The sequence below is a fragment of the Elaeis guineensis genome, chromosome 11 (genome assembly GCF_000442705.2).
Source record: "Elaeis guineensis isolate ETL-2024a chromosome 11, EG11, whole genome shotgun sequence".
NCBI classification, from domain to species: Eukaryota; Viridiplantae; Streptophyta; class Magnoliopsida; order Arecales; family Arecaceae; genus Elaeis; species Elaeis guineensis.
This window is the reverse complement of record NC_026003.2, coordinates 116199977-116320522: the sequence shown is the minus strand read 5'-3', so window position 1 is coordinate 116320522 and position 120546 is coordinate 116199977. Positions and strand designations below refer to the sequence as shown.

The 120546-nt window shown below is 40.2% G+C and overlaps 5 protein-coding genes across 7 annotated transcripts; 2 read left to right on the top strand and 3 right to left on the bottom strand.

The window, feature by feature from the left end:
- Window positions 1-7118: 7118 nt before the first annotated feature.
- Window positions 7119-15563, top strand: LOC105054335 (carotenoid cleavage dioxygenase 7, chloroplastic). Its single transcript, XM_073245358.1, has 6 exons — window positions 7119-7218; window positions 12372-12503; window positions 13111-13383; window positions 14074-14159; window positions 14757-15074; window positions 15176-15563. Exons 1-6 carry the CDS (start codon window positions 7119-7121, stop codon window positions 15323-15325), a joined length of 1059 nt encoding a protein of 352 aa, XP_073101459.1. The 3' UTR covers window positions 15326-15563.
- Window positions 15564-20828: 5265 nt separating this feature from the next.
- Window positions 20829-24763, top strand: LOC105053978 (large ribosomal subunit protein eL15z). The gene is made up of 4 exons (XM_010935334.3): window positions 20829-20967; window positions 21169-21335; window positions 23964-24161; window positions 24297-24763. Exons 1-4 carry the CDS (start codon window positions 20964-20966, stop codon window positions 24540-24542), a joined length of 615 nt encoding a protein of 204 aa, XP_010933636.1. The 5' UTR covers window positions 20829-20963; the 3' UTR covers window positions 24543-24763.
- Window positions 24764-29080: 4317 nt separating this feature from the next.
- On the bottom strand, window positions 29081-31534 carry LOC105053979 (transcription factor GHD7). The gene is made up of 2 exons (XM_010935335.4): window positions 31023-31534; window positions 29081-29535 (listed from the first exon to the last, which is right to left on the bottom strand). Exons 1-2 carry the CDS (start codon window positions 31413-31415, stop codon window positions 29227-29229), a joined length of 702 nt encoding a protein of 233 aa, XP_010933637.1. The 5' UTR covers window positions 31416-31534; the 3' UTR covers window positions 29081-29226.
- A 6139-nt stretch (window positions 31535-37673) lies between these two features.
- Window positions 37674-80845, bottom strand: LOC105053980 (DNA mismatch repair protein MSH4). Of its 3 annotated transcripts, XM_010935336.4 has the most exons (24): window positions 80694-80845; window positions 76994-77197; window positions 76887-76922; window positions 76680-76792; window positions 65627-65672; window positions 60431-60477; window positions 60162-60269; window positions 56704-56779; window positions 55309-55381; window positions 55087-55232; window positions 54708-54793; window positions 52323-52462; window positions 52118-52257; window positions 51990-52040; window positions 51155-51218; window positions 48979-49122; window positions 48818-48885; window positions 48655-48713; window positions 48338-48494; window positions 39336-39388; window positions 39150-39248; window positions 38589-38703; window positions 38392-38514; window positions 37674-38011 (listed from the first exon to the last, which is right to left on the bottom strand). In XM_010935336.4, exons 1-24 carry the CDS (start codon window positions 80763-80765, stop codon window positions 37841-37843), a joined length of 2391 nt encoding a protein of 796 aa, XP_010933638.1. In that variant the 5' UTR covers window positions 80766-80845; the 3' UTR covers window positions 37674-37840. The 3 variants fall into 3 exon arrangements, 1 of the variants encoding a protein (XP_010933638.1); XR_012135504.1 differs by lacking the exons at window positions 37674-38011; window positions 38392-38514 and having other exon boundaries at window positions 39043-39248; XR_012135505.1 differs by lacking the exons at window positions 37674-38011; window positions 38392-38514 and having other exon boundaries at window positions 38590-38703; window positions 39024-39248.
- A 3138-nt stretch (window positions 80846-83983) lies between these two features.
- On the bottom strand, window positions 83984-93769 carry LOC105053981 (cell number regulator 6). Its single transcript, XM_010935338.4, has 4 exons — window positions 93237-93769; window positions 92910-93024; window positions 86727-86992; window positions 83984-84473 (listed from the first exon to the last, which is right to left on the bottom strand). The coding sequence occupies exons 1-4, from the start codon at window positions 93345-93347 to the stop codon at window positions 84243-84245; spliced, it is 723 nt and encodes a 240-aa protein (XP_010933640.1). The 5' UTR covers window positions 93348-93769; the 3' UTR covers window positions 83984-84242.
- Between the last annotated feature and the right edge of the window lie 26777 nt (window positions 93770-120546).

Genomic DNA, 120546 nt, shown 5'->3' with positions numbered 1-120546 from the left:
GATCGACAGCTGTCTACCGACCGAGGATATGTCGGTCGGGCGGACCTTTTCCGCCCTTCCGACCGACTGCACCAGGGGGTCCGATGTCCGACTCCCGCGACGTGCCCGACTGACCGTCGGAGGGGTCCGAATTTTCACCCGACGCCCCTCAGCTGGCCACCGACCTAAGGTCGGTCGACTCCTCCAACCACCGTACCACTGCCAGGGACTGTCAGTCCTGGCAACGGCATGCGGCACTGCCGCCTAAGGGCATTATCCCGCCTAGGGTATTGTCAACCCTAGTGATTTGACAATCCCACGGCGATTTGACACATTTACGGTGACTATGACAGTCTACAGTGAATTGACAATTCTTCAATTGTCCACGCCATTAATGACGGTGCCATACCACGCTCCACTATTTATATCGGGGAAGGCAACAGTACTGGGGCCCCCATGGGAGAACTCTTGGGTTTGCTCCCTCTCTCTCTCGACCCCTCTCTCGTTGAGCTCTTTGCTTTCTTCTCACTGTTGCCTAGTCTCCTCTCTGATTTGACCGTCGGAGGGTCCCCGCCGGAGCCATCTCCGGTCAGTGCAGACTTTCTTTTGCAGGCGCTCGCTCCCGACGACCAGGCGACGAGGGGATTGGCCACAACAGATTGGCGCGCCAGGAAGGGGGAGACTGCACTCATAGTGACAAGTTGGTGCTTCATCGACAGTACTAGGAACTGTGACCCCCCACAGAATTCGAGATGACAAATACGAGAGCTCAGCAATCGAGGGTCACCGGATCGGCGAGGCGCTCTTCCCGTCGGGAAGAGGCCTCTCCTCCACCCTCCGCGGCGGAACCCAGCTCCCCGCTCCCCGTGGTGACCACGGAGGCGCAAATCGCGGCGATCGTATGGCAGATGACCGTACTGACGGACGCGGTCAAAAGCCTTCAGCAACAGTCGGTCCGACTGCCGCCATCACCGGCCGAGCAGCCGGCAGCATGCCCGATGCCCTTCAGGAGCAGCCACCGATGCCCGTGTCGGTCTCCGTCGCCTCTGCAGGAGCACCTACCACAGCACTCCTGCAGAGAGGAGGAGGGGCGGCCGCGGCGCGGTACCCATCGGTCCCGATAGCATTCTCCCTCCCAGCTAGAACGAGCGAGGAAGGAGAAGCGACCGCGAACGCCGTCCGCCTCCCTCTCGAAATCTTTCGGAGACTCCACTCCTAGGGTCTCCCAGCACCGACGGACAGACGACTACGAACGCAGGTTCGAGAAAATCGACCGTCGGCTCGCACAGCTGCAGGTGGACGGACAGAAGTCTTCAAACGACGTCGACTTCCAGACCGCCCAACCTCTCTCCTGACTCATCCTCGACGAACCGATCCCCAGTCGGTTCAAGATGCCACATGTGGAGCCTTACGACGGCTCCACTGACCCAATCGACCACCTGGAGAGCTACAAAGCTCTCATGACGATTCAGGGGGCAACCGATGCTCTCTTTTGCATCGGCTTCCCCGCCACGCTCAGCAAAGCTGCCAGGGCCTGGTACTCCGATCTTCGATCAGGAAGTATCTACTCCTTCGGGCAGCTCGAGCACTCTTTCGTGGCCCACTTCAGCACCAGCCGGAAGCCACCGCAAACATCGGATAGCCTTTTCTCCCTCAAACAGGGAGAAAACGAGACGCTCCGACACTTCGTGACGTGATTCAATGCGGCCACGCTTGAGGTCCGGGACCTCAACGAAGACATGGCTATTTCGGCCATGAAACGGGGGTTGAGGGCATCCCGGTTCACTTACTCCCTGGACAAGATCCTCCCCCGGACGTATGCCGAATTATTGGAGCGCGCGTACAAGTATATGTGCGCGGACGAAGGAGCCTCCGACCGGCGCTTGACCGAATTCAAGGGCCCGAAGGAGAAGCGAAGAAAGGGTCGGGACCCCGCCGAACCTAGCAGGCCCCCGACCGACGGTCGGGTCTCACCCCCGCGACGAAACCAGAAGTCGCCCCGACGGCAGACTCCAAGGCCGACACGCCCCAGGTATGACTCCTACACTCCTCTCTCTGCTCCCGTGCACAGATTTTGATGAAGATCGAGGGGGAAGAGTACCTGCAACGGCCTCCGCCTTTGAAGGCAAAAGGCCTCGACCGACGGAAGTACTGCCGATTCCACCGGGGCCACGGCCACAATACCGAGCAATGCATCCAACTTAAGGATGAGATCGAAGCCCTCATCCGTCGGGGGTATCTCGGTAAATTTCGGAGGAACCCGCCGACTCAACTAGTCGCCGATCGACGACCCCAGCCGACTGAAGAAGCGACGACTAATCAGCCAACGGCCGGGGTCATCAATATGATTTCCAAACGACTTGGCCCGGGGACGTCTGCTGGAGGGGAGCCGATGAAGAGGCTGCGCCCGGACGACGTAATTACCTTTACGGAAGAAGATGTTCGGGGCATCCAAACTCCCCACGACGACGCTGTTGTTGTCTCGGCAACAATAGCGAACTATGATGTAAAAAGAGTCTTTGTAGATAATGGAAGTTCAACGAATGTTTTGTTTTACTCGATCTTCTCCCGAATGCGACTATCAACCGACCGACTCAAGAGGGTCCCTACGCCCTTGATAGGCTTCGCCGGGGATGCCGTCGTGATGGAAGGAGAAGTTACCCTGCCCGTGACGGTCGGCACCGAACCACGATAAAGTACGGTCCATTTGACTTTTACGGTCGTCCAAGTACCTTCGGCCTACAATGCCATACTTGGGAGACCCAGACTAAACGCCCTCAAGGCGATTGTCTCGATGTACCATCTTTTGGTTCGGTTTCCGACCAAAAATGGAGTCGAGGAGATGCGCGGAGACCAACAGCTCGCTCGCCGATGCTTCTAGATCTCCGCTCAAAGCGACGAGTTGAAGGGCTCCCTGACGATCGACAAGCTAGACCAACGGGAGGAGGAGGAACGGGGTTCGCCGGTCGAGCAGCTCGTTTCAATTTCGATAGCGGAGAGCCCCGACCAAAAGGTGTGGGTCGGGTCTCAACTACCCGACCCAGAACGACAACGGTTGGCGGAGCTGCTGAAGGCCAACGCCGACATGTTTGCTTGGTCGGCAGCAGATATGTCGGGCATTCCCCAAAGACAATAACGCACCGACTCAACATCGACCCGACGGTGAGGCCGGTGAAACAGAAGAAAAGGTATTTTGCTCCTAAAAGACAGAAGGCCATCGATGAAGAAGTGGACAAGCTACTCGAGGCGGGCTTCATCAGAGAAACTACATATCTCGATTGGCTCGCCAATGTTGTCATGGTCAAGAAAGCCAACGAAAAGTGGAGGATTTGTATCGACTACACCGACTTGAATCGGGCCTGTCCGAAAGACAGCTTTTCACTTTCAAAGATCTACCAACTGGTGGATGCGACGTCCGAATTTTGATTGCTCAGCTTCATGGACGCCTTCGTCGGGTATAACCAGATCCGAATGGTGCCCGAGGACGAGGAGCACACTGCCTTCGTGACCCCCAAGGGCCTCTACTGCTATCGAGTAATGCCCTTCGGGCTGAAGAATGCCGGCGTCACCTACCAACGACTTATCAACAAGGTCTTTAAAGATCAGATCGGGCGCAACATGGAAGTATATGTCGACGACATGCTGGTGAAAAGTGCGCAGATTCTGGATCATGTCCGGGATCTCGAAGAAACCTTCCGCACTCTACGACGACATCGAATGAAGCTGAATCCAACTAAGTGCGCTTTTGGAGTGACCTCGGGAAGTTTCTCAGGTTCCTCGTTTCTCAACGAGGAATCGAGGCTAACCCTGAGAAAATAAAGGCAATCATCGACATGCGCCATCCGAACACCAAAAAGGAGGTCCAGCAGCTGAACAGAAAGATCATTGCTCTCAGCAAATTCATCTCTCGGTCGGTCGAAAGATGCCTCCCGTTCTTCAAAACCCTGAGGGAGGCGATGGGCTTCTCTTGGTCGGATGAGTGCCAACGAGCCTTCGAGGAGCTGAAGGGGTACCTGGCTTCTCTGCCGTTGCTTGTGAAGCCAGAGGTCGGGGAGGCATTGTATCTCTATTTGGCCACTTCCCCCGAGGCGGTCAGTTCGGTGCTCGTCAGAGAAAATGAGAGCCGAACTCATCAACCTATCTACTATACCAGCAAAATGCTCCGCGGCGCTGAAGCCCGATATTCGGAGACGAAAAAGATGATTTTCGCCTTGACCGTCTCCGTGCAGCGACTCCGCCTATACTTCCAGGCGCATGCCATTGTGGTTCGCACCAACCAGCCCTGAGGGCGATACTGCACCGACCTGACACATCGGGACGACTGACAAAGTGGATGATGAAGCTCAGCGAGTTCGACATACAGTACCAGCCGCGACATGCCTTAAAGGCCCAGGTCCTGGCCGACTTCATCGCAGAATGCCCGACGACCGACCAAGGGTCGGAAGACGTGGACCCCGGATGAGGTGCGGTCTCCAAGCCTGACCCGATCTCCACTTGGGTACTGCACATCGACGGAGCTTCAAACGCTCAGGGAGCGGGGCTGGGTTCCTGCTCACCAACTCGGATGGGGTAGTCACCGAGTACGCCCTCCGATTCGACTTCAAAGCCTCCAATAACCAAGCCGAGTATGAAGCGCTCCTTGTCGGCTTGAGGATGGCGAAGGAACTTGGGATCGATAGCCTCCGGGCATTCTCCGACTCTCAGCTGATCGTGGGGCAGGTCAAAGGCGAATTTGAGGTGCGAGATCCAGCCATGGCAAAATATCTCAGAAAGTGAAGGATCTCGTGACGCACCTCGGGTATTTTGAAATTTTCCACATCTCTAGATCGGAGAACGCCCGGGCCGATGCACTCTCCAGACTGACGACCTCGACTTTCGATTCTTTGGGCCGGACGTTCGTGGAGAATCTCGAGCAGCCGAGCATCGATAAGGTCGAAGAGGTGCTACAACTGACAGCTGAACCAAGCTAGATGGATCCGATTGTTCGGTACCTGATCGATGGGATCAGCCCTGAAGATCCCGTGGAAGCCAGGCGGCTCCGATGGTCGGCCTCCCAATATGTGATCATGGATGGCCGACTCTACGAAAGGTCGTTCTCCCTTCCCTTGCTCAGGTGTTTGGGACCGACCGACGCAGATTACGCGCTCAGAGAAGTGCACGAAGAAATCTGCGGGAGTCACTTGGGGGGCAAATCCTTAGCCTACAAGGTCCTGCGCAGGGTTACTACTGGCCCACTATGAGGAAGGATGCGGCTGAGTTGGTCCGAAAGTGTGAACCATGCCAGAAGTACCCAACGTCAACACCGGCCAGCCAGCCAAATCACTCCTATTGTCGCCCCATGGCCCTTCGCTCAATGGGGGGTCGACATTCTCGATCCTTCCCTCCGGCATCGGGCTAAAGGAAGTTCATAGTCGTTGCTATCGACTACTTCACCAAGTGGATGGAGCCGAGCCCTGGCGCAGATTACCGAGCGCAAGATGGAGGATTTCGTTCAGAAGTCCATCATCTTCAGGTTCGGATTGCCGCATACCATTATCACCGATAATGGACGACAATTCGACAACCAAGACTTCAGAACTTCTGCGCGAGGTTTCACATCACGCACCGACTGACTTCAGTCGGGCACCCACAGTCCAATGGCGAAGTCGAGGTGACCAACCGGACCATACTACACGGGCTCAAAACCCGACTGAATGAAGCCAAAGGCCTCTGGGTCGACGATTGAGCTCCATTCTGTGGGCTTACCGAAGACCCCCCGTTCCGACCGGGAGTCGCCTTTCAGTTTGACCTATGGGACGGAGGCAATGATACCGCTCGAGATGGGCTGCCATCAACTAGGGTCGAGCAGTATCAAGAGCTGAACAACTCTGATTGCCGGAGAGCCGACCTAGACCTCCTCCCGAACTACGGAGCGAGGCTCAACTTGTATGGCTTCACACCGACAGAAGTAGCCCGATATTACAACGCCAGGTCAAGCCAAAGCTTTCAGGCCTGGGGACTTAGTCCTGAGAAAGGCAGAAGTCTCGAAGCCCCTGGACCAAGGAAGCTGGCTCCGAATTGGGAAGGGCCCTACAGGTGGCGGACACCTACGGGCCAAGGGCTTACCGACTGGAAACTCTGAAAGGAAAACCGATTCCCAGATCTGGAATGCTGACAACCTGAAGTTGTATCACCAATGAACTTTGTACCTGTTCATTTGGAATACAAATCCAGTTTCAAATTTCGGAGTCTTAACTCTTCGACTGATGATCGGCGCTCACAAGAAGGTCGAGTCCCGACGTCCCAACTCGGACTTAGTGTCCGCATGGAACCGACGGTCCGACCGCCGATGATGTATTGGCGCTCACAAGGGCCGAACCGTCCATGACAACGGGAGTTAACACTCCTTCTACGATCAGAGTTTCAGGCCAAATGATCGGCTGACTTGCCGACTGGCCCCAACCAAGAAAGGCAAAATGCCGGCGCGAGCACCGTCATGACTTACCACTAGCTACGATCGGTCGAAGGATATTCGGCTTACCACGTCTATCACGCAAAGCGACCACTGTCGCATTCATGACTCTCCGACCGAGCTACGGTCAGCCGAAGATATTCGGCTTACCACCGTATATCATGTGGCGCAGCGTAAGTACCCGATATTAGGGTTCGGGATCTGACTTATCATCGCTCCCACGACTAAACGCGTCGAATGACATCCGACTGAATGTGTCGAAAGAGTCCGACTGCCAAGTCTTATCCGACGATCGATCGGCTTTCGGCTCAACGAGTACGCCCGACTCGCAGCCGGGCGAAGGACGACCGACTCACAGCCAGGCGAAGGACGCCCGACTTAAGCCTCCGATCATTAAAAGACCGATCCAAAGTCGGGACTTGTTCTACCGTCGTGGCGGCACGAATTACCGAACGTCCTAACTGATCTATATGGGTTAGCGACTTACGTGTTCAAATGCATTCCACAACACATGGAAAAAGAAAGACATGCAGAAGGAAAAAGTTCAAGTCCAAAAAACTTTGACTTTGATTTCATTGAAAATCAAAATAAGCTTACAAAGTTGGGCCAAAGCCCGAATACAAGCCGGAGCAAAAGAAAAAAAATAGAAAACCGACTAGTCCTCAGAGTCGGCCTCCTCCACTGGATAATGACGGGGGACGATCGGCGAACTCGCTCTGGCTTCAGCAGTCGGGGCCGCCTGATCTTCGGTAGCTCGCTCTGCATCTTCTTCGGCTTCCGCCCTGATGGTGAGGCCTCCCGATGCTGGGTCGGCCGTCTCCTCCGCAGCTGAGGCCTCCGACTCTGGCAGAACAATGCTGCTGAGATCAAGCTCCGGGTACAGACTTCGAATGACTTCTCGAGCATCCTCGTACCCGACCCGGTAAGAAAGGAAGCCGCTCTCCAGAAGTTCTTCTCGTACTCTTCCGAGTCACGAAAGTCTTCGACGGCCCGACCCATGGCCTCCTTCGCCAACTTCGCTTCTGCCCTCGCGACGTCTGCGTCGGCCTGGGCGACGGACAGGCCTTCCTCGGCCTTAGCAAGATTTTCGAGACTCACTCGGAGCTGCTCGCGGTCGGCCTCCAGCTCCTTGGCGAAGCTGTCCCGCTCGTGCCGAAGCCGACGGACGGTCCGAGACTTCTTCTTCACGTCGTCCCGGGTCGACTGCAGCTCCGACTTCGACGTCGCCAAGGCTCCCTTGAGTCGGGAGACCTCCTCCGTAAGTCGGGAGACCTCCCCTCGAGTTGGCCCTCCCGTTCGACCGACTGTTGCAGCTGGTCGACCAAGACGACCTTGTCGGCTTCAACGGCCGCGACCTTGTCTCTCCAAGCCGCGCGCATGTCGTCGAACTTCCGGTATCCGGCCTCTAGCTCGGATATATTATAAACCAGCTACACAAAACAAAACCGACTGTCAGGAGGCCGAGCCTATGGAAACCACGTTGGAAACGAAGGAAAGAGGGACTTACCCAGATCATCATCGGGTAGAACGAAGACAGCATGTCGGAGACACGCTGGTTCTTCATCGCCTCGATGTCGGCGGGAAGGAGGAGCGCCTGGCACAGCCTCCTGGCCAAGTCATGGTTGGCCAGGCCCGATGCACCTTCGGGGAGTTGGAAGTCGGTCGGTCCTCCACCGCCGGCCGACCGTCCTTCATCGCCCGATGCCATGGTGGCCTTCCCTCGGCCGGACGCCCAGGCCCTGACGTCGGAGATGGACGGCAAGCTCGAGCCCGACCGAGTCTCGACCGACGGTGCGGCAGCAGCGGGCGCAGGTCGCTCGGGCTCGTGCACCTCCTCCCGATCCTCCTCCGTCGGTTGAGCAGCCAGTGCGCCATCGACCGACTCATCGGCCGCCCTTCTTTCGGGCGAGGCGGTACCCTCACCCGACGGTCCCTCGGACGGGACTTCGACGAGCACTGTCGGTGCCGACAATGCGATGATGGGCTCCGCCCCCGACCCAGTCGGTTCGCTCGACGGAGCGACGTGGGGCCTCTTGGGAGGCCGCGACGGCCCGGCCTCTTGCGCCGGCCTCTTTCGAATGGCGTACTGACGTACGTCGGCTGCCGTCAGTCTTGTTCTCGACGGCATATCTGCAAGCAACGACAGACGGTCAGCACCATAAAGAAAAAATAAAAAGAAGAAAAAGGGGAAGAAAAATAAAAAACTGACCTAGGTGGGGGACCGGGCTGAGGCCGGCGTCGTACAGGGCCTGCTCGGTGACGAGCTCCCTCTGCTTCGGCACCGAGATGTCCTTCAGCCGGTGGAAGTCTTCCCGATCCTCAGCCTCCACCCGACTGTTCTCGTTCGGCTCGGTTCGGGGATTCCCCCAACGGACAGGAAACCCCCAAGGAGTGGAAGAGGATGTGAAGAAGAACTGGTTCTTCCATCCGTAAATAGACGACGGAAGACTAGTAATGAAAGAGAGCCCCTTCCGAGGATTGAAGTACCACCACCCTCGGGCTTTAGGGTGGGGTCGGAGGATGAAGAAAGCTCGGAAGAGGGAGATCCGAGGATCAGTCGACAAAAGCCGACATAAAATAGCAAAACTGACTATTAGCCAAACTGAGTTCGGCGCGAGTTGTGCCAGGCACAGCCCGTAATAGTCAAGAATGTTTCGGACAAACTCCGGGACCGGAAAACGAAGGCCGGCCCGGAGGTCCTCTACGTAGAAGGCCACCTGGCCCTCAGGCGGGCTGTTAACCCGACCGTCGGCACCAGGGGCGAACAGCCGAAACTGCCCCGGGATGCAATATTGCTCACGGAACCGATTGACGTTCGGCCCCGAAAGCAAAGAGACCTCCACCTCCGGGGTCGACCGAGTGTCGTCAGTCGGCTCTCCCGACCGACTTCCTCAGGGGGATGTTCTGGCCATGGATTAAAATAAAAGAAGAAGAAGAAGTAGATCGCGAGAAGGCAAAGGAGAAGACGGTGAAGGTGGGGAAGGCCCTTAGAAGAAAATCTGAAAGGAAGGAAGACGGAGTACCTGGAACTACGCGCGCAGAGTTTCGACAGCAAAGTGGGGGGGGGGTAAAAACTGAATATGGGCGACCCTGTATATATAGTACCCCCGATGGTCGAGATGAAGGCACGACCAACGAGAAGTCCCCAGATCTTGCCACGTGGCGTCATCCGATCCGTCCGTCGGCCCGACGGTTCGACGTATCCATCCTCAGATCGAGCCACGTCACCTCAATCCGCTCCAACGGACCCGTCCCAATGGCTGCATGCCACGTGGCACGGAGGCCGTGACGTTTCGTATCCCCGAAGGGGCGGTGGGAACGACGGTTTCTCTTCTCGATGGGACGAGACGTCTGACACCGACAGGACGTCCGACACCGACATGACACCTGGCGCCGACAGGACGTCTGACACCGACGGGACACGACGTCTGACACCAACTGGACATCTGACGCCAGCGAATCGCCCGGCATTCATGAGACGTCTGACATCATATCAACCCACGGTACGGTCGGAACTCGATACACAGAAGATCCACTCCTTTTCGCTCGACGCTACTGCCCAAACGAAGACATCGGCCAGCGCTCCATCCGACTCAGGAGTGGAGGGGGGCAACTGTTGGGGAATACCGATCGATCCCGCTCATGCCGACTTATAATCGGGCATACACGACCGACCGACCGACCGATTCGTCGGGTGCCGTTACCGATCGATCGACGGCTCTCTACCGACCGAGGATATGTCGGTCGGGCAGACCTTTTCTACCCTCCCGACCGACTGCATCAGGAGGTCCGATGTCCGACTCCCGCGACGTGCCCGACTGATCGTCGGAGGGATCCGAATCTCCACCCGACGCCCCTCAGCTGGCCACCGACCTAAGATCGGTAGACTCCTCCAATCGCCGTACTACTGTCAGAGACTGTCAGTCCTGACAACAGCATGCGGCACTGCCGCCTAGGGGCATTATCCCGCCTATGGCATTGTCAACCCTAGTGATTTGACGGCCCCACGGTGATTTGACACCTTTACGGCGACTCTGACAGTCTACAGTAAATTGACAATTCTTCAATTGTCCGCGCCATTAATGACGGCGCCACACCACGCTCCGCTATATATATCGGGGAAGGCAACAGTGCTAGAGGTCCCTTCGAAACTCTGGGGCTTGCTCCCTCTCTCTATTTCCCTCTCTCGTTGAGCTCCTTGTTTTCTTTTCACTGTTGCCTAGTCTCCTCTCTGACTTGACCGTCGAAGGGTCCCCGCCCGAGCCACCTCCGGTCAGTGCGGACTTTCTTTTGCAGGCGCTCGTTCCCGACGACCAGACGACGAGGGAATTGGCCGCAACAGATAGGTGTCGAGATCTATTGCCCTTAGTACGGAACCATCTCCTCCACCCAATCGTGAAGTATTGTCCGCTTTGGAACGAGGCCCGAGCCTTTGACCCGGTCAACACCCCGCCCCTCACGGTTTTGCCCCCAAAAGGTGCCTCACGTGGGAGAGGGAGAACTCGCACTAATAAGCAGTAGAGTCTCTTGCTTGTTTCCGGTATGGGACTTTCGGGCTCGATGCCCCCGATGCCCATCCCACAACAGAGCCCCCCAGCAAGAGAGTCTACTGCGCAGGTAGAGGACGGGTTCCCACAGACGGTGCCAGATGTCGAGATCTACTGCCCTTAGTACGGAACCATCTCCTCCACCCAATCGTGAAGTATTGTCCGCTTTGGAACGGAGCCCGGGTCTTTGACCCGGTCAACACCCCGCCCCTCACGGTTTTGCCTCCAAAAGGCGCTTCACGTGGGAGAGGGAGAACTCGCACTAATAAGCAGTAGAGTCTCTTGCTTGTTTCCGGTACGGGACTTTCGAGCTCGATGCCCCCGATGCCCATCCCACAACACCTCCTTTTATCATGTGACATCTATTTGTCACCAACCAATATTAGTTTAATCCAAATCTCTACTGTGATCAAAGATAATAGTAGAAGGGACTTGCTCACAGCAATGGTATAAAATATTTCTTTCTGCTCTAAAAAATTAAAATGCTCTAATTAATGCAACCAATCTCTTTCTTACAGTTGAATTAATTAGTACATCTTCCATGGTTTCAGATTCTGTAATCTTAGTTAAACGAAAGTATTTTAGAATGCCAGTTTAGGTGAGGCATGGTCATCTCCACCCTCCTCCATTGGTGATTAGTGAAGCTGGTTGACCGTTTCCCAAAAAGTTATGCTGTACCTAACAGTTATAGGTTCTATGGGGCCTACAAAGTCCATCTTAACGACCAAAAAATATAGAGAAATCAATGTCTACACTGCATACACTATATGGCCATGCACAGCCAATCACAGCTCTTGATTCCTATGAATCTTATTCATCAAGATGCATCTTGATGCATAATTATACAAACCAACGGTTGTGATTGGCTGCATGCAGAGCCAGCCCACCCTACTATAGGTGGCCAGCGACAAGGAAAAAAGAGACATTGGCTCTAGAGAACAAAATCTAAACCATCCATGGTGGACCACCCACACCAAAGCATTATTAAATCACGCGGGTCACGTGTCATGTGAAACACATTTGGTAATAGTGGCATGTACAATTTACCTTCAACCTCCTCATCTCCTGTCACCATAGATGATAAGAGAAATTTAGCTCCAGCCCCATGACAAATCTCTTCCTGGTTGTTGACTTTGATGGCTCTCTTTTTTATATCAGGTTCTTTGCAGTTTCTGTTTTCCAAAATAATAATAAAATCACAATAGACCAAAAGAATAATATAAAAATTAAGTCATCAATTTTTATTAGCCATATAACTATCCTTTAAGGTGATAAAGCAACCCATTTTAGGTCACTGCCCTAATAGATGTTAATCCCATGCTTCTGTTCTATAATCCATTTTCAATTGACACTGGCATTTTAATTCTGATGTATGTTGTATTTCATGGATGTAGAGCTCGACTGCAATTTTGAGCTGAAGCAGAAGAAGGAATTTGTCATCTCGGATCACTTGATGATCCATGATTGGGCTTTCACGGATAACCACTATGTTCTACTTGGCAACCGTATCAAGCTCGATGTACCTGGTATCTCTCTAAAGTAACATATATGTAGCAGATCATTAAGTAAACTTTTATGAGTTTGCTAGTTAGAAAAGTCTTCTTATAATGATCTGTGGTCAGTAAACATATAAATTGATCATGGAATATATCTGCGTAACGAGGAACCAATTTTATAAGTCAAGAGCTTTGTTGATGAACAAATAAAGTAAAAGCAACATCATGACACAGGACAGAAGGGTGCAGTCCAACTTCAAAGATCTCTTTGGACCTTGCCACTAGAAAACACCTCTGAATCCTAATAATTTTGGTCTGAGTGATGACATGCACGTGTTGCAGACAGGGACCAAAAATGAATCTGGACCTCTCCAAGAATAAACTGAGTTTAATTTTTCCCTTTTGGTTAGACCTACAATTCAATTATTCATTCATTGTCAATTTATCATGGGTATCAACTAGTTCAGTTGATAAAGTTGCTAGGAGTTGTTACTGGTGATTTGGATTTGAATACTCACCTGGATTTGAGTAGCCATTATGGAGCCTTACATTGAGATAATTTATGAAATTTCTTCATCTTGGAAACTTTTCAACTAATGAAACTGCATTGTTATGGATTCATACAATTGAAATCCAGGATCACTTCTAGCATTATCAGGCTTATATCCAATGATAACAGCACTGTCAGTGAACCCAAGCCAGCAATCAACACCAGTTTATTTGCTACCACGATTCTCTGAGAGTGCACAAAGTGGCCGTGATTGGAGGGTGCCGATCGAAGCCCCACCGCAGCTATGGTCATCGCATGTTGGCAATGCCTTTGAGGAAAGGGATGAAATCGGCAACTTAAATATTCAATTACAGGTTTCAGTTTGCTCCTACCAGTGGTTCAACTTTCAGAAGATGTTTGGTAATTTGTTATTCCCTGCTTTTTTTTTTTTGGTCAAACCAAAACTTATTAAATCAATCTAGAGTAAATACAACCATGGTAATCAGCAAATAAAATGTCCTACAATTAGAAGTCAAGTCAGATACTGACAACCACAAAGTAGGTGTTTAATGAGCAGCAATAAGTGATGTCATCCAATCCACAGTACCATTAGTTTCTCTAAACACATGTTTTACTTCAAAGCTCTGTAGAGATGCATCCATGCGTAAACAATTCTGCATCAAGATATGATTACTAAATTGTGAAGAAGCTGAACCAGTCAACCATTTAATGACTGTCAAGGAATCTCCCTCTAAAATGATATGAGAGGTTTCAAAATTTTAATTGACTTGTCCCTGCTTTTTAAGAACAAAAGCTATACATGAAGTAGAAAACAGCGAGATGCAAATAAACCACACTTATCTCCACTTAAAATAGAAGCTTGACATGATGCGGAGATCATTTCTACACAAAAAAAGGCGTTCCTTGGCTGACACTTCTGCCTTCATACACATAGATCTAACGCATTATAAAGAAGATTACCCTCTGACTGTTTGGTCTTACGAGTGTCGGTGAAACTTTGTCATTGTTATCATTGAAAAAAGAAACTTTGGCATTTGGATCAAATGGACAACTTTTGGTTGACATCAAATCAGTTCACAACGTCTGCAGGGTATAACTGGCGCACAGGGAAGCTGGATCCCTCTTTCATGAACACGGTTGAAGGCAAGGAAGCATTGCTACCCCACCTGGTTCAGGTAAACAGTCTCTGTTCTACTTCAAGATTTAACAAAACAACGGGGGAGTTTCACAAATCGTTCAGCTGCTGATTTGCTATGTGAGGATTTAAGCTGGACGTCGGGGTTAAAGAGCAAACTAAAAATAGTGATTGTTAATCAAGGATGGATACTTCACCATGTTGATATTTCAGCAACCTTAAAGACTTCAAAAACCATATATTTAAGAAAAATTGATATTTTTTTTTAAAAAAAACTTTTGCCGTATTTGGAATTATGAGCATCAAAAATTGAAAGATTTAAATAGTGGTTAATCTGCTCATCAAAAAAATCCTACCCAAAAAAAAAGATAACCAGCTTCGTATTATTTATGATTCACCAAAACATGCATACAAAAGTCATGAAACTATTCTGTAATTTGTGGACTATCAAATAGTTAATAGTTCATCTATTTACATTTGTAAAGAAGTACTTATCATATTGGAATTCATCAAAAAGTAAAATTTTCAAATAGTGTGAAGCGTGCTGCTCTCATGGAATACATGCTCGAAAATATGCCATAAGTGGAGCTGGTCTGTTCTCATGGTAATGTCGTTCTTTTTTTCATACATTTCTTAGGTTTCAGTTGAACTGGACTCGACCGGAGCATGTAGCCGGTGCACTGTGAGCAATGCCTCCGAACACTGGAACAAGCCAGCAGATTTCCCAGTGATCAATCCAGCCTTATCAGGCCAGAGAAACACCTATATTTATGCTGGCACAGCTTCTGGCTCCCACCGATTCTTGCCGCATTTCCCGTTTGATAGCATAGTGAAGCTCAACCGTTCAGATGGATCAGCAACTTCATGGTCGGCAGGGAGCAGGGAGTTCATTGGAGAGCCTATATTTGTCCCCAGAGGCACTAAGGAGGATGATGGCTATATTCTTGTCGTAGAGGTCAGAGAACACTTGCTGGTTATATGTTTGTCTTATTTGGTCAGCTGTGGAGCGTTTCTTTTCTTCATTTTGAGTGTTCTTTTTCTCTTTTCGCTCCACAGTATGCAGTTGCAAGGCAGAGATGTTACCTTGTGGTATTGGACGCAGAAAGAATAGGAGAAGCTGATGCACTTGTAGCCAAGCTTGAAGTGCCAAAACATTTGACGTTTCCTCTCGGCTTCCATGGATTTTGGGCCGACGGAGGACAATAACAAATAAGTTGAACTCTGAAGAAGAAAATGTGATTACTTCACTCTCATGCAACCTTCTTAGAAGTTATTATTATTATTTTTTTGGGTACACTCTTGAAGCGCATATCACTGTAATCTATTTTCTTAATGGACACAAATTAATCCTATCTCCAGTATTGGAGAAATGTAGTTACAAACTTTAGCAGCCTTTTACTCTTCTTTTCAAACACTTGATGAAAGAAAGGACATGGCGTGTATTTTTTTTTCCTTTCTTTTTGCTGAGAAAGATGCTATATGTCAATCACACGCATATTCTACTGAATATACCAAATGGAATGTGGAGAACTGTGACAGAGAAAGCATTTACAACCATTCGGAACTGGACAACAATGGAATCTGTCTTCACTAGCACTATAATATCATATCGGACGGTATGCATCGTTATCTGCAGGCAGTACTTGCTACACAGTAATCCTTTGGATTCCCTCCGATACATATTGCAAGAGTAGCGCTTAATCAGAAATATTAGCTTCAAATGGACTCTCCTGCATGCATGGCAATGGATTAGAAGTTACCATGCTCTACCTCCACCACTAACTGATAATTAAGATATTAAAAAAAAACCTCATTCGAGTGCGCCAACTTCTTCCAAAGTGCATAACATATGTGAAAATCTAAGTAAAATTATTGTAAAAGAATACATCATTTAAAATTAAAAACAAAACAGAGTTCTATATGCATCTTTCCTTTTTCAGAACACGTTAAATCGGAAATGTAACTACCAACATTTTTTTTTTTTGATGGAAATGTAACTACCAACTAAAAAGAAAATGCAGGACTCAGTTGTGAAAAATTCTTCAACAGTTGCAATAACATAGTTCAGAACGGAAGTTACCCAACAAACACCTTGATATGGGAAGTCATTTGCTTTTTATGAGATTTATAATGGCACCTGGACAACGTCCAAATAATCACACACAAGATCCAGTTGTGAGAAGTAATACTATACATGCGAGAGGGAGGTGCACAGTAATCTCGGCAAATGCTTATCAAGCTTTTTGAATGCGATTCAAACGACGATGAGAGAGACCACAAGAGAAAGCAGAGAGGAAGATCTAACTGTATCATTTGAAAGATCTATATTTTTCTTATCCTTCTCTTGTGAATGAAAGAAGTCACTCACCAGCTTCGTGATCTTGTCCATAAATTCCATTATTCTAGACTTGGTACTATCCAAGATCCACCTCAGGATGACAGTGGCAACAATTCATCTGAGCTACGTGTTTCATAGTCTCCAACTATATCCAACAGCAGATAATATCAATGAGGAAAATGAATCACTTGGAAAAGAAATGGAAGCAAAAGACTGTCCGAAATCTTATACAAACATGTCCATGGAGTTATAGTCTGAAAATTTTAACACCTTGATTATTGTAATCAAGTATTTCGAGTTCATCTATATTTGAAGTGTTGAGGCAGTTTAGTACTTGAAGACAGATAAGATCATTTGCAAGTGAAGACATAACCAATAAGCTTGGAAGTTATGCTGCAGGTGATTCTTCTGGTGTCTCTGAAATCAATGTTTAGTCTCAACTATTTTACGCTCCTAGAAAAGCTAACATACACTTGAGTACAATTTTGGAAAGAACAGAGGTACAGCGATCTGCAATCCTGAATCACATTAAATCCATCAGGTTATCTTTCTCCATTTTTCTTTCTTCTTTTTGATTCTTTTTTCTTTCTCTGGGAGCGATGTTACTTCTGCAGTTCCACAGAAGTAATGAGAAAGGCCTACCAGGAAAATAGACATCAAAATTTTTATATACAATCATCTATTTCATTCAATTAAAACCCAATGATGGCTGATTTTGCATTAAAACCCAAGAAAGAATGAGGAACTTTAGTACTGAAATCAGTAGTACCACACAGTTCCTTATTGTGAGAATGAAACCACTTGAACTCCAACCTTCGAACGATCAAATTCAGCTAAAAAGCTAGTACTCTATATTAAGGCTTGCAATTTATGAAATAACTTCATCAGACCAAATATCCTTCATGAAGAAAGAACAAATTGGGGGATGGTTGGCAAAATTTTCACAAAAAGAAATAAGATTCAACCATAAAAAATAAAAAAGTAATGACAGCATAACAAGACTGGTTAGTGGCAGCTCCCACTTTCATTTGACCCTGCAAAGAACTTGGTTGCAGAATTGGATGGAATTCGGTCAAAAGGCCAGAAGCTGCTGCTAACCAGCGTTGTCTGCCACTTCTGGCAAGACTGGAACATACCGATAATTTTGCTGTAAGAGTGAATAATCATGTGATGTCCACCAAAAGATTTCAGATGAAGTAGGCTTGGATTGATGGATAGACTCTAGAGAGAGAGAGAGAGAGACTTTGCTAGTGGCACTCTATAGGCTTATTGACTTCAAAAATCTCATGCACACCAGGGGCTACATCCAACATCTTAGTGGGTCCCTGGTGCAGATGATGGAAGGAATCCGCTTGTATACAACTGCTTGGAAAAGTTGGGACATGATGGTCCGTTTCAGATCATTGTTGGTAATATGCACACTTGGAACAGAGCAGGTCATTGGATGGGCCCTCAAACATGTGAATTAGTGAACTGTTTCATTAGAGATACCGGGATCCAGGTGGTTCCTCACATATACTACAACTAGACAAGTCTGCTGCAGTAATATTAGGTTCCTCCCCAGCTGGAAACATGATGGAGCACACTATTGCTTTAGTAATTGGAGAGGTGATCGAGAGTTGACTCATCAATAATGAATCCTAAGCTCTTGGTCGATTTGTCAGCTATGGAAGTCACTTTAAGCAACATGCAGTTTCTCATCTGATGGACTATTAATTCTTGCAAGATGCTACCTTAGATAAGAAGTTATCAGTCAAGTAAGCTTTACAAAGTTGCCGAGTCTCCCATGTATATCAAATAAAATGAAACAATTTTTTTCAGTAACAAAAAAGGAAAAGATAAATTTGTTGGAATTGATCCCAGTCAATCATCAAAGGGAAAACTAAGCTGGTATTTATTTGAAATAAAAAGAAGAAATATTACAATTGAAGGAGTGCATGCAGCAAGCTCCTTTACTACAGAAACTTAAATGAAATAATATCCCAAATGTATGAATCTCAAACTGAGTGACAAAACAAGAATTATTTCAGTAAGGTAGTGAATTAGCATGGGAATATATTTATGTGATCACGAAACCATTAGGATATAAGTCTTGTAAAAGAGTGATGTAAGAGTAGTTTAACTTCAATCAGAGAGAGAGAGAGAGAGAGGAGAGGAGGAAGAAGTAGAAGAATATATGGGCAAGAAAGAAAATACACACCTGTTCTTCAATATCTTCACTTGGATCATGCTACATCATCCACTGTAGGATATTGGCTGGACAGCAGTCTGATGCCCTGCGCTTTAAAAGGCAAGGTTCTGGAGCTTGAGGTATTTCATGACTTTTTCAAATAGAATTGGCCAGCTTTTAAAACTGATCAGTTGTGATATTAAACAGGGAGTCAAATGCCATAAAATTGCAGTCATTAATGCAACGTTTTATACTCCCGCTTAATAGAATTGTGTGAAGGTAACTAAAAAGTTCAGCATGTTAGTTTGAGAGCTTGTAAGATTGTTTTTGAATCCTCTCTTTTTGAATTAAAGAAGATTCACTTGTCCTATATCTTCTTGCCTTCCAAGATGCTTCTGCGGCAAATTGATAGACATCCCAGTGCTTTCACCATGATAGAAATCGAAAATATGTGATCAGGTGTCTGCTGTAACATGGGATAGTTCTTTTTGTGTTGGCTATCGACAGAACTTGGTTGAATTCCTTGATAAATTAGCGTTAGTGGAGTCTCTAAGGGTCAGCCTTGTTACAAACGGGCATATAAATTAGAATTAAGTTTTCAATTATGTGGTGTTGAGCTGCCACTTTCCACCATAAAGAAGACCCTGTGGAGTCCACAACATGTAGTTGAGAAAATTGACGTAAACCAAGACCCTTGGGCTTGGTGCTCTGTAACTGGAAATCAAGAGCAGGCAAAACCGGCCTGTACCTTGGTTAAGCTGCATTGAACGTTGTCTGCTTTGACTGACAGCACGGTATGAAAGATCTGCTATTTCTAGCAGGAATGGTTTCAATCATTAGTAAAGTTCCTCAACGTTGGCTTACAGCATGAGACAAGAAAAATGATGCAGCAAATTTAACCCACCATCATTGTGTAGGTTTCTGAGATTGATTAGTTTTTGGAGAAGAATTTAACATAAATCTAACATTACAAGCTTCGGCAAAAATAGTGAATCCAGTTCTAATGGTCATATACGTACAGGAAAGCTTACAAAGAAACATCTGTTGAGATAAAGGGAAGGCATAAAAGAAGGATGTAAATTCTGACAACAAAATCATTTATAGGCTACATGGGAAAAATGGCATTTATGCCTTTGGTGGGAAGAATGATATAAATAATCACTTTATGTCTTTGGCCTTGTATTAGTTATGCATTGAGTATGTCCCGGATATGTACACAGAACAAATGGACCTAAATAATACTTTCTAGTTAGTTATTTTAGATAAGATCTCGGCTTGTTGCAAATGGTTAACTCATGGCCCATGTGAACTAGAAGATACTATAATGAAAAATCATTTGAGTGATTAGGAGCTAATGTTCGAGCTTAAACAAAAAGATAGCTAAAAACTCATACAAGCACATGCATATACAGTACCAAAGAATCAAAAATAATATTTTCAAACTAGTTTTTTTGAGCAAAATCTTAGGTCATTACAAATATTACCAAAGTAGATTTAGTTCATGGCATAGGAGAAATTGCAAAATGGATCCTTTTGGAGTTGACATGAGCCAATCATGATATTTGTGATAAAATTTGGATCCTTGGCTTTGTGAGGATGCCATGATTTAAATAAAAAATATATGTGAGGATCTCTAGAGCTATGTTTTTATTATCATATTGGTTATGCGCCTAGAGAGGTATTTAGTATTTAATATGATCAAATAATACCTTTTAACCACCTTTTGTTGGTGAGGTCCATCTTAAGTACTTATACACAAGACTGAGAAATCTCAATAATATCTTTTAAGTAATCATTTTGGATGCGATTCTAAGTTATTATAAGTTAACTCATTATTAATTTTAGATTTTTAATCTGTTTAATAAATATGTTAGGTCCAGTTTGGTAAATATTTGGCCAGTCCTGAATTGGTCCCGCCAATTATCAAAGGTTGCTTGACCTAATCATAATGCCGCACTTAAATACAATGCGCTAGCGCTTGAGGCTTGTAATGATGATGGATGGAGTACATGTATCATCAGTGGGCTTTAACGGGCCGAGTTCTAGCCCAGCAAGTACAACCGTCATTGTTACCATAGACTACCATGGACGGCTTTGATTAAGTGTGCGCGCCTGAGTCGTCACTATCCCCGAGATCTAAAGCAAGAATGTCAAAATGAGCAAGTGCTTACGCGACAGACAAACGGGTCCGATCACACCTTGGAAATTTGACGGTCCTGATTTCTTGCTTCGAAGACTTCGGTTGCGCTTTATAGGCCCGTCTCCTCCAACGAGGAGCCGCCTCCCCCTGACCAAAACCCTAACCCCAGGACGCATCTGAGAGCTTCTTAGGAGCCATGGGTGAGCCTCCCCTCGTCAATAGATAGACCGGTTTTTCGTCCATTCCGGTGCATTTCGATCTAGGGTTTCAGATTTCTCAATTGATCTCCCGAAATCGTTGCGCATTGCTTCATTATAGCTATCCATATCACGAGTTTCGGATTGATTCTTCTTTAGATTTATCCTTTTTCTCGTCGCATAAGTTGTTTGGTGGGATTCCAGGGGCTTACAAGTACGTGTCGGAGCTATGGAGGAAGAAGCAGTCGGACGTTATGCGGTTCCTGCAAAGGGTGAGGTGCTGGGAGTACCGCCAGCTCCCCGCCATTGTCCGCGTCACCAGGCCGACGCGCCCCGACAAGGCCCGACGCCTTGGTTACAAGGCCAAGCAGGTACGTTGGCCGTTAGATTTCGATGCGAGATATTATTTTGGATTTTTTGGAGTAGGGTGATATTATTTTCTTACCTTAGCATTTATCTGTCAATTTGAGAACTTTTACTTAGGCTGAGATAATGGATTTCCCTATTGAATTGTCCCTCCTTTTTTTTTTTTTTATTTTATACTTTTCCCTTTTTTCACCCAAGGAAAGGGTCTTTGGGATTGTATAGCTGTCTTGCACGATGTGTCAGTTGATAACAGGAATGTATTCTTAACCTGTTAGAAATGCTTATGACTCTTACCTTTGTGGGTCTGTTGTTCCTGCTGAAAGGAGTAGATTGAAAGCATGAGATAGAGTTTTGTGTCTACTTGTTGTCTTATGTCTACTCGTTATTTGAAAAGAATGTGTTCTTATATCATCATATTCCCATCAGAAAGTAGCATTTATTAAATGCACATGAAAAGGAACAAGTACTGGTCATGGTGATTGAATCGAAGAGTGCAACAAGAAAAGAGAAAAGGATATCAAGAAAAGATCTATTAGGTGCAGTGAAGTTGACATGTTGTGAGATTTTGATAATCCACTTAAATGTCATTTATCATGCTGGTCAGTATATTAATAGAAGGCAAGATAATGATATATTGATTTTACAATTATATTGTGATGATAGTTTTTGCTTTCATTTGTAAAACATTGGTGTGATGCTTTTGGTCACAGGCAATCTTAGAATATTGTAATGTTTGTTTGCTTTTGTTGTCATTTCCCTTTCTTTTTCTGTTTGTAGTCCTTGTTGCTATGGATTGAAAAATTATGAATGAACTTGCAACAACAAAATTAAAATGCACAGCAAATCCTGTCCGTTAAAAAATCTAAGAGCAAAATTTGTTATTAGATTAATAGCATGTTTCCATAAGAGACCTATTATGGAGTTAATTTTGGTTGGAAGCAGTCCACATGAGTGCTATTCAATTCAAATTGGGTTTTGGGGCACCCTTTCCATTAGTTTTAGCTCCTGTTTTTTAATTTGATCAAATTTGAAAATACTTCTACCATTGAAGAAATGAACCATGTTATAGGAAGCATGATTACATCAGAAAACTTGAAATAGTTAGTATCTGGTTCGCTGTTAAGCTGTAAAAGAAAGGGAAAATTGCATAAGAAAGTTGGACGTTCAACAAGTTTGGCCATTTTTTAATTCGTTTGACCTTTGTTCACATACGAGCACAAGTCCATTGTATGTTTTTTCTTTGTCCCATCGAAACTACATGTTCGTTATTTATTTTTCTTTACCATCTAAATAGATTAAATACTCAATGCACCCTTCTTTGTTTTTTACATCGCTTGAAAAGAGGTGTCTTGACTGAATCAGCTCTGGTTCTTCTCTCCTCCACAATGGTACTACCTCATGACATGCATGGTTGACATTGCTGGTGCCCTTGTGGCCCATTGAACCTACCTCCTCAATGATGACCATTGGGAGTGGCTGTGACGCCATGGTAAGGAACCACTTTGGTGGTACATTGGAGCAAGAAGTGCCTTATTTGATGACCTACTTGGCCTTTTGCATCTTGATCCTGACAAAGTTGGAGGTGCGGAACTTGTGCTTGAGGGGGTGGTCAGCTTCGAACTAGAGATGTGGAGGGAGGCGGGCAATGTGGATGCATGTGTTTGAGGTTGTGTGCTTTGCAGTGGATGGTGGCGGTGACCTCATCAAGGATGAGGTGCTGGTGATGCATGATGAGGTAAGCATAGGTTGTGACAAGGACAGGGAACCACTAGCCATTGTTGAGGTTGCTGTGAGTGACATCAAAGGTGAGGATGGCAGCCACTTGGATGGGCCATGGAAGCGTTCACAATGTTTTGAGCAATCGGGCATAAGGATGGTGCCATCGACCGAGAGAGGAATTGAAGGAGCAAGTCAGAGGGATCGAGATTGGGAAGGGACGGGCATGTGATATTCTGTATTTTTGGACAATAACTGAAGTATTATTCATTACGTGAGCATAATTTTGTGAAATGCGATTATGAAGTAGAGGGGTAAAATCATCTATGGAACCATGCAGATGCAGATGAGAATGGCCCATGGAAGATGCCACTCCTTTATTGGTTCAAAATGAGGGGTATAATTTTTATTACTTAAACAGGAGATGGTATGTTTTCTGCCGCCTCGTCCCAAGAATGTGGGTGTGGGAGAGTATGATGCGGGAAGACATGAGTTTTTTGATGTTTTGTGCACACGTGGCAGCTGTGGATAGCACCAATCATCCATCAGTTTAAACTGCATGTTAGCCAAGTCAGAAAAGTTAAATGTGTAAGATAGAAGTTGTACACATAATTTATTAAAAAGGTTGTAGTGATATATAGAGAGACAAGAAATGTACTTGATTTAAGGCATGGTTCTGGTTTTGATGTCTAGTTGTTTGGTCCCAACATGAATGAATGTGGGACACTAACTGGTTCCCGTAGACCGTGTATATCTTTTTGCCTGTGATAGCAGTTTCCTATTTCAGACACCTGCCTTTTTCTTCTTGCTACGGTAAACTTCTAGCTCTTTTTTCTTTGTACAAAATGTCTGCTAGATGGCTGCATTTTAAGCTCCCATTGATTTTTTGTGTAATTGTTTCATGCCTGTACATGCAGGGTTATGTGATTTACCGTGTTCGTGTTAGACGTGGCGGCAGGAAGAGACCTGTTCCTAAGGGTATTGTTTATGGGAAGCCCAAGAATCAGGGTATCACCCAACTGAAGTTCCAAAGAAACAAGAGGTCTGTTGCTGAGGAGAGAGCTGGTCGGAAGTTGGGAGGTCTGAGAGTGCTCAACTCATACTGGATCAATGAGGTTTGATGGCTTGTATATGTTGCAAGATTTACTGCTGGGAGCATATATATATATATTACCTTTCAGTGGTTATGCATTCCCGTCTCCTTGCTCTATTCTTATGCATTTACATCATTTTATCTTTATTTCATGTAGGATTCAACATACAAATACTTTGAGGTTATCCTTGTTGATGCGGCTCACAATGCAATTCGCAATGATCCAAGGATCAACTGGATCTGCAATGGTGTCCACAAACATCGTGAGCTTCGTGGACTGACTTCAGCTGGCAAGAAGTACCGGGGCCTCCGTGGCAAAGGTCACCTGCATCACAAGGCCAGGCCATCTCGCAGGGCAACCTGGAAGAGGAACCAGACACTGTCCCTTCGCCGATATCGTTGAGCTTGTTTATTCGGCTGGTGTTTTCTGGACTTTATTCCAGTTAAACTCAACAGTTTGCGTTCCCGTCATTTTTGTTGCGCTTGTTTAAGCTGCTGCTTGACTTTTGAAATGTGCTCGAGTCTTGAGTTCAGCAGTTTATGGTCTCTTTCTTTTGTGGTACATTTATTTATCTTATTTCATGTTTGGTGGCGCATTTATGCTAGATTCATATATTGCCTCAACTCTTGTGGTGGCTTTGCTTTCAAGTTGGTTCCATTGCCTTTAGGAACCAGCATGTGTCTGGCGATGCTAAACTTTAGATAAATTCTGAAACATTGGTGAAGCCTGAGAGTTTTTATTTTAAAAAATTTAAATTCTAAAGCATTTTAGACAGGGTCTTCTCTGTTTGAAATGACCGGTGATTCGATCTTCATTTCTCTTTCTTCTTACTCTCTCCGAAGGAAGGATGGGGATTCCAATCCCGCTTAGAACTTAGAAGTGAGTTAGAGCATGTTTGGTAGTACTTAAAAAAAATGCTTTTAGGAGAAGTTGCAAAATCTAGGTACTGCTTTCTAGTTTCTTCCCTTTTATATGCAGCAGAAGCAATGTTTAACATCGTAAGAACTTCAATTGAGTAGCCTGGCCCTGATGTTACATAGCCCCTACGATACTTTTGGTTACAGGTCTTCATTTAATTTTAACAGCATTTAAACTTTATCTCCAGTGGGCAGTGGCCGAGCGGACATTTCAATTCACCGTCTAGCATGAGAGAAACGAATCGTTGACACGTTTCAGTTAGTGGCATGGGCCTGATTGTATAGAGCCACAACGTCGCCTTGATACCAGATCTTTCGGAATAAAACTTCGATGGCTGGACAATTTTAATAAACATTGCATAATCTCTTAGGGTTTATTCATTCTTGTTTTTTTAGTATTACATACGTGTGGCATACTTCAGAGACGTGGCAGACGATGATGGTCCGACTATAATTTCTTTCATGATCAATCTGATCATAAAAATTAAAATTTTATCCAGATCTTCCATGTGACATGAACACCATTTGAATTGTATTTGCATAAGGGGATTCTTAGGGTTCATTTATTCTTATTTTTTTAGTATTATGCATGTGTGGCGTGCTTTGGAGATGTGACAGACGATGATGGTCCGATTATAATTTCTTTTATGATCAGTCTAACCATAAAAATTTTATCCAGATCTTCCATATGACATGAACACCATTTGAACTGTATTTGCATTAGAGGACTCTTTGTGCCTGATTAAGGCTAGATAAAGTTTTCGCAAACAGCAAATGATTGTCCTAATATATTAGTGGAGCACCTCTCCTGACTCAAACAAGATCATTGCCCACCGACTGCGGAGCGCCTATCGTTCTGGCACGGCACTCTAAACTGCATGTTGGGTTGGGCCAGAAAATCTCATCTAGGGGGCATCATGGAAAGCAATAGCCTAAAGTTCATTCCAATTCAACCTGAAACATGACAGAAATGAATCGAAATATTATGGTCGATGTTTTACCATCCTCTCTACAGTAAGCTAATCTGGCTTGACTCAAAATTTTTCTGGGTTTAAAATCTTGAAGACAAGTATATTCGGCCTGGTGTTATTATTCACCTTAGTGGGGTTGGAATTGGTTCGAGTTGGCCAATCATGAAGTTGGATTTGGTTTGACTTCTGCATTGACTTGATTATATGCCCCAGCTGCACATCTATAGCTGGGTCCCAAATGCATGGATAAGTCATAAATTTCGTGGTGGGAATTACTTATAGTGGATTGAGTGAGCTTAAAAGGAATACAGATTTTGAGCAGTATCATCATACTTGTGGATTAGCCACTATGCTGATGGTTACAACAGTGTTGCAAATTATGTGCTTAAAAATAATGTTTGAATCAAACAAGCACCACAAGCCCAACCACAACGTTTCTCTGCATAGCTCTTAATTACTACTCCAAGAGCATCGAGTGCCACTGCTTTGCTGAACACTGGCAACATAGGTGCAAAGCCTTCCACCTCTTAGACTGCTCCACAGAGCTCGGGCTAACTAGTAATGCTGTATTTTGTTAGAGTTTGGACAATGTTGTAATAGTGGTATTTAGTGGGCTTCAGTTTTTTGGTGGAAATATTATGTTAAATGAAAATTAACAAATAGTATGGATGATCGATGTGTTTGAATTGTTATTAATTTGCTACTCAATAGATTCCATGATCTTAGTTACAATATGCCATTGGCGGATAATGTTTGTAAAATACTGATGATATATTAATCATATATCACAGAAATATTTAAAAAAGGGAAATTTTTTCTAGAAATAAATTACTTTGATGACAAGATAAATTTTTTCTATAAAATTAATCAATATAAGTTAACAAATATCAACCTCAAAGTGAAAAATATATAACTTAGCAACAAACACTCACTCATAGAAGAAAATAGGTAATGGCAATGCTTTCTTACTGAAGAGAATTATTGGCTATGATGGAGAATTTTCATCACTAATTTGCCACTTTGCAACAAAATTTACTTTGCCACTAATAGTTAGCTTTTAGCAATGAAGATATAATCATCACATAATAATTTGCAATTTGCAACAAAATATTTCATCTTCAATACTTAAATATTCTTGATGTCAGTAGCTGCCTTTCTATGGTTTGTTATGAAAAGAAAAAACTCTCATAGCAAAAAATGATGGATGTGATCTTTAGTGTTGATTTTTCAGGATAAAATTAGATATTTGGAAATTAACCAACATTTACATATTTTTAGCAACAAAATATTTTTGTCATGAATGTCTTATCAACAATATATTTTTCATCACAATATGCTGAATATTGGGGACACATTACTATTTTGTCATAGAAGACTTTCAGCAATAGAGCATCAAGTATGAATTTATCGGCAAAATCTTTTTTCCTCACCAAATATTTTAGGTGACGAAATTATTTTTTTAGCAAGTATTCTTTTGTAGCTAAATCTATAATTTCTTATAGTGCTATATAAAAAGTTTAGATTTTCCAAACAAAAAGAAAAACTTTGATTTTTTAGAAGCTTTGTACACCTTTTAACCTGAAATGAACTATACTCCCAATTACTATTTGAAGTATTGAAGACAATGCAAGTTGTCCATGTTAAACATAACTACATGAATGCCTCCTGGATACCTTACTTCCGAAGCATGACCAGGGTAAAACGCGTTGCAAAAGTTATGGATCCATCTCCAAGAAAGGAGGGATACATCCATTGCTTATATCTAACATACATAATCGAACAAATTCGAGAAAGCATGATAATGGCAGAACGCACTGGAGAAGTTAGGAAACACATGTCCAAGGAAAGTAGGGTTTTACCTACTGTTACACCTAGTATACATAAAGAAGGGCAAATATTAGAGTATCAAGGTATATACGATCACCTAGTATACATAAAGAAGGGCAAATATTAGAGTATCAAGGTATATACGATCACCTAGTATACATAAAGAAGGGCAAATATAAGAGTATCCAGGTACGATCTGTATTCCTTTTCCTTGAGAGAAACAGACTTCTATGTTCCCAAGCCATGGCTCCCCCCCTGCTACTTCATGAAGGAGAACGATGGAAGGAAAAGGAAAAGAGTAAAAAGAAGAAAGGAAGCGAGTGAGGAGGGAAAACAAGTTGGGAAGGGTCCGACGACTCCAATTGAGGTTGAACAGGAGATTGTCCAGTACTAAATCACATGGCTCCCTCTCTCTCTCTCTCTCTCTCTCTCTCGGAGGAAAAAAGCAGAAGGAAAGGAGGGAAGCAGGTGAGGGAAAACAAGTTGGGAAGGGTTCGACTCCTCCAGTTTGACGTTGAACGGGAGAGTGTCCAGTACTAGATCACATGGCTCTCTCTCTCGGGTTACAGAATTAATGCCTGGTGGGGTTCACCTGTTCCACTACGCATGGATGGCGAGGCGCCACATGAGATGAGTTGATATGCCTCTACCTTTTCGAATAACTTGTGCTGGTTCTTGAGACAAAATAATAACACTGGCAAATTCATAATGAAAGCAAACATTTTGCACCATTAAGCTGAATGGATTAACATATTAATTTATTTTTATGCCGACATAACTTTTACAAATTTCTTCACAACATCAATGCTAGCTACTAAGTGTAGTTGTTTGGTAAATCCTCACATCCAAACTAGTTATTCTCCAATGGTGGGGTAATGGATCCCTTTTTCTAGGTAGCTCACATGTCTTCAGGATAACTCATAAACCACCAGACATGAACTTTGATCCATGCAACTTAGCTATTAAAGTGACCATGACCCTACACCAGTTCACATGGATCCCTCAGATCGAGAGATATACAATTACCATCACACAATGAAAATGAAAATAAAAGCTATTCTTACAGTAGGGTTATAATAAGGCACACTCTCAAGTCTACTGGTTAATCTCTCTCTCTCTCTCTCTCTCTCTCTCACGAACACACACACACACAAACATAATGAAAATAAAATCTGGCTCTTTCATTGTCAGTCTGCTACCCAAACACAAACAAACACACAAGAACGCAAAAGAAAAAAAATCTTTTTGGTTTAGCAAATAAGCAAGCAGAATATCAGGTTATATTCCTATAACAATTGATTAAACCACAACATAAAGTTTGGGTTAAAAATCCATTATTTAATTATTATAGGAGTGCTTGCATTTTGCCTGTTAGGAATGGAACCATCGAAGGTCAAGCCTTTCTGGGTCATAACTAGGAGGCGGCTCAGCGGTTGGCTGGCTTGTTTCAGGAATCTTGGCGAACCTCCCTTTGACCCGTGGTCTCATTTCAGCATATGCTTTCCTTGATGCGTACCTAATTTGCTTCTCATACCTTCTTTTCTTCCTTTTCTCTTTGTACCTCATGACCTTGGCTTGTCTATCCATGCCGGGGTCGCCTTGGCTGGAAGCATTGCCATCGACAACCTCCTTGCTGTTTCCGCTTGAGGCATCAGTGAACATGTTGCCAGAAATTGACATCTACAGAGAAATTTGCCATTCATCAAGATGTTAAAAGTAAATTAACAGATAGATCATGTCTAAAAGGAATGGTAACATCAAATAACAATCTTGCATGTTTTGCCCAATTTCTTCTCAGAAAAAAGAGAGAAACAATCTTTTGTGTTTGGTTGTTATAAGTAGACTACTTGCAAGTTTTGTTATTGCAACTGCCCTTTCCTAGCTAGTTTTGTTTTATGTAATTAAATAGTATAAATGTCCATAAATGCAGTTGCAATAGGCAGTACAAAGAGGGCAGCTAGGAGGGTTCTGTTATATACTTGAGGGTAATATTGACTCCACGTAGTATTGGTAATTTGTAGCATCTTCAAATTACTAGGTAGCAGACAATGTAGCATGATGTCATTATCAAAAATTAGATAAGAAATTTTTTATTCATTTTTAAGGAAAATGTGAGAGATCCATCAGATTCCAAAATTTGGATAAAATTCAGCATTTGTTGCATGAGGAATGCATAGATATGCTACTTGATAAGGTAAAAGGCACATTATCAGTGCGTTTATTTATCTGAACTCTATTTAGAAAATATCAAGATATAAAAAACAATTATTCCTCAATCTGATGCATTATTTGTTTCCTTTTTTTTTTTTTTTTCCTTTTGAAATGCATCAGGTACATGGGGGAAAACTTTATGGTTGTTTCTATGTAAGAGATCAGATTTAGGTGAGGTCTGTAAAACAATATGCATGATTATGATAGCTTTATGAATTTGCAAGATAATGTATTGACAGAATACTATTGATTGAAAACAATTCCAAGGTAATTAATTTTTAATCTTTTTTCCAATTTAATTGGAAGAAATTATGTCAAAATCAAGAGGAGTTAAAGCGACAGGAGCAATGAATCACAAATGAAAGTGCTTATTTCACTTTGATTTAGTGTTCCATATATATACATGTGCCAATTAGACTTCTTTTGACTGATAGCAAAGGCCATAAATGGCCATCACAGGATAATTAAAAATGTTACAATATGTTCTTTTCTTAATTTATTTTTCCTAATTTTTCCCTCTAGCTGTCCTCCATAGCTGATGGTGGAAGTGTCTGATGGATTACATGAATGGCAGGCCAGTAAAAAGCTCAATTAGTGTCTTTCCTTCCAACAAATTGAGGACAAATGTCAAACTTACAAATTGAACTCAAAGGATATGCAAGATTCAAGGAGAACACGGACGGTAACTCCTCATATAGTGGAAAAAGGAATTGTAAGATATAGGAAAGTAAAGTATATATAATACTGAACTAAGATATTATGATGAAATTGTTGCCAGTAAATATCAAAAAACCAAGAAACAGTCTTGCTTATCTTTCTCTCTACCTAAAATTATGACTCTACATGAAATAATAATTCATCCAAAGAGAGTGAAAGAAGGGTCCACTTCAATTATGCTAAACAATGACCTCAAAACCACAAAACTGCTAGGAGATCAGGAGGATCGAACCACTCACGATGGTGGCACTTTTTGCCGGCAGCCCCATGGCCGGACCCTCCATTGATGTCTGGATGCAGTCCGGCGGGCTGTTCGTACTCAAACAAACATCGAACGTCAGCCCATGCCCTGGAATATTGCAAGCTTCACGGAAGCTATCGAAGTACTTGAAAGCGGCCGGAGCAACCGGCGGCCTCTCTTCCTGCCGCGGCTCGCACGCTTTGGGATCATTAAAAAGCCAGGCGACGTTATTGTCGTGCCCGAAGAATTGGAACTCATGTAGCCCTTCGTGCTCCCGACTCGTCTCGGGGAACATGGGGATGGCGCAGTTGAGATCGGTGCAGTGCGCGCACGCCTCGCCCGTGGTGCCGCACACGTCGCATAGGCCGGACGACGACATGGCTGTGATCATGTGGCTACGGATGTCCACTGGAGGACGGCAGCGATGACGGCTTTGGGTGGTGGTGGGGGGAAGGGGAAGCTAAATGGATGTGTGGTTCGATACCATTGTGAGCAAGAGGGAGGCCAATGAGAGGCGAGGAAGAGATATAAGCCGTCACCGGTTTTCTTACGTGGAGGATTCCTTGCCACCTTTTTTTATTTCTCATATTATTGACGTTTTATTTGTTATTCATATATGAAACGTCTGGCGGTGAACGCTTGTGGAAGGGATTTAGGGTGGGCAGCAAACAGCGATGCATTTTGGAAAAGTTGGGCTCTGTGGACGACGAATTCTGGTTCCCCAGCCAGACAGCGACCGCCGGAATCGCCACAACCTCAGAGGACAGGAGTTGATGAAATGGGTTACGATGCTTGCGGACTTTGTGAGACAGATCGTCCTACGTGGTGGGGTAGCATGTCATGTCGGATGGAGAGGTGGCCACTACGATATTTGGTGTTTGGAGATTTGTAGCTAATGAGGTCACGGTGCGTCGGGCAGCACGGGCAGGTGACTGGAAGCGGAGTGGTTGACACGTGGTACATCGGGGTCCAGAGAATGGAGTGGGAGGCGGCCAAAACCCTAAATATCAACTCAAGAGCTCTATAAGAACGTGACCAACCCCTGGCGATCGACCTCACACTGGGACTGGGGCCGGATGGTAGGGTACTGCGTGCATGAGTTGTGGTAGTGTGAAGGTTTCGTTATATCAGTACTTGATCTGGTGCTTATGTACAGGGGTTATGCGTCAATTCTCCAGAGACCCAGTTAACTGCTGTGCAAGGAAGTACTCGAATACTTTTAATTGGCGTTGGTGTGAGGGACGAGTACAAGGTCATGTGGCGGTTGTTTAGGAAAGCAACTAGTGAACGTTTGAAAGCCTATCATTATTATATATATATATATATATCTCGCAGTCCAGGCACTACGTCTTTTCTCATGGGGAGAGGAGAGCAAGTTCGCTTGCGCAAACAGTGCAGAAAGTCAAAAGCGGATTCATAGAAGAATCTATTTGCCACGTCCACATGAAAATGCCTTCATCCATGTTCTATTATTTTGGTGCATGATCATTTTATGCGTATCTTGATTTGACCTATGTGGATTATTACATATGTTAACCACTAGCTTAATCAAGATCATCATGCTTGCAGCTCATTCAAAGTATGCTGCTTATGTTATATATCCCTCCCCAGCTCATTAAAAGATTGTCATCAATCTTTAACCACTGGTGAGGCGACCCAGATATTTCCAGCTATATGTTATAGACAGCAGGAGCTTAAACTATGGAAGTGGAGTTTTCAGTCCCCAAAGCCTTGGTACCCCTTGCAAGTGATGGGTGGAGCATAGGTTCCAATATCAGCATATTCCACAGGAGAGGAAAAAAAGAATGGACGGAGGAAGATGCAACAAGGGAGGCCAAAAACCAAAACCCCTTCAGGGGATGAGAGGTGAATCTTTTTCCGGCCTCTGGATGAGTAATATATTCCCTTATCTATACGACATATAAAGGTTTCAACAGTTTCGGTCCAAGATTGACCTCCTGGACCTTTGGATCTTATGGAGCCAGATCCTGTCTGATCTCGTCCATTCGGTTTAATAGTACTATTTTTTTTTTTTTTTTTTTAAAATGAATCACTTTCAAACACACATCCTCAAAAAGTCTCGATTGCAGATTAATTTACGGTAAAATCTTTGGCAAAATTTCTGATAAGGAAAAGAAAAAAATTAGACATGGAAAGCTTTCTCCGGATTTATTCCTTTCTTTTCTCATAAAATTTGAGTTAATGAGATTTTTTTAATTCAAAAAGAAAACCATAAGCACCGGTGGAATGTTCGCAGCAGACTCATGAAAATGGATTTAATGAGAACCAGAAAAAAAAGGGACATGATGACGAATCCTAAGCACCAGTTGAGTCCCCAACGAAATATCAGACACGGAATAGTAAAATATTAGAAACGACGACCGTTAGATGATAGTCCCCTAAAATCCTGCACTCGGATTGGGATAGGCCGTGTTTAGGCCTACTGTTTTCCCACCTGTTTTTCTGAAGATTTCTCCTGTAATTAATCCTAACAAGTAGCAACTGATTGGGACCGGTCTCCCAAGAGTTTGTCTTTAGAAATAAAATAAAATAACATTTTACCTTTTAAGGTCATATAAGTTTTTATATTAAGCTTCTTTGCAATAAATAGATAATACATTATATATTCTCAAGCTATTCAAAACTGTTTAGTTAACAAATTTTAGTCAAACACATTTATTAAAAATTTAGCTTTTCCATCCTATTCTGCCAAATTCAATGAATCATAAAGTCTGACAAATAAATTTAATAAAATATAAATCTTTCCTTGCGAATTCCATGTATTATCTATTTTTAAGAAAACTCGCAAGCAACCAAACAATCCCTTGTATGTTCAAAGATTAAAAAAAAAAAGTGATGTTGATGCTATATCTAACTCATCTACCGTGATTTATTACTTATATTTTTTTAAAAAAAATATTTTTCTTTGTTACCTTTCGGGTTTGAAAGATGTGGACCCGTCAGAATATCTTTCACGTTACTTTGCCCAGGCCACCGCAGAAGGGCGGATTTTTTTCGAGGGCCCGGTTTGTCTAGCGAAGGTGCACGTATCTTTTGCTTGGCATCGGTTTGAGGGATCTAAAGGCTTTAAATTTCCACCACAAGAAGGGGATGAGAAGAAGGTTGGGTGGAAAGCATTGGAGTCACAGCCATCCGTTTGAGAGCCGAAATATGCTATCTGACATGTAGTAGTGGCTTGTGTCATTTGTTTGAGCTTTCTAGGACGAGGAGAGGGTAAACAAAAGGCAAGTAGCATATGGTTCTTGGATGCTTCCCTCCCGTGATATGGATGGAATATCTTTGAGATAAATCTGAGGTGTGGTTGTTTATTTGATGATGTAACGCTTATTCTTTTTGAAGATACACACAGTACAGGTAATGTGTGATACCTGTATAATTGCTAAAGTAAGGTTGATCTTGATTGGACAATCAAAAATTAGCATAAATGATATGAGCTACTGGATATGATCCACTATTTTTAAACTACTGTTTAATGTCAAAAAATTATATGATTGAAGATCCCAAACCCATGCATCAAATAATTTAAAAAAATATGCATTTTTTATGTCATTTAAACTGCCTATTTTGACCACTAAGTGTATAAGTGATGGATTAAGAATCTCCAAATTACATAATTTTTAACAATAAATACTATGAATAGTAAATCAATCAAATGTCTTAGATTATTATCAAGGCTAGATCCTCAATCGCTTAGTGAAGACGAATGTTATTTGGATTGTTATATGGGCATCCATATGTTAGCTCTTCCATCTGGAGCTCTGGCATCTATACATTTCATAGTTTTAATTTTGACCAATTCAAATGGCACCAATCGCCTGAAGGAAACCTTCACGGGTAGGGTCATACCCCATAAGCCTTTCATTCGTCTTATTTTTCTTTCGATCTGGCAAATTACCGTATGATAAGCATGCCACTCTTATATCCAGCCTACAATTTTTGAGTAAAGTTGTATCTATTCTACTATGTAAACCACGGAGCATGTGTGGATAGAACAAATGAACCAAAAATCCAAGAGTGTGCGTTGATAAAGCTCCCACTTTTATGGATCCCAAGCTCTTGCCGTTACAGGTGCCTCACCCCAATAGTCAAAGACGCAAATGCTCGCTGCCCGAGTGCCTAAATAGTTAATATAAGCAAAATTTAGATGAACGTATTTTGGTTAATTTTTTTTTTTTTTTATTTACTTATTTATCTTTTTAAGAACCAGGAGATGCTAATCTCTTTCTGCTATATGGCCATTTTATCTTATCAGTGTAGGTCCGCAAACTGATCTAGCCAACTTTCTTTAAGGTATAAGAGATGAAAATCTGGATCCTCTGGGGTGCACTTTGATATTCAGACCGGTGTATGCTCGAATCGCAGCTACGTGACTCATCTTGAAAAATAGAAGGCCTTTGCTCATCTAAGTTAAAATGCCATACCATGTTGAGGAGTTACCAAATGCGTGGATAGAAAGATTGGGCGAGATCCCTCTCTTTTTTAGACGGACGATGTAGAGTTCCGGGCTTCACAAAGGCGAAACGTTCGGCGGTGGTGATAAGACGTGCAACTTGGTCAATGTTTGAGAAGATATTCTCCACACCTCTTTCGCGTGTCCCCTCCTGGTTCACATGTTCGTAAAGGGGTCGGTCTGTCCACGGCAACGGCCCCAACATTTATGAATGCTTTACAAGCAACCCCGTGAAGAGGACCGACCCACGTGCTGACATCTGTCTTGATGCTGATCACGAGAATCACCACACATTTTCTGCGCGTTTCATCAGACCTGGAAGTGCGTCCTTGGTCAGGTTGTGGGACGATCCACGATTTGGGTCACTTTGGCAGGCGGGAGCTTGGATAGGCTTTAAAATGACGAGCATCGTAGGCTGACCTGGGTTTGGGGCCGCGAAACCGGAACCGAGCCTAAATAGACAGCATGAGCAAGGCTCACCCCGGACACAACCCCAATCCCATGCAAATGCGCGATATTGTATGCTACTCCATTCGATCTTAATCACCCTAGTTTTAGCTTTATCTAAATTTTAGTGCTATGTTTTGCAAACGCAACAGTCCCCACGCGCAATGACACGACCCCACCTTTTCTGCACAAGTCATAATTTAGAAATGGTTAATTTGTATTACTAATACTATTCAATCAACTACGCGCCCTGCCTGATCTTTCAGCCAAAAATAAAAATAACAGTCTTAATTATCCATTTGTCAACATTCCTACTAAAGAAATGATTAATTCAACTTCCATTGGTTGTTTTCAATTCGGCCGTTTTTGTAGTAATTCATTATGTTTCAACTATCAAAACAATCTTATCTTGCATTACATTGTTTTTCAATTTTAGATATCATAATAAACATTCAACAATTAGTTTATAATACGATAGTGGTATATATATAATTCTACATTCAACATATCTTTTGTCTGATATGTTGTTATTTTTTTTCTTCTTGCAATACCATAGTAGATTTGTATGTAGCATACTCAACATCAACTTCCGAATGTGAATAACTTGATGTATCCCTTGTATGCATGTCTCCATGCAGAGTCAGATGGATTTCTTTTTCAAATTCGCCACCTTCATGTATTAGTAATTATATACATATGAAGAATGAAGATCACAGATGTTTGAAATCAATGACTTTTATTAAGTTCTAATTGATATCACTTCTCGTAGTATCAAATCTTATCCTTGAGTTTTACTGGTAAGTGAAAATTTTGATAGGTTAAAATTATTTGCCTCGGTTTTATGCATCACAAAGCAGAGTTACAATTCATAACTAATACAATCATGTTGAACACGTAAAGAAATTTATTTTTATCTTTACCAAAAAACTAAATCACTTAGCACAAGCTAACTGAGAAAGAGCACAGGGCGACAGCATACAAACTAAAAAATGTAGCTCAAGAACGGGCTTCAACTCTCTCAGTTACTTCTTCTGAGATAATATAAGCCCATTCCTTCACCAAGATATTGATGCCATCAATAGCTTCACCATCTTGAATGTGGTTAAAATTCTATAGTTCCTCTCGATCCAAATATTCGATACTTCCAGGTCAAGCCTCACAAAATTCACTTATAGGATTTCTTGTCGGTCCAAATATCTCTTCTCCCTTTTAACTTCTGTTCTATCATCCATAGTGTTGACTACCACTTAAAACTATTTGTCTTGTTAGTAACGCTCGTACCCAGCACCTGTATTAGTATGGTATGGGCCACTCCATATGGAGCTAACCTCAAGCACTACTAGTAAGCCCAGCAAAAATCAATCCCAACTAGATTTGCTAAAGGATGAGAAAAATAGACATCTCGTCAATTCAAGCTCCAACCTACAAAAGATGTAGCACCGTGGACAATTCAAGTTCCTTTTGAGCTTGCTCTCTTGTAATGAAGGGTTTGTTGAAACAAGGAAGCAAATCGAGGACTCAAGCCTTTAGATCCAATTAAAGAAAGCTGATGATTGTTTCCACGGGGAAGAGAATGATGGCCCTCCCAAGTACTGATTATTTCTTCCCTGAAGACCTCAGGCTGCTGACTGGGGATAGAATTCCCCACAATCTTGAGAAGCAAAATTTTTATTCATCTTAAGTCGGACAGACTGTGATAGAATCGGAAACAAACTATCTGTGAAGTCTTTCTAGAAGATGAACACTAGCTATTTAGTCTAGTTTATTGATAATCGAGGAAAGGAAAAAAGTCTAATCATTAGATTATCACAAGGCTTGTCATGCTGAAAATTGAGGATTTATCTATATAACATGTCACAAAGTTGACAGATTCACATACGGCAACTCCTCACTTTTAATCAACATATTAACCTGCCCTCCTTGAAGCCCTCCTTGAGATTCTGTATAGCTTGCCGAATATAATCCTCTCCTTGGTTTGAATACTTCAAGCAAATCAGTTTTTGTGCAACCCCGTATACCATTTGAATGGAATGGTGTTCCTCACAGTTGATGTCCATCCTCTTCACTTCCTACAAAATAAACATGAAAAACCTAATATCACCAACGTTCCAGTTATACAAGAGCATTATGGGGTCTACCCATAGCAGCATCATGGACCCTATGCCACACAGAAAGCAAAATCTGTCATTGTCATAAAAGTTAGCCCAACACCATTACAGGTTAGTGATGTTTAACTTTTGATATCTACCTGCTTCTGCCTTGTTAAAATGATTCAAGCAGGGCAAAGTTTGGATGAGGCTACCCAACTGGTAAAAGGCATCAGCTCTCACTGGATAATGATGGATCATATAGAAGCTAATATGGAGGCATAAGTCTCCTTTCTGTACAAATATGCTAGTCCATAAGATAATAATTTAACATGCAATGGTGCAGACAATTGGCTTGTTACCTCTTCTGTGATCCTTACAGTGATATTCCTTGCCGCGTCAATCACAGAACTTGGTAAACCCGCAACTCCAGCCAATAAAAGACCATAGTGCGGCACATGTCGTGGCCCATCTTTGAGATGAAACTGATAAGTAATCGCAAAAGTTAGTACACAAAGTGGAGCCCACAAGATGATGCCTTAACTGCAAAAAAAACAACCTTGAAATCTAAGCGGTTGTTCCTCAAGTCAACTTCAAAATGGAGAATCTTCACATTCGGATAAATGGTTGCCAGTTCAGACAGGTCTTCCATATGTGTAGCAAATATAGTGTAGCTGATGAAGAAGCGTTACATGAGTCAAGAAACCAAGCAGGCACAGCTTAGAATAAAAATCCAAGCAAGGGCTAACAAACTTGTGAGTAAAGATGATGAGGAAAAATCAGAAAAAATAGAGGTCTACAAAGGCAATTTCACCAGGCGCTAGTTAAATGCAAGCAAGGATGGGAGTAAACAAGAAGGGAGAAGGTACTTAATATTAACCAATATAACAAATAGATCACATTAAGGCCAATTGGTGGCAGTTGCTGATATGCAAACTATGCACATCTTGATCCAGAAAATATATAGAGAAGATTAGGAAGATAAATAGATAACCATGGAAGAGGCAGTCTACGTCTTAAGTTATTGTCTGCTTTGTCTCTTCAAAATATGTCTTCAGAAGTCTGAACTCTATAGCTCATTTAAAACATCAGCATTACAGTATAGAGTGCAAGTGATTACGCCTTCAGAGATAACAAATGTTCACAACAGCTCCATGCAATTGCAAATCCATCAGAGGATGAAGTAGCCCTTCCAAGTTCATCCATAACTATCAGGCTCCTAAATTTAAAATTGAAGACCATCAGACAGATAGTACCAACAAGTGTGGCATACTTAATCAGATTCCAATTAATAAAAAAATTGTACTTGGGAGAAACATTTTGCATGACGAAAGCTGTCTCTTTCATTTCAGTCATAAACTGCAGGTCATCATTATTTGATAAGCAAAATGTTCTTTGTATTTCCAACATATAGACAATATCATCAACAAATCAAGAGTTAAATGCAAGTAAAATATAACATTTCAGCCACTGCTGACAAAGGAAAACAATAAACATGCTTGTGTTGATTGTTACTATGGAAAACAATAAACATGCTTGTGTTGATTGTTACTATGGCAAACAGTAAAGCACCAACACTAGAAGTAACTAGGGATCAAAAATGAGCACAGAAGTTAATTCATAGTGTTAGTATATTCAATTACTTGCTTTTCTTCATATTCCACATTAGTTTATTTAATTCTTTTCTTTTAATTGATAGAAAGCGATATAGTGGCCAGGAAAAAGTATTTATAGTTTATTAGGATAATTTTGTGCAGCACTTGCACATTCGTTCACTAATTTAGGACCTATGTGGTATTGTTATGTTTTTCATTTTCTCCTAAAAATTTTCAAAGTACCACATGGAGATTGAGGTTGAAGATATCATCTGTACAAAAGTTCCAGCATTCCTTGCATATTTTTTTTCACTTTTCTTAAAAGTAATAAATTTTTACTACCAAAAGTTACTATCACGCCCCCGACCCGAGATTGTGAGTCGGAGGTCGCGGCAACCGCTGCATACTCATGAAGAACTCTCTCTAAAAGCATGCAAGGCATCTTATCATGATATCAATGCATCACAGCGGAATAAAATTCAAATAATTTATGACTCAACTTTATTTTAATTAACTAAATCAAATATCTTACAAAATAAAATTTCATAGTCTTGCAATCAAATCTTAATAAATCCTAATCTAAAATAAAATATCAAAATCTTCCTCTAATTCACTTTCCCATATTAAATCCCCGAATCAAGCTAGATCTCTGAATTTGTAAAAACAATAGAAACTCGTCATGAGCTAAACAGCCCAGTAAGCAATGTGCACTTTAGCTAGATAAAGTCAGCAATAATAATATACTAAAAAATAAACATATAAAATGCATCAGTTTAAACATAAAACACTAATCAAAATAAGATCATTCAAATTCAATCCTTCAAAATTTATTTTCAAATTTTTCGGTTCATAAATCCATTTTTTTCAAAATAACATACATATCTCGATAGCCATGAGCTAAATCAAAGTACCACCGTATAACCCCCAATGACAGGATATCAAAATATCAGTGCACAACCCCCACTGGCAGAGTATCGAAATACTAGCACACAACTCCCACTGACAGGATATCGAAATACCAGCATATAACCCCCACTGATAGGATATCGAAATACCAGTATATAACCCCTACTGATAGAGTATCGAAATACCAGCATATAACCCCCACTGGCAGAGTATCGAAATACTAGCATATAACCCCTACTGGCAAGGTTCGAAACTTAGTCAGGCTGTGAATCAAAATCCATCTCAATTCAAAACACTTGTTCATATTCTAATTCGAAAATCACAAATCAGGTGATATCGAAATCAATCAATATAATCCATATCGAATTTAATATGCATATTTACAAATCAATAAGGAGCATATTCAACAATTCAAAACACCACGCATCATATTCATAAATCATGCATAGTTCAATATAGAAAATATTTTATAATTTACTGAATAATCTAAAAAAGTGAAGTATTACTTACTCTCTGCGAGCGAATCCAATTAATTCTGAGAATCTTTCTCGAAGGTTGTTATCTTTGTATCAGAAGTTTGTGTATCTCGTTGTATAAGAGTATAGACCCTTCTTTGGGTCCGAGATTCTGGATTTCTATTTTGATTTTGTTCAATCATCAGGATAAATTGACTTTCTATTCTTTACGAAAAATTGGCTATTTTGTGGCCCTTCTGACCACAACCAAAATATGCACCAATGTTCCAACGACAATCCTTTTCACTATGAGCTTTGCCACACCTAGAATACTTGATGCTATCAGTCGGCCCAGAGCTACTACCTATTGATCTCTTATTCGAATCCTTGATACTTTTACTATTCTGTCCTTGAATTTCATTTGACCTTTTTTTTTTATTTTTTTCTTTTTCTGCACATTCTTCATTGACTTCTCTTTCGATTATCAATGCCTTATTTACCACATCCGTGTAAGTAGTTAACTCTAATGGAACCACTTATTTTCTAATTTCTACCTTCAGACCCATCTCAAATTTATGCACTCAATCTCACTCGTCCTCAACCATCCTTGGAACAAACATAGAAAGCTCAGTGAATTTAGCTTCATATTCTGCCACCGACATACTTCTTTGTTTCAAATAAATAAACTCTTGCTCTTTTTGAATCCTTACACTTCGAGAAAAATACTGATCATGAAATGCCCTTCGAAATCTTTTTCAGGTGAGTTGCTCCCCTTCTTGCTCATATTTATGCTCCAATCTTTGGTACCAATTAAATACCTCACCTTGTAATAAATAAGCAGCATATCTAATCTTTCCTTCATCATGACACTCTTAGACAGCAAAGGTCTTTTCCATCTCTCTTATCCAGTTGACGCTTCTAAAGGTTTGATGGTTTCCTTGAAAGTAGGAGGAGCTATCTTTTTAAATTCTATGATGTTGTTTCGCTGCACTGGCTGCTCTCTATGACCATGCTATTGTGGTGTATCTCGGTGTATCTGTTGCTATTCAAGCAATTGTTGCTGCCTTTGTATCACTTCTACTATGGTTTGCATCAACTGGGTCATATTCGATTCTTGATGCGCTGTCAGAGCAGTTCCGACAAGATCAACAACTCTCTCCTCCTGAGGGGTGCCACCCATCGAGTGAAGAATATCGCCCTCCTGTTGGTTCGATATCTTTCTAACAGCAACCCGAGCAGCTCTATTTATTCAGCGTGGGGCCATCTTAGTCTCGCCAAAGTTCTCTTCAAATCTTAATATCCAAAATCATTATTTTATTGAACTAAATCCTAATTATTGTAAAATAAAACACTAAATCTTCTTAGGTTGGCTATCTATTGGTCGTTGGTCAAGATCCCTTTCTTAGGATCTCAAGGGCTATTAGGGAGTTTTCAAACTGAAGGGAGAAGGGAAAGAGAGAGAAAATCCAACATTTTAGAGAGAAAAATCCATCAAAAGAGAAAAATGATGTAGAGAGAGAAAATTCTAGAGAGAAAAAGTAAATTTTTTTAGAGAAAGTGCAAGCCCTTGAAGAGAGAAGGGAGAGGGAAGAGAGAGAAATGCTTTCTCTCTCCTTTTTCTTTTTTTTCTTTTCTTTTCTTTCTTTTTTTCCCTTCATGGGAGAGGACCCACATCCTCTCTCTTCCTTCTTGTTCCACGAAACAAGGGATCCTTTGATCCCCTTGTTCCCAAGGCAAGGGAGATCCCCTCCCGACCGACGACCATGATGGCCGAAGGAGAAGGCGGTGGCGGCGATGGCATGCTAGGTCCGATGACCGACGACGGCAACCAGCAACCAAAAAACCAAAAACAAAAGAGGAAAACAAGGGATTTTCTGGTTCAGTTTTTTTTTCAAACAGAATCCGGTGATAGCCGGTCAGAATCCGAGCTTCTAAGGGCCTAGAAGGATGAGGAAAAAGATTTCCATGGAGTTCAAAAAATCCTTACCTTAATTTCAACAATGGTTGACCATGATTCCCACGAACACGATCAAGGCTTCTCGAAAAGCAAACTCCGGCGATCTTCCTCGGATTTGTCCTCAATTCTTGATGGGAGGAAGAGGAAAGAGCCCTCCCCTTTAAATAGGGCCGGAGGGGAGGAATGACTCCTCCCCGATGGTGATTTCCGACTCCGGTCAGGAGTCGCTTAGGAAGAAGAAGACTCCTTAACGAAGTCTTCTTCTCAATTTTTTTTGATACTGCTTTGAGATCCATGCATAAGGGTGAGGTATTACAATTACTAAAGGTTTTACAAATAATTTAAACAATAGAAGGGTTTCATCATACATATTTGTTCAGTCTAATTCAATTTTTTTGGATTTTTGGACACAGCAAATAGAAGCAATACCAATTGGGCCCTTAGTGAAGAAATATACCAATTAACTTTTGAGTATGCAATACATCAACTTCTAATAACCTAGAAAATATAAACTTTTGCAGTTATAATATACATTGCATGGATGCAGACACAACAGTCAGATTTGGACAGTTGTCCAACTGTTTGCCTCAAAAGGGGAAAAGGAGATACTGAGGTATGTAGGCAAAATAAATTTTGACTATAATATATATTTAAATATACTATATAATGCGAATGCTCTGGATTTTGACTTTGCTCCAAGTGTTTGACTCCACCTTTTTGTCATTTCCCAGATACCCCCACTAATCCTTATTCTTATAGGAGAACATGATGACACAACTCTATATCTCTATGACCGCAACCCTAGCACCCCTTGGGGTACAACCTCTTGCATGGATCACAAGTGCAAGGTTTAGAATTGTATAAAAGAAAACATTAAAAGATCTTATTTGTCAAAGATCTCCAATATACATATTTCCCATTCAAGCCTTTTAAATAGCTTAAGAATTTTAGGAAAATAACATTTTCAAAAGATATTTTAATACTTATATTCTTCGCCAATCTCTAGAACAAACAAAAACCAACCTGTAACATTATTTTAGTTGATCCAACTCATTGTTGGAACTTATTAAAGTCCACCACTACCGATTTCTAAAAGCTGCAACCAAAAAAATTGATAAGAAACCAAGTGTCTAATGTAGATTTTATTCACACACACACACACATATATATATATATATATGTAAGGTATGTATGTATATATGTATTTACATACATACATATGCGACTGCTAATTAGCTGCCTAGGAACAGCTAGCTTGGTTGTTCTCGGAACAAAATAAGAGAAGTGCCCTTCTAAAGCAATCAGGGTAGGGATAATTTTGGTCATTTTAGAACATCTATTGTCTCATGAGATGACAAAACTATCATGAGAATGTGTTTCCTCTGCACCCCTCTCTCTTTCGGCCCCCACACCCTTCCCCTTCCACCATCCATCATCACCAGTCTTTCCACCAAACTGCCCACCAACTCTCCCATCACCCATGACAGATCACCTCCCTCCACTTCCTCCTATACTCTTACAATGTCTCGTCCTCTCTAATGTCTAATGTTCCTTCCATTGTTCACCACCTCACCATCATTCCTTCGCAGATCACTTCACCATTCTTCCTTATCATTCCACTTGCTATCACTTCCCCTCGGACAAGGAGCTGGGTGGAAGGTGGGAAGAGACCATTGTGAACAGGTGGGAGGAAAGAGATGGAAGTCAAACAAAAATTATTTGACTAAATAGATGGATATCTATTGCTGGCATCTTACCACACCAATACCAGTTACAAAGGACTTGAGTGGTCAACATGGAACCACAGTCTTCAAATGCAAATAAGCAAAAAAGGAATGCCAACTAAAATTATCAGGATCACTCAATATTGCAGGCTACCTACGGTGGCACATACCATATATCCAAGCTCCCCGCATAAGAGTGAATGAGAGAAAGGTGTGTGCTAATAGGAGGATGGATAAGCGAGAAGGATGCCATGAAAAAGAAAGCAGCAAACAATGTGCTGGAGAAAGGAGGAAAAAGGAAATAGGCGGAGGAAAGGAGAGATGGAGGAAAGTGTGAGAGTGAAAAAATTCCTTCTCTATCTCATGAAATTTTACGTCACCCTAAAGAAAATCTAATGAAGCTTTAAATGCAGATCAGCTTTTTCAAATGACCAAAAGTATCCAAGTTCCCTCAGCTTTTTGAGAGGCAATTTTATGTCATTTTACCCCAGGAACAATCAAGCTGGTTGCTCCTAGGGAACTAATTAGCCACCCCATATATATACATATGCAAGGGTACATACGTATATATAAATACATAACATACATATGTGTGTGTGCGTGAGAGAGAGAGAGAGAGATACAAGTATATATACGAATATATACATATGTGTGTGCGTGTATTCATACTTAGATCATAGCAAAACATGGCCCCATATCATTTTAACCATTCAAATTAGCACGGACTTGGTGCATGAGTTAGAAAACACCAAAACATCTAATCTAGCATCAGGCATTTGTAGTAGTATAGATCATGATCAATAGTGTAAAATGTGAATCTTCAATTTGGATGACCCATTATTGATTTTTGGAATCCTAGAGGAGTAGATACACTCTCTTACCAAGAGAAGCATGGTCCATCTTATATATGTATGCATGTATGTATGTTTGGAAGCTAAACATAAGTGCCCAGATAACATAGAATACAATTGGCTTCTAAGCTATAATACAGTATACTGATAAAACATGTTGCTGTTTAGGTAAACAGAAATTTTGAGAATGCTGTGAGGAAAATCCATGCAACATCTATGCATTTACATGAGTCAACCCGATAGAAAAAAGGCTATATATTATTAGTGTGCATGCTGAAATTTGCAACTAGTATATGCAAGAAGGTGATCAAATAGATGAATAGCAGATATCAGTTTTATATCCATGACACCTGTTTATTGGCATCTAAATTTTCAGATCATATCCTTTTTAACCAGATTACTTCATCACAAAATTTATATTTGCATTTGACCTTCACATATAAAGCTACTTGGAAATGAAATTAGTCAATATGATTTTCCATGCATGACAAATGGCCTGTTGGAAAATCCAACCTTCAGAAAAACAAAAGATCATCTAGCACCTTTTAACATCACTGACAAGGCATCTGTTGTTGTGTAACCTCTCTTGCATGCCAAGCATTAAAGGGCAAATGCTATTCTAAGCATATTTTATCGAAACTGGCCTATACAAGCATGATTAGATGTGGTAACCAATGATGGAATGTCAACTCCCTGCAAGCTGGAGCAGAGAACAGGAAGATTGAACTAAACTCTGAATGGTCTAGGCTCTAAGGTAGATAATTATGTGCAGGCAAGCAAAGTAGCAAGCAGTGAACAAGGCAAGAACAAACAAACTGACCATGTGCAAGCCATAACTAATGTAAAAGGGATGGAGAAAATGAACAGAGCATCTAGCGAAGATTAGAAAAATCAACCACCTCGTGGCATATATTGCCCCATAACACCCTATACTGCAGTTATGCTATAGCTCACTGTATCAGCAAACTGCAAGTTGATACAGGAGGTTACCGCAGTACGTACCAGACTGATATGTGACTGATACACCTCCATACTGCAACATTGCAGACCTGGCTCCCAGCTACCTTACATTACTGTGTAAGGAAAAGGCCCACCATTATTTGACTCAGACCACATATGAAGCTCCATGGGCAGAGGCACAATCTTTGAAACACTTGAAGTGAAAATTTGTATGGAAATGAGCTTTTCTTTTTTCTGAATGAAAAGATTAGAAAAGGAGAAAAGGCAGAATCCAAACTCAAAATGTTAACAAAGAAGCCAAGGTCATGTTATACAGCTAGTGAGGGGTGCCTTTTGATCAACTGGATGTGACAGAGATCATTTGCAATAATATACATGTTTATCATGATGACATGATAAACATGCCAATAAATTGCCAAAGATCTTGATGGGAATGAATGGCAAGAGAGTAATGAGTCCACAGGCTCGACCAAAATGGTAAACATGTAAGAGAAAAGAAAATCTTATAATGCTGTCAAACATGATGAGAAGAATAACAAGGACATGCGTGGATTGCAGCTTTGCATAACAGAATTTAAGATTTGCTACGACCTTCCCAAGAAACAAGTTGATGTTCAAACATCATGATACGATTAATTGAGAAAGTGTACAGGGAGGGGAAAAGGAAGCATCACACAGAAATAAAATTTGTTATGAAAGTTTTAAAGCTCAAAACATTGACATAAAGTAGGAGAGATAGGACCCTAATGCAGGCCGGGCCAGCATCACAGAAATATAGGCTGGACCCTTCAACATAGGAGACTGCAATTTCAAAATACCCATCATCTCCAGAAGGCCATGGTTACAGACATCCTTCTCCCCCTCAATATCTCGGATGCCTGTGCCTACTCCAGAGACAGGAGAGGTGATCAGTAGGTCAAGATCATTCCTAAAACTCTTTAGGATCACCGGCCCCCATGCCAAACTGGCACTAGACACACCCTAGGTCCCACTAGAAGAGGCTTGAAGCTGAAGCCAAAATCCTGAGGAATAACTTGGATGACAACTATACAACTGTCTAAACTCCGAACCCTAGGACCATAATAGAACCATTTTCCAAATGATGAAATCAGCAGGCAACAGCTGGAATCCAAGTTGGACTCAGTCCCACCAACTGCTGTGGTGGTAACTGTGCTGCTGCTGCTGCTCTTGTTCTTCTTCTTTATTTTGTTCTGCAGCAGTGCACCTTCATCATCTTCTTATACAACAGTAACTGTGCTGCTGCTGCTTTCCTTCCTAGGTGGCCACCCAGTCACCTGCCTAGGCCATAAAGAGTGTCCACTGATTGGCCCTGCCGAGGGACTTTCACAACCTTGTTTTTGATCATCTTAGCTTTTTGTGGGTAAAGCTATAAATAGTCATATGCTCCCAGTTGCAAATATTTTTTTTCGTCTTTCCTTTTGGATGTCAGTATGACATCAAAAACATAAAGATCTTCATGACTTGTAAATGTTTAGACGAGTGTTTATGTGCTTGCTGGCATTGACCACATCATTAAGGAGAGCTTAGATATTAGCTACATAATGTGCTATCAGTTATATGTGCAATACAAATACGGCAACATCACAAACTTGCAATAAAAAGTATACAAAACATACGAATATCTTATATTAAACTTATTGTATTTCTAATATAGGAAGAAGCTTTTACATTCCAACTCAGTGAAGCCCACAAAAACAAAACCTTAGTATGGTCCACACTCCCTAGTCTAAAAGACTAACAATTTAAAAAAGATTATTTTCCAAATTTTCTTGAATTACTTTCCTATATTTAGATGAATGAATGCATTAACTTGAAAAAGGAGAAGCTTGAGTTGCATACAGTGCTTGAGTTGTGTTCAACGTTGTCCCCAGTCCCCATCCGTGTAAATATGCGATCAACCACCCTTAGAGATGCAAAACGAGCAGGAATGTAACAACCAATTTGTGCAAGAATGACTATCAGACAAACTTGTTGAAGATAAGTGCTTTTCCCACTCCTGAGCAAAACACACACAAGTGGCAAATAATATTTAAATGAATTATTTGGTAAAACTTGGTAATAATGCCTACCAATGATGTTAATAATGTTCATGAAATGAGTAATTATCACTGTGGGGGATAGATACAAAAAGATTGTTCATATAAAGGCAGTCTCACATGTTTGGGCCCATTACAATCACCATATTAGATGCTTCAGAAAAAAAAAGATTGTTAGGCTGCATGAGACGAGCTATCAAATTAGTTTTCTAGGATATTAATGAATGAGGTTTTACTGCAATAAACTGTAGTACTAAATCAACCTATAGATGAAAATACGTACAACAAAATCATTGTGTAAACCTTCTAGAATAGGGTGCCTTCCAGCATCAATTGCCATAGGACCATTATCTGGCCAATTATAATTCAATCAGGCTCTTTTTTTTTGTTTTTTTTTTGCAGTCAAAAAACTGACTCTAGTTACAAATAGAACTTAGCAGTTACCAGTGAACTCTGGTCTTGTATAGCGATCAACTGGTTTACTGGATATTGTATGTGCAAATGAATTCACAATCATGTCTAGAAGGCATAAGACCTCTGCAAGCAGTCTTAGTATGGGGACATCCTCCCTTATGACATCAATTAGCCCTGCAAAGAAAACTGACACATGAATAACGGAAACCCAGTCCTATTGTCACTTGTCAGTAGCCATAAAAATGTTAGATTGCTTGAGTGGGAAGAATATATGAACACTTTATATTCATGGATCCAGAACCAATTTTCATTAAAAACATAACACAATATCTAAATACAAAATATGATTAAAAGCATCAACAAGAAGGCAGCTCTATCATAAAAAGATTTTTAGACAATATAATCTAAGTCCTTTAGGGTACAAGCCATTCATTTCAGCACAGTCATTATAGTTGCCAAGGTTGAAATAGGCGTTGAAATGTTATATAGAAATGGTTAGGTAAGTTAATACCCTCCAACCTACAGCTTACAAAAGACAGGTAACCTTTAGACAATTAGACCAAATGCCTCATATAATTGATTTGCACTCCTGTATCCTCTTGAGAAGAAAATAAATATTGCCTGCTATCGAGTATTTAATTAGTAGTATGTTTACCCTCACATTGGCTCATTCATTAATATGTGCTCAATGTTGGTGGGGTTGCTTTCTCACGTAGCACTTTCTGAAGAGTATAGCCAATTAAAATGAATGTATCAATTTCTGAGGAGTATAGCAAGCGAAAGTGATTTGGCAAGCTGATAGATTTTGAAATAAATCTTGTGACAGTGAAGCATTATATCTTTAGCAATATTTTTTAAAGAACCTATCACATCTAAAGGATATTAGGAATGAAACAGAAAATCTTCTCAACCACCTGGCAAGAGAATCATATAATTCATACACATCATCAAATGAAAATCTTCTCTAGAGCTGCACTTAGAGATAATTTTGCTTGTCTATTCCAAGGTATGCCATGCTGATATCGGGACCCATACTGGTTGCCAAGCGGTATAGTATGGTATCGTGAAATTCCATTCTGGGCCATATCAAGAAAGCCAGAGCTGACGAGGAGGGGGAGAGGGAGAAGGAAAGAGAGGGAGAGAGAGACCGTGACAGAGAGATAGCGCTTTCGAGCCCTCAACCTCCACAGGAAGTGAATCGCATGAAATAGGGGCTCAATCCCAATTTTTTTTCTTGGAATTTCTTAACTGAAGTCAGCAAATAATTTGTCGACTTCACTCAAGAAATTTGGAGAAACAAAATACATAGGGGCAAAGCCCCTGAAGTCAGCATCGATTGAGAGGGACAGCATCGGCATTGGCATCGGCATCGATCAAGGACCCAAGAATTATGTCGGATTGAAGGAGAGGACATTGGAGTCAGCATTGATCAATGTAAATCACTAGGTAACAGAGATTGTGGGAGAGGAAGAGATAGAGAGAAGAATCCAGAGAGAGGGAGAGTAGGAGGGAAGCTTCAAGAGGTCACTCAATGGTTTTATACTTTTATATAAAAAGGAAAAAAGGGACTGCATGGAATCGAACGGCCAAACCATGCCGATTACCAACCAGTCTGGTTTGGTATGCTCCAAACTACCCGGTTCAGCAAGGTTCGGAGATGATGCACCACAAGGAGTCTGGCTGGGATGCACACTCATGCTGCAAAGACACATAAATATGTGCATGCATGAGTGTTAACATGATGAAACACCCATATGTGCGTATGTAAGTAAACATGTGCAAGCAGAAATTTGCTAGTGCAAGTATGTTTAAATTTAAAGCATCATTCATTAGTTCAAGATCAAACATATAACAGATGATTAATTATTTTAATGGAATGGCATTATTCAATTGGTTAGTCATGGTCAGGGGCATATGATAAAATGGTACACTTCTATTGATGCCACCACAGATTTTTGGTAAGCACAAGTGCAAAATATTTATACTCAAGAACAGAAGTTCAATGGCTTTGAGAATATCTAACATATCAAGTGTCAACTTATTATCAAGAACCTCCATCTTTCATAAATGTTTCTGATTATGAACATAAATATTTCTCTAGTTAAGCAAAAAATAGCAAAGATATAGGTTATCTCTTCTCATAGATAGAATAACGATAGAGTGAAAAGTGAGCCATGCAAGCATTGTCTAAAAAGATCATTACAACCTTCCAAGCAAAGTTCCGTCCGGATAAAACATTCAGCAGCAGCTGACTTATTCCTCACGTTTAGCTGCAAGGTAGGTATCGAGTGACATGAGTATGTTAAGAATCATCACCAGCTATATTTATTATGAAGGATTATAGAGGACAGATGGCATATTCAGAATACACAATATAAGAAGAATCAGGTTCTCCAACCATGTGTACTGTCATGGTAGCACTTCTAGCACAAACTTAAATGTTAAGAGCCATCAAATTTACATGCTTTCTGGTTAAGAGGTACTCCAATCTGTCAGATTGCATCTCATACATGTTTTAAAACATGCAGTTCATGATCAACAGCATGGGTCCCAAACTTACATGCCCTACCATCCATTTTACCATAAGAATCATCCATTTTCTGTTTACTTAATGCACAGTCAAGACTCAAGAGACCTACCTATGAAACATGTGGTTTTCTGTTTTTAGGTATTCCAAATATTTATGGTGGATCCTCAATTTGAAAGATGTGATATTTAGTTTGAACTGGTAGGACTGGTGCCTCAATCATAGTAGGACGATTCTAGCTCAACACACATACACATAGATACTTGGATATGAGTATGAAAAGAATAAAAATAAAATAACTAGCAAACATAATAACTAAAAAATCAAAGTAATAACATATTTATGAGTATTGTATCATTAGATTACAGATGATCATGAATAGTACCTTAACCGCCAAAACTTGTTCCATTGACAAGATACCAACCAATATCGGCAGTAGATCCAAAATAATTTAACAACCATCAACTTTAATTGTTTTATAAGGAGAAAGAAAACCACTAGTAGATATACTTACAGATGCAAGTTCAAAACTTGAGCAGTGCATGTTCTTCCCATGTTTCATGACCTAATAATCATATTCAAGAACATTTCATATGTACCAGCCCATAGAATCAGGAAAAAATAATGGAAATATATACAAACCTGAATAAATTTGTCGGGAAGCTTTCCATTTACATCCCTTAGTGGAATACTGAAGTAAAATCCTTGCCTATTGTTATAGGGAATTTTCAAATTTGGCAGCTTAAATTCCTCCCGGTATTTGTTTGCAAGATTATGTATTGCTGTAATTACAATTATATAAGCATTGTGGAATTAAAATTGACAGCAATCATAACTTTTGGAGAACCTTCACTCATATCACAGAAAGAGCGTCGTGCAACATCCAGAAGTCCATCAATTCCAGCCTTAATAGCGAAACACTGTTGTGTGCAGGCAACAAAAGGAGCCCTTGCATGCACTACATCTTCATCAATCACATCACCAATTCTATGAGAAATAAAAAAATGAGAACTTCAGCTCATAATAATAGAAACTATATTGCAGTGCAAGCTATAAGAACATGTATGCAAGCACTAAGCTGGAGCATTGATAAGAAATTACATCTTCATCAATCACATCACCAATTCTATGAGAAAACAAATCTGAAATGAAAACTTCATTGCTCATAATAATAGAAACTATATTATAGTGTAAGCTGTAAGAATATGTACTCAAGCATTAAGCTGGAGCATTGAGAATAAACTAGTTAAAAATAGACCTAACTGCAGAAATCCTGTTAATCACTACAAAGACCAAGTGACATAGCAATTTGAGTGATAATTATCAACATTATCAAATTAGAATTTAATGATACAAACAACAGTGAAATATACAGATACATATACATTACGAATAAGCAAAGATTATTATAAACATATAGAACTGAAGATAAAACAGATCCAAGAACTGACAAGACAATTCTCATTGCTGCAAGCAAATGCAATATACAAGCACAACCAGAAGTGAACTACCAGATGTCCACAGAAAATGGCAAGTTGTCTGGTTAGCAGGGGTGCTGAAGGCAATTTTTCCACAGTTACTTGATTCCACATTGTTACAAGTTTTTAGTGTTATTGTTATAAGCTGTTTTCTTGAGGTCAGGGCAGTGTTTGGCTATTTGTTCTTTTATCAAAGGTCAGGTGTCAGCACTGGTCCAACTTAAGTCGGGGAGTCGTTTGCACATGGATGGTAAGGGACACAAACAGAGATGAGAAGTCTTCTTCAGAGAAAATGAAAGGATAGTCTCCTAGCAAATGATTAGTGAGAACTGTGTAAAAGAAATTGCCGGTCTCGATAACAGATTTGATCATGCTCAAGCAACAAGTGTCATGAAGGTACCATAAGCTTTCTTTTTCCATTTTTTTCTTCCCAAGGTGAATGGTGAAGCCTCACTTGCAGCACAAGGTATGTCGATGGACGTGGACATGGATTTGCATGGAGAGTCATTCCATTACTGCTTGTTGGGGGTATGATGGTGCTTGATGACCAAGTCATTCTCCTAAGCAGTATGACAATCCTAGACTCTTGTCTAGAATGGAGAGTTCCAGGTTGAGGATTGCTCCTAGTTATTATAAATCATGGTTGAGTCTTCCTCACCACAAGGGCCATGATTGATGGTTTTTCAATAATGATCCTTGATTCAAGAGTGGAAAGACAGTCCATAGCTTCTGCTAAAGAGGGCATTATTGTTGGTTATTCACACATTTGAAATCAAAACATGTTTCCTTCTTGAACACAAACGTGTACTCCTCCATCCATTTTACTTCTCACGAAGGAAATGAAGCAAGGTTAGAAAAAACTTGGCTTTGGTTTCATTTTCACTTAGGCTTGCGGAGTTTTATTTTTCAGTTGTCTCAGCAGTCATTTTTTCATAGTTTTGCTCGAAGTTTCAAGGTTTTGATAAAAAACATAGGAATAATTGAAATATTGAAGAAAAAAAATAAACTTACACAAAATTTTAAAGTCCTCTTTGTTTTATGGGATTCTTTAGTTTTTGTGGTTTCAGCAGTTTTAGAACAAAGATAATATTGTAAGTGAAACCCATGAAGCACACTCACATTTCATCATATGAACATAGTATTTACCTCCAAGAGATATGAATTTTCATTAGAAATGAAAGGCCTTTGGTTACTCAAGTAACTAGCTTTAAATTTTGTTCTTCAAGGAGAAACTATGAACTGTAAGTATTCCATATAACAGACATATCATCACGGAATGTTTCAATAAATTGTACTTGGTTCTCCCAAAATGTACTTTTGCTCTTAAGTGGTCTATAGCATAATGGGAGTTGTTAATGACAAGTAGAATAGGATAACAGGGAATTATAGTGCTGATGTGCATTTTTATTTGAGTTTTTGATAACATCCATAATTCTGTGTGCATTGTCAGCATTTGTGGGATAGGACGGCAGGTTAGTTATGTTACCATCAATGCTCTATCGCTTTATGGGAAGTTTTCCTTTCAAAATTCCATGCTCATGATCATTGATAGTTGTATATTGGTCAAAATTTCATAATAATCTAACAGAATATTTCCTAAATGTAAATTTTGTTTTTTTATGAAACATACTGCTATTGTAAATATACATAAGAATAATAGTCTTGCTTTTGTAAATGCAGTCTACAAAAATTGTGTGCAAACATGTATTTAGGTGCATAGAGTAAATAATAAAAAGACTGTTACAATATCTAACCTCTTTCTTATGCCTGCATATTTTTCATTTTGACAAACAGTCTTGTAAATGTTGGAAAGAAGAAAACTTTTTGCATCCTTAAGTACCTGAAATGCATTAGGGTTTCAGTCAGTCCTAAACGAGCACTAGCTGCATAATGGGTACATGAAGAAGAGAGTGGGTTTTTGGCAGTGCATGATAGATACACTGGAGAGAAAATCATAACGCATATCATACATCACTGATAACAACAAAGGCATGTGCAAAAGATGTGCAAAACAGATGAATAAGTTTTGACATGAGCAAGTGAAATGGTTTTCATTGATGAAGTAGACAGTTTAGATTTAATTTTTAATGCAGTTTAGACTATCATGGTCAAAAGAGAAGCATGTTGTTTTACCTTTGAGAGAAAAGGTAAGGCATCTAAAGCAGTTTTGAGAATAATAATGTCTGATATCAACATTTGACTCTTTCTACCATTGGCAGGCCTCAAAACCTCCTCTGTGATTTTTTTGGGCTTAAAGCAGAAGTGACAGAGTACCTTATCTTGGGAACAGATTGGATAAATAGGCATGTCAGAATGGTGCCATTATGTAAATTAGTAATGAATCCACATAGTCACCTGTTTCTTTTGGAAATTTACGAAGCCCCTGTGACAAACCAAAAAATAGCTCCTCATTGCTCATTAACTCATCCTGAAAAAAATAAGATACACAATTTAGATAAATGTTAAAAACATTAAATGATCTTTATCTAGCTGGTGGTATATGTTAAAAAAAGCTTCCACAGATGAAATCATAGGCAAAAGTGAATAAGACCCAAGGCATGGCACATACTACTCATTAATCTTAAACATATTTATAAATATCAACATTTTGTTTAATTACAAATAATCAAGATATAATCCAAGTGGAAGTTTAAAAATATATATCAGTGGATTAATCACAACACACATGCTGGAGGATCTCACACCAACTTAGTGACTCAAACCCGGGCTTTTAAATTCCAGGGACAGGACCATCCTAGTTTCCCAATGAAATGAGACACCCAACCTCCCACCTCATCCGATCTAGCATCCTAGTACTTGCTTAGGACATCCTTGTTTATATATTTCTAATTATTCTTAATTTATGTGAGAAATTGTACTGTTTTGTCTATTTTCTGAACATATTTGAACTTCAAAAGTAACATATAAATTATAGGAAGATATATGCACTCCCTACAATTTCAATAACATATTTTAACTTTTTTAAATTTTAAATTATTTTTTACAAATTATTGATTTAACATAATAGGAATTCTGAAAAATAATCATTCCTGCATCATAATTACCTAGGGATGTACCTTGATTTTCCCCAACTTAATATTCATTTTGTTCAACAATTTCCAAATTTAATCAATTATCTAATTCTTAATTACAAGAAGGGATGGCAACGAGTCGCATATGGGTCGGGTAGGCCATTACCCATGGAATATTGTGCGCCCCAAAATGTTTTGGAAGCATACTAAGCTATAATGGGGGCATACCGATATGATTCCACCCTCAATTCGAGAAATCGACAAGGAAAATGGATGGAGAGAGGGAGTGAGAGAGGGAGAGGAAGGGTTAAGGAGGAAGAGGTAGAGGGAGGGGAGGCCAAAGGAGGTTGGAGGAGGGACAGGGAGGGCCAAAAGAGAGGTTCCACCCTTAGTTCCTCTGTTTCGAAAAAAACAACAGTTTAGAAGTCAGGACCCCTCCTCCAACCCTCCTCCACGCTCATCAGCTCTCCCTTCATCTTATTATTGCATCATTCATATACAAACTCAAACACAACTATAACATTTAGGACAGTAGGAATTTGGAATTCAGACAATGATAATGACACATTGAAAACAATAATGACTATAGATGCAACTGCAAGAGTTACATTTTAGATGAAGCCATATGCTATAGTGATATTCCCATTTTATGGTACCTCCTCAACAAAAACTATGCTAAACATGAGTACGACTGAAATTTCTGACATAAACTACTTACTAAACAGTCCAGGCGAGCATTGATAGTTTCCATGTCTTTCAAAGGTTGCAACAAGTTGGCACGAAGTAGTCTAGTCCTGAAGTTAACATACGCATAGATTAATCAATAAGGAAGCAAACCAGGATCTATACTTGCTAGAACTGTGTGCAACCTTATAAGAAAAAGAGGAAAAGATATTATGAATATCATTCACAAAAAAAAAAAAAAAAAAAAAGATAAAGGCAGATCTAGTAAATGAGTAGCTTATAGCAGGTTTTATACATAATGACACGTTATATTAAAACGTTAGTCTATTGCAATGATTATAACATTCACCAAATGGTAAATCATCTAAATGAAAATAAACATCTTCCATAAAGCTGTTAATATTTATATATCTGTATATATATGTGTGTGTGTGTGTGTGTGTGTGCGCGTGCGTGTGTGTGTGTGTGCACGTAAATTTACATTCAGAAAAAGAATTGTGCTTCATCACCAGTTTGATCACATATAAATACTAAAATTTGAAAATAGATAAGATTATGAAGTTGTACAAAGAAAAGAAGCCAACAACAATGTCTCTCTTTCTTATATGCAAGGAGAGAAACAATAGATGAGGATGATAAGGGAAAATCAGTTTCCCAAACATTCCATATTCATAATCATCACATGTTAAAGTTCTGCATGCTAATGATTTGCTTTACACCTAAGTGCATATTTGACAGACCCAAACACCCCATGTCATTCTCTCTTTTGTTTTCTAAATCAACTGGTTCCTTTTTTAAAGTGCAAATATATCCAAAAAAGTTTCAACTAATTGATTTTAGCTCAACACTCAAAAAAGAAGAAGATTTGTTTGCATATTTGGGATTGCGACTGTGTGAGAGATTGGATTGGTAGATATGTATTGAATTATAAATAAGATACATGCCAAACCATGTACACATAACATAAGGAGGTTGTGGAGAACATTGAATAAGAAGATGTGAATCAATGAATGTTAATTGAATCATCTTCATAAGGTAATGCACTTTAATTTATCTTCCTATATAAACCATAATAATTGCAAAAATATTTCGAAATGAAGAAACCAATGGAAAGATGTTCAAAGATAATGTCACGCTGTAGGCAAATAAATCCTCAGCTAGATTTTGTAGTTTTCCTACAACAACTTTTAGCAAAGGCACGGGCATCTAGTTGATGATGAGATATTTTTATCCAAAAGTGAGTTGAAGAGTAGAATTTGATGATCTAAAATTAGATTTTTGAACCATGTTGGTTGAAGATCAATAGTTTCAATCAAGGTCTGCAATCTTAGTACCAAGTATCGTGCCAGTACATTACCAATTTCATATGGTACGATCGGTATGATTTAGTATACCCCGTATTGAGATAGCCCTCAACCACTTTTCTCATTTTTATTATGGTATCACTTGAAACCAGGTGATAAGATCAATACATTATGATACGCACCCTAGTACAGTCCGATGCCGCTCAGTTCGGACTGGTGTGGTTTGATTCGATTGGTTCAAAGCCCGTACTACACCAAAATGTTGTCTTGTCCCAATCTAACCTGATATGGGTCAATACACCCTGAACAAGGTGATTTGGGACAAGACGCAACCATTGGTTGCAATGGACAACTTGTTGCATCTTACCACTAGACCCAAACAATTGTGGCCCAACCTAACCACCCAACCTAAATTTTGCCAAGCCCAGGCCAAGGTTTTTTGTCTGACAGGCCAAGCCATGCTTGGAGATTTAGGCACAATTTAAAATTGGATCGATCCGCACTTGGCATTGTTAACCTATCCTAACCATTAATATAAATTTTATACTTATACTTACATAGTTTATTATGTATATTTTATTAATTATATCATTATATTTTTAACTTTGATATTTGAAATGAAATATGAAAAGGGAAAGAGAGTCAGAAAACCCTAAATCCTATAAATCCCCTATCTTTACCATCTCTATATGCCTCCACCTCAGCAGCCCCAACAACCCACTACCCCACCAGCTCCAACTCATCGCCGCCTCACTAGCTCTACTAAGTCTTCTCCTCTCTCTACCACTTTCTCAGCCAATTGCCACCACCTCTTCCTCTCTCTCTACACCTCTCCAGCCAGCTACCACCTCCTCTCTCTCTCTCCACCTTCCCCGAACTAGCTATCATCACCTCCTTTTTCCCTGCCTTCCCCTAAGTCTTCAGGCCTAGGACCAAGCCTAGGCCTTCAAGATTCGTGCCCAGCCAAGCTCAAGCTCTAGATTACAAGCTTGCAACCAAATTGAGCAACGCTCAAGGCTTGACAAAATTTCTTTGATAGCAAAGTTAAGCCCAACCAGGTGTGGCATATGCTTAGGTCTACTTACCACTAATGAGGGCAAGAACCAATGTATACACATCACTGCCAGGTTATAATGCTGAGCATATGACTGCACCAACAATGCAAAGACTAATAAAAACAAACTACATAGAATAAATTGCGCTCGTGCTAAGTACTAACACAGGCAATAGCATTCAAATAATATGTCACACTATGCAACAACCTACGAGTTCATTCTTTAATCATTGATAATATAGAATGGATTACATAACACAAGGTTTGCCATACTAGTTGGTACCGATGCATATAGACCATACCAAATCATATCGGTACCAAACTGATGCATAGTACAAGAGGCATACCAACACTCGATACACCAAATTGGATACCATACTAGATGTACCAACACTATAATAGGATGGTACCAGTATAGGATCCGGTATCTAGATGTCGAATCTTGACTTTGACTACCATGATGCTCACAGAAATCATTTAATATCCATTACAAAATGTTTTCTTAAGTTTGATATCAGCAAATGTTCTATGCTCACTTTATGTTGAGGCATATCATAGAAATCAAGACTGTGTGAAATTTATGGACATATTTTCCCAAATAAGTACGTATTAATTAAAAAAAGATGTCAACCTACCTTGCAACCTATCCCTCTTTCTTCAGATTCTTAGCCCAAAAAAGCAACTCTAGACATGGTGTTAGACAAATATTTCATTATAAAATGGACAAAAACAACAAGCTTAATCCCATCAAAGGATTTAAAAATCAGTGCATGGGTATGGTGCCATCAATATTGTACCATTCCAGCACAAAACCGACACCGGTACTTGATGCTACTGTACCAACTTTACTGGTTGGTGCTGATGATTTTTCATGTTTTATGATGCTGTCAATTTTGGTGCTTACACTCAATACCAGTACTGCTCCATTCTGGTGAAAAAATGGTACAAGGTCTGATACTATATTTAAAACCTTAATCTCTACTATTGCGAGTGCTGACTGATTAAAATGGAAAACTTGAAACTAAACAATTGTGTTAAAAATTTGGCATATGATTCTCATGTTTTCCAAATAGGCAAGCCTTAAACATCTTGATTGCATAAACAATGTTTAACTCTCACTATAATGAAACATACCCTCCAACAGTCTTCGTAGTCTTCAACATCTGGAATAGACTTCTCTTCTTGTTGCCAATGCCATATAGTTCAGAATGCAATGGGTCAATAATTTCCAAATTTTGGACACTGATAAGCAGAAAATATGGTTCATAAAGTCAGCAGACAATCATGATTTGCAAATTACTATTGATATGACATTTGAATGTGTGATCAGATCTAGTAATTGAGGCTTTTTAATTTACCAAATTTAATATAACTAACATTTGTCCTCTAATAAAAGGTAGTACCTGGTCGCATCAATATTCATGTGATCAAATGAGCCATTGAATGTAACCTGAAAATGTTAGGACTTAGGACAAATAAGATCAAGGCCATAAGGTAAAAATTACAACAAAAAAGCTGCTTGTCTATGAATTTCATCACACATTTCATAGTTGACCAGTTTTTAGGAACAAACTTCCAGGCAAAGCACCTAAAGAAAATATAGAAAAATTTAATGGCTCTTATGTTATAAAAAAAAAAAAGCCAACTCTCTTTATGGATTTCAGAATTTTAAATGATTGTGTATACAGCAGATATTAAACAAAGTAATAACAACACACATACCAAATGTCATAAGCACCTAAAAGAGGCATATGTTGCTAAACATGTTTGATAACCACAAAATTACATCATGATATAACCTTCCAGAGTCATGCTAATTTTTCTGCTGACTTGTTTCTTTATCTAGAAATACTTCTACTATATACTTATAATAAGCAGAAATGACGATGGATATTCTACTTGTGCTTGATCTACAATAAGTCAAAATGAATTAACTAAACCCCACAACTATTCTAATTTGCTGTATTGGCACCTTTAAGCTATGCCATACCAAAGGAACATTGCTTAGGAGACCCATTCAAGTTTTTAGGAAGGTTAAACTAAGGAATTATAAATCATTGAATGAATTTGTAATTTGCCATCCTTTTTGGGGAAACCAACAAGAAAAATGTATAAAATCTCAATCGTGAGCACAAAAGGATTGGAACACTATATCACATGAATTTAGCAGGTTTGTCTGATAAGCCATTTGATTGCAATATCCAAAAAATCAAGCAAACCAACAGCAAGCATATCTTTATATTGCTAGGTTGCCATTATGTTCTTTGAAATAGGCCTCAATGTCAACCTAGCTGTCACTTAAACTATTCCTTAAGTGGGTCAGCAACAGAGGAATTTAACAGTTGCTCCTCTTGTGCTTTATTATGGCAGAAGCCTCTTCCATCAGATTACTACAATATTTCACAGTAATACTGAGTTGTTTCAAAATACCGAACCATGCCACTCATCAAGGTCAGGTTGGACTAGTATAAAGTACTTGCATGCAGACCACTTGAACAGGCTTTTCTTAGTTTCCTTCATTCTTTCTCTTGTTTTTCATTAGTTTAGCAGGTGGGAAGTTGTTTTGAAGTGTAGAGAGTGTTTAACTACACTAAATTGAAGCACTGTTTGTGAAGCCCATGCTGAATGGGTGCTGATTTCCTGCCAGGCTGTACTACTTTTGTCACTTTTTCACAATAGTTTCTGTTTCCTAGATATGATTAATATGTATGAGCAATCTGCATCAGACAACTTCAAGAGATCAATATTTTCTATTATAACAAACAAATATCATTTTTTTGTGCAACCGCACTATTATGTCATCATGCTATTTCACATAACCTTGGGGGGCAACAACCAAATTCTGGTTTTTTCCTGTCTTTCGATGAAAGTACTCCAGTGGTGCTACAAATTTTCTCAATTAATGCAACTCAAATATAGAGAGTTTGAAATATCCTAGTAAGAGGTGTTTCCTAGTAGTAAAACTATAAAAGGGCATCTTACCCTTTTTGAGCCTAGGACTCTATAAACAAACTTAGTCACTGGAAAGCATTCATAGTTGACCAAATTGCACTGAAGCTAACGAAGGGAAAAAGAATAGATGATGTTCGCTATGACTCAGAAGTCCACAAATTAGTCATGCAACAAATCTCTATGAAGAACAAATTTTTACATCACCCAAACTCAATAAGTCCTTCAAACCATCTTTGATTTGGCCCCAGGCTGTCACTTCAATAATTCAATTATCTCTGCTTTTGTTTAGTGTATATTCTACAAAGGGATTGTTCAGCTGATGCGCCTCTGGTGCAAGGTTGGTGGTACAACCCAAAAAACTGTAGGACTTGTCCATGGAACAATTACCATTGATAGTAAAATAAAAGGGAAGAATGTCAATTCTTGATGCATTATTTTCAGAAAGAATGTCAATTTGTTGATGCGTAATTCCTTGTTTATTATCAATAAGTTAGCAGAAGGAGAAATATCAAGCTGATTCAAAAATGGAGAGGCCAAACGCTAGACAGGATTTTGCTCTAACCTGATGTATGGAGCATAATCACTTGTTACAACACTATGATGATGCAAGCTAGATAGGAATTGTCTGCATGCGTTGGTCAGCCTAATGAACGAAAGGAAGCAAGGGCTACAGCCAAATTCATCACTCCTTGGCGGATTGGCCCTTGCCAATAATTATAAAAAAGGAAAGAATTGAAATTGAATGATCTTGGGGATCAAAAGAAAGTGAAACTAGTAGAAATGTTCTCATTTTTAGATAATGGCTTTAGGTGCTAGGAAGATTACTTCAAAGGCTTTAAGACTCTAATAGAGAGTTCGATGATGACCTCAAGTTAGATCTACCAAAGTAATGATAATGACATTGTCCACTAGATGCTGTAATATCACTTTGTCAATGCATAAGTCTCTTCAATCTGATTACTTGGCTTAACCATGGATGGATCTTTGACCATAAAATTCTTGGTCTGCAACTTTTTAGTATTAAACTTGAGCTTCCACAACCAAGAAATTTTCTCGAGAACTTGCTCACATGTGAAAACTAGAAATGAGAGGTCTGCAACAATGAGTGTTTTATTTCTTGGGGTGACTGGCTGACTGCAATTGCATGTACTATGACCTGTTGATGGGAAACATTGCACAAATGCCATGATTATGTCGATTAGTGTCAAACCAGCTTCCATCCACTAAAATGCCTTTTGGTACTTGGTGGTCTAGGAAAGGATGTCCATCTTGATGCATAATTGTTTATTTGATAACATAAGGTTGAAAAAGATAAAGGAAGAAAATTCAAATTGGTGATGGTTTCATTGAGCAGGATTTATCTCTGATGCCGTGAACAGAGGAGCATTCATTTTGACACTGAGTTTACACAGGACAGATAGCAAGGATCCACATATATGCATTAGTGGACCTAATCAAGGTGAGAAATCTAGGGCTGAAGCCAAATTAGTCATTCAGCATAGACATTCATAAAACATGAAAGAAGTGAGCAATTTTAAGGATTAAAGGAGATAGGGTAGGATTCTAAAAATCTGTTCTAGAAGTATGGAAGCTAGTAAGATAAACCTAGAGGATGTTGCAACAAAGCAAGAACTTTGGTAACATTAACAATGAGAGATAATTCAAGAATGGCACAATATAATACAAGAGTTAACTACGAAAAAACTCTTGCAACAGCATAGTGTGTAAGTGGAAGAATTGGGTTCCAGATCAAATAAGGTTTTCTCACACAAAGATTACATGTTCTGCCATAAACCCATTGAAAAACAGAAACATAGCAAGATACCCAAGCACTCCAACAAGAACAAAAGAAGAAGAAGAAACAGATAAGAAAATTAACGCCAGTTATAAACAGATTAAACTGACTAGTGAACATCATTCCTGTTCGTACAAAAAGTCATCTTAACTATTGTCTGTAGGACACTCTCAACATAGTTTGACTTGCGATGATAACTCCTGATCAACTAAATTTCAACTACACGTGGAACTTTCTTGATAACAACCAGATAAACCAAAAGAAAGTTATCATGAGTTGACTGTCTAAACTCCCAAAGCTAACCTACTAAAAACTCTCACATCTAAAATATCTCCTAAAATTCGGATCTTAAACTTAGGTTGTAAAAAGGTCATTTTTGATACCTGAATATGGTATTGACACTTTTAGTTTCCTTGCTCCAACACCCTCAGCAGCCTAACCTGAATTTAGATCTTCTGTATGATATAGGTCAATTGACTGCATCAGTAAATACTGCCTAAGAGGCATGCCTGCCATTCTTTGATTGTCATGTCACAACTGCATATTACCATTAACCTAGTTTTGTGGTTTTTTGTGTTCCCAAGTTTCAGCATTATAATGTTCTGGTACTTGGCAAGCAAGGTTGCCTTTTTCTGCTTGTATAAAGTGCTCTGGAGCATTATGTTAGATGTAATTATGTTCTCACAATTTTCCTAGAAAAGAAGGAAATCCACCAAAAATATGCAATATCACCTCCTATCAAGTGGGTAACTGGCTCAACCTACCACCAAATATGCTCCACTTAGTAAGGAAGGTTGCCTTTTTCTGCTTGTACAAAGTGCTCTGGAGCGTTATGTTAGATGTAATTATGTTCTCACAATTTTCCTAGAAAAGAAGGAAACCCACCAACAATATGCAATATCACCTCCTATCAAGTGGGTAACTGGCTCAACCTACCACCAAATATGCTCCACTTATCTGTGATCTTTTGTTGCAAGTAGGAGCATTCTGTGAGCACCTTGAAGGTATTGATAGTCATGTATCACTTTCATCAAATGAGGTCAACTTGCCATGCATAAAACATCTACAATAACAGCAAATGTAATTGTCTATTGACATAATGCCTAATATTCCTCTCTCATAGCAAAATAATTGCACATAAGAATAGTGCATACTAATTTCACATATTTCTCTGTTTCTGATAATTTAACTAGTTATTAAAAGAATATATTTATTAAGCTTTACTGAATCATAAAAATAAGTTACAATGCTATGAATAATTACTCAAATAGAAGTATGGTGCACATTGAGAATAAATTGGGTATCCATCTATAAACTACGTATATCAGTCAATCAGAGAGTTGCTCGAGTAAGAAGCAAAGCCTCACTATAAAGTAATTAATATAAGGTAAGAGTACACCAATGAAATAAGCATGCATAAAATTATGCTAATACAAACAAGCTCTGCATATTCAAGACATAGTTCTTTGTCTCCAAATTTTCACATTGATCTGTTTGGGTATTTACATGTGAATGAAGATGGAAGCTACATTAGAATTAGATATTGGAAATTAGTGATTAGAATATATACTGATTTCTTGTTTTTTCAAACATGGTGGAACATGGCACATGGCTACAGGATGATTATTACCTAGGGTATGAATAGCAAATGATATAATGAAATCTTGCCTAAGATGCTCTATATGAACAGCAGAAATGAGAGACAGAAAAAGCATTGAGATTGTATGAAAGCAATAATTCAAATTCGATTATAGGAAGTATGTTTCATGCATCTAAAGGAGATAGCAGTCATCTGTTGACAGCTTCAGGCCCTCACAAAAGAAAGCATTCATGAGCAAAAATAAAAGCATACCGACAATGAGTGATTTGTAACAATTACACCTTTCTCTGCTTCAGTCCTGCAATTATGAAATCAAGAAATTCCATACACTGAATAGCTGTCAGTAGCTGCTAATGTAACAAAAGCATAAAGAACAAACAATGTCATAAATTTAAGTTTTTGACATTATAATATTATTGTAACAACGAACAACTATGACTTCTCAAAAGTTTAGTTTAGGATGCCTTCCATATGAGACATCTGGTGGGGTAGGGGGAAAAAAGGGAAAATCAAATCATATATTATTATACTAATATCCAAGATCACTAAATTATGCTGTTGAATTTGTTCTCAAACCCTGCTCCCTTTCCTGTTCTTGGTGCTACTTTGAATAATAAGAAACAAGACAATTATCTATCCCTTTAACACATCTGGTTCTGTTTCCAATTCAGGTGGCTGCTCTTAGCATTTATATTTAAAGCCTCGTTTTCATTTTCCTAGTTATATTCTTGGCCGAGTTGTAAAACAATGACAATATTCTTGAATATATTTTCTACTCATTTAGCTTCATAGACACATTTCTATATGTAATGCAGTTCCCATAACAAATCAACACAAGTTAAAGGGAATATATTCCAAGCTAAGAGCCAAAATAAAATATATTTAATGAACTAGATCTACTCAAAAGAGGATGCTTTTGACCTTCTATTAGTATTTCACGTATTGGTTACAAAAGTTGCCCATGCACTGGGTAGACTAGATATAGAGAAGCAAAGGTCATAGAAAATGATAAATTGACAGCACTTTAGAGCATCCAAGAGAAATATAAATTAGATTGTACTCTAACACACCATCAGCATCCTCTAAAAGATATGACTGGACTCTTGATAACAAGGATTGTTGTACCGAACCACCTGGTTTGGTTAGATACCATGCCAATACTGATCACAAACCAAAAATGGTTCATAGTCTTGGCATGATAGAGGGCCCAAACCGGTGCGAACTAGTCCTAACCAGGCCGAACCATCCAAAATACTCCTTTCCGAGTGGTTCAGCCTAGTAAAGGCCTGTTATGAGTCCAATTAGCCCCTCCCCCTCAACAATTGAGGGAGAAAAGGTTAAACCATACCCTTTTCTACCTATCTTTTGCCCATGAGCAGTGTAAGAGAGGAGAAAGAGAGGAGAGGAGAAAGAGAGGAAGAGAATGCAAGGGCGAGCAGGGAGGGCAATCCAATGTTAAGTATGGTATTTCCCATGTTCCCTATTATATTTTCCTGTCTCTCTTGTATCCCATAAATGTACAGAAATTGAAAAAATATAAGAAAATCATGTCAAAATTTTATATTTTGCCATGATTTCATGATATGTCACAGACATAGTCAAATCTACACAATAGTAAAAGTTTTTGTTAATTTCTTAATATTTATTTTATTTTTTACTAAAATTTAAATTTGGCTAAAAATTAATAGAAAGTTAAAGGAGATCATAGATTCCAAAAATTAGTATAATGCTCAAGGTCTAGCATGCTATATGCTGTCCTTTTTTCAAACAATTTGATTAATTTTTGGCATATTATTTTCTTGTCAAATAAAAGTCCAACCTTAAAATAATTCCTAGATTAATTACACTATTAATGCTTAATATGGGCCAAAAAATATGTGGTGCTCCTACTAGAGGCTACGTTAGCCAAAATTAAAAATCAATTTTGGAACTTTATTTCAATTAAATTTTTCAATAAAAATTTCAAAAAATAATTATTAATTCTAGAGCTCATGAATTTCAATATCACATAAAGATGTTTTGTATATGTTTTTTGAAGCATATATCATATTTTTATGATAGTTATGCAATTTATACATATTCTTCAATAAATTTAAGATAAGAAAATAATTCAATGAAAATTTGTGAAAATTTAGAATTATATACATATAGTTCAAAAGTAATTTTTAAGGCAACTAGCACCTTTTTAGAAATTTTCAAACATTTTCTAAATTCTTTGAGTAATTGTAAATTAAAGATTATGGATAATTTGCAAATGCAAAGTGATATTTGATGCAACCTTGTTCTCTATTTAATGATGAGTGGTTTTAAAAATTTCATGATTAAGTAGTCAATAATGGAGCTGAAAAGCAAGAATAGTAAGCAAAGGATATCGATTGGTAGCATGACAACATAGTTGTCGTCACAATTGGATGTGTAAGTGATGTTCCTCCAAGTTGAGGAGCTGGGTCGCCTAATTGATGCAACCTATAAGAAATATCTCTAAAAGTTTTGTCAACTTTTTCAACAAACTTTTTCAGACTTTGAGTGGAAAAGGAGATCACAGGAGGAACACGCCAAGTTAGAAAGGAGGATAGCAAAGCCACCATCTTGTCACTCCAAGGATCCAACAAATTATGACGTCTTCGATGGATGACATGGTGAAGGCCTAAATTCAACCAGCCATCCAAGCTGGTAGGGAGGAAAAGTGGCAAATGGATGAGGCAGTTTAGAGTTTAGTTTGGACTCTTGCAATATGAAGGTGCTTTTGGATCCGGCTCTGCTATACCAGATCAAAGTTTAAGGAGAACCCAACTAGTTGGAGCTTCAAGTGCCAACCAGATAGCATTCATGTTCAAGGCCTTCAGTGGTAGGAAAGGCAAGAAGAGCAAGGATGTGTTGGGATTATGGGCAATTGTTGTAGATTTGGATCCACAAGCCTTCTTGAGCAAGAACACAAAGTAATAAAGAATTGATAGTATGTTGAAGGATAAGATGATGGATATGTGGAGGGCCACTAGAAAGTGGTTCAGTATGAATCATAGTCTAGTTCACAGTCAAAGAATTCCAGCTATAAATTTTGTTGAAGAACTTAGAGAGACAAGATGTTGAAGAACTTAGAGAGACAATATTGAGATGAATATGATTCTATTCTAAATTATCTATACACAGAGGTCTATTTATAGTCAAGACCATACAAAAAATAAAAAAAGAAAATCAATCATAATAACTATTTGATTCCTGGAATCAGTCCTAATTTGATTTCTAGAATCACTTTGATTCCTAAAATCAATCCTGATTTGATTCCTAGAATCACTCATACATTGATTCACAGAACCACTCCTACAATCAATCAAGGATACAATTGATCAAACATACAATTAAAGATTCATACACTAACATCCCCCCTTAAACTCAAGGTGGCATAGAAGATGATAGCTTCAGTTTAGACAGGAGATCACGAAGACGTGCTGTCGGATGACTTTTAGTGAAAATATCTGCAAGTTGATCTATAGAAGATGTGGAGTAAAGCTGCATGTGATCTTGTCGCAAATGCTACTTAATGAAATGATAATCAATCTCAATATGTTTGATCCGCTCATGAAAGACATCATTATAGGCAATTTGGATAGCACTGCGATTGTCACAATAAAGAGTAGCCTCAGATTGTGGTATACCCATATCAGCAAGTAACCATCGAAGCCAAAGCAACTCAGAAGTAGTATCAGCAAGAGCACGATACTCTGCTTCAGTACTAGATCGAGCAACAACTATTTGCTTCTTACTACATCAAGAAATAAGAAAATTACCAAGCAAGAAACAATATCCAATTGTAGACCGTCGGTCAGTTGGATCACTAGCCCAATCAGCATCAGAATATGCACAAAGACATAAAGAGGACTGAAAAAAGAAGTGAAGTCCATGGAAGATTGTGCCTTTGACATATCTCAATATGCTGCATAATGAACCGAACGAGGTGCAGCCATAAATTGATTAACAATATGAACAGCATATGATATATCAGGATGAGTGACTGTAAAATAGATAAGACCGCCAACCAATTGTCGATAAAGAATAGCATCAGAAAAAAGTTCTCCATCCGTTGATCGAAGTTTAGCATTTGATTCCAATGGTGTATCAACAATCTTACTACCAGATATCCTAACTTTAGATAAAAGATCAGAGGCATATTTGGCTTGAGATAAATAATAGCCATCAAATGATGTGCTTACCTCAAGACCTAAAATGTAGCTTAAAGGATCCAAATCCTTCATCTCAAATTGTTGGCTAAGAGAGCACTTCAAATTATGAATCCCAATAAGATCATCACCAGTGATTATCATGTCATCTACATAAAGTAACAAGATAATGGTGCCTTGATTTGATTTTCTGAGAAATAAGGCAGAATCATGTGGACTGGAAGAAAACCCAAGATTCTGAACAGTAATGCTGAATTTTGAAAACCAAGCACGAGAAACCTGCTTGAGCCCATATAAAGCCTTCCGAAGTTTGCAGACTTTATTAGAAGAATGATCTAGTCCAGACGAAGGCCGCATATAAACCTCTTCTTCTTCAAAATCACCATTAAGAAATGCATTTTTAAAATCCATTTGTAAAAGAGACCATTGGCGAACTGCAGCAACTGCAATGAGAGCTCTCACAATGGTAATACATGCAACAAGAGTAAAAATCTCCTCATAAACTATACCATACTCCTGAGTAAATCCTTTTGCTACTAAACGAGCTTTATAGCATTCGATACTTCCATCAGATTTGGTCTTGATCTTATAAACATGCACCCCATCAAAATTTTTCCTTGAGGTAAGTCAACCAAGTCCTAAGTTTTATTTTTCTCTAAAGCATCAAGTTCTTCTTTCATTACATGCTGCTACAGAGGGTTAAAAGAGGCTTCATGGAAAGAGTGGGGTTCATGAAGGGTGGCAAGGGTAGAGTAAACATGAAAACCATCAAGTCTAACATTTTGAGTTCTATTTCGGACAGGATAACGATTAGAGAAATGAAAACTAGAAGAGGGTATACCTGTAATAAGGGGCTGATTAGGAAATTCATCTGACTGTCTAGAATCATCAGGAGAAGCTGTAGTGGTAGTTATTTGAGTTTCAGTGACTACACTCTCTTCACCATGAACATAGAACAATTCAACATTGGGATTAGTGAAAAATGAATTTTCATGATTAAAGTCAACACTGAACTTCGAGACACTAGAAAACATTACGTTTTCCCAAAAAATAACATGACGAGAGACCCCAAGACATTTGCTAACAGGATCATAACGATGATAGCCTTTATGTTCTGTACCATATCCAAGAAAACAACATAATCTAGAACATGGTTCCAATTTGTTGTGTTCATGCAGTTGAAGAGAAACAAAACATGCACGGCCAAAAGTTCTAACATTAAAGTAATTAGGAGAGGTATCATATAGATGCTCATAAGAAGATTGACCAACAGTAACCTGAGAAGGAATCCGATTTATGGTGTAAACAGCAGTAAGAGCAGCTTCTCCCCAAAATTGTTCAGGAACAGACGCAGATATAAGCAAAGTACGTACAGTATCAAGAATGTGCCTAAGTTTGCGTTTTGCTCGACCATTTTGTTGAGAAGTGCCAGGATATGAAAAGTGAAAAATAGTACCATCCCATTTAAGAATATCAAACATTGCAGACTGTTTGTACTCAAGTGCATTATCATATCTGAATACCTTAATGTTATAGCAAAATTGTGTTTTAACCATGATAGAAAAATCACTATAAATATGAACTAGTTCAGACCTGTTACGCATTAAGTAAATCCAAGTAAATCAGAAAAAGTCATCCATAAATATAACAAAATAGCGAGATCCTCACATTGAAGGAATAGTAGATAGTCCCCATATGTCAGAATGAATAAGATCAAATGGTGCAGAAGCAAAAGAATTGCTTTTATTAAAAGGCAAAGCTGGTTGTTTGCCAAGTTGACAAGCAAGACAATCAGAATCATTTAAAACAACTTTGCCTAATTTTCCACTAGTTGCTAAAGTCTTAAGTTTAGCTTTGGAAGCATGGCCTAAACGAGAATGCCAATCACTAAGAGACTTTGAACTAGATTTAACCACAGCAGCTGAAGATAGACCATATGAGAGATAATAGATGTAAGCTCAAATAACCGTCCAACTTTACAGCCTGTCCCAACAATCCTTTTGGTCAGTGAATCCTGCACAACAACACCCTTATGTGAGAAGGAAATGTCAAGACCAAGGTCGCACAATTGGCCAATAAAAAGTAGATTCATGGATAATTTTGGAACAAAATATGCGTCAAGAATAGACAAGTTTGGCGTATGGATAGAACCAATATGACTAATATTCATAAGTGATCCATCGTAGTTTGTATAGGTGGAACATTTGAGACAAGTATTTTAGATGAAAAGCATGATGAATCAGAAGTCATGTGATTGCAACATATTGAATCAAATAGTCAAGAAGAATTATCTGATGTGATTGAGAAAGCAGAAGGTTGCAAGCTTGCACGAGATAGAACCTAACTGACAATAGTCCCAAGGTCAGCTTCAGAGAGGTTGGATGTACCGGATGACTCCTCAACCTTTGTATCATCTGAACTATGAGCTGCAGCTACAGGATCCCGAGGAGGGTGCGGAGAACTAGTGAACTATTCACCTTTCTCTTGTTCACGCTTTTTCTTATTTGTCAATTTCCAGCATTGTTAAATAATGTGATTCTCTTTCTTACAATATTTGCAAGAAGCATATGCAATAGCCAACGCAAGAGAAAATGGTGTAGCTAGAACAGAATTGAAAGAAATATGCATAGCATTTCTTTGGGTCTCCTCAGCGATAAGTTCAACAATAGCCTTACCAAGACCAGGCAATGGGTCACGGTGTAGTAAATTACTTTTAATATTTTCATAATCATTACGTATTGCAGTAACAAACTTATATAAGCACAACTCATCATGATATTTGTAGAAAATAGTAGCATCTTGATTACACTGCCACTTTGGTTCAGACAAAGCTAGTTGATCCCAGATATAAGAAATTTCAGAATAAAAGTCAGAGATAGACTGACCCGATTGCTATCGCATACCGTGCAAAGTATTCCAGTATTGCCACTGGGATGCAATGTTAGTAGTAGAGTACCATTGAGCAAAAAAATCTCATACCTCTTTAGCAATGTCAAAACAACCAAATTGTTGTCTAATAGATCGCACAGAGGTGTTACCAAACCATGAGATAATTTTGTGATTATTACTGTCCGTTCTTCAAGACGGGTTTTATAAGCCTCCTCAGTCTTAGTATCCCATCTGATAGGTTCTTGAAAATCATCTGACATAATGCTAGAGTTTGCATCCCTTGAGAAAATTGCACATATCCTAAATCCAAAGTGTGTAGTTTGTACCATCCAAAATAGTACTAATCGATTAAGTGACATTTTGTTAAGCCATTGTGAGAAAGCTAATCGGACCTAGAGATGACGACCAAATGCGAATGCGTGAAGCAATTTACGAATCAACGAGTGAAACGTGGCAGAGAAGAGCCAACGGGGGATGGACACGTGCCAAGGGGTGATGACGTGGACAACACGTGTCACCGTTGATCAATTTCAAGAACGGTGCATGGAAAGAGTATTGCACTGAAAAAGACTGTAGAAAACATTTCTTAAGTCTAGGATATAGGCTCTGATACCATGTTGAAGAACTTAGAGAGACAAGATGTTGAAGAACTTAGAGAGACAAGATGTTGAAAAACTTAAAGAGACAATATTGAGATGAATATGATTGTATTCTGTAAATTATCTATACATAGGGGTCTATTTATAGTCAAGACCATACAAAAAATAAAGAAAGAAAATCAATCATAATAACCATTTGATTCCTGGAATCAGTCCTAATTTGATTTCTAGAATCACTTTGATTCCTAGAATCAATCCTGATTTGATTCCTAGAATCACTCATACATTGATTCACAAAATCACTCCTACAATCAATCAAGGATACAATTAATCAAAGATACAATCAAAGATTCATACACTAACAAATTTGATAGAGATGTTGATGAGAGATCACCATGACATTAGGGCCAGCCAGAGAGGCAAAATTAGTCAGAGTAGCATAAGTATTCAAGCCTACTAGGAGAGTCAGGGAGATCAATCAAGCAAAAGTAAGAAGTGGCTCAAATATTCACTCAAGACAAAGCAAAAGAAAGGAAACAATCCATTGGAGAGACTGGATGAGGAGCCAATTTGAGACTACTGAGTTCTCCGATGATAGATTACCTAGATTAGGATTCGCTGTATTTGCCCGAACAGCACAATTCAGGTGTATCAATAAAAACTGACCAAGAATTGAGATAATTTGCCCTGTTAGTTCAGAACCGTTAGATTAAATCCTTTGGAAGGCTTCCACTGTTCGATTAAAGGCAATTTGTTTTAAAAAATATCACTTAAAAAGCCCTTGCTCCCCTAGCTCCGATCATTCAAGAACCCCATCCTCTATTTCAGGTGATTACCGCTCAACCCCGATCCCCCACCCAATGCTCGAAGCACCTTCCCACCCCCTCGCATGTTTGGAGCACCTCACCACCCCCTTCCACACTTAGAGCACCTTCCACTGACCCGCAACATCACTGTTAAGGGTCCTCTCTCTCTCAGGTTTCCCCTCCCCTATCCTCCCTCCATCTCTGTGCTAGGGTTAGAGATAGAGTTCAATCCTCCCCCTTCCTTCCTCCCTTCCTCTCTCCCTCTTCATCTCTTTCTCTCTCTCTCTTCCTCTCTCATTTTCTTCCTCTCCCCCTCCCTCTCCTTATTTTCGATATGCCTTGAAACAGCATAGTATGGACCCATACCATGCTGAATTGATCACCAGCCGATACTCCTTCAGATACTGGTTGGGTGACCTTGGACCCAGATCATCTCATGATGCAAGTAATGATGACAATGACTTCGAATGATAATGGATTCGATGCTTGGAGTGGAGACAGTGGATAAGGACGACTAGTTCGCAATTCCTTTTGCTTACTTCATTCCCCGATAAGTCCTAGTTTAAATATGAGATGCAGGATAGAGATCATGGGCATAGGGCTAGGAAGGGCACCATAGCATATAGGAAAAGAAGACCAAGAGGTGGTGGGCAATACCAATGCAGTAGATGGGAGGTGCGTTAAGTAGGAATCTTGGATGTACAGATCCCCTTGGTACTTAGAATCCTAGAACATATCATATACTTCCCTACCAAGTTATGACCCATATGGATGTGCACTCACTAAGTCTTCACGTTCTCATGGGTATCATCCTCTCTAGTCTCGGTTAGATTATGAGTCAAGCCTTGCTCAATCCTTTTTTGGCTTTCCACCAATGAACCCAATGGAGCAATAGTACCAACATGGCTATCAAATACAGGTAGTCTATTATGGTCCTGGATGGGTACAATACCAAGGCTGGAGACAAGTCCCATGGCTTGACTACAAACATGAACTAGACATGTATGAGCAACATTCATACTCAACTTGGAATTGAATAGATGCATGTATGTTGCATTTCTAGTTCTTTACTATTAGTATTTTACATTTTTTGATGTTACGTAGTTACTTTAACATGTGTTAATAGTCACACAATCCTTTAGGCATGTAACATATATATATATGGTAATACCGGTATGGTTAAGTACAATGCCGGCACTATATCATTGTTGTCACCTACCAATACACTATCATGTACCGAGACTAGAACCTTGCTTGATGGTGATAAGAGGATAAAATTTCGATTTTATTAGAAAAATGATAGTTAAGAGACCAAAGTTACAAGCACTAGAAAGCATAAAAGCATGTAGGAGAGCAAAGTAGGACAAGTATTTGGAGAAGCTACAAAACCAAAGGTTGTAGGTTCTTGCAACCATGGTTAGAAAAAATCTGAGCATTTAATGATTACTAAAAGCTTAAAATGGGAAGAAACTTAATCAATTAGTTTGCATATGTTAGACTATGGGAGATGAACTGGGGCATATACCAATGGTCAAACCCCACTTCTGCTTAGCAGCCACAAATTTTGGATTTGATTCTTGGGTGGTGTAGCCTCAAAAATCTGGACTTGGGTAGCTACAGTGCAGATGGGTCTCCTCTCTCTCAAAAATGTTGGACTTGGAGAACCTCCGCACAATAAATTTCATCAAAACTAACTTTTACTAAAATGACCAACTACAATTATGTTCAATAATCTTCAAGTAAATTATGCACAAGCCCCTTGAAGCTTAGTACCCAACGCGAGAGCTATTGTACATAGATTGCACATGGTATGAGGGGAACTGGCAGTCATAATACATTTTAAAAGTAGGAACATATGAAAAGCATTCCTATAAAATGTTAAGAAAGAGTGGCCCAGTGCAAAGGCACCCACCATTGTGGGGTCTGGAGAGGGTCGGATAAATACAACCTTAACCCTAGTGGAGAGGTTGTTTCCATGTTTCAAACCAGTGACCTCCAATTCACAATGAAGCAACCTTGCTAGGGCACCAAGGCTCATCCTCTATTCCTATAAAATGTTATTAAAAAAAATATTTCTGGTTGAATTGCAAGTCAAAAATGTGATATAAATTAATAAGTTGATTGAACAAAGCATGGCCTTCCAAGAAACCAGTAACAATAAAATAAACCTAATATAACAGTAGTGAAAGCATCTAAAAGCATATGCTTGCCTTTGGAGACTAGAATCCTGAGGGGGTGCAATGACCTGGGTAAAAGATTTTAACTAGGATATCTAAAACTTAAGGCAAAAATGCTTTTGCAGGTTTATGGAGGGAAAAAAATAAAGTGGTTGGCAATCTAATTCTAAATTAATTAGAAGAGATTGAAGTCATTAAAAGATAGGCTTGTTGGTCAGGCCTAATTAGCAGCCAGCCCCTTCTATTCACATATATAACCCATATAGTCATAGAAAAGATTATTAAAAATGGGCAAACAACAGGCTCTTTAATGCCCTCCAATTCAGTCTTCAAATTTGGTCCATCATCATGTTTAAATTAATGAAATTAGTGAAACATATCCTCAGTCTAATATGTAACTTGCTCATCTCAATATGTTCAATGCATTATATTTCATTGGTATTTTTTACTTTGCATGCTTAAACTCTGTACATACAGGTTTCTAAGGCAATAGCATAAAGTTCGGCTAGAAAAAGATGGACATCACCTATGTGACATTACAATCAACATTACAGATTCTTTCCAGTTTCCACCAGGTAAATTCAAAACCCAAAACATATAAACTATGTCTACTATAATATGTTACTCCGGAGCTAATAATTATTAATTTATCTAACCATTTGATTGTAGCAGCAGCAGCAGCTAGGCAGAGGTAATATTGCTTATAATAGGTATCCAAACCAAGAGCAGATGGCTCCTTAGCTGCCAGATTTTTAACCAGCATGGCCCCCTTAAGTAAAGCAGGAAATAGTATTGTTAGCAAAGCATCTATCAAAGAACATGAAGAAATATATTAAGCATAAAAAGAATCAGTTGCACAAAACCTTTGTATCATCAAAGAAGCCACGGGATATTGTAATCTGCAGAGGCAGAGATATGTAAGCATATTGAAGGAAAAAAATCCAAAAGAAAGTCAATATAAAATCTGCACCTTTTTGTGTGATGTATAATGTTTATCTACCAGTTCTGATACTCCTGCCATACTATCTGGTGCCAGTTTGATTGGGGGAACAATTATGACCATAGGATCATAAAAATGCAGGAGGGTTCTTGTGTTTTGATATGAACAACTTGTTTCAATGTATTGAGAAAGATCCAGTGAAGCAGATCGCAAGTCAAAAGCAGCCACACCAACCTGCATAGTAGATTTGGTCAGATGCTCTTATAGCACTGTGAATCACCATAAATATTACAAGAAATTTTTCAGCTTGGCCAGTACTTCTATGCGTGGTTCTATCTACCTTTAAGCCACAGCCAAACAAGAATAAAATGTTAGCTATTAACTTGAAAAAATTGACAACAACTTTCAAGAAAAGTAATTCCTAGAAAAAGAGACTACAATTTCCTTTGCAGTGTATATCATGAGACTAGAAATTCGTTTTCAGTGCATTTCTTTTGCTGTCATAAGCTTCAATTAAGTAAAACTTCCACTGAAATAGTCAGAAATATCTACGTGCTTTTTAAGAGTTCTTCAAACCCCAATTATCACCAGTCTTTAGAACAAGAACTGAGGACATCATAACACCAGCAATTATAATCATTAGTGAAGAATGATCTGCTTTCCCTAACAAGACACACCAGCAATGTTGACCATAGGAGGAGGCCACCTTATGAATTTGAGAGAAGCAGGAGGACTGGAATAGATAATAGATAAGCTGCCACAGTTAGGTATGCAGATATTTGATTCGTACAGCTTTTTTGCTTTCCCAAACAAATGATAAATGAGCTCAGATATTCCAGCATTTGGGATTGAATTTATTTACCAAGTCTAACAATTTTTTATCACTTTCAATGATATCAAAACTATTGCATGCCGTCAAAATTCAAGGATACCGATATTTCTTGAAGGAGAAGAACATGAGTAAACCCATCACAATTTTTCCTGATGATCTCTTAGCAAACCTCCAAAACCATGATACCTATCAGATATAGAAGCCTCTATGTTCAGTTTAAGAGCCCTTGGAGGAGAAGACTTTTGACAGGAGGAGGAGCTATAGCTTTAATACTGGGTGAAATATTGCAATCATTAAAGATCTGCAGCAGTTCAGGCTTATCTCAACTTCTGCTCTAGCTCTAGATATGATAAAAGACACTTTAGCAGAAATTTGCCTTGAAAGAATAGTCCAAGAATCCGCTGGTTCTTTCAACATAGCTGTACAGGAAACGAGTCTTGTGACACTTAAGATGCAAACCCAACTTTAGGCTGCATGCTTTCAAAATTTATAGCACTATAGAATCAACACAAGAATGGACAAGAAATAGATTCAGCATTACTTACACATAAAATGCATTTCTTGGCAAGATTAAATTCCAGTGACCAAAGACAATTAGAAGTGTTGAGCCTATTTAGTGTAGCCTTCAAGGAACAATGACTATGTTTTGAAATAAATTTCTCGTGCCAATGATTGAACTGTTTCTCAACAATGCATATCTGGCTCTAACAGAATTCCAAATAATCTGATCCTTTATTCCTTGATCAGGAATTTCAATACAACACTTTGAACGACTGAAGCACAATGAGATGGAAGGATCACCATCCTTCATGAATAAATTCAGATAATGTGAATTTGTAATGCAAAATTTCAGAATAATTTCCCAACTATTTATATTGAAAAGCGCAAAAGCTCTCTCTTTGCAACTGTTACTAAAAATCCCCAACTAGAATAAATATGCTTCAGAATTTTGTTGACATTATTAGGTCCCACTTTAGTTATAAGAACGCCAATAAGTCACCTTTAAATCGGTATACAGGTTGTCTGGTGTCCTATTCAGTAATCTTGGAATTCATTCCTCTCAAATTCCAAATAATTATAGCTATTAAATATAAGAGGTCTACCAGTCTTGGGATGCTATGAAAGAACATTACAAATGATCGAGGAGGGCATAATTGGAACGACGAGAATGGCTGGTGCCGCTACCAACTCTACCTTCCCTCAAAACTCTAGCAGAGCATGCAACATCGTTATACTTGAGGAGGAGGAAAAGACTTTCTTAGTTTATCCAAAACTAAAATAATGTAACCAATATTTTCCACATGAGCACAGGCACAAATTAGACCTAAAAGGCACCTTGTTTTCAGAAACTACAAAAATTTTAAAAAAAATGAAAAATGAAAAATGAAAAAAAGATTCTGACAAATAAAGCACTTCCATCAAGAAACTAGAATAAAGTAGTTGCAATTCTTGTTTCCAGAACTTCAAATTCAACATTCGATACCACAAAGTAAAGCCCTAGGTCCTGCATAGGCATCGGTTTCAAACAGTTGATATGAGAAAGTAAAGAAATCAGACAAAAATTTGATCATCTAATATATATCACTTTGTGATAACAATGATCATCCTCCCTCTCTAGAGCTCCAACAAGAGATAAGAGCCAGCAATGTATGAATGAAACACTAGATCTAACTAAAACCAATGCTTCCACACAGTTCTGGCATTCAAATACATGAACTTGGAGGTCAACACCAGAAGTATCAGTATAGAAGGCAAGAAATATTGGAAGACATGGACAGGGGACATGTAACGTCCTTTAACTCTGCTGAAGCACATTTATGGAGAAAAAACAATTAGAACAACCTTTCCTACCCAGTAGAGTTAAAATAACATTGCATTAGGAAAACCTAAGGTCTGAAAGAAGCGATACTTTCAGTCACCACTTGCATTGAAGAACTCGAATACAGAGATTGTTGCGAGAGACTGATTAATAGAATAATTGAACAATGATGACGGAAGACAAATCCTACGTTGATGCAGCATCACACTAACCAAACCCTAGATCAAATAAAAACTGGCACTACCCGTCAGCTCTGGTGTTCAAATACTCAAAGTTGGAAATCAGGAGGGACAAAGATCGGTATAAAATATGACAATTATCAGAAGACGAAAAGGATGAGAGAAATCTTAGTTCCTTCTCTCCGTCCACAATCAATCCAATCAAATTCGAGACACCAAAAAAAATGTACCGATTCTCCAGAAGGTGGGGACAGAAATCATCCCCAAAGACTACATTGCACTGAAGAAACACAACATCTAACGGAAACTTTGTATTTCGACTCAGTTAGCGCTTTCAAAGTCTTGAAAAATAAACACCGGCGGGAGAGAAAGATCGGAAGATGGAACCGCTAAGGGAATCGAACTCCCTTCCCTTCATTCAGTCCTCAATACATCCAATCAATTTGAAAACCTAAAATAACTGATAAAAGAATCCATCATCTACAGATCATCACAGGAAGAGAATGATCAGCGCTACAGTTTCCAATCTCCAAAGATCATCAAGACAGAATATAACGCATCAAAGAAGCAATAGATCTAGAAGAAATCCAGATTCTTACTCGGTTCTTGCGTTTAAATACTAGAAAATCAAGATCGGTGCAAGAGAAAGATCAGTGAAAGAAAGAGAAAATCGGTGAAAGAAGATGGAGACGAGGACGGGAATCTGACATCCTTGGCTCTGTTCTCAATCAATCAAGACAGACTATATCGCATCAAAGAAACAATAGACCTAAAGGAATCAAGATCCTTACCAGGTTCTTGCGTTCAAATACTCGAGAATCAAGATCGGTGCGTGAGAAAGATCGGTGAAAGAAAGAGAAAATAGGTGAATGAAGATGGAGAGGAAGACGGGAATCTGACCTCCTTTGCTCTGTTCTCGATCAATCCGATGACGAAACTGGATCTATCTCCTCCACCGCCTCCGTCTTCCATCTTGTGTCTTGCTGAGCACTTGAACTGGCGAAATGGCAAATGCGCGCCACAAAGAGCGGTATTTATGTAGCGTAGCTTGGGGAGGAGGTTCTACGTGCGGCACAAGTAGGAAATCATGAAACACCCATCGGTGGAACGAAGGGGTGTTTGATTTACGATCGAAATCAGAATGAAAATGAGGATCAAAATATTTTAGAATCAAAACTAAAGTGATCAAATTTTTTTGAAGCATCTGATTCATGGATAGAATCAGAATTAAAATTAAAATTAAAATTAAAATAAAAAATTAAAACTTTAAAGAAGAGAAAGATTGAGTTTTATATAAATTGAACCATTCATATTCAATCAGAATCAGAATCGGAATGGGACTCCTCCCAACCAAACGGTTGGAATGAGAGCCATCCATTTTGATTCCGATTTCTATTCCAGACCCCCATTCTTTCCAACCAAACACTTTCTAAGAATTTTCGTTGAGAATTAGAGATACCATGCATGTTGGACTTTGATATTCGTGCTTGCAAGATAAGTGGATTGGACCTACGCTAGACCTGAAAATCTCGACTCTTGAGGTAGATCCGCCTTTCAATAAAAAAATGTGACGGGCAAACGATGGTGGAAATAAGTAGCTTACGTGAGAACGATTGTCATGCCTTTCGGACTTTAAATATCCTATTTATTCTTTCTTCGTCTTGGTAAAAGTTCTAAATTGGTGGGTTAAAATAAATAAATATTTTTTTATCCATTATTTCTATAATTTTTTAAATTAAATAATGATGAAAGTCATCCATCTTTCCAATTCTATCCATCAATTCTTTATAATTCTAACCAAATATAGGACAAGACTCATGCTTATAAGTAGAACAAACCAAGTTGGGACTGAGAAAAGAGGCGGTTCATTCGATGAAAAAAGCTGGCACAATGGGGCACATGTGGCTTAAAATGAGTTCAAATTCTCCATATGACTTGAATGTAAACCATCTACAGCTACATTGCACTAACAAGACAAAATTTAAACCCTCTATCTAGGGGGTGGCAATCGAGCTGGATATAAACGGATCGGATCGGATACGAATCAAATCAAAAAATATTGAACCTAGACCCGATCTATTTATTAAGCAAATCAGGTTTTAAAATTCAAATCCGACCTACTTAATAAATAAACTATCTGACCCAATCTGTTTACGATCCATTTATAACTCATTGAAAAATAATAAAATCCAACTTATTTATAACCCATTTAAAAAAATTTAAAAAAATAAAAAACCTACTCTCTATCATCTCCAAGCTATACGACTCTATCCTCATCGCATCTCCATCCAACCACATCTCCGGCCTTTGCTCTCGCCACGTTGTCGACTGCCCCTTCATTAACTGTTCAATCAGAGCTCTCAGTCGCCTTTGGCTCCATCCTGAGAGGCCTAACTGTGCTCTCATTATCTCCAGCTCCATCCGATCGAAGCTTTTAGCCGCCTCCAGCTCCACCCATGATGATTTGACTGCACTCTCGTCGCCTCCAACTCCACCCAACCAGAGCTCTTAGCTGCCTCCAGTTTCGCCCCTTGACAGCTTGATCATACCTTTGGCCGCCTTCGGCCCTCCACGACTCCATCCCACTGGGATCTCTCGATCACCTCTAGCAAGCTCCTGTGGTCATGGCTTTGGCATCGTCTCTGACTTTCTGTAATGGCGGCGGCAACACAAAAAAGAAAAAAAAAAGAGAAGGAGAAAACCCTAGCCCAATCGAGAATTGGTGAAATACAAAGGATAGTGTGGCGTGTTAATTGTTATCCACCATGGGATTTGATGCGGTTATATGGAAGAGGGGCACCAGGAGAATTGGAAAATAAGCACACATTGCGCGCCGCATGGAAGGAGTCCGCTAGTCCATTATTTAATTTATTTGAATAGCCTATATACTAGCTAATTTGGTCTAATCCAAAATTTATACGGGTTAAGCAGATTAGACATGTAAAATCAGAGTCCGACCCAAATAATAAATAGATGGAATGGATTGATCTATTTATGATCCGAGCCTATTTAGTCCAAATCCAAATTTATTTATGATAGGTCGAACATAGATCGGATTGGTGGGCCTGATCATATTTTGCCACCTCTATCCTTTTTCGAGATGGGCATGACCTGGACCGAGCTCTAATATATTGAAAGGACTCCAGCAGCAGACCAACTTGGGTAAGGGTCTATTTACTTTGTTACAAGTCGGTTGAGTGGAAGTCAACAATGAAGTGGGGGAAAAACAATCAAGGTCGGCCATGACACGGTGATGATCCAACCTGCAAGAGGAGGGCTTGGCGTTGCAGACGATAGTGGTGTCGATGGACACGGCCTGGGATGGTGACGTCCGTCCCGACGGGCGAGAGGGTTGGACCAAGGATGGGCTCGGGGGGAGAGGTGTTATGATCCTAGCAGTGAGAGGAATAGAAGAAACATCGAGTCCAATGGTATTTTGGTCATAAAATATAAATATTAATCTCATAGTAACGACTTTTTTTAACGTTAATTGAAAGAATTTTAACTAGATGGATTTGTAAATAGGGATAGAGGAAGTGTTATATGTGATACGAATCAAATGCTGGATACGATTTGCCAAAAACCCAAACATAATATCCATCACAAAGTCGTCATACCAAGCTTTTTCTACAAAATCACAAATCATCCTTTAACGGATCATGTTATTTTATAAACTGATAGTGTAAAATTTCACTCGACCGTAAAGTTGATGAACGGCCAATATTGCTTCCCAGACATGACACATTTCTCGGCTATCATAACAAGGCATTCCAATACTTCCTGCTCCACCAAATTACCAAGGTTCTCAACGATTCTAGAGAAGTCTTGGTTTTGAATCTGTTATTGTTGGAAAAATACTATAGCAGTGACATGTCTCTAATACCATCCGTTCATCTAGTTGATTAGATACAATGCATGATTCCAAAAGGCATTCCATCCACAATTCCGAGGAAGAAAAACAGATGGCATGGGAATGTAGAGATGCCCAGATACGATGGTCTAAAGTTACTATATATGAGCAAATCTTGAGAAAATTTTGAGACCAGTTGGATCACTTCAGCCATACCAAGACCTGTTAGGCCTCAACTCTTAAGCATCCCTAAGAATCGAAAAGGGCAGCAAGCCTCAGCTGACTGATGAATTCAAACCAGTGCCTAAACTTTAAGAAACTTGCAGTACTTTTTGGAGTGGAGCAAACTAGGATAAGATATTAACCTTTAAATGACAAACAGATATCCATAGTTTGTAGTTTCTAGAGTTGCATCAGTTCTGTATCAAACCAACGGAAGCAAAGCTCTCCAGTTATACCCAGGCATCCAGAAAAGTCTCTTAATCAAAGTACTTTCCCGAGAGAGAAGAAAAAGGGTGGAAAGAAGGGAGCGGCCGATTTTCGAGTTATCATTCTTCCCCCAAAATTTCCCCAAACCTCATCATCGTAAAATACACCATCTATAAAGCTTCCATCTCCAAAGTGGCATGTTCGTTCTTTTGGGCGCCTGCATCAGAGGCTGATGAACCATGATTTTCATTCATGCTCATTTCCTGCACTGGAGGTGGGTTCACAACAGTCATCGGCATAATGACATTATCAGAGAGGCGCCCTTTCATTTCTCGATGCTCTTGACAGATTGCACACCAATGCATGCAGCAATGGACCATGCAGGGGTCACAAGGTGAGTTCTGCAAGGCAATTACAAGATACCAGTAAATAATACACCAACAGAATATGATAAGCCTCATTCAAGGAAGCCAAAAGCATGTGCAAGCAAGAAATGGGAAATGATTTAGAAAGGTGCAGACATAACAATTCATGTTAACAAGTAGCGTGCTGTTGATGGATGTTTGTTGAGTTAAAAACATCGGCGCTAAAAGAAAAAGATCATGAATATCTGGTATTAACATCTTTATATTTATATCACCGAGGTTCTGTTTTCAGCTGTCACACACACAAGAAGACGTGCAATGACTGCAGATATTCAAGTGATGGGTCAAATATCTACCATTCATGTCAACTATCACCATGCTTCACATATGTGCCATTATAAGAAATTCATTGTGCACCGCCCGCAGTGTAGAAAATCTAACGCAGAGCGCACCGCTTCGCGCCATTGGACCCCATAGCCACCACTTTCCAACGCGCATTTAATGTCCGCAGTTTTATTTTTTCATTTAAAATTTTGAATGACGAAAATACCTTTCTTAAAAATTATGACACTCCTTAAAAATTATGACATCCCTTCATAAAAATTATGACACTCCTCCTTCACACAATTATGATACCCCTTCATAAAAATTATGATACCTATTTACAAAAATTATGACATCCTATAAAAAAATTATGACATCATGTGTAGAAAGTCATAATTTCAACGCAGGATGCCATAATATCGGCACAGGATGTCATAATTTTTTCGGAAGAGAAGGGGTGTCATAATTTTTGTAAAGTAATGTCATAATTTTTAAAAAAGAATATCATAATTTTTAAGAAGGACATTTTCGTCATTCAAAATTTCAAACGAAAAAGTAGAACTGCAGACATTAAATGCGCGTTGGAAAGTGATGGTTACGTGGTCCAATAGGATGAAGCGGTGCACTCCACATTAGATTTTCTACACCGCGGGCAATGCACAAAGAATTTCTCGTGCCATTATATAGGAAGTATAGAAAAACTACGCTAAACAGCCAGGAGCATAAGCTGAGGTTAGGTTAAGGCAAATAAATTTCTTTTCTCATTTAACCAAGGTGAGGTGCCACTGTTGAATATGTAACACCCAAACTGGAACCAATAAATGTAGTGCTCCTTTTTCTTTTCAGAAGATCACAACTTTCTAATGGTAAATAGCAAAACATATGGACAAATATATCAAGTGTCTAATAACATAATAACAAAATGAACATGAGAAATATTATGCATGTGCATTTGTTTTTTGTTTATTTTTTCTAATGCATCATTAAGACATTTTTGTTTTCTGGAACACATGTCTAAATTTGATCTTGGGAATTGTTGTTTCATAGACATTAAGTGATTCTATTATGTCTCTACAGTAAAATTTACATTGCATAAGTGCATGAATTGCCTTGTGAACAAATTGCATAAGTGCATTGCAGAACTCAAAAAATTTTGCATGGTGCATTATGGTTAGCTTCTTTTTGAATGCCAAGATGAACTCAAAAATTTGCATAATTGCATAAATTTGTTCATATACATTCATGTGCAGTCTCGATGTTAACCATAATTTTGGAGCTGGGAGAACACAGACCCGAAGTCAATTCTGATGCCAAAACCTGCAAGTATCCAAACAAGAGTTCTAGACACATGCAACGTAGAACAGACATGAGAAATGGCATCCATGACAAGGTATCTCAAGCTCATGGGTTGGGTAACCCAAAGGAAGACCTTATGGAGAACAAAAAGCTGAGACATGCTTTGAACACACTTTCCTTTTGGATACTGAGATAGAAACAGTCACTCTACAATCCATAAACCACCCCCAATTTAATGGCCAAGGTTGTGCAGCTATTGCATGTACATGAAATAGTAGAAAATATCAAAAAACACATAAGCAGCCTCCATCTTCTAACCTAATGGTCACTGAAGGATCAGCCCATGTACTCAAGCAAAGTGCACATGGACAAGTCGACCAAGCAAAGTGCACGTAGACAAGTGCACCTGCACTCAAGCAAGGTGTTTCCAGTGGACAAGAATCCACATCTAGGAAAAAATAAGAGAATATGTGCAATTGTGCACGTTTGCAAATTACAAATGTGCATAAGTCCTACAATTGCTTTCATCTGATTCTAAAACAGCTACAAATGCAACAAAATGCAGGTCCCCTTTTGCTTTCAGTAAAAAATAAGATCAATGTTGCTGTTAACTTTGCATTGGCGTTCAGCACATGCATTTAAGAGGAATGAGAAAAAGAAAAGGTTCACCTTGAGATGATATTTCTTCTGCAGTGACTGCCGAAAAATACCAGTATAGATACCACACATCCACCAAGTAAACAACAGTCCTTCTCCAATTAGAAATGATGTTCTTGGGTCAATGCCATGGAACACAGCTGTAGCCACTGCCAGTGCAAGACCACCCTCGACAAAGATAGCATGGCAAGTGCAAGGTCTTGTCCAGGGTATATCTTCTCTGAGTCTCTCAACATTACGCCCAAACAGTACACAGGGGCAGAACAGTCCAGTCCAACCTAAAATCACAAAGAAGAAATAATTTAATTAATCTGAGTGATGGCGTATGGCGTATTACATGATATATGTTTGTTGCATGATAGATATGCAGATCCATAGTGATAAACCCCTTGCATGGTTATGAGATAAAAATATGTAGGTCTATGAGGTTAGAGCAGGCAAGATTAAACTGGGTTTTGTTAGAGCAGAAGACATGGTAAAACAGTTATTACACTCCATCTTCCTGCTTCTAACTATAAAAATGAATCCAAATGGAGAGTTCTTCGTTGAGTTCAATGCCCTTTCTTTTCAGGATCAAAATCAGTTCCCCATAAAAGAAAGGTCCCTTTTTTGCATGCTCATATGCCTTCCGTCACTACTTCTTAGTGTGGATAAAAGTGCCCAACCGGCATTGAACAAGACAGACCTGTAACAGGTAATAGACAGATGGACATAAACCTATCCTGAGTTCCTGACCTTTACAGAAGGTCCTAAAAGAAAAATATCAAAGAAAATTTTGAAAATGTACTCAATGCGCTAGTAATCAGCTATGATGTGCCTATTTGTGATGTAGGTTGTATTGCCATACTGAGTATTGTAGAGATTTGAACATTCAGACCGGCACTGAAGATACACAGAGACTCATTCAAAATTCAAACTTAAAACTTTCATATTCTGCATTCATTTCAGAATAAATTGGATGAAGTGCACATAAGATGAAGAAAACATCACAGAAATCACAAAAAGCCTTCTCTTGTTCCAAGATGTAAACATCAAAATAAAAATTAAAAGAAAATTCTTCACATTGTCATTGTCTCACCCATCTGTTAATTTGGAACTAGAGGATGAACAACTTCATTATGGTCATATTAAAAAAAAAAAAATCTTCCATCATACAGATCAAGTGATCTTTCGATTCCAATCAAGTTGTCATGCATTGTATGTCTCCTCTGCTTCCCTTTAATACACAGTGCAAGGGAGCTCCTGACCCTCTTTCCCTATAGAATAAACAATAATTCCTTGAAGAGTAGTTCAAATTTCTTTTGTGAATAACTTCAAAGTTTTCTCTATCATGGAATTGCAGAGAATTCCAACAATAGAATTCTTGAAATTTTTCAATGACATCCCCCCCCCCAACCTTCCTTCCTCCTCCTCCTCCTCCTCCTCCTCCTCAATCTGAACCTCTATATGTTTTAGGATACTATTGGAGCCCTTTGTTGAGTACCTGTCCAGTGGACAAGGCGAAAAGTGTTGAAGGAGAATTTTTTGTTGAGACAAAAAATCATCCTGAAATCTCATGCATTTGGAGAATTTGATTTATATTTTTTTTTTTACTCATGGGGAACAACATTAAGCAGTCTTTAGTTGCTTAAATTAGCATGCTGAGAACCAATTTTGTGAGGTTTGTTTGTATCTCGGTTGCTCAAACCTATGAATAAAAATTCAACAGGTCAAATAGGATACTGGCCCAATGATGCCACCTTAGATGGGAGGCAGTTTACTGCTTGTTTATCCTAGAATCTTCCACATTTCATTAAATTGCCTACCCTGGAAAAACAACCAGGAGTACCACTCCTGCAAGAAATTATCTTGAGAGAGGGAAGGGGGAAAGAGAGATCACCAAATAACCTACCAATCAAAAGTTAGCTAAGCAATCTACATATCAAGTGCTTGTGCTAGCTATATGAAGTTTTAACTTTTAAGCATCAAACTTCATGCTATGTAGTTGTTTACTCTCAAAGTTACATGCTACAGAAAAGCTCCCTCATGTAAAAGTAATCGGATGATTTTCTATCAATGAAATTAAATATGAATCCAAATTAATTTGATAGAAGAAGGGAAAAGTGCGTTTCCTCAAGACCACAATCACAAGGAAGAAGATGATTACAAAAAATCCACTTTTTTTTTTCTAATATAAGCAAAAAAATGTTGTTCAATATACCAGACATAAAGTATGAGACAGAATAACTTTTCAAAAGCTTATGCAACCATATCAACCATATTTTAAATAAGGATCCTAGTCTACCTAGCTTTCACAAATAAAAGGGAAAAACTGCAGCTGCAGTAATAATAAGGATGAGAATGGAGTGGGAAAAAACAATCTAAGTCATTTTTCCAAAATTGGTAGACATATGATTTTTTTTCCAAAACAGTAGACTCTGTTCTTTGGTCCTAAACAAGCTGTTCGACTCTTTGGGAGTTTCTAATATACAAATGATTCAAAAATATAGAATAAATTGGTAATTTTTCTAGTTAAACGGGCTGGTTTTCACAAATCATGCCAATGAACCTCCACTTTAAATCCATTATTGGATCTCCAAGATTCAATCTTAGATCTGACTATTAGATGGCTGCCCCACTGTCCTTTGACCAATAATATAAGGCACGAGTTCACCTTTGAGGCTTCATATCCCTCAACTCATGATAGAATGACTCATATATGAGTTGCTGCATCTGCAATCCTCATTCTTGAATGAAGTATGATGTTTCTCTTGTGGACCATCAGCAGCTAAGTCCAGCAAACTCCATTTCTATGATGTTCAAGTCTTCCATAATACATTGGCTTGAACTGTCAGATTTCCAGCCAATAGATCTCAACTTTACCATCTAGAACCATTTGTATTGCATCCACTCACAGATTCTGTGAACCATGTTGACAGATCATCCAGCCACTTCTCCAAACAGATTAAGGTATGACCAAAATGTTGCAAACATTGTTTAAGCTTCTGATCACATTCCACAACAAACAAAAGACAGATTTGTTAATTTAGAATATATTTAGAACCTTAATGCAGTCATACAGGGATCTTCAAACATTTATAGCTTCTAACATATACCATTTTCAAGCAATCTGATCTGCATGAAGATTAAATTGGATTTTGGGGCAAATTTAAGAAAGTAATGATGAGAGGATATGTTGGGATCCTGGTTGAGTCCACAATCAAGAAGAAGAAGGCAATTGCATAAAATCAACCTTGTTTAGAGAGGTTTCCTACTTATGAAAGTTAATAGGCCCCTGAAAGCAACATAACTAACTAATCACAATACATATTTTTCTCCCAATTTGAAGGGCAATCCTAGTCTACATAAATTTCCCAGAACATGATCCGATCACAGTCACAATGATGAGAAGCTCATCACCAAAATGAGAGAAGGAGAGAATGCATGATTTCTTCTCCAAATAAACATGTGGGCTTCAAAATTAATCCCTAAACAACTAATTTGACTCCTCAAGACTTCAAGAAGGAATCAAAAAGTAAAACCAAAAAAATGAGATTATATTAGCCCTAATTATCTTCTAGTTACATAAATTTCTCTTAAACATCAAAGTGTAATCCCAACAAGAGTGATTCAAAGATAACCTGCATTAATCAACTCATGTTTTAGACTTCAGTGGTATTAAATCAGAAAGAAATAACTTTAAGCTGATCAAAGATTGCTTTGTGTATCTTCTTTTTTTTTTTTCTCCTTTCATCTCAACCTTCCCCACCCAAACACCCGAACCCTACCAACCCACCTCAATTTGTTTTAGTTCCTTGTCAGAGCAAAGTTCTTTTCTTTTTTCCCCCCTTGAACTTCTCTTTCACAATAACTTTTCTACTTTGCCTTGATGATAAATTATTTGAATCTTAATTTTTTCCTCTTGAAAGGCAGTAAGTCATTAAATTGCTTTGTAAAAATCAAGAAGAAATATTTTAGAAGAAAAGAACAAGAGATGGAACCAATGGAGTATGGACAAAGATACAAATGGAATTGGCATTCTTTCATAAAGAGCAACAAGCCAAAAACCAAAAAGTGGGACGAAGATTTAAGTCTTGCCACAATAAACACCATCCTTAGTTCAAACAAGCTAGTTTTAAGTTCAAATGAAAATGTCAATGGCAATGAATGCCTGATTCTTGTCCTCCATGAGTTTGATGCTTTAATTATTTTCAGGATTTCTCTTTCTTTATCTCAATTCCTACCAAACGGCTGAGAAAATATGACAAAGAAGGCATGCTTTCATGGTATCTCAAAACTGGAGGTAGACCATTACATGTAGATAATATACTACCCTTGATTCTCCTGGTGAGGCCATGATAAGCAAGAATCAGAGATATTTCATGTTTACCTCCTCAAATGAACATCACCACTACCCACATGGATGCCTCTTGTCTTGGGATAATGCAAGGCAGCTAACAAGGTAAATGCTATGAACCTTAAGTTTAATAATGTGATACATCGTTTTCCAAGCAAAATGGCTACCACCATCCATTATTAGGTCACTAGATTGCAAAATAGTGAAAGTTTATGAGTCTCCTAGTTCAAATCCTTCTATCAGCCACACAACATTTAGCATTACCCCACTCAAAAAGAAGGTTCCACTTATGATAGAGGAACCCACTTGATAAAATTTACATATCTATAACAAAAACATACCCATACATATACATGTACGCACATACATGTCTGTGTTCCAGCCATGTAACAATCATATCTCATATGCCAACTGCTCCAAAACCTGATTTCCGATGTCTCACTCAACTAATATCTTGCTCATCTTGGAAAAGCAATGCTCTTTCTAGTAAAATTCATCCATATGGCGTACAAGCCAGTGATCTTTCTAACACTTCATCATTCATGCCTTTATGATACCGCTCCACTGACTTGAAATTATATAGTTTCTTCCTTATTATATTTTACTTTGATGTATATTCATCCTATGAAATCGGTTCTTAGGCTCCAAAAACAAACAAAAGTCCATTAAGTAAAGAAACTTTTAATACCATAATTGTTGATCATATATAGAAATTTCCATTTAATGCTAAAAAATCCAAAATTCAAGTAAGATTTATCATTTGTAAAGGATAATATCAATGTCAAACTATGGTAGCGCCGGGATATCTGCTATGTGAACGAGAGAAACAGCTTGGTATCTCAGTTGGAAACTTGGAGTTGGACACCAGATATATCCATACTTATATACTCAAACAAAGTTATTTGATATGTATTGTCCTAGAATCACGTACTCGCAGGATCAGCATTCAATGACCTGTCTAGTAGCTGCTACCATTCCCTTACTCTACCCCCATTCCTCAACCTGATGGAAGGCTTCACACAGTTTTTTCAAATCAGTGTGATAGGAATCAAACAATTATGTTAACAAGGCATCTAAATATTATCATTTTCCATGAAATGCTCATATACAAGGTGTACCAGTTTTAAGCAGTCCAAACTCCAGACTAGGAGCTTCAGATAATATTGCCTCGCTCATTCGTTATCTTTACAATAGCTGCTGTGTCCAAATTATCAAGCTTGCTACTTTGGCAATGTTTTCACTCGTAATCTTTTCCTAATAAGAGTATGCTTTACATATCTCGACACCTTTTCCCAAAGAGTTTCCCCAAAGAAGAGAAAACATCTCTCCAGACTGTGGGTGCCTCTGAGCCTATGACGAGCTCTCTAGTTACCAAGAACATTTTAGTTGGGACTTGATAAGGTCATTCTTTATACATGCCACCAAGAACAAGATAGAGCATGCTCCACCCTAGTTACCAAGTAGTAAATCATGCCTGCGGAGATAATTAACCTAAAAAAAGAATATAGTGTATCACAAACCAAATGAGTGTTTACAAACAAGCATGATACACCAAGAAACGGCACGAAGCAATTGAAAAATATATCATATGCATAAGTTACCCAAATGCTGTCACGTAAAATGGTAAATTTCTTTCATCTGGACTACTTCTGAAGCAGTTATGAGCAAAGCAAGCATATAAACATGACAGAATTAATTAAACCACTCGTATATTACCCTAGAAAGTCATGCCACCTACACCAAGAGAAAGAAAATGTGCCTCTCAGTAACTCCCCGCTACATCATGTTCCACAATGTACTAAAAGAAACGAATCAAGGCTCCAACAATATATAAATCATGAAAAAAGAAAATATCTTACAGCTCTCAGGATCCTCGGCACAGCCAAACATTCCAGTTGTCCAGGGTTCATCTGCCGGTGGCTCATAGCTTTCTGGGAAGGGCTGCCCGCACTCACTACACCTGCGAACCTCCAACTGACCAAATAAAATAGGTTATGTTACACACAAGGGTGCCAAACAATCAACAGCGTGCTACCATAATTTCATCTGCAGTATTGAAGCTTTTGCCATATAAACAGAATAAACCCAGACCCAAAGCAAAGTCAAAATTCCAAATAACGAACTCCATTGGAACGTTTTTGGCCTTCTGATCCCTAAAAGAATCCAAGGTCGAGACTTTAGCAAACCTGGGGAACACGAATGGGCTGATTCAGCTCTCCAGGGCGAATCTCTTCTACCGGCACCTCTTGATGCTTCGTTAATTTCACATACCGCGATTGCCCTGAATTCTCCGCCATCCTTTCAAGCGCAACAGCAGTAGGAACAATTTTTCATGAACACCGGGGAAAAGTTTTCCAAAGTCCTCTCAGTCCCTGCCCTTCCTCGGATCTCCCCAAGGTTTCTCCCAGAATTTGCAATCAGATCCCTAGGGATCTGAGAAAGCACTCGGATATGCGGCAAAAGCCTAGGCTAGGGCCCCAGAAGACGAACGAGAGCCCCCCGAGTGCCAGCAGAGAAAGGGAAGCGTCCAGGGCCGACGTCCAGCTCCTCCCCGAGTACAGAAGTCCAAGGATTAAGAAAGAGATCTATTGCCAGTTTTTTTTGGGGGATAGAAGATCTACTGCTAGTGTCGTGACGGTGTTTTGGAGTTGACAATCCTAGTCGCCGGTAGAATCTTGGGTAAACTCGGCCCACAGGAAGGAATAATGTTGTCGCGCCATACTCGGGTCTAGCGAAGCCAAGGAGCGGAAATCAAAGGCGGAAAACGTTTTTTTCTTTTTTTTTTTTTTTTTGTGCAAGTGAGGATAAATGCGAAGTAAAAATATAAATAAAAAAATAAAAAAAAAAAACAAAGAAAACGCAAGTGATTACCACCCAAACATCGAAAACGTTTCGGGGCACCGGTCACCGCACAAATCGCACACCTTGGCCGCAGCTGGTGGCAAAAGCGCACTTTGAGAGCACTGGGCACGTAACGGGCATCTCATACCATTACTGCAGTACTCTTTTTATTTTATTTTATTTTTGTTTAGAAAAGCATTGCCCCTGGTAAAGGAGGCTCGTGCCATCCGGATTCAGGCCAAACGATGAAGCAAAACAGCCGGCAAACGAGGTTCACGCCCGAGAAGTGACAAAATTGATACCACTGGAATTATGGTCAGGGCCGGTCCTGATATTTTTTAGACCTAGAACTAAATGAAAAAAAGAGGTCTTCTCTAATAAAAATTAATATATTTTAAATATTAATTATTATTGAAAAATTAATCCACATACAATAATTTTCTATAGATATATTCGTTAAGCAACGTGTAAAACCTATCATTAACCTATTTAATTATTTTTTTTATTATAATATTGTAGAAAACCAACTTTGCATCCCATTAGAATATTAATGCAGGGCCTAAGGCCTAGAGCAGTCGCACAATTCGACCTGCCCCTGTGCTGGTCCTGCTTCCCTCCTCTCTGTCAATCTCTTGAAACTGGTTTACTCACATTCCTCGATACCCTATGATGCTTGCCACAAGGGGTCACAAATATGATTCGCAAGGATCATCGAATCTGATCTACTGATTCACATCTTTTGTGCATGGCACAACATCTCCATGAGGCACTTATCCCATTCTCTTACCCTCTCACTCCCAGGCAGACGCAGACGGAAAAAAAAAAAAGGGGCCTGGGGGCCTGGGGCGGTCGCCCGCTTTGACCCGCCCCAGGGCCGGCCGTGATTATGGTATCCTCTACGCCTAACTTAGAGCTCATCCAAAAGTATCGTAGGTGATGGTTTGCATTGCAATACATTTGGCATTAGTTTTTATTTTTATTTATTTTTAGTTTTGTAATATGATACGTTATCAAAAAAAAAAAAAAAAAAGTGAGAAAGAGAAGACACTCCATAACTTTGGTGAAAATAGGAAACTTTTTTTCGTAACCACATCTGAATTTTTTTAGTAAGATGACATAATAAAATGAGCTGATTTTTTAATCCTTTTTTTTTTTTTTTTTTTTGTATGTATATCTATCAGGGACTGGTGGTAAGAATAGCCTTCTGATTAGTTTTGCCTACTAAGGGAAATCACCTATCTTTTGATCATTTTTTCTCACTTATAATGCTATGCAAGACTACATCTTTTCTACCTGTCCATTAATATAGTCTTTCAAATTTGATTATATTTAATTAGAGTTAGCAAGTGGTTTATGGTGTTGATTGAAGTGAAAGTTCTTTAAAGTTCTATTTGAGATTGCTGTAAGTAGGAGAGCTTTTGAGAAGTAGAACTTTTAAAAAGTAGAATTTTTACAAAAAGCTATTTGTTATTTAATAATCACATTTATAAAGTACTTTGGAACATTAATATATATTTGGTAACTAAAATAGAAAAATATTTTTGGTATAATAACATGACAATAAAAGATATTATATAGTATCGTATAGTGGAGATGTTGGATTTTTATGGTTTCATGCATATATGACTTTACAAATCGAGTACGTAGCAGAATTTAAAAATTTTCAGATTAAATCTAATTTAATCTAAGCATGCATAAGATCAAATCTTAAAATTATAAATAGGATCATCATATGTGAGATAAGATTCAAATACAGAAATCAAATAAAAAATATAAATTTAAAATATATCTGGATATGGATCAATCTTCAACGCGAACTGATGATCATGGATGTCCTTCGAAGATTCCTTGTAGCCACACAAGCGTCTGGCCTCTACGAATATCCATACGAGATTCTAATCTGATCAGAAACTTTTTGATCACATTGGGGTGCTAACTCCCTTGCAGAGATCGCATCTTGACAGTTAAAAATCTTCTTTTCTCTTAAGATACTCTTAGAGAATAAGAAGATGTAGGAGGATCTTGATTTCTACGTTAGAGATCATGAAAAGAACCCTTTATTCTCTTTTCTTCCTAAAATTCATGCACCAAATCTCTACAATAGAGATGTAAGAATTTTATCCAATTTTTGGATAAAAGAAAGAGGAGACAACCATGTCTAAACATGGACAAGAGGGAGAGAAAGAGATGTCCAAATGATCAACTTTTGGTTGTGTAAGAAAGAAGAGATCATAAACAACTCACCTCACACCCAACCCATGCACGCCGTCCCTCTCTTTTTCTCTCTTGGTTTTCATGGTAAACATCTGATTTTGGGCGTTTAAAACCTGCCGGTAATCCCTTGTTTGTCATCCCATATGCAGCCCTTTAAATAGGCAATGGATGAAGTCAAATTAGATTAGGAGATAGAGTCATTGAAACCTTGGACTCTAGCAATATTTGGACGCCGCCCATAACCAATCTCATGCCCATGTTTCTCATGGGAATAAGGGGATTTTAAGGCCTTCTTACACGGTAAAAATAGGAGTAAATATGGCGTGAAAACCAGGTGGGGGTTGGACATATGTGGCGCACAAATTCTAAGTGGTGTGGGACTCCTATGGTGCATGGGAGAAGGAAATTTAATCTTTATGGGACTCTTCATTTAAATTACTATTTTAAACCCAATAAAACACCAATGAATCCTAATCGATTTAGGATCAGATTGGACTCAAATAGATGAAAAACTAAATCTGATTTGGAGCCTAATTAATTCAGATTGGATGTCTCCTAATTGGAAGAGGATCCTAGTCCTATAGGATTCTTTCTTGGTGCTCAATTTTAATCCTGTTGGTGCAAAATTCCACCGATGTCGGAGAAGCTGGAGTCGAGGGGATCATGGCCGCTGTCAGAACCTGCAAGGAAAGTCTAAACCGGAGTTGGGGGTGCTCCGGCAAGATCCTCTGACGCTCAAGTCAGTATTCTGCTTCAACAGAAATGGAGCACTCAAATGGGATTTTAGCAGAGTTTAGAGATAATGCTTAGAGATTAAGAGCTTTTCCAGAACTTGAGAAAGCTTGAGAAAACTTGAAAAAAACCTCCCGAAACTGTTGCCTTACCCCATTTTATAGTAGAATACAGTATGGTCCTGCCATTAATGGTGCAGACGACTGGAGAGTTGTCAAATCATCGGGAGCTGTCAAATCGGTGTGGGTCACTGGGGGCTGTCAAATCGGCGTGGGTTGTCAGGTCATCAGAATTAACCCATGTTCTTGGCAGGACAATGCCCCAGAGCGGTCACACAACATGTCCTTGACAGGACAACAGCCTATAGTGGTTGTACGGCATTTGGACGAACTGGCCGACTATATGTCAGTATTCGACTGTCAGGACGTCGGGTGATGACTCGAAAATACCGTCGGCTGATCTGGTGCCTTGTGAAAGTCGGACGTCGGCAGCCACCCCCGACAGTGAGTCGGTGATATAGGTTCGGCCGTTCGATCGGTTGGAAGCAGTATTGGTCTGTTTGGCCGGCATACCTTCGGCCGGATATTGTCGGTAGTCATTGTCGGAGTCGTCTGTTTGTCCGGTGGGTAGAGTTGGGCATTGGTCGGACCGATCTGAGGACAAGTCGGCGTACGGAGGTCAGTCGGTATATCCCAACAAGGATCATGCAATGTCTTCTTTCCTGTCTTGTGGTCCATGACCACCACCACATAGGCCGATCACAGGGAGGTCATAATAGTGGAGACCCTAGAAGATTCAAACTCTTTCCTTGGCATCCAGCACTACTCAGTTGTAACTGAGATGGAGCCCGTCTGTTGTAGAAGTTTGTCTGGAATCCAATTCCATTGTTGAAGTTCGGACGGAGTTCGATTCTTGTAGGAGTCCGGAAGGAGGCCGCTTACTGTAGAAATTCGGATGGAGACCGGTTGCCGTGGAAGCCCGGATGGAGACCGCTTATCATAGAAGCTTGGATGGAGTCCGCTTGCAATAGAAGTTCGGACGAAATTCACTTACTGTAGAAGCTCGGTTGAAATTCGGAAGGCGGTTGATCGCTGTAGAAACTCGGATGGAGTCTGATTACTGTAGAAGTCCTGCTACTGGAGAAGCTCGGACATTGACGAAGCCCAAAAAAAGCTCAGAGTAAAGTTGATCGTGACAGGAAGAAGTCCGAAAGAGATTCGGAGAGTAGTCGATCACTATAGAAAATCGACTGATAGTGAAGCCCAGAGAGTATTTGGAGCAGTACGATAGACGACTGAAGGAGCTCATTATTGGAGAAGTCCGGAGGGTACGATAGGAGTTCATCTTTTGAAAGAATCTGAAGGACACTATGGAAGGTCGACTGCTGGAAGAGTCCGGACGGTACTGTGAAAGCTCGGACGGCCGGAGGAGTTCGGAAAGACGCTGCACAAGGTCGGAAGCCGGAAGAGTCTTGGGAGGGTTGGCCTCTTACGAACTTCGGTTGGAGTTATTTTATACCCAACATTAGTCTCCCTACTTTCGAGTTTGGATTTTGAACGAAGAAAGTACAAAAAATTTTTACAGCCAAAGTTGCTCCCCTTGATTTTCGTACTCGATTGTTTCCAGATATTTTGGCGTTTGGCACGTCGGTGCTGGAGTCTTTTCAAATCGAGACGATCCGAAAAGATTTTTTCAAAATTTCCGCTGGAACGTCGCCCCAGGTATGGTGTGATCATCATTCTGTCAGTCGTCAGCTGTCTACCACAATGAGTGGGACACGCGGCGGTTGTAGATCGATCAAAGGAGATCTACAATCATTATTGCGCCGGATCTTGAGGTCTATTTAAACTCGTCCCCCTCCTTTGGGGGTTTCACCTTGCCTGAGATTTTTCTTCGATCCCCTCTTCTTTCTCGAGAGCTTCGTCCTCCTCCAGCATCCCTCTCGATCTTAGGCGCCCTTCAGGTCCACCTCCATCGCCTTCGCTGCCTTCCTGCACCTCTCGAACCAGCCTAGGTTAGTTTCGGAACCTTTTTTTTCTTGCTGTTCTTCCATTTTTCCTCCTCTACATTTTGTCCGTTCTGTTTCTCCGCGAGCGCCTTATTTTCTATTTTTTCTATTTTTTTTGAGATTTTTTTGGGATTTTTATTTGATTAAAAATATCCTTCAATACTTTCTCCTCTAGCAGTTCTAGAAGTTCGTCAGCTCTAGCCCCCCAAAATCCTAGTACTATAGATGAACCCGTACTTAGGGTCGGACCTTGTCCGATCTTTGTGCCAGACACCATTTTCAGCTCTCTGACCTCGGACGAACTCTCGCTAATTAGGATTCAGTACAGAATTCCTCCGGAGTATGAGCTTGAGCTTCTCGGGCCAACTGACCGGGCTAGCGCCCCTCCCCCTAGCTGCTTTTGTTTATACTAGAAAGTCTTCCGCATCGGGCTTCGACTTCCACTCCCACCTTTTGTTGTTGCTCTTTTTCGCTTTTTAAATATTTCTCTAGTTTTTGTAGCATCGAACTCCTTTAGGTTTCTGATAGGATTTCTTTTCCTCTATCATTTAGCTGAAGTCCGGCCAACTCTTCTCTTGTTTAGAAACTTTTATACCTTTAAGCGTCACCCTTCGGCAAAAGACTGGTGGTACTTCTCCCCCCAGTTCGGTAGGAAGGGGTTGCTGAAAGGTGCCCCCTCTTCTATCCACAACTGAAAGGAGAGGTACTTCTACTTTCGATGCTCGATCCTGAGGTTGGGGTTGCCCCCCTGGGGCTCCCTGAGGGACTCCGTCCGTCGGGCTTCTAGTCTGGGAAAGGATGACCTAGAAGCCTCCAATAAATTTAAGACTTATCCAGCTCCTCTTTTCTCCGACCTTCTGAAGGAGCAACTTTTATTCAATATTGGCCTGAGCCCTTTCAACCCCGTCGGTATTTTTCTTTCTCAAGTTATTCGCTGCTTCCTTTTTCTCTTATTCTGTTTCTAAGCTGTGCCGATCTTTTTTCATTGCAGACATTGACGCAGACGTAGCTCAGATACTAGCCAAGGATCTCAAGACCCACAAGAGGAAAGGCGCCGCAACTTTTGGATCAACGAAGAAGGCGAGGATAGAGGAGACAAGCTCGGCCGTGCTTGCCCAGGCGACCGTTGTCGTTGACGCCCCCTCTGACGTCGAGCCCGCAGTCCCTCGAGCTCCTTCAAGAAGCCCTCCGATCGAGGTTTCCGCTCTAGAGTCTCATCCCGAGGAGGCACCGGAGGTCGAAAGGAAGAGGACAATGGTCCGCAAAATCAGCAGTAGCAGGGCTGCCATCGAAAGGTCCGATGGCTCCGAAGAGGATTCGGAGGAGAATCTCTTCAACAATAGGGATTTAATAAAAAGATTGATCGATATGTGCGTTTTGCCCGAGATCGTCCACAGGATCGTCCATGCCGATCCTGAACAACGGGTTTGGAACTTTCTGGGGTCCTTTCTTAAGGTAGGCCAATTTACTTTTTCCTTTCTTTTGCTTCTTCACTTAGTGCATTCCTTAGCTTTCATATTGACTTCCTGGCCGCTCTTACAGATTAGACACCAGCTCATCGCCAACATCGAGGCGATGAACAATGTCAAGAAGGAAGCAGTTCAGACGGAGGAAGGTCGTCAGGCTGAGGCTGCCCGTCTTAAGGAGAAGGTCGCCGAAGTCGTGAGTCTCCAAGAGGTACTCCAGAAGGAGGAACAAACTTCGATGGATCTGAAGGTTGCTTTGGAGGAGGAAAGAAGGAAGGCAGAGGTCGAGGTCTCCAAGCTGAAGGAGCAGATCCCGACCCTAGTCTCGGAGGCAAGGACCCAAGCAGTGGAGGAGTTCAAGACCTCTTTCGAGATGAGAGATCTGAATATCAAGTTCGGCCAGGCCGCCTTTATCAAAGGCTTCGAGCTTTGCCAGGAGAAGGTGGTCGAAAAGTTTTTCGAACTCGACCTCAGCTTCCTGGATGAGGTGTCTGACAATAAAGCCGGACCTTTCGAAGCTACTGTCGGTCTCCCTCCAGTCGGGACCTCTTCAACTGCTGCAGCTGCCGTGACCGACCTTCTGGGGGCACCGAGCTCCTCCACTTCTGCTCCAGAGGTCCGAAACCTCTAATTTTATACTTTTCTTTTGTTACAACCTTTTTTTTTTTCTTGTACTTAAGAATTATTCAAATAATGAAATCGGATTCCTCTTTACAGAGAGATCCTTTTTCTTCTTTTACTTTTTTTTCTTTTTTTTTTTTTTGCAATGACTTGCTTTGTGACGCTCTTATTTTTCAACGACAGTGTCCTACCGAAGCTCTTCCCCTACCGTAGGAGATTCCTTTGAAGTCTATGATCTGAGACCTGAGAAGAAAAGTTCATCACATAATGAAGAAATCAAAGAAGATGGACGCCGAACTTCACAGGTTGAGGAAGAGCCATTCGGAAGCCACCGTGGAGGTTACTCACCTTCGAAACCTCCATAAAAAGGACTTCATGGACTGCAATCGGAAGAAGGCCAACTTCGTGAAGGAGCTTGAGAAACTTCAGAAATGCGCCAGCGATCGATCTTAGACTCAGACCTTCAAGATCAGCTCCCTTAAGGTCGAATTGATGGCCGCATGGGAGAAGATCGGCCAATTAGAAGGGAGCTCGTCCTGACTTTCAACTCAGGCTGACTGGTCGAAGAAATTATCCGACCTCCAGAAGCAGCTACAGGACGCTGAGACGAATTACAATACTTACCGAGTCAGCTGGTGCGGGCAAATAGATAACTACAGAAGGTGGCTCAAGACGGCGACCGATGAGGTTGCTCGCCTTCAGAAGCAGTTGTTCGAAAGAGCCTAGGCCATTTCGGTTCAAGACTCCAACGAGCTCCGATCCTTGAGGGGGACCATGAAAGAACTGTCCGTAGCCCTTGGAAAGGAGAAGGCCGAACTGCAGCAGCTGAAAATTCAGCTGGCCTATGAGCAGCAGGCGGTCAAGGATGCAGAAGCAGAGTCTGAAGTTCTGAGGAAGAGGCTTTGGGAATCGGAGAGCGAAAGCCGGCGGTTTCATCAAATATATCGGGAGATGCTGTTAAGAAAGAAGGAACTGAAAGAAGAAGTTGAGAACTTAAAGCAATCCCTGATAATGGCTGGAACCGAGAGTTCGAAGTCAGAAGAAGCCGAGCTTTCTTAGAGCTTCTTTTACCTTTTGTTTCATGTATTCTTTTCTTTTCTTGTTGTCGTTTTTTTTTTTGGCCTTCAAAGGCTTTTGTAACGCACTCTTTACTAATGAAATGAAAAAAAAATTTCTCATTACCTTGTCTATTCTTGCTCTGAGTTATCGTTTACCAAGCTTCTCTTATCTTTTGTCTTATTCGATGTCGATGTTGTTTGAAGGTTCCTGATCATCACCGTGTTGATTCGCCCTTCTTGTTCATGATCGAAGGTCTTTTCGAGGCCATTCGAATTTGACGCTTTCTCCCGATATTCGAGCTTGGGGTGCGAATTTTTCGTTACTTTGAGGAAGTCTATTTTCTCCTGCTAGTGTTGGGTTCCCCCTTAGAGGCTGAGAATTTTTGACAAAAGTTTTCTTTCTCGTTGAGATGAGGTTCCTTGTGTCTTAGATGTAGTCCATTTTTTTCTTATCTCTGGCGTAGCTCGTCACTTTCTCTTTTTCTCTCCCCTCTCTTTTTTTTTAATGTTTGGGCGAAGGTTTTTCCTCTGCTCCTAATGAGGTTGTAGGGGTGTAGAGGAGTCATTGAGGAAGTTTTTTTCCTCATCTGGTCTTAAACGATCAGGTCTTCGTTTGTGTCAGGACGAGGTTCTCCTCCTATTTTCGACACAGTCAATTTCAGCTCATGTTAGGACGAGATTTTTCTCCTGTTCCTAATAGGGCTATGGAGGCACATAAGGGTCGTTGCGAGGGCCTCTCCCCTCATCCGATCTCCTAATAATCGGATCTTCGACTTTGCTCATGTTAAGAGGAGGTTCTCCTCTTGTTCCTAACATGGTTGTGGGGGCGCATAAGGGCCATTGCGAGGGTCTCTCTCTCCATCCGATCTCTTAATAACCAGACCTTCGACTTCGCTCATGTTAGGACGAGGTCCTCCTCCTGTTTCTAACATGGCTGTGGGGGTGCATAAGGGCCATTGCGAGGGCCTCTTCCCCAATCCGGTCTCTTAATAATCGGGCCTTCGACTTCGCTCATGTTAGGACGAGGTCCTCCTCCTGTTTCTAACATGACTGTGGGGGTGCATAAGGGCCGTTGCGAGGGCCTCTCCCTCCATCTGATCTTTTAATAATCGGATCTTCGACTTTACTCATGTTAAGACGAGGTCCTTCTCCTGTTCCTAACATGCTTAGTTTCAATTGTCTGAAGGAGCTATTCCCTGTCGTTATAAGCTCATGCCAAAAGAAAAGATATGCGAATATGAAACTTTTATTTAAGCAAAGTTATCGTTAATACATCCGTAGATTTTTCGAATTCTATGATCGTAGAAGGTCTGTTCCTCTGAGCTCTTTTAGATAGTATGTTTCGAGCCAGACTACTTTCCTGATTTCATACGGGCCTTTCCAGTTTGGGGCAAGTTTTCTTTGGTTCTGAGGTTGTGAAACAGCGGCTCACCGAAGTACTAAGTCCCCCGCTCTGAAGGCTTTGCTCTTGACTCGGGAGTTGTAGTAGCGGGCTACTTTCTGCTTGTAGGCTGCCATCCGAACTTGAGCTGTCTCCCGCTTTTCTTCTAACAAGTCGAGGTTGGCCTTGAGATCCTGTGAGTTACGCTGCTCGTCGAATGCCACGACTCACATCGATGGAAGCTTGAGTTCAATCGGGATAACGGCTTCTGTTTCGAAGTGTTGCTCCTAGATTGATTTTGATGATTACAAAGCAGATTGAAGGGATACAAACAATTGAAAAAGTCCTTATGCTCTTCAAGGGCAAAATCGTAATTTTGCTAAAATCCTGATTTGATAATATCATTTGGTAGAACAAATGATTTGAAATCTATTGGTGAAAATTTTATTGTGTTTGGACTAATATTTCTGAAGTTATGAAGGTTTGAAGTGCATGAGTCGACTCATGAGTCAACTCATGGCACTATGAGCTGAATGGCACGAAAAAATTCCCATGGCACGCTGGATTTTTGGCTTGGCACGACCTGTGAGTCGACTCATGAGTCGACCCACAAGGCATGAGTCGACTCATGAGTCGACCCCTGCTGATTTGAGCCGAAAAATTCAGAAATCAGATCTTCTGGTCTGTTGCAACAGAAGTCGACTCATGAGTCGACTCCTGAAGCATGAGTCGACTCATGAGTCGACCCCTGCGACGGGAAATGTCAGCAACGGCTATTTTTTTGCCCGTTTTAATTGCCATTTATGCTTCCTAAAAATCCTCTAACGGCTCTTTATCTGCCTAAATTGTTTTCTCTTGCTTCTAATGCTACAAAATGCTTTAAATGATGAAAGAAATTGCAGATTAAATAGCGGATCAAACGTGAAATCAAATGCAGAGAAGAAAAGAGAGGAAAAAGAGAAGAACAGAAGAGAGGATCCGAAATTTGCAAGAAAAAGCCTGAGATCAACGAAATATCCATAGAGAAAAAGAGAGAGGATCCACAATATACCAGAGAGATTGTGAAAGAGAAAAGGAAGATCTTTCAAGGAGAGAATTCTTCACGTCTATCGTTTCAACCTTGATCTAGAGATCGTTCAAAGCTTTCAAGAGATCTTCAATCAACAATCAACCTCTTCTCAAGCGTTCAACCGTTCATTCATCTTGAGAAAATCTGAAAAAGGGGTTCTTCATTTGAGTAAAGCTTTTATTGTTATATTTGCTCATTTAAGGAGCTGTTATTGTATTCATCTGTGCTCTAAATATTCTTACTCTTTGTGAGTTTTTGCTCTTGTTTTTGGAGGATTTCCAAAACAAGGAAAGGTTGATCCGAACCTGAAATCGGAGTGTTTTGGGTTGGCTTGTACCCGGGAAACAAGTGTTCTAGCTTGGGATAGCTAGGGTCGGAGTTGCCGACGTCTTGTATTCTAGCTTGGGATAGCTAGTGTCGGAGTTTCCGACGTTTTGTATTCGGGTTGAATACAAAGGATAGTGGATTGAAATTCTCAAGTGGGATCTTGGGAAGTGGATGTAGGTGCAAGGTTAGCACCGAACCACTATAAATCCTTGTGTTTGTGGTGTGCTTTATCGCTTTATCTTATTTCTTTATTATATCCTTGCAATACTGCTTTAGTTAATTAATATTGATTTAAAGCCATTGTTTTGTTCTTCATAAGTTATCTGTTGGGCTTAAAATTTTTAGAAACCCAATTCACCCCCCCCCCTCTTGGGTTGCATAGCTGGGCAACAAGTGGTATCAGAGCCAGTGCTCTAGCCCTTCTTTGATCTAACAATCAAAGAGCCAAAGATCTATGGCAACCCATGTTGGAACTTCTCTAGCTGAGGGGCAATCAACAAACCGACCTCCACTTTTCAATGGGTCTAATTACACCTATTGGAAAGCTCGGATGAAGATTTTCATACAAGCACTCGACTATGATATGTGGAGTATCATAGTGAATGGTCCTCACACAACCACCAAGATTATAGATGGTGAGGAGTCAACCAAACCCGAGAAAGAATGGGATGAGGTTGACAAGAAATTGGCACAATTAAATGCCAAAGCTATGAATGTTCTTTATTGTGCACTAGATGCTAGTGAATTTAATCGCATTTCTACTTGTGCATCTGCTAAAGAAATATGGAATAGGTTAGAAGTCACCCATGAGGGAACAAATCAAGTAAAAGAGTCTAAAATAAACATGCTTGTACATAAATATGAATTGTTCAAAATAGAGCATGATGAGTCCATAACTGCTATGTTTACTCGTTTTACTGATATAATCAATGGTTTAAAGAGTCTTGGCAAATCTTATACTAACAGTGAACTTGTAAGGAAGATTCTCAGGTCACTGCCAAGAACTTGGGAAGCCAAGGTGACTGCCATCCAAGAAGCAAAGGACTTGAACACTCTACCTCTAGAAGAGCTTCTTGGATCCTTGATGACTCATGAACTTAGCATGATGCAACATCAAGAGGATGAAATCAAAAAGAAAAGAACCATTGCCCTCAAATCCACAACTTCACCTGATTATGAAACAGATGACTCTGAAGATGAAGATCAGGATGAGGAGATGGCTCTCATCACCCGGAAATTCAAGAAGTTTCTAAGAAAAAGGAAACAGGAGATGAGAAAGAAATTTACAAAAGGGGATCAAAGCATAGAAAAGGAGAAAGATCAAACCCCTATATGCTACGAGTGCAAGAAGCCAGGACATTTCAGATCCGAATGTCCTCAATTGAAGAAAGGTCCAAAGAAATTCAAAAAGAAGGCAATGATGGCGACCTGGAGTGCGAGTGATGACTCAAGCTCCGACGAGGAAACCTCAACCGAACAAGCCAATCTGTGCCTGATGGCACATGAAAATGAGGTAACTTCTGAATCCACTAGTGAATTTACTTTTGAAGAATTGCATGAAGCTTTCTATGATTCAATTGATGAATTAAAGAAACTAGGGAAGAAAAACAAAGAGCTGAAATTGAAAAATCAGTCCTTAGTGAAACAAGCTGAAATTCTTTCAATTGAAAAATTCACATTGATTCAAGAAAATCAAAACTTTAAGGATGAAATTAACAAACTGAAATCTATAGTAGATAAGTTCACCTTAAGTTCAAACAAGCTAAATATGATCCTTGATAATCAGAAAGCTATATATGATAAGGCTGGACTTGGTTATAAACCCCTGAAGAAACAAAAATTTTTGAAGGATATTTATGCAAATTATTCAAGCAAAAAGCCTACAAATATTACTTGTTTTAAATGTGGAAGAATAGGACATAAATCATACACATGTCTTATTAACAAATATGCAAACACAAAGAAAATATGGGTTCCAAAAGGAACCATTCTGACTAACCTGAAAGGACCCAAGAAAGCTTGGGTACCTAAGACAGAAACTTGATCTGTGCTTGCAGGTGTGTCTAGCATCCCAAGAAGGAAACAGAAAATGGTATCTTGACAGCGGATGCTCGAGACACATGACTGATGATGAATCACAATTCATCACGCTTGATGCTAAGGATGGAGGGATGGTCACCTTTGGAGATAATGGCAAAGGAAAGATCATCGGGATATGTAACATTGGTATCACTCCCTCCAAATACATTGAGAATGTTTTACTAGTAAAAGGTTTAAAGCATAACTTACTTAGCATCAGTCAATTTTGTGATAAAGGAAACAAAGTCATTTTTGAATCTTCATAATTAAATCAAATCCTTTTAAATCTAAAAATTAGCATGTTCTAAAATTAGAATGATTAAAAATTTACATCAAACTGATATAAGGTTGTCCTGATATAGGGTTTACCCCCTATACTGTAAAGGTTGTCCTAGTTTGATGTGAATCGATTTTTGAAAAGATATTTTTAAAATATTTTAATTATTTTTTAGATATATATTTGATATATGAATCATCTATTTGCATTGTGACTAGTCCTATCAACGATGGCATTAAATTTATAGGACATAGGCATGGCAATGTTTATATGGTAGACTTGATTGATTTAACTAAATTAGACATGCAATGCCTAGTTTCCTTAAATGCTAAAATAAATGAGACTAGTTGGCTGTGGCATCGTAGACTTGCACATATTAGCATGCATTCTCTTTCAAAATTAATCAAAAAGGATTTAGTTCTCGGTTTGCCAAAATTAAATTTTGAAAAGGATAGAATTTGTGATGCATGCCAATTAGGTAAACAAACTAGAATATCATTTAAATACAAAAATACTATTTCAACTTCTAGACCTTTAGAGCTCTTACATATGGATTTATTTGGACCAACTAAAACCACTAGTCTAGGAGGAAAACGATATGGATTTGTAATAATTGATGATTACTCTCGTTTTACTTGGGTTTTCTTTTTAGCTCACAAAAATGAAACTTTTCAAATTTTCACGAAATTTCATCGAAAAGTCACTAATGAAAAAGGGTTTTCAATTCAAAATATTAGAAGTGATCATGGAACAGAATTTGAAAATCATGACTTTGAAAATTTTTGTGATGAAAATGGAATTGGCCACAACTTCTCTGCTCCTAGGACACCCCAACAAAATGGGGTAGTTGAAAGAAAAAATAGAACCTTAGAAGAAATGGCCCGTACCATGCTCTGTGAAAGCAACCTTCCAAAATATTTTTGGGCAGAAGCTATTAACACAGCATGTTACATTTTAAATCGTGCTTTAATAAGACAATTTTTAAAGAAAACCCCCTATGAACTTTGGAAAGGAAGAAAACCAAATATTGCCTATTTTCATGTTTTTGGTTGCCGATGTTTTGTATTAAATAATGGCAAAGAAAAACTTGGTAAATTTGATGCAAAATCAGATGAAGCAATCCTTCTAGGTTACTCCTCCACTAGTAAAGCATTTAGAGTGTTCAACAAAAGAACCTTAGTAGTTGAGGAGTCCATACATGTTGTCTTTGATGAATCTAACGATCTTCCTTCAAGGAAGAATGAGGGTGTTGATGATGCAGATCCACTAATAGAAGGTATGAAGGAGATCACTCTGAAAGATTCAGCAACTTCAGAAGACAAGGATCAAGAAGATGAACAAAATGAGAAAGGTGAAGAAATTCAAGAACAACCTCAAGGTACAAATGACTTACCAAAGGAATGGAGGTATGTTCACAACCACCCTAAGGAATTAATTATCGGTGATCCTATGCATGGGGTAAAAACACGTTCTTCACTTAGAAATGTACTTAATCATTGTGCTTTTGTATCTCAACTTGAACCTAAAACTTTTGAAGAAGCTGAAAATGATCATAACTGGATTAATGCTATGCAAGAAGAACTCAGTCAATTTGAAAGAAATAATGTTTGGACCTTAGTGAAAAGACCTAAAGATTATTCAATAATTGGCACAAAATGGGTCTTTAGAAACAAATTAGATGAGCATGGAAATGTAATTAGAAATAAAGCAAGACTGGTTGCTAAGGGATATAATCAAGAAGAAGGAATTGATTTTGATGAAACCTTTGCACCTGTTGCTAGATTAGAAGCCATTAGACTTCTACTTGCTTATGCTTGCTTTATGAAATTCAAACTATTTCAAATGGATGTTAAAAGTGCATTTTTAAATGGATATATTTCTGAAGAAGTATATGTAGAACAACCCCCTGGATTTGAAAATCATGCTTTTTCCAATCATGTCTTTAGATTAAATAAAGCTTTATATGGTCTAAAACAAGCACCTAGAGCATGGTATGAAAGGCTAAGCAAATTTCTACTAAATAATGGTTTCTCAAGAGGCAATGTGGATACAACTCTATTTATTAAAAGAAACCAAAATGATATGCTAATTATACAAATTTATGTTGATGACATAATTTTTGGGTCTACTAATGAATCCCTTTGTCAAGACTTTGCTAAGCTTATGCAGGGAGAGTTCGAGATGAGCATGATGGGAGAACTCACCTTCTTCCTCGGACTCCAAATCAAACAATCAAAAGAGAGAATCTCCATCACCCAAAGCAAGTACACCAAGGAACTACTCAAAAGATTTGGAATGGAGAACTGCAAACCAATTGGCACACCAATGAGTCCCTCATGTAAGCTTGACAAGGATGATGAAGGTAAAAGCGTAGACTTAAAATACTATAGAGGTATGATTGGTTCATTATTATATTTAACTGCAAGTAGGCCTGATATCATGTTTAGTGTTTGCTTATGTGCAAGATATCAATCTAATCCTAAGGAATCTCATTTGAATGCTGTTAAAAGAATCCTTAGATACTTAAATGGTACACAAACTATAGGGTTATGGTACTCTAAGGACTCACAAATTAATTTGTTAGGATATTCTGATGCTGATTTTGCTGGATGTAAATTAGATAGAAAAAGCACAAGTGGAACTTGCCAATTTCTTGGAGTTAACCTAATCTCATGGTTTAGCAAGAAACAAAATTCGGTAGCACTGTCTACGGCTGAGGCCGAATACATTGCAGCCGGAAGTTGCTGTGCTCAAATCTTGTGGATTAAGCAACAACTCGAAGATTTTGGAATCAAACTTAATGAAACACCAATAAAATGTGATAATACAAGTGCTATAAATCTATCTAAAAATCCAATACAACACTCAAGATCTAAACATATTGAGATAAGACATCATTTTATAAGAGAACATGTTCAAAACAAAAATATAATTCTTGAATATGTTTGCACTGAAAATCAATTAGCTGATATCTTTACAAAGGCCCTAAGTGAGGAAAGATTCTGTGAAATTAGGAGAAATCTAGGAATTCTAGATCCATTTATCTGAAATTTCTCAATTTCCAAAGAATAGATGTCAAAAACTCTTAGAGCTCAATTTTCAACATCTATCCTAGTTCCAAAAGCTCAGGTTTATCACTCTAAAAACTTATCATTGAGCAAAATTCTTTCTCCCAAAATTTTGAATTTTTCTGGAATTTATTTGTATTTTTCCTGATTTTCTGAACTTCATGAGTCGACCCCCATGAGTCGACTCAATGGCAAACTTGTAAATCCCACCAACTTCCATCGGGTTCATTGTTTTTAAAACGGGAAACCTGTTTATGAGACGACTCATCTTCTCGTCGTCTTCCTTCCGAAAGCCGTCCTCTCCAAACTTCTGTTTTGCTCCAAATCCAAAGATTAATTTCGAGGCAATTCTCCCTCCTTCTCTCCACCAAAAATCGCCTCCTTGAAAAGGATTTTTCTGTGCTTTCTCGCAGTGTTTGGCGCGGGTGGAACGTGCCCTAGAACTTCACCGTTCATTCAAAATCCACTTCTTTTCTCCACCAAAATTCTTCTTTACTCTTTAGTGATCCCTCCTCCACTGAATTCAAGTCTTCTTGTCTGCTACCTTATTGGATATGGCTCCAAAGATGAAACTTCCCCAAAGAAGGAAATCAATCCGAGAGCCTGAGGAAATTGTCCGAAAGAAAAGGCATGCTCAGTCTTCCACTGTTCTCAATCCAGTTTCAGTACCTGCTCAAGGTCCCTCTCAACCCTCCATAAGCTCCAGTGTAAATCTTCTTTCTGATAGAAAAGTAGAAACCGGGAAAAATATAGATTTTCGGTTCTTTGAGAAAGAAGGCTTTACTTTTGCTACCAAGATCAAAAATCAAGGATGGGAACTTTATTGCTCTCTTAAGGAAGTCACCTATGTTGATCTAGTCAGAGAGTTCTACCAGAACCTAAATTATGGTAACGGGTCTGTGACTTCAACTGTAAAGGAGATTGACATCTGTTTGGATTCTAGGATATTGGGAGAGATACTTCAGTTGCCTAGTGAAGGATACTCATATATGGAACTCCCAATTAAAGAAGAAGGGATCAGAATTATCTTAGGAGAAGATTTTTCAGGAAGTTTAAACAGATTGGAAGCAAAGCTACTGTCCATTGAGATGAGGGTCCTGCATCAGATTGTGACAAAACTATTCTTTCCTAGGAGTGGTAGACATGACTTACTATCTGGCAGAGATGTATGTGTCATGTTTCATATCATCACTCAGACCCCCTTAAACCTCCCTACACTTATGATAGAGGCCATGAGAGAAACTTTGAACAGATCCAAGGCACACTTGCCTTATGGTATGGCCCTTACTAGAGTTTTTAGGAGGTTTGGAGTTAGCTGTGAGGGGGAGACACCTACCAAGCTCTCACATGTGGACACTTTCAACCAATACAGCCTACACCGGATGGGAATTACAAAGACTGTTGGTGGTTGGATCAAGGGCTCTGAAGAAAGAGCTGAGGAGAGAGCTGAGGAAAGAGCTGAAGACAGAACTGAAGGCAGAGTAGAAGAAGAAGGTCCATCTTCTCCTGTACATGATTTCAGGGCAGCTTCACCAGATACCCAGTTCATTCATGATACTGAGGCTGGCCCTTCTGAGTTTACTAGGATGCCCACACCAGTGTATCAGCCAGAGAGCAGAGCACCTCATTCAGAGTTCAGACTGGCTGACGATCAGATCGAGCATATATCTCAGCGTGTGGCTTCTTTGTTGTCTAGCCAGTGGAGTAGTACTTCTTTTGCACCTGGAGCTACTTCTTCTGATCAGACCATTACTCCCCACATCTCCACTATATTTCAGATGATTTCAGATCAGTCCGTCAGGATACAGCAGCTTGAGGATACAGTCTGGAGACTTACTGGCAGAGTTCTTGACTTGCAGGGGCAAGTCCTTGCATTGGCCCATCCCCAGCCACAGGAGTCTACTATTGAGGTCACAGACCTCACTGCAGAGGCTGGCAAGCTCAGAGGAGTACTAGAAGGTGGATATGAGCTACTGAGGAAAGAAATCAGAGGATCGAGTGAGCATGCTACCACCCAGTTCACTGCTCTACTTCAATCTGTTTCCAGAGCACTGAACGTACTTGATTCTATCAGACTCATGGTATCAGCCCTAGTATCTCAGCGTTCTCAGCCACCTAGTTCATCTCGTTCTCCTGCTCGTGCCATCACCTCCACTCGTGGCAGAGGCAGACGGGGTAGAGGACGCACTTCTGATCCATCATCTCCTCACCCTATATCTGATGACTCTGATCATTGACTTATCTAAATCTTAGGAGTTAGTATCTTGTTCTAGGATCTATACCTTGGGGCCATGTATTGACATTTAGCTGGTTGAATTCTATGTATTGAAACAATTATGATTTTAATGGAATCATCTTTTACCTATATTTCTACCTCTTTGTAATGATTATATTTTGGTCTCCGATACATCTGTTGAAATATTATCTTCTCCTTATTGTGTTTGCTATTGATAATTGCTATATTAACGGGGAGCAAACATCTGTGAAAAACTCTACAAAGGAAGAAATTAAAGAATATTTTCAGAAAAGGAAAAGAAAGAGTTAACTATGTTTGATGATGTCAAAAAGGGGGAGAAATTAAAATTAAACAAAAATTGAAATTAGACAAAAAGCAAAACCCTAAATTATGAGAAAAAGGGGGAGAAATTAAATTAAAACAAATATTGAAAAAATTAAATAAATATTGGAGAAATTAGACAAAAACAAGGATTGAAAGATTAAACAAAACTTTGAGAAATTTTGGTATCGAAATTTGGTATCAGACAGAGAAATTTGGTATCAGACAGAACTTTAATCCATCAAAAGCAAAATCATGAGTACAATGCAAATAAGTATTTTTTATATATATGCTCTGATATTCAAACTTGCTTTTGAAATTTTACTCACCTTGAGACATCAATAAGAAATTTGTTTTACTCTGATTCATCCTACAATTTCTTTCAACTTGATCTGATACATGATAACATTTGATCCGATACAGTGTGAAGGTTTCTCTAAAATATTATAACATTTGCTCTAATACTGTATGAAATTTTCTCTGATACATTAAAATTTTCTTGCTCTGATACATTATAAAATCTTTTCTGATATCATTGTAAAAATTATTTTTGCTCTGATACATAGAAAAAGTTATTTATCTTCTCTTGCTCTGAAATATCTTGAACTCAAAATGATCTAATACCCTTTTCAAATCTTTAAGAAAATAGACAAACTATTTTTGCATTTATATTACATGCCAAAAGAATCATACTCTTTTCAAGCATATACACCTATAATGGATTCTTTTGAAATTAATGCATTAACATAAATATTTTTATTCATATGTTTTGTCATCATCAAAAAGGGGGAGATTGTTGCTCCTAGATTGATTTTGATGATTACAAAGCAGATTGAAGGGATACAAACAATTGAAAAAGTCCTTATGCTCTTCAAGGGCAAAATCGTAATTTTGCTAAAATCCTGATTTGATAATATCATTTGGTAGAACAAATGATTTGAAATCTATTGGTGAAAATTTCATTGTGTTTGGACTAATATTTCTGAAGTTATGAAGGTTTGAAGTGCATGAGTCGACTCATGAGTCAACTCATGGCACTATGAGCTGAATGGCACGAAAAAATTCCCATGGCACGCTGGATTTTTGGCTTGGCACGACCTGTGAGTCGACTCATGAGTCGACCCACAAGGCATGAGTCGACTCATGAGTCGACCCCTGCTGATTTGAGCCGAAAAATTCAGAAATCAGATCTTCTGGTCTGTTGCAACAGAAGTCGACTCATGAGTCGACTCCTGAAGCATGAGTCGACTCATGAGTCGACCCCTGCGACGGGAAATGTCAGCAACGGCTATTTTTTTGCCCGTTTTAATTGCCATTTATGCTTCCTAAAAATCCTCTAACGGCTCTTTATCTGCCTAAATTGTTTTCTCTTGCTTCTAATGCTACAAAATGCTTTAAATGATGAAAGAAATTGCAGATTAAATAGCGGATCAAACGTGAAATCAAATGCAGAGAAGAAAAGAGAGGAAAAAGAGAAGAACAGAAGAGAGGATCCGAAATTTGCAAGAAAAAGTCTGAGATCAACGAAATATCCATAGAGAAAAAGAGAGAGGATCCACAATATACCAGAGAGATTGTGAAAGAGAAAAGGAAGATCTTTCAAGGAGAGAATTCTTCACGTCTATCGTTTCAACCTTGATCTAGAGATCGTTCAAAGCTTTCAAGAGATCTTCAATCAACAATCAACCTCTTCTCAAGCGTTCAACCGTTCATTCATCTTGAGAAAATCTGAAAAAGGGGTTCTTCATTTGAGTAAAGCTTTTATTGTTATATTTGCTCATTTAAGGAGCTGTTATTGTATTCATCTGTGCTCTAAATATTCTTACTCTTTGTGAGTTTTTGCTCTTGTTTTTGGAGGATTTCCAAAACAAGGAAAGGTTGATCCGAACCTGAAATCGGAGTGTTTTGGGTTGGCTTGTACCCGGAAAACAAGTGTTCTAGCTTGGGATAGCTAGGGTCGGAGTTGCCGACGTCTTGTATTCTAGCTTGGGATAGCTAGTGTCGGAGTTTCCGACGTTTTGTATTCGGGTTGAATACAAAGGATAGTGGATTGAAATTCTCAAGTGGGATCTTGGGGAGTGGATGTAGGTGCAAGGTTAGCACCGAACCACTATAAATCCTTGTGTTTGTGGTGTGCTTTATCGCTTTATCTTATTTCTTTATTATATCCTTGCAATACTGCTTTAGTTAATTAATATTGATTTAAAGCCATTGTTTTGTTCTTCATAAGTTATCTGTTGGGCTTAAAATTTTTAGAAACCCAATTCACCCCTCCCCTCTTGGGTTGCATAGCTGGGCAACACGAAGGCTAAGGCAAAGCGGGTCTCCCCCGTGGGCAGTCTTTGGGTAGTTCGATATGCCCACAATATATGATAAAGCTCGTCTGCCCAAGTTTCCTTTGCTTTTTCAAGTCTTACCTTGATTCCTTGCAACAGAGTCCTGTTGGTCACCTCGGCTTCGCCGTTTGCCTGCGGATGGGCTACTGACGTGAAGTTATGAAAGATATTTAAGTCCTCATAAAATTCAGCAAACCTTGCTCCAGCAAATTGTAGCCCATTATCAATAATGAGAGTTCTGGGCAAGCCGAACCTACAAACGATTGACTTCCAGACGAAGTCCTGCACTTTAGCTTCTATGATTTTCGCCAAATATTCGGCTTCGGCCCACTTGGTGAAGTAGTCAATTACCACCAGGAGGAACTTTCGCTGCCCGGACGCCATGGAAAAAGGTCCAAGGATATCCATCCCCCATTGTGCAAACGGCCATGGGGCACTCAAAGGTGTAAGTTCAGAGGCGGGCTGTCTTTGGATATTCGTATATCTTTGACACCGATCACACTTTCTGACATATTCAATGGAGTCGTGGTGCATTGTAGGCCAGTAATAACCTTGTCGGAGCAGTTTGTGGGATAAAGATCTGGCCCCTAGGTGACTTCTGCAGACTCCTTCATGTACCTCCCACAAGGCAAAGTCGGCTTTAGAAGGTCGGAGACATTTTAGGAGGGGCAAAGAGTACGACCTCTTGTACAGCTTGCTCTCATAAAGGATATATCGGGAGGTCTGATTTCTAAGCTTCCGAGCTTCTTTTGCATCATGAGGAAGAATCCCGTCCTTGAGGTATGCAACCAGTGAGTCAATCCAACTAGGTTCATGGCTGATCTCCATTACAAGCTGCGGTTCTTTCATACTTGAACATTTCAGAACTTCGAAGAGGACTTCCTTGGATAGTTCAGCTGGAGCCAGTGCAGCCAATTTGGAGAGAAGATTGGCCCTGGTATTTTCTGCTCTTGGAATCTGCTTGATGTCAAAGCTGCCGAAGGCAGGGATGATCTCTTTTACCTTTTTGAGATACTTGGCCATACTGTTCTCTCGAGCTTCATAGTTTCTGCTGACTTGTCCCACCATCAATTGAGAGTCACTATAGACTTGGAGCCGATCTACTTCTAATTCTTTGGCGATCTTCAGTCCTGCAATCAGAGCTTCATATTTTGCTCCGTTATTTATCGTAGGGAATCCGAAGCGCAGTGCGTACTCCACGATAATTCCTTTTGGATTGATCAAGATCAGGCCCACACCCGCGCTTGACATGTTGGAGGAACCGTCCACATAGAGGGCTCAAAAACCATCAGGGAGATCCGTTCTTTCCTCGGGAGAGTTCGGCTGGAGCCTTGGGTTGTCAGCTTCACCTCGTTCAAGTTCGGCTTCTTCCGGGATAGTGCATTCCACTATGAAGTCTGCTAATATCTGGACTTTTATCGTCGGCCGAAGTCGATAGTCGATGTTGAATTTCGTGAGCTCGACCATCCATTTCGCTATCCTTCCGAAAGCATCCGCTCAATGCAGAACCACCATAATCGGCTGGTCGGTGAGCAGCGTTATGGTGTGCTCTTGGAAGTAAGGTCGAAGCCTTCGAGTTGCAATCAATAGGGCATAAGTTAGTTTTTCTAACTTAGTGTACCTGGTTTCGGTGTCTCTCAATACTCGATTTATGTAGTAGATCGATCGTTGAATTTTTGCTTCTTCCTTAATCAGAACTGCTGCGAGAGCCACAGGAGAGACCGTCAAGTACAGGAACAACTCCTTTTCAGGTTCAGGCTTTGCCAATAGCGGAGGTGAGCCGAGGTAGTTCTTCAATTCTTCGAACGCTTGCTGACATTCAATGGTTTAACAGAAGTTCTTCGACTGCTTGAGAGTCTGAAAGAAAGGCAGGCACTGTTCGGCCGACCTTGAGACGAAGTGATTTAGAGCTGCTACTCTCCCATTAAGGCGCTGAACTTTCTTTATTGACTTCGGGGCGGTCATTTTCTGGATGGCACGAATCTTTTTCGGATTTGCTTCGATCCCGCGCTCCGATATCATAAAGCCCAAGAATTTTCTTGAGGTTACTCCAAAAGTGTACTTGGTTGGGTTCAGCTTCATCTTGTACTTTCGGAGGACGCTGAAGGTCTCCTCAAGGTCAGCGACGTGGTTCATTGAGGATTTGCTTTTTACAAGTATGTCGTTCACGTAGACCTCCATGTTGTGGTCTATCTGCTCCTTGAAGATCTTGTTCACCAGTCGTTGATAGGTCGCCCCTGTATTTTTTAGGCCAAAAGGTATGATCCTGTAACAGAAAAGACCACGGTCAGTGATAAAAGCAGTCTTTTCTTCATCCTCTAGTTTCATCCTGATTTGATTGTAGCCGGAGAATGCATCCATGAAGATGAGAAGCTCGTGGCCTAAGGTCGCATCCACTAATTGATCAATTCTGGGCAAAAGATAACTGTCCTTTGGGTAGACTTTGTTCAGCTTTTTGAAGTCTACACATCCTCCACTTGCCGTTCGCCTTTTTGACGAGAACCACATTAGAGACCCAGTTCGGATAGTTGACTTCTCTGATGAACCCGACTTTCAGGAGTTTATCAACTTCCTCAGCTATTGCCTTCTGCCTTTCCAGTGCATGACCTCGAATTTTTTCTTTCATCGACCGACGTTTGGCATCGACAGCTAGACGGTGTTCCATGACTTCCGCATCAATCTCCGGCATGTCCGCTGGAACTCAAGTGAAAACATCCGTATTCTTTTGTAGAAAATTGATGAGCTATGTCCGTACCTCTTCTCCCAGATTGGAGCCGATCTTTACCACGTGCTCTTCATTCCCATCGTTCAAAGAAATTGGGACAAGATCTTCGATCGGCTCACCCTATTCTTCAGTAAAGTCATTGCGGGTGTCTAATCCATCAATCGGACAAGGGTTAGATTGATCATTTCTTTGTAAGGCTATGTTATAGTAGTGTCTTGCTAGGACTTGATCTCCTCTGATCTCTCCGACCCCTTGGCTTGTAAAAAATTTTAACTTCAAATGGTAGGTCGATACCACAGCTCAGAGGGCGTTGAGGCCAGGTCGGCCGAGTATTGCGTTGTAGGTAGATGGCGCCCTTACTACCAGAAAATCCACTTGCGCTCTAGATTGTTTCGGGCACCGACCTGCAACTACGGTCAAAGTTATTACTCCTTCCACTGGCACAGCATCGCTAGTGAACCCTACCAATGGGGAGCTTATTGGCCCTAATCGATCATCCGAAATGGATATTTTTGAGAATATATTATAAAACAAAATATTGATCGAGCTTCCATTATCAACAAGAATGCGACGTACATCATAGTCAGCAATATTTAAAGAAACTACAACCGCATCATTATGGGAAAATTGAATCTCCTCGGCATCTTCTTCAGTAAAGGTTATAGATTCTTCAGTTCTCTGCCGCTTGGGAGGTCCGGTCAATCCACTGGCTACTCCCAGTCGGGGTCCTCCAGAGATGGTGTTGATGATCTCGATTGGAGGTCGATCTTCAGGCTGTCCTTCCCTCCTTGACGGTTCTGGTGGTGGTAGGGCCCTCGACCGATCTTTCCTACCTTCAGACCGACGTCGAATGAATCTGTTGAGCCGACCTCATCTGATGAGCTCCTCGATCTCATCTCGAAGCTGAATACACTCCTCCGTGTCGTGGCCATGGTCACGATGATAGAGGTAGAACTTGTTAGGGTTGCGCTTCCCAGGGTGTGTGCGCATCCTTTTCAGCCTTGGCAGCTGCTCCCTGATCTTCATCAGCACTTGAGTTTTTGGAGCATTGAGAGGGACGTAGCTGTGGAATCTTCTTGGGGGAGAGCTCCGTTGAACTCTGCGGTCCGGCTTTTCTGCCTACGAGCTCGAGGGGGAGTTCGGACACGCTTGTGTTCGGGGGAAGTTTGAGAATACGGCCGAACTTCACTCGACCCTTTTCAACTGCGGGCTTGCCGGAGTCACCCGCCTGCCGCTCCTTCACGGCCTCCTCGTCCTTCAGCTTGAAGGCTTCCTCTACTCAGGCATATCTTTCGGCCCGAGCCAGCAAATCAGCGAAGTTCCTGGGATACTTCTTTTCCAAGAAAAATAGAAGGTCATTCTTTTGGAGACCGCTCTTCAGAGCGGCCATTGCAACTGATTGATCCAAGTTTCGGACCTCCAATGCGGCGGTATTAAAATGATTGACATAAGTTCGGATGGATTCTCCCTTCTTTTGCTTGATGCTGACGAGAGACTCCGAACCTCTCCGGAGACGTCGGCTGTTGATGAAATGAGCCACAAACTGGTGGCTCATTTGATCAAAGGAGAAGATAGTATCCGACTTCAATGTCGAGTACCAATTTCTTGCTGCTCCCTTCAAGGTAGATGGGAAAGCTCGGCACAGGATGGCGTCTGACGTGCCATGGAGTAGCATCATTATCCGGAAGGCCTCCAGGTGGTCAACCGGATCCGAGGTCCTGTCGTAGCTCTCAAATTGGGGGAGCTTGAAGTTCGACGGGATCGGTTCCTGCATAATCCTTTGAGAAAAAGGAGGATCAGTACAGATATCCTCACCGTAAGCAGGGAGAGCATGGCGGAGCTCTTCAATTCATCGGTCCATCTCTTGGAACATTTGATCCAGGAGATCCTCTCGATTGTGAATCTCGAGGGTCTTCTGGCAGAACGGAGGTAGGGACCCTCTGGAGGCGGAATCGTGATCAGACAGAGGGCTCTCCGTCCCCTGCTTCCCCTTTTCGGAAGATACAGGGCGACTGGCCCAAGTGGGCCGCCCGATCGTCGGCTTCTGAAACTCCGACGATGCTCTTTCCAGCTGCACAGATGCCTGCGGCTGCTGCTGCTACTGCTGCATGGCCTGCACCGCTTCGGTGAGGCCCTTGACCTACTGAACCAGCAGGTCGAACTGCTCCATACCGACTGCCGTTGTCGGAGGGGGAGGAGCCTAAGAAATTGGAGACGAGGTCGGAGCCGACGGATCTTGCTGAGATCTGGCCATGGAGGCCGTAGATCGCTTGGTGGATGCCTTTCGGAGGGCATCAGGTTGGGATCTGATCGGAGAAGAAGAAGATGTCGAAGAAGATGACCGGAGACAGTCCCGTTGAGTACTCCTTTAAGATCAAGGGTCCTGCGAAGACACAGCCCCTTCCTCTAGCACCAATCTGTTGGTGCAGAATTCCGTCGATGCCGGAAAAGCTGGAGTCGAGGGGATTACGGCCGCCGTCGGGATCTGCAAGAAAAGTCTAAACTGGAGTTGGGGGTGCTCCGACAAGATCCTCTGACGCTCAAGTCAGTACTCTGCTTCAACAAAAATGGAGCACTCGAATGAGATTTTAGCAGAGTTTAGAGATAATGCTTAGAGCTTAAGAGCTTTTCCAGAACTTGAGAAAGCTAGAGAAAACTTGAAAAAAACCTCCCAAAACTGTTGCCTTACCCCATTTTATAGTAGAATACGGTATGGTCCTGTCATTAATTGTGCAGA

Excerpts from the sequence above, each read along its gene's own strand:
- LOC105053978 (XM_010935334.3), top strand. Across the intron at positions 21,336-23,963 it reads TTGGTTACAAGGCCAAGCAG|GGTTATGTGATTTACCGTGT; the intron begins GTACGTTGGCCG and ends CTGTACATGCAG. Across the intron at positions 24,162-24,296 it reads ACTCATACTGGATCAATGAG|GATTCAACATACAAATACTT; the intron begins GTTTGATGGCTT and ends TATTTCATGTAG.
- LOC105053980 (XM_010935336.4), bottom strand. The coding sequence starts at position 80,765 with ATGGAAGACGGAGGCGGTGGAGGAGATAGATCCAGTTTCGTCATCGGA. Across the intron at positions 56,780-60,161 it reads ACTACGAAGACTGTTGGAGG|GACTAGACTACTTCGTGCCA; the intron begins GTATGTTTCATT and ends TGTTAACTTCAG. Across the intron at positions 54,794-55,086 it reads CCTTACCTTTTCTCTCAAAG|GTACTTAAGGATGCAAAAAG; the intron begins GTAAAACAACAT and ends AATGCATTTCAG.
- LOC105053981 (XM_010935338.4), bottom strand. The coding sequence starts at position 93,347 with ATGGCGGAGAATTCAGGGCAATCGCGGTATGTGAAATTAACGAAGCAT. Across the intron at positions 86,993-92,909 it reads TGCCGAGGATCCTGAGAGCT|GTTGGACTGGACTGTTCTGC; the intron begins GTAAGATATTTT and ends TTGTGATTTTAG. Across the intron at positions 84,474-86,726 it reads AGAAGAAATATCATCTCAAG|AACTCACCTTGTGACCCCTG; the intron begins GTGAACCTTTTC and ends ATTGCCTTGCAG.
- LOC105053979 (XM_010935335.4), bottom strand. The coding sequence starts at position 31,415 with ATGATCACAGCCATGTCGTCGTCCGGCCTATGCGACGTGTGCGGCACC. Across the intron at positions 29,536-31,022 it reads CGGCAAAAAGTGCCACCATC|ATGTCAATTTCTGGCAACAT; the intron begins GTGAGTGGTTCG and ends ATTTCTCTGTAG.
- LOC105054335 (XM_073245358.1), top strand. The coding sequence starts at position 7,119 with ATGACGGGGGACGATCGGCGAACTCGCTCTGGCTTCAGCAGTCGGGGC. Across the intron at positions 7,219-12,371 it reads CTTCGGCTTCCGCCCTGATG|AGCTCGACTGCAATTTTGAG; the intron begins GTGAGGCCTCCC and ends TCATGGATGTAG. Across the intron at positions 15,075-15,175 it reads GCTATATTCTTGTCGTAGAG|TATGCAGTTGCAAGGCAGAG; the intron begins GTCAGAGAACAC and ends TTCGCTCCACAG.